The sequence below is a fragment of the Stegodyphus dumicola genome, chromosome X1 (genome assembly GCF_044657685.1).
Source record: "Stegodyphus dumicola isolate Sdum_Otavi_A_Nest chromosome X1, ASM4465768v1".
In the NCBI taxonomy this organism is placed as follows: Eukaryota; Metazoa; Arthropoda; class Arachnida; order Araneae; family Eresidae; genus Stegodyphus; species Stegodyphus dumicola.
Window position 1 is genome coordinate 72,794,755 of NC_140780.1, and position 144,179 is coordinate 72,938,933.

Below are 144,179 nucleotides of genomic sequence, written 5' to 3' on the forward strand. Positions count from 1 at the left end.
GAGTGCGACCATATTAATGTCGTCAAGGTGTCAATAAGCTTGGGGGATTTCCTTTCCTGGGAGAGCTGTATAGTGAAAAGACTATGGAACTGGCAAAAGCTGCGATTTCCACCCATGGATCCATTTGACTTCTCAAAGGACACGACACCAATCAACCCAACCAGCCAAGGTAAACAAGATAAGCTTAATATGACAGTCCATTCATAACTGTCTCAATTAGATATCTGAATGTCGCTGGAGCATTGTATAATCCAAAAGGCATTACTTTAAACTACCAGTATCCTTGCCTGGCAGTAAATGAAATCTTCAAATTATCTTTAGAATCTATTTCATCCTTATTTTATCTATTCTATTTTAAATTTAAGATTCAGAAGCTGCTTTTCAGATTCAGAATGCAAAAAAACTACATATTTCCCGCTAGCATGTCTGAGGTGTCGTCATTTCTATGAAAAGGGAAATGTTTCTCTTTGTAATCTCATTTAGACCTCTATAATCGACAAAATGTCTCATGTAAAAAACTTTCTTCCTAACTAAAACGTTAGGTGATGCCTAAGGACTAGAGGAAGGCTCAATAATGTCACTCACCTGCAACTCCTTCAGAAGTTTTCCAACTTCCTCCTGCTTTGCAAAGGGAAGACCTGTAGAATAATGTTCAAAGCTGGATGAGAAGGAGCGTTGAAAATTGGGTCTGCTGGGATGTCGTTCAGAGATAAAGGCCCATCCTAGAAATTTCTATTCTAATCTAAGAATATGTTTCTCGACTCTCTTGTTTACTGCAGAAATATTTTTATTGTTAAGGCGATTTCTTGATTTATAATCTTTATCTTGTAGAGACATTAGGTATTTTTTAGAAGCAGGTAAGATGAAAAATAGCAAACGCCTTCGCCGGGAATCGAACCACGGACCTCTGGAATACCGGCCCAGCGTGCAGAACCACTACACCATGAAGGACGCAAGGAAAGTGGGAGAAATACCTTATAATCTGATTCTCAAGTTTTTCTTCAATTGTGGCTACTTTCTCATTCACATATTTCACTTTTCCTTCCACAGCGGCAACGCTGTCCTTCATTACAGTTGCTTGCCTCCTCACTTCAACGGCATTTCCTTCGATGGAGTTCTCCATTTCCGTGTCATTCGCATCAGTGAAGCTGTTCATCTCCGCAACATTCGTGGCTGTCTCTTTTGTCATCTCAGCTGCATTCGCTGTGAATATTGCCTTAATTTCGATGGAACTCCAATAGGAATGTTGTACTTGCTTTACATCTAGTCATCAAACAAATGTATGGAAATCACCAGCTCCGGATCCTGTTTCTCCAACAAAGCTACTGAAATTGCATCTGAAAAAAATATGAAAATGTTAATGACAGCTTGTCCTTTATTAATGTCTGTCCTAACGAATCTCTTTTAGTTCTTCACCTGGATACCACAGAGTTTATACACTGACAATACTGACTCTGAGCCGCTTTAACTTTTCGTCATTGTAATTTCAAACAACCTGTACTTCTAAAAATGTTCGACGAAGATGCTATTCTGCATCCCGCATCGAATAAAGTTATTTAGAGAATTCCATTTAACAGTACTTGCATATGGAGCATCTGTGCCTTCCTTAATATTACAAAATTCAATTGCAGCTGAAAAGCAATCTGCTTCTCCTGGTATAGCTGACCTCTATGTACACCTTCCAGTTTGAAAAGCTTAGCTTTATTTTTTCCAATACCCACTTTACCTCTATCAACTGCCTATGCTTGGTGATCAAAACTTTGCTCGTATGATCATCGCAAAGCATTCCTATTTCTTCTTCCAAACTTTCCATCAGTTCTTTCGCCAAATCTGTCATCAAATCTTCCCCTCAAATCGTCTCGAAATTTATCAGCAAACCTAGTTTCTGCCAATCTGCGACTTTAATGATTCATTTACATGCTCGTTATTTTAGAAATGCTTTGTCATTAGAATAATTTTCGGGAATGGTTAAAGAATTTCCATTAAAAACTGATGACTTTTAAGCTAATGTCAAATATCTGATATTTTAAATGAATGCAATTATATGATAAATATTGTAATATCGAAAAGTAAATTTTGCAAGCAAAACTGAATAAAAATAGAAACTTTTTATTTCATTTCTACAGAAACAGAATAGAAAATGTTATTTCATTTCTGTAAGTAATAACCACAAATAGTTTCCCATCAATTATTTTAAGGCTTAAAAGATAATGAGGCAAAATTATTTAAAAGCAAAGATTTATTCTTTTGAATGGATTTTTCAAAATTTCCTGCGGAGTTTCTCTACATAAAATTAATTATTACCCACTTCCTTTTAGACACATTTCAAGTTAATTATTTTAGGACAGTGGAATAGATTTCTTTTATAATTTCCGATCGTTCTATTTAAGCACTTACGCGTGCGGTCCTAAGACTTGTAGTACGATGCATGAATAACATTTTTTAGTTTTTTTTTTTTTTTTTTTTTGTTTTTTTTTTGTTTTTTAAATTGTTTTCTCCAACACCTAGCCTAGTGGGAGAAAAATTTCTTTTAAAAAAAAATCATTCCATGAAAACAAAGCCTGATTAAGACCAACAGAATCCAAGCTCAGGCGGAAATTTCAACCGCCAATCAGGATCAAAGCCCAAATCACTCTTCATACACTTTGTTGGTCTAAAAGTACAAGTTAAAAAAAAAAAAAAAAAAAAAGAAGAAGAGAAAGGCATTTAAAAATTTTTTGAGCGAGAAAATTCTGTTTTCCGCCATCCACCTTGGTACCTTGCTTATGCTGTTAAATAATTAATCCAGAATTAAACGTTGGAAAAATTATCATTATTTTAAAGTCAGGTCTTGAAATCCTTTATTACTCTGTCATTTCTTGGAGTGCTGAAAATCTTAGAAAGTGGGGGCCCAAAATTTTTCTTTTCCTTTGGTAAAATATTTTGTGCATGCAAATAATTATTTCAGAAGTCTGCATTTATGTTTAATACCTGTTATATGTGACTAGTAATATGTGTAATATAGTAAATTCTGTGTACTTGCCAAAAATGCACTTGTTTCGCTAAAATTTTATTATGGCCTTTTCTTTCCCACTGTATTTAGATAATTTTATTTTCATTTCTTACAAAAATTAAATAATTGCCTTACCGTTGAGAACAGGCTGCCTGTCTCCAGAGAAATGGTTTTTCAAACCCAGTCCTCCACCGTACCTAATTCTATAACAAAATAATCAATTTCAAACTTTTTACGAACATCTAAACAAGGAACTACCAAACTTTTCTCTTGTATCAACCCCTTTTAAAAGAATGGCTTTTCTTATCGATCCCCTTGAATTTTTCTGTGTATGCAACATAATCATAACACAAATAACAGCGCATAAACAACTTGAAGATAACAGTTAGACTAAGAATACGAGCAAAAGGCTTAGAGGGGAAAAAAAGAATTTATATGATTTATTTTATTTATCCTATTTATTTATTTTATTTAGACTTAGATTCATGTTTTATTAGTCTTTATTATTTTTTAATTTACAAATATAAAAAAGTTTTCAGAAACAAAAGCAAAGCCTCTAATTACATAAAAGTTTGATTTTTAATTAATGTGATGGCTGCGCTTGATATATTTGGCATAAAATTGCTTAGTTTAATTCTTAAATCACCTCGTTCAAAAATATTCAGCCTGTTTCTTATTTTCCGTAATAAATTATTCACTTAACTAAGCCTTGTTTCTACTTAATAAGAAAACGGGAAAGTCAATAGTGTTGTTGGGTAACAAATTTTATTTCGGGATATGTCTCACGGATGATTTTTAAATTCGATTTTGAATAAGACATATGCTTGAACATCTTCCTTCAATGCAATCAGCTGTTCTAGCATCATAATATCAAGATCAAATACTATATCGCAGTTCAGCGATGCTATAAGCCTTGCTGGCACATTCAAATTTTCAATGTCTTAGAAGCGAACCTTAAAAGCTTTTTAATTTTCCAAGCGGCTCGTATATAACAGTATATCTTTTGCGGAAATTTTGCGTTCCTCGTATTTTTTTGGATGTGTTTTCTCGTGTTCCAACGTTTCAGCATTTTTTATTCAGCATAAGAAATTTATATATTTAAAAGATGATTTTTAATTTTACAGAAATTTTGTGTATTTTCCCTTATATTTGTTTTATATGATTTTTTCTACTCTACATTATATAGTTTTATATCAATAAACAGTTAGTTATCAAGTTAACAATATTTTCTTAATCAATGGAATCTTTATTATACCGATAATTTGGCCGTAAATATTCGGCTATTGACTCCCAATCGACTCCATTTCTTGAAAGTCACTGACTTCATCTGAAATTTCATTGACTCTCTAAAGATGAATACTGGGAAACCCTGCTCTGCATACTATCTCGCTGAGAGTTGTCTCACAAAGTTTCCATACAATTTTTAGTCACCAGCTTATGCTATCAAATCCAAAAAAGTCATACTTTCGCAGACACAGATTTCAAAGAAAATCAGCACCTACTGACACTGTTCGTAAGACGGACTCTAAACTGAAATCAGTGCCGAAAGAAGATGAGAGTGGATACAACCACAGAAAACTGCTAAGATGCCTACTGTTCGGACTCCTGAACTAAACAAAACTCCTGTCCATTCTTCGAAGACTGTCGCGGATATTTCCACGAGTAATAATTTTGATGTTTTGTCTTCTGTTCCCGTTTCAGAACCCATGGACATTAATATGAAACTTCTAAGAAAGATGACTTGCCTGAAAACGTTCACGTTTTCTCGCAACTTTCTAAGAAAGAAAGGGTCCCGCCGATAATCTGTTCCCCACCGGAGGTTTCATGGAGTGAAATTAGAAGTATTTTCTCCAAAAACGGAGTTAAAAAATTTACAGGTATGTTGACCAGACAGAAAATAACAATCCTGTTTGATTCTGCCGACCAACGCGACAAAGCACTTCTATCCTGATGAAGAAGGAAATTCATTTTAGCACTTTTAGAGCCAAGAAGGACACTCCTTTGAAAGTCATGCTGTTTCAAGGAAGCCCTCGTTGCAGAGGTCTCACTGACGATTCTTCTACTGAGGAAATCAAGAAGGAGCTCTTCAAAGAAGGATTTCCTGTGATCAAGATATCCCAGTTCGCACGGAAAATTGACGGTTCAGAAGTGAGACTTCTCGTTTTTTATGTCTCTCTTCAGAGAAATGATGCTGGAAGAAGCATTACCGAAAGAAGAAGCTGCTGGATCTCAAAATGACTTTTAGAAACTTTAAAAGTAACAGGAACGCTATGATGTGTTATCGGTGTCAAAAATAATGGTCACGGGCAATTGTTCTGCAACAATCTCCCTAGATGTCTGAAGTGCGGTGAAGGTCATCTTACCTACACGTGTAAACTACAGAAAGAAGCAAAACCTACGTGTGCTCAACTATAAACAGGAACATGTAGCGTCGGCAAAAACTTGTGAATTTCGACCAAAAGATTGAAAAGTTAAACCTCCGAAGAAGAGATCTCAATCAACCAATCAGCGAGTCCCTCATGCTGTTTCAAGCAAGCCCTCGTCAAATGAGAAGCGAGAACCTAGAAGAAAACCTCCAAGTGAGAAATCCTACTCCAATGCTGTTTTACAAGGCTCAAAGGATTTCGAGTTGGACGAAAACCTCAAGAAACTGATCTGCAAATTTACGGAATTTGCTGAAAAGTGTAAAATAGCCACCTCAAGAAAAAGTATTGCTTGCTCTGGGCTGGGGCGTAGCGAGCATAAGTGGCGCCCTGGGCAAAATAATTTTTTGGCGCCTTCCCCCCCCCCGAAAAAAAGCACCAACAGTAATATAATGTATAGAATATATTAGTCATAAGAAAATATTGCAATTAATAATAAAATGCCGAATCTGCCATAAAATACTCTAAAATATATTAAGAACAGTCACTACCTAACTACACTAACATTGGATTCGGAAATGTATCTGTGTCTGCTGAAAAATCAGACATTCGATGATCTAGAATTAGTTAAAAAGGTATTTATTTATTTAGTTTACATATTTATATAATTGTTTTTAAAAAAGTACAAATTTTAAACAATTAAAAGCTTAATATATATAAGTAGATATATTTATTAATAATAATGTAATATTATAATACATTAATATAATTAATTACTACGTATACATTTTTCTTGCCTTGGATGGAGCAAATTTATCAATTACTTCATCAAAGTCGATCATTTCAAATTTTGCTTTTTCCACATTTAAAAATAATTGATGACTTAGGGGATCTTGTCCCCTCGTTGATTATAAATACGTCAAAGTTTATTTTAATTTGCTGAACTAACATTCATACCTAGCATTTGATAATGAAATGCAATTAATATTTGAAGCACAATTTATAGGTTTGGAAAAACATTTTCTCCACACGTTATTATGAAAGTAAGATCTGTAATGGACTTTTAGAGACGGTTTCTTTTCTACTAAGGAATAACATCTTACAGTCACATACACTGCTCAAAACAATTAGGGGATATTGTGTGTTCGGTATGAAATAACCATATAATGGGCAACCTTTTTTAACAAAAGGACAAACCTTCCTTAACAAGAGATTATAAAGGAAAATTATAACGTTTACACAGTTGGGAATATGCAAATTTAGTCTGTGACTATGCGTTTTAGATAAGGACTATGCGTTTTAGATAAGGAATAAGGAGCGACCTGCAGCATTCCTTTTGTAGTAGGAGATTAAAAACAATTGACACGCGTTGAATGCTTTGTAGCAGGGAATATACGATGTGTCAGCAAGATGACTTAGTTGAATCGGTAGCCAGGAAGGCCATCGGCCATCATTGTAGCGGAAGCGTTAGGAGTTTCCCACAATGTTGTTTTCATTTCCAGACTACGAAATTGGTTTTTATGAAACTGGATATGTTTGAAAAATTCGGGACAAGGTCGTGTTATTGTTTGAAAATAAAAAGCGGGAGCTATACGTGCATTTCGTTTAAAAAAAAAAATAAATAAAAATATATCTCTATTTTAGAGAAATAAACTGGTGAGAAAGAACGTTTTGTATGCGGATATATTTGGTTGATGTACTGCAAACATTTTATTACACATTTTAAATGATAAATCAATAATGAAAATAATTAATTATATTACAATAATTATTAATTTTAAATATATTTTCCAGAAATTGAAAGTTTCCATAAAATCTTGTTTGTAGACCATTTGGTGCCCCTCTGCAAGCGGCGTCCGGAGCATCATACACCCCCTTGCCCCCCCCCCCCGCCACGCCACGCCACTGGCTCTGGGGGTCGTTGAAGAGATGATCAAAGCGAACTTATAATTTAGTTCGCTTATTGCATGATGACTAAATAATTTTTGTCCTTTTAGTTCCAGTAAGCTCTATTAGATGGCGCCAGCGCACGAACTTAATTCGTGGTTTTCCCATATACTTCAGCCAAAGAATCTCTAGATATTCTTTGCTTCAGCTATTATGGTATTCTTCTAGTACCTGTGATTGTCTGGGTACTCTTCTGCAACTCAAGATTCTTCCCTCTGGAAATACTGTCCGGCATTTTCTAACGTCATGTTCCTTTTAGGCCTTGTTTATCATCGAGCCGGAGACGTTGCGCTTCGCGCGATATTCCGGCAATACTTGTCCGGATGCGGATTTCAAAGAATAGGAAGTTTTAAGAATGAGTTGCTGATGTTTAGATAACAAGTTCAAAGAAAAATCAAATTATGCAGGAAATTCACAGAGTAACACTTTTCTGGATACCGTAATGGCATATCCAGAGGGGGAGCTTTATTTATATTCTTTTTGTAAAAACTTTATATTCCAATAAAATAGTACTATAAATCAAATACACCTTACTTAAACGAGTAAATGAGTGGATTTCTTGATAATGACAAATACACTAGAGCCAGATTATGTGATAATGGCAAATACGTTAGAGAAAGAACAAAAAATTGAACGATTTACAGGCATATTCAGTTTTCCTATTAATGTACTAGATGGCAGCACTGGAAAGGTAGCAATTTGCTTTGATACGAGCAATTTGCTCGTATATCTCAGACGTAAAAATTGGTAATTGAAGTAACACTTTCCGAACGTAACTACAAAGTAAACCAAACCATAAAATATCTTTCAAGATTTCCCCCCCCCCCAATAAACAAGGTTAGGCTCATCCCAAAGTAGACGTCACTTACAAAGGCCGTAGAAAAGATACATAGGAAGCATTTACTTTTGAGCTATAAAAGCATGATTATTGTAAGAAATAGACAATCGCCGCCACCAGATGGCGACATGTGCAAGGTCGATTTTCTCTTTCTTTTCTAGCCTCTTCCTGATGATCTCCTACTACAGGACCCACCTAGTTCTCCACAAAGCCAGGTCCTTCGAGAAGTCTCTCCTACTACTGGGAAGTACTGCCACAGCACTGTAGAAACTCAGTATATTACAACTTAGCATCTTAGTAAATAGACAACTGTAATAGACAGAACTCCCTCACTTGCGGTACTTGGAAGAGGTTAGGGTCAAATCAGAGAATTTCACAATGGTTTGCTATTTTTATTTCATACACCGTTTTCATTTCAACAGAACCATAGGATGTTCGGTCAGATTTTAAAGCTGTAAGATTAGACCATTCTTCTTCCGGAGAACGTTAAAAACTTCTGCCAATTGCAGATAGATTTCCCGGCAAAATTAAAAATTTATTATTGGTGTTATTACTGGAAATACTGCAGCATCGAAAGTTTTAAAAAATGTAGAATATCTCAAATTTATTTCCCCTAAAGGTAATATTAACGGTAACGAACTTGAGGAAACTATCCAATTAAATAATTAATTTAATTTTTGCCTTTTGGTTCGGTTCACTTTTCAAATTGTTGCCACCAAATATTAGACCCTTGCACTATATTTAAAGAAATTAAAAAAATAAAAATCTGAATACTTTCAGATTTTACATTACGCCTAAAGAGGCGTTTCTTTAACGTTTTATGAGTTATCTTTATTTATTAAATATCATGCTCTTCGCACTTAAACCATAAAATTCAGTTCAAAAGCAATATTGCAAAATAATTTCAAAATGAGCATACCTTTAGAATTTCCGATATACAGTCTCTCGCTCTAGAGATAAATTTTTTTTTTTTTTCGTAGAGTGTTGCCATTGCTCACTTTTAAATAGTTGAGTTTGTTAATCAAAAACTCGTTAAAGATTTACAAAATATGAAGTAGATAATAAAACAAATTCCAAATTTAGGCGGGGTGGAAACGTACGCCATTCGAAATTTGATGGCTCTAGGTACCATTGTTTTATCACAATGCGAGAAATGTGCATACATTTATGCAGATTCTTCATTATTTAATTTCTTTAAATATAATAGAGGGCTCTAATATTTGGTGCCAACAATTTGAAAAGTGAACCGACATTTCAATGCAAAATGAAATTAATAGTCCTTCTGGGCAAATTGTTCCTTTGGACTAATAATGAAGAATCTGCAAGAATGTATGTTTCTCGTACTGTGAAAAAACAACGGTACCTGGTGACATCAACTTTTGAATAACGTAATCCTCCATTCGAATATGAGCATCTGGAAGCGCAAATTTGGAATTTGCTTTATTATCTATTTCATATTTGGTCAAAAATTAAAGAATTTTTTATTAACAAACTTAACGAATTCAAAGCGAGCAATGGCAACACTGTACGGGAGGGGGGGGATTTTTATCTCCAGCACGTGAGACTGTGTATGGGAAATTCCAAAGATATGCTCTTCTAAATATTTTGTGATATTGCTGTTGAATTGTATTTTATAGTTTAACTGCGCAAAACTTGATATTTAATAAGTAAAGGTAACACACAAAACGTTAAAAAACGCACCTTTGGGCGTAAATATGAAAGCTTTCAGATTTTTATTTATTTTTGTTCTTTCTTTCTTTATTCTTTTTGAAATTTTTCTGTTTTGTTTCCCCATATAGTGTAGAACGAATATGATTTTAAGTGAAAGCAAGAGTGACATAAATAGATTTATGTTCCAATTAATAATTAATTACCCCCTTAAACAAGATCATTATAATACATTCTGTGGTTTAAAGAAATTAAAGTTTCTGCCATTTAGAGCATGTAAATGTATGCATCATATTAATTGTTATTTGTCTTCAAAGTATTCTAAAAGTAGATCAGCTAAATATTGCTATTAAGCAGTATGAGTATACGTATCATATAATTAATAAAATAATAGATAATAAAAAAATTCCAAATTTGGGCTTCCCATATGCCCATATCAGGGTGGAAACGTACGTTATCCAAAACTTGACGTCTCTAGGAACCGTTGTTTTAGCACAATGGAAGAAACATACATACATTCTTTATTATTTAATTTTTTTAAATATAACAGGGCTCTAATATTAGTGGCAACAATTTGAAAAGGGAGTTGGACATTCATAGTGAACCAACGAAAATAATAGTCCATCAGGGCAAACTGCTTCTTTGGAGTAAAAAAGTGAAAAATGTTTTTATTCCTGGGCTCTTAAACAACATGCATCAGATAACCCTTGAAACTGATAAGAGTGTTATCGAAATTCTGCATTAATCCAAGGAAGCTTGCTTGATCTACTTTAAACTGTATATTCTAAAGAAAGCTATGGAACTGTGCTTGCAGTTTAAGAGCATAATAGAAGTCTTCCAGATCTCATAATGATTCGAAAAACTAAAAAAATTAAAAACAAATAGTTTTCAATTTTTATTATGTATTCAAATTGGTGTTTAAAAATTTAGTATCTGAGTAGCAGTATTATGTAATTCATTATGGTGCGTACTATCATAATTACTGTAAGTGTACTTTTTTCTTTGGATTATTTTCTCTGTGAATTCTTTTAGTTGTGCTACATGTGCACCTTGGAGGTGAAAGTTTAGACATAAAAAATTATAAACAGTGAACTTCTTTTTTGAGGGTTTTTAATATTTGGAAAAATATTTTGCGTTATTTAGAATAGGATAACTGTAATTCATACTGCATAATTTTAGTTGCTGTGTATAAATATGTAGAGTCATTAGGTTATTTTGAAGCAATAGACGTGAAAAATGTGCAGTGTCCATGCCGGGACTCGAACCTGGACCTCTCGAATACGCGCCGAGTGTGTTAACCGCGTCACCACCAAAGCATGCTTTTATACCCCCATTTTTTGCCGCTCAGATTTAAGCGGAGTGGCCTAGAAACTACATAATATAAAACAAGATGTTTTAAATATAGAAAAAGGGTTCTTTGAACTCTTATATTTAATTTCGAATTTCGTCCAGTTAGAAAATATATTATATATATATATATGTTGCGTTTGTTTTTATCAATACGTATTCAACCTGTTACTTGAAGGTGAATCTCTTATCTCAGGTAATTCCATGATATTTTCCTGAATTCGAAACAGGAGTTCGTTCACCTTTTACAAAAATGCTTGCGTCCACTGAGCATTTTTTCTTATGTCATCGAAAAAGCACAACACAGCATTTGGGAGCAATAATATTTATCCTCCATAACTTGCACCCATGTGCGATGATATTGTGAAACTCATACTTGTCGCTTTGTTCAAAAATTTTGGTGTAGAATAAAAGGTAAGTCAAGATGAGGTTTGATGAATGGCATTTCTTAATATGATACCGGCTGTTGTTAAAAAAATCAGAATCCTACACGATGTTTTCTTCTTTTCAGTGGAAAAACTTAATTAGTATAAATTAAGTACTGTTTCGTGAGGAAGCATATACCGTATGAAGTATGCTTACTAATAAAGAAGTATGACAGCTTTTCTTTCTTAAAACACAGCTAGGGGAATTTTTGAGAAAGATGGTAAGGAAAAGAGTGGAAATCAATGTTTCATTCAAAATTGTTATTTCTATAGTGTATTGTTCTTATTATACAGTTTTACAATGCAAAATCAAGGAATAATTTTCACAAATAACGATTATATATCCAGAAGCATTCAAATAATTTGGAAAATTTATCAATCTCTCTTTCTGTCTGTGTCATCTATCTTTCATTTCACTGATGGAAGAGAATTTGGAAGAAGAAACAAAGCAAGAGAAGCATATTTTAAGCAATTAAATTGTATTTTAATCCTTAATGTATAATTTAAAAATTAATTAAACATTTATACATAAAAATTTTAAATAATTAAACATATTAACTTCCTTAAATCTGAATTTTTATTTTTCTACATTTTAGATGAATGAAAGTAGAAATTATTTTTTTATATCTAATTCGGCTTATACATAATTTTCAACTGCTATTAATATAAGTTTCAGAACATTTTTTATGACACACTCGTACCAAGTCTTAATTAATTTTGTAAATATCTTTAAAATCTTCGCAAATCCTTTCGACCAACTTAAAACAGTCTCTTATCCCATCTGTTTCGAATTGTGCCAGATTATATGTTCTTCAGAAAATTCATAAAAGTGGTATTTGTTTCCACCCTATTGTATCAAATTTAAGCACTGCCTTGTAACCGTTTGCTAACTATTTAGTTTCTAGATTTTCAACTCTATTAGACAACAACATTTACGCTATTAAAAAATTGAATAGAGTTTGTAAAAAAAAAAAAAAAAAAAAAAAAAGTTAAAAGCATTTCTTCTAGAAGTTTACTCATGATTTCTTTTTATGTAAAGTCATTATTCACCAATGTTCCAGTGGAGAGTGCACTAAGATGTCTAGAAACCAGACTTTGTGAATTTCATTTCTCCTGCATCGAAATTGATGAGCTTATTTACCTTACTCAACTCTGCTTGAAACAAACGCATTTTGTTTTCCAAAATAAGTATTACAAACAAACTGAGAGATTAGCCATGGGAAGCCCACTTAGTCCCATCTTGGCTGATATCTTCATGCATTATTATGAATTAAAATTATTTGCTACTTTAAATAACTTTAAACTTAAACAACTTCCCAGTATGGTTCCACTGCACTTTTACCCTGTTTGACGGTAATAAAGATGATTTAAAGTTCTTTTAATAAGGAATCCGTTGATCCCGCTATTCAGTTCACTTTTGAACTTGCAATTCTCTTCCGTTCAACGACATTTTGGTCACTCATAACATATCCAAGTTCAGTACTACTGTTTACCGTAAAGCTTCATCGGTTTGCCTTCCACCACACTTCAAATCATGTCATCCGACTAAACAAAAGTTAGCTTCATTTTATTCCTTTGTTTTCCGTGCACTTAGAGTTTGCTCCTCCAAAGGTCCTTAGTGTTAGCAGATTGTCCTGGATCATTCCAGGATTGATTCATTCCTTTTCCGCTTCCTCAATCCTAGCCATTTCTCCACTTTGAAAATCCGGGTTTATTTTATTATTTTCTCATAAGTATTTAAATGCACAATATAGTACGAGTTCCTCAAAAACAAACGACAATATTCTCAAATCGCGTAGAAAAGTAGAAAATACAAAGTAATAAGAAAATAAAATACCTGGCGTTAAAGACAGAAAATTGACGTAAACAAATTACTCTAATTAAAAACAGAGCAATATGAGCTCGGAGATGGTGGCAACATAAAGTGCAGACATGCTAATAAATCGAACAACTCTAAAAGAATTAATGAGGTACTATTATCTTTTTATAGGAATTTGTTTTATTTCCTATTAATACAACACCCATTTCTATTACTCCTTTTAAAAACATCATTTATGATAAAATTTTGTTATGCCTATGGCTAAAAGAATATTTGTGAAAATAAAAACGAATTATTTTGCTTATGTCTATGAGCGGCTATTGACCATGAACAAATTTACGAGTGTTAGAGAACAAACTTGAACAGGATGTTGGGGTATTAAATTTCTGACTTTAATAGTTAAAAATACTTTGTTTCTTTGCGTATCACTTACTTTTCCTTTGCATAAAACCAGTGGTACGCGTACCATCGGTTGAAAATCGCTGCTCTAAATCATTCTGGCCTGAGAGCAGCTTCTGATCATGACGGGTATGCTTGCAAACAGCCTGGCGCCACCCTACTTTAGGCGAGCGAAAGAGAGGTCCAAATTCTACTAGCCAGATATCGCAGCGGTAATCTACGTTAGGAAAAATATGTTTCTGGACACAAGGTTTATCTTCAGTGCCCCAAAGTGTAGTCCTCATTGATCCCTCCTTAGAATATCTTCTCATGCGTTTGCTTCCTTAAAGACCAAATATTTCTGTAATTGTGAGGGCAAACATTATGCATGGACTTCATGGATCTGGCGACTAGAGGATATCAGATCTCATCTGACCAGTTTTTACTCTAATGGATTTGCTCACTGTGGACAATACGCGTTCCAGAAGGATCTCTCAGCTATAAAACAACTTGCTAGATTGTCGAATTCATCCTAGGTGCTATGCATCATAGAACGTGCTCAGCTCGACTTATTCTGAACGTGGCGAAAGCATTCAACCTCGTCTGACATCAAGGGTTAATATACAAACTCGTGCTACTTGTTATTCGAAGAGAGTATATTTTGCTAATCAACTCCTTTCACAATGATAGAACTTTTATAGTATGTCAAGGAGGAGAATTTTGTCTGACCATAAGGATAGAATTCCGCAAGGTTCGTGCCTAGAGTAGATACTAATACCTATTTTAAGTGACGGGCTTTCCTCTTCAGAAGTTGGAACACAACTCCTGACTTGTTACGCCGATTATACGGAGGTAGCATTTAATTCATTTTAACCAAGCTATGTCATTGCCAAGCGGCAAGATATTTTCATTAAGCAGTGGTGTAGGATTTCATTGAAGACAGGTGTAGGGTGTGAAGAATCAGAACTAAAGCCTCAAAATTTCAGCCCATAATTATCCGATGAAAAAAAACTCTCTCGGTGATTTCCAAATAGTTCTATCATTATAGAGACCTAGTGTTTATAGTTAACAAAGTTAATTATATGGGATTTATTTTTAATAATCATCTCACCTGGTTATATCATATGAATAATGTCACAGGAAAAGCCACTGCCTTTGCCTAGCGTCTGATGCCGCTCATCGATTCTATTTCTGGTCTTCAACTCAACCGAGAGCGAAGAATATATCTTTGGATTATCAAATCCATTTACTGGAAACTGGAGCTTTAAGCCATAAAGGCACTCAGAATTATGATTGATGCACGCTTTATAATAAGAAACAACCTTTTACTCCAAGACCTCAAGATTGAGCTTATATATTCTCTGCTGCAACGACAAATTCTTCTGGAAAACTGTTTACAGAGTAACTTTTTGGGCACTCTAAAGAACTTCTAACTCCGCGCTCATATCTTAAAGAACTCTAACTTCCGCGCTCGTATCCCGAGGAGAAATCCTACGGATCATTTACGTCGCATCTTCTGCGTGATCGCAACTTCATTAAATAACTGTTGTGGTCTTGCAATTTTTTTTTGCACATAATTAGGTCATTCAGTGAATGATTTATATTTTACCTTTCCGTTGTATGTATGTGTACTACCAATCATGCATATTGTCAGTGCTTAAACTGCGCCGGAGCCCACCGGAGGCCGGCTCCGGTACTTCTCAATTTTTAAGATAAATTACAGTTTTAGCCAGAGCGCACCGGAGCCCTAAATAAGATGAGCTCCGGTACTTCTTTTTATAAAACTGAACTACAATTTCAAGGGGGGGGGAAATTTAGAATTCCTAACATTTTAGTTTAACAATAAGCAGACTCTGCAATAATCTATTTCCATAGAAATACGAACTCATGAGAACATGAGACGTTCAAGTAAAGTCCCCTCACTCACATGTGAAAACCTTTCCCTTTAAGAAGGGCAATAAATTTGTTTAGGAACGCGTAAATTTCTCGCCATGCCATCGTATTTAATGTATTGTTATCGACGGTTAGAGTTAGTTATCCTCACAGGAAGGAAAATTCGTATTCTTAAATGGGCGTTAAGTGACAGGGAGTACAATAAGAGTGAAATACTGAGATAAACTGCTCAAGCACATCCTACACATCGTCTTTCCCACAGTATCCACTAATGTAACGAAATACGGAGGTCGAAAAGCGTAACTATCTTTACCAATTTTAAATTCATCCTTAGAAGTCATACCAACTTTACATTCATCCTTAGAAGTCAGATTCAGGACTCATTGTATCCCTGACACACATCTGCTTGATGGCTATAATTATATCAGCAGAAAGCCGCGGTAAAAGAGAACGTTCTCTCTCACCAAGATTCCCCTCATTTTTTGTTTCCACCCACTCATACCCTCATGTCCTCATTCTGTTTCGCCCTGTTTTTAGCATTATCTGAATTTTCATCTGTACTTTAAATATATTTAACTTTTGTGATGATAAAAGAACTCCCCCCCCCTACGATCAGAGCTTAAATTGGGCGGGAGCCTACCGGAGTTCGACTCCGGTGCTTCTTAGTTTTTGTAATAAATCATAATTCTAGCCGGAGCGCACCGAAGCCCTGAATAAGAAGGTTGCGGCACTTCTTTTATGTAATTGGATAAGAATTTCAGTAGAAATTTTATCTCGAAAATTTTATTTTAAAAATAAAGTTATATTAAAAATTGCTTATTAAATTTTAATTTATCTCTTTACATTTTATTTAATTTTAATCACTTAATTACTTTAATCTTTATTTATTTAATTATTTCCATAAATAATTATTAATTATCTAATAATTATCAATTAAATTATAATCAATTATACAATAATTATCAATTAAATTATAATCAATTATACAATAATTATCAATTAAATTATAATTAATTAATTATACAATAATTATTGATTAAATACCAATTTATAAACATTAATTAAATAGCTATTAATTAATTTCATAATAATTAACAATTTAATTTTAAAATTATTAATGAGTTTAATAGTTATTTTATTTATTTAGTCTTTGTTAACGGTTTTCCATAGGGCTCCGGCACTTCTAATTTTAGAAATTAAGCCCTGTATATTGTGCTTTGTGTATAGAATGTACTGCATTATATTCATTGAATTCTCTTCGTTGACATGTATTTTATCTACAGAGGCTGTTCGCACATTTTTTTAAAACCACTTTCATTGTATTTACAGAAATATTTACCCTAAAATTTTCATGTTTTAAATGTTCCATTTGATAACCCTTATTCTTCACTACCTTTCTTCACCGTAATTTTCAAGGCAATAAAGCCTTTTTTAGTATTAAAAGAGGTATTTTATCCACTTTCTCTTGAACAGCTTGAAGTCCTTAGAGTGTTGTAGGTCGAAGTTTGGACAGTTCGCTTTTTAAAAGTCCAAAAACGCAAAATATTCGTGGATGATACATCAGAAGTTTTGCTGAGGATGTTAGTAGGGATGAGATTATATTTGTCTGTTAATACAGTAAAATATGATCGCACGGAAAAGTTTATCAATACATAATAACTGCAAAAACATGTTTTTTTCAGCGGATTTTCTTTGCATCATGCTATTAAATGATTTTTCAGTTTAGTCTTTCATGAAATTATACACAAAGAGATGGTAAATAGCCAGTTATAGTAACTCATGCAACTAATTTGTGAGGATATGTTGCCACTGGTCACGTAACACCTGCTAACTTCCATACACTTGTAGCGTTTGTCGTAGCGAAATTGTAACGAACTATTATACATTGGATTATACAGCGACCCACCATAGTGTGTATATACAGCGAAGAATCAAGCATACAGTACTAAATTATTAGTCTATTGATTTCGAGAGCCACTCAACACTTGCAAACTCGAAAGTGTTGGAATTCCTGAACCTACCGCAAGGGTTGTTGCGTTAACCCTTATCACACTTGGCTACAGTCCCAGCTGCGTAATGGCAGACCGCACGTTGAGTTGAACAGTGTTAAGCTAATTTCGCTTACTGCGAATGCTTGATGGTGTACCTTTGGCGCGGGAAGACATATTGGCGAATAAGCAACCCTACGCTAGCTTATTCGTGATCTCCATGGCTGTCGAGTGTGTTCGAGTGATGTTTACAACTGCAATGTTGTGGAGCTTTGCTTGTTAGTTATTTTAATTGCACTTGCTTATTTTTCTAATATATGTTTTATTTTAATTTGTCAATAACAGTGCATTTAATATTTGTTAACGTATGTTCGTAATAATTCGTTATTTAGATGTAATTTGTTTACATGTTATAATTCAGTAATTGTAAACTGGAGTTTCTCCCTTAGTTTGTTAGCGTATATTCGCGCTTTTATTTTCTCATTTCAAAGAATTTAATAACTAGCATTAAGGAATTGTAAAATTTCTTCAGTGTTGTGTGCAAGCACTTTATTATATTCCTCAGTGTTTCTTTATGTATGTACGAATGGTACTTATGGTAAATCCTGAAGTTTTTTTATTGCTTAAAAGTATAATGAATAAATTTTCAACTAATATATCCTAAATTTCAGTCTTTATTTGAACGAAAATTTGTACAGTTCCAAAGGAATGTGCAGAATTTCATAAGTATTATATCTTACATTTTGAATGCAAACACTGCTTCACATTACTTCGCAATAATTTCAGATTTCTAGTTGTTTGAGCAGTACAGCAAAAAATAGTATTTTAACACAGTAATTAATTTAGCACGAAGATTTAAACGCCAGATTTGTGTACAATCAGATGGCGGTACATCTACCATATACCGTATTTATCTTCTTTTCAAATCGCGCCAACATAGTAATTACGCCAAATTGTTTTCTAGGCATGCGCAGTATGCGACATTCGTTTAACACTGTTCAACTCAATGTGCGGTCTGCCATTACGCGTCCCGGCTAGACGGGACTTTTCTGGAGGCACTGATTCAACCGGGAGGATTCCTAGAAAAAAGAGCCGTGCCTGAAGCGAAGTCCCGCCTAGCTACGGAAGCGCTGTTGCGGCTACGAGGGATTTTTTCAAACCTGACCGAAAATGTCTCGGGTCCCGGGTAGTGACAACCAATCAGACGAAAGTTCTGCTTCTGAGGGATCACATGATCCCAATTTGAGCGATAATCGATTAGTATTTGGCGTTCAAGTCTTCGTAGTAAGTGAGAATGGTAACCTAGGTACGTGTGTTTCCTGGAATTGTGCGGGTTCTAAGAATTGTCCCGTTCGACGTCAAGTCCCGCGTAGCCGAAACATAATGTGATTGGGACCTTAGTGATAGAGAATTCGACTCGTAGTAACCAAATCAAAAATGGAATCCCAAGGTCATTACCATCTTCAAGCTTATGCCAAACTCGCGTACTGCTGCACTTCTCCTTGGTGTTAATAGATGGCGACACGAGCAAGCAACTACTTCTGACTAGCACCCCGTTATCCGCACAGTCTGACAGCTAAATTTCCTCAGTTTTTTTGTTCAGTTTCCTATTGTACTATCTCCTGATTTTATTCAGCATTATATTAAAGTATAAAACAAAATGTCAAAAGATACCTAAAAAGCAAAAAGTAAACCATTAGAAATTGTCTAATATAAGAAAAACAAATCCCAGCCGTCATAAAGTATTTTTATTTGTTGTTATCAGGAAAAACGTCAAAATTGTTAATAGGTCAGTTTTTGTTTGAAGAAATTATATCTCAGAAATTTTTTCTCTCTTCTTCTGCATCAATCATGATAATTTGTACTGAAAAATTTCCAGATTTTTTTCATTCGAAGTATTTTTCCCCTCAGTATTCACCCTGAATTATTTTACAACCATTCTTAAATTCTTATTATTTCAGCAAGTAATTAATTGTGAACTTACTTAAATCATTCAGAACAGCTACTAATTCTGATATGGACATGTAAACTTTTGGCATTTCGTAAAATTCATGTCCTTGGCCGTGTTATCTTATTGACGAAAGAGAAAGTTGCGTTTTTAGAGATAAGCGATTTAAGAAATTTACAGTTTGGCAACAACTCTGTTTGTTTCTCCGGTGTGTGATGCAACATATCGCTTGTAATAAACATAGTGCATTTAGTATAGTGAATATTGCTAATGTCATGATGATTGTACAAACTCTTGTAATTTTACTTTAAGTGATCTGCAAAGTGATCTGCAAGTTTCTTTCGATTATAACAAAACTCGCCCATTCCTATAAAACGTTTGGAGTTAGCCTTTTTTTTCCCATTTAATATATGTAATATTTTCTAATCGAAATGCATTCGGAAAATAAAGATTTATGCACTCAAACAGATGCTGTTAATTCGGATGTTAGTAATCCGAATAGTGACTCTCGGACTTCATTCTATCAAGATTCGCCTGATTATAGACCTCTGATAAAAAGTTCATCTCTTCATAAAATAAAACAAGACAAGAACTATTCCAAAGTTTTGGTTTCGTATACTGGTGGAACGATAGGCATGATACGATCTAAGGATGGTGGTATGTTAAATATTCATTTTTAAAATTCATATGGCTATATCTGTTTTATTTTGAAACTTGTATAATTTTTATCCTATAATGTAATCAATGGTTAATCCTTTTTGTGTAGTGTCTTTAGTTCTAGACAAAAACTGTGTTTTTCACATCCGATGCTGCCGAAATAGCGTTCAGTAGAATTAGCATTTAGATGGTATGGCTTTCATGTACCATTACTGAAATTCTTTAGATATAAGTTAGAAACTGAACTCTCTGACTGTGCTTGTATTTGCATATTGTTATTTGTGTTTGAGGTATATGAATCGCGTGATAAATTTAGTGAAATTGTAGCACTGGGATATCGCAATTTAAAACCTTAAAGACAACGTTTCTGATCAGGTGTGCCTTGAAATCTTAGTGCTTCATGAGAAATGCTAGCAGCTGCTCAAGAAACTAATTGCTAAGTCATGGCTAATTCCATGTAAATGTATGGCTGATCATATGAAATGCATATATATAGGCTCCCTGAGACATGAAAAATATGTTAAGGGTTTAAAATAAAAAAAGAAAGTTGAGCAACGGTGCCTTAGAGAATAGCAGTTCGTATCATGGAAATTCGGGGAAAGTGCAGAATAGCCGACTGCTTGGCGCGTTTTTAAGAATTGCACATACTCGGTATCCATGTACACATCGACCTATTTTCACTTAAAAAAAAAATCCCAGAATTGCACAAAAATGGAATTGTGCACTCCCTTGACTTTATCCACGTCCACATCGACCTATTTTCGCTTAAAAAGTCAAAGAAAATTGACAAAAATCCAATTCTTCTTACTAATTGTAAAAAGCGCCAAACAACTAAGTGGGCGATTCTGCACTTTAGCCAGCTTCCATTTTAGAAAAAAGCTTTTCATTTTTAAAAAGCTATCAAATGGCTCCACACATCTGTATGTTGCATTTCTGGAGTATGTAGGGTTGCCATATTTTAGGAAAGAAAACCTACAACATTTTATGAAAAATTAATCAAAGTGTTAAATATACCTATGACCTAGTTATAAAAACCTTGCATCTGATGCACATCCTTAAAAGGAAAGCAGATGTGACACTTGTGCTTCTTGAAAATGATAAAAGAATTTGTTTTTATATTGGTATATGTGTAGTATTTGCGTTTTTGTACTGATATAGTACTATTTTCTATAAGCTTGCAAACTCCATAATTAAATTATATACAAAAAAATCATGTAATTATTTTCTCTTTGTCCATACCTTTCCCCTTGGAAAATTTTCTTCAGATGCCTGTGTTTACTTCCTTTACGACAAACAAAAATTGGTATGAAGAAATGAAAGAAAATGATAATAGAAAGATTATATCCATTAGATTATTATTATTAGATTACATACATTCTGAAGCAGGTCTGTTGTGAAGATGTAGATAATGTGATGACATTTTAATTAAGTTATTTTCTAAAATCTTCAAGATTTTCTGATTTCAGAAAATATCTATGGTGTTACGGCATTATTATTCATAGAACATTTTTCCTTTGCATTCTTCTATAAATTAATGATTTCTTCTCTTTCTCTCATAATCACTTATTTAAAATTTGGGGACCTTTTTTCATCATCCAGGCTACAACACCAGATATAGTTATGAATCCTGACTGTCTAGACAAATTCTGACTGGCTGGAAACTCTAAGAACATGTATTGTTATTATATTCTTTAATGCTGATGTATTTCAGTGCTTTCTCTTTAAGGTACTTTTGAAATTAAATTGTATCATTTTGAAATTTAGGTGCTTTACATAATTCTAATGGTCAGACTTTTATTTCCATGCCTTCAGCATATTATTTAGTTTTCTTAATATCTAATTTTTTAATTGAATATTTAGTTAACAATATGCTTAATGATTTTTTTTTATCATTTTATCATTAAGTTGGTATCATAATTTAATTAGTGCAACTTATGAATGAAGATGAATTTTAATTAGGAAGCTATATATGGCTATATTTTATTTGAACATAATCTGGAAAACTGTCAAAATATTTTCACAAAGATTCTAATCATATCAGAAATCAAAGATTGACCACTTAATTTTGCAATAAATAATTTTTTTTTACATAATAACTAAACTGAACAGTTTGAGAATAAATTCTAAAAATGGTTATTTCTTTTCCTATTCAAGCAGGAAAACAAATATTTCTCAACTTTTTTCTCTTGATGCAAATATGTTTTACAGTCTGATTAGATCATGAAGTAGAATTGAAAAATGAAAAATCGCACCGCATTACATTTTATAGATTATGTATGAAGACAGTTATAAAATGGATAATTATGCTGGAACTACTTTGATATGTGCCCTCAAGTCGCCAAATTTCTTGCCAAAAATGTTTGACGAGAAACTCCATGCTGCCATATTACTATCTAAATTTTTTGTGTACATTTCGAACTCTAAGCCTAAAATGTGTCCAAAAACGCAGTTTTTGCACATGCAAAATCCACGTTTTGAACATACAATTTAAGCTAAACATCCAAAACAAAAACAAAAAATTTAGATAGCAGAAACGTAAAGTTTCTAACCAAAAATATTTGACAAGAATCCATGTACACAGCGATATGTTTTAAATTAAAAAAAAACATCTACAAATTGCAAAATATAAGCAGCGAAGGAATCTGCGCACACCTCGCTTTAATAAATTAACTTAACAACAATAAATTTCAAAAAATATCATGTACACAGCATCCTGTTTAAACTTTAAAAAAAAAAAAAAAATCTACGAATTGCACAATTTAGGCAATTAACGAATCTATAAACTACTCACACCTCGCTTAAATAAATTAACGTAACAAAAATAAGTTTCAAAGAATACTATGTGCACAGCATTCTGTTTCAACTTTAAAAAACATCTACGAATTGCACAATCTAGACACTATGCACTAATCAACAAAATAAACTAAAATAAATTTCAAACAATTCAAAAAACAATAATAATGACAGAAATTCATACAGAAAAACAATGAACATAACATTCTACAAAATAAGAACAAGAATAAAATAAAATGCATTTACCATGAATTAATGCTTTTTCGAACAGCAGAAATACCAATTTCATACCGCCTTTAACATGCCACCATTTAATCACTATAGTATTTATATGACAGCCAGACACACTATTCAGAAAATTCATACTATGGTTCACAAATAAATAAAATCACAAATCCCTACTTCTATCATGCACAGCCACTAAAAATAATCTCCCAGGTCCTCTTTCCACTCCTCCAAACACCAACTGCCCCTCAACAGGATAGCCACAATGATATATTTTTTTTGACAAATTTCAATTCAATAACTTCCACCATTTTATCTTCCCTCTCTATCTTCTCAGATACAGACGCGAACCAATGAGCTTCAGCAAAAGATTTTTCAACGTCAACAGGATTGCCATACAACACGCAATCACACCCAAAACCAGCGCAGAACACATATCGCTACATTTGGTGAAATTAAGGTGTATATCAGAGTTGTACCATTATGCTTTTCACTTTTTTTTTTCTGGTGTTTAAATTTTACAGCCTGATATGTGAAGAGTTATATAAAATTCAGTCTGATGTAAGAGAAGTGTACATCTTTTTAAATTAGTTAAAATTCAGTCTTAAATTGGTTTAAAAAGTCTAGATAGTCCATTTTTAAATTGCCACATTATTGGTAGCTCTCTGAAGATGCTGAGTGAGTGATTTACTGTGTTAAATGAAATTATATTAATCTTCTGTGATATTATAAATAATGGAAAGTCAGGTTTATGCTGCTGTTGTTATTTCTGATCTTAAATTATTTGCGGGGGGGGAAGCATTAAAAAAGAAATTTGAGGAAAGTATTGTGGTTGAGATTACTGAAAAATTTATTTTGTACTTTCTGATTAATTGTAATCCCAGTTTCAATATTTGGTAGAATGTGCACACTATGATAGCCAGGCCATGTAGACATGTGCTAAATATGTGTTTGAGTGCATATGGAATTTATATATTCTATATTTAACTCTCATATTCACTGAACAATATCTACTGGCTGTAAAAATCTATAGGATAAACTATATTTTAGGGTACCCCTTGGATTATCGCCAAGTTGTTTCATTTATTTCCAAGTTGTTTTATTTATTGTAATCTGAGTATTTTATGATGTACGTTTTGGAAACCCTATTATGACATGATTGATTTTAATGTGTAATAGTGCTAATTTAAATTATTTAGGATAATATTTCTCAGGGCTTATTTCTGCATTGGATGTTGATTAGAAGTATGTTGCTTATTTTTTGCTTTATATGGTAAAATATGTGCCGGTGGTAATATTAACCTGAAGTTTCTGTATGATTTGAAATGAAAGCATTGATTGACTGATGTATAAATGAAGGTTTAAATGGCGTGGTTCATCTCAAAGTAAATTATACAGTAATATTTAAGGATTTGGAGCTCATACAAATACTTTCGAAGATATGTGGGCCGTAATAAAAAGGGAGTTTTGAAAGAAATGCCACCAACAGTCTGGCACTATGGAGGATATTCTTGATTCTTACTTTTATGAATTTATGTGGCAGCAGTAGTATACAGATTCTAGTTCAGTTAATTTTAAACAGTTTTTGGGTGTTGTTAAGGAATATTGTGTGCTACACACTGAAGACACAGAAGTTTCTAAATAAGGTAATTCGATATTTCCTTTTTGTACTGCACAGATTAGATAACATGTATTTCCATTTTTATATTCTTTCCTTGCTTCATTTGAATTTAAAATGCAGTTTATTGAGATTATAGTTTTAATTATGTTTTGGGTACCATTTTACTTAGGAGGGTGTTGCATGTAAACAGGAATGGTGCCAAAAAAATCGCTAATTTTTGCCAAGGGGTACCCTGAAATATATTTCGTTAGAGTAGAGAGAAGGGTTCCCCCAGGTTAGGAAGTATATTGCTTGTTTTGTGGTTTAGACCGGTGGTTCTCAATTTTTTTACTAACGCGTACCTTCTGAACAAAAATTGGAAGAAACCTTTGTACCACCATTACATTTTACAGTGATTATGTTTCAGTTTGTCAATAAAAATATTAAAACAAATATTTTGCCATTTGCACAACCAATTGGCTATTCATATGAAATATGCACACATAAAAAATAGTGTTAGATTGAAAATTGGTTGCAATTTTAATAATTGAAAATTGGTTGCATAATATTTAAAGTTATAATTTAAGTTATAATTCTAAAATTTAGCATGAAATTTAGGCCTGTTTAAGCGACATCAATTTCTTTTTGTCTAGTTTTATTTCACTTCGTTTTAACCGTAAATTAGGATCCGCTTTTAATTTTCTTCTGTATTTATTTTTCAAATATAACATGGAAGAAAATCCTTGTTCACACAAATAGGTTCTGCAAAAAGGTGATAAAAATTTAATAGCTTTATTTGAAATGCCTTTAAATTCTTTTTTCGGTTCAGCCAAAAAATTAAACAAGTGTTATTTTTTAAATCTTCAGTTAGAGTTCGATTACAGGAAATTTCTGTCAACTTTTTTTTTTTTTTTTTCCCCACAAGATTTTTGAATTTCATAGTTAAAAATACTCTGTTTATTTGCGTACCACCTATTTTGCTCTTGCGTACCACCAGTTGAGAATCACTGGTTTAGACGGTAAAATGGCCAAATGTGGTAAGATTAATTAAAAGTTTCTGTTCGATTTGAAAAGAAAGGGAAAAAAGAGCATTACTTGACTGGTGTGTAAATGAAGGTTTACTTACTAGCCATTATTAGGTGTCCTGTTTGTAGGATGGAAATGCATAAGGTCGAACGTCGGACATGTGTACGGTCGAATGTCATTACGGAGGATATTTTTTACTCTTATTTTGTGGGTTTATGGGGCGACGCCAGTATACAGATTCTAGTTCAGATAATTTTAGGAAGTTTTTGGATGCTGTTAAGGAATTGTGTTTGACTGAAGACGTGCTAATTCGTAAATAAGGCGTCTGAATATTTCTTTTGTGTAAAGATGAATTTTCTTTTTTATGTTATTTCATTGTTTTATTTAAAATGTAGTTTATTGAGATTATATATATTTTTTGTTGCTGCTCCTTTGACTTTTTAAGTGAAAATAGGTCGATGTCTACATGGATAAAGTCAAAGGAGTGCACAATGCCAATTTTGTGAAATTCTGGGATTTTTTTTAAGTGAAAATAGGTCGATGATTACATGGATACCGAGTTTGTGCAATTCTTTGTTTTGTTATTTTGGCTTTGTGTAGCGGCAATTTTTGGCGCAAAAATCCCCTCTGCACAAGCCAATTTAATAAGTCAAAGAATTGCACAAACTCATTATCCATGTGCCGCTAAAAATCGCCAAGGGGTACCCATAAATATACTTTCACCATATATTTTTTTCCAAATCTAAATACTAGCTATGTAGTCTCCTGTTTTTTTTATCATATAACTTCTTGTTTCTATAAAATGCTTGTTATTATTTAGGAACAGAACAATACTTATGAACCACAAAAATGGCCAAACAAAAGCTGTTCACAAAACTGCTAATGAATATGGGACTTATCGTGGAGATACGGGGATAATCAGAAAGAAAACATTATTTATATGTCAATTACTTACATATCAAAGTTGCAAACTTTCAATTTGTGACATGAAAATTAAAGCAATCTCTAAATGAATCACATTATTTCTTGTTATTGAATTTTTAAAGTGGATGAAATAGCTGTACTCTAAATTTTAATTTTTTATAATACAAAGTCATTGCTTTGTATAAAAGGTTAGTGTTTTAGTCATGTATGAAATATCTAGCTCTTATGAGTAATCCTTTCATCTATTTTGTTAATTTTTGTTCTATCTCATCTCTCTATGTAATTTTGAAATGTATTGTATTGATAATTTGTATCTGTTTACTGTATTAATAGTGAACTCAACGTAAGGTGCAAAAATTTTAAACTTCTTTAATTTTCAGAGACCTTTTTTGCTGCAAATAATTTTCTTAGTATGTTAATTTTTTCCTTGTCTTTCCTTCGTTTTTTTTTTTTTTTTTTTTTTTTAAATCTAGGGATACATGTTTTTATTCACTGTCTTATATCTTTTTATTTATCGCTATCCTATGTGGCATTCTTTAGAAGCATTTTCACTTTCTTTGATTCACTTTTGTCCTACCAGTGGCCAAGTGGATAATGCTTAGATGGATAACTACTGAATGCTCATAGCTCAACCCAGATTTTAATCCTAGTGTATAGGTTGGCAGCAGAGATATTTTTATGATTTTCCACAAGTGTAGCATGAATAGAGCCAGCCAGTTGCCCTTAACTCTTTCACGTCAGTAGAGGCCAAAATCTGTTTCACTCAAACATCTAAATCGCCCATATGTATGTATTTTAGCCGGAATGGATTTCTTTACCCCCATGCCAAATAAAATGCTACAGCACTAACAATAACCTACTCAAGTAAAGCAAAAAGTTCTCCCTTGGGATCTTTATGTGCTTTCACCGCTGTGTGGTATTTTGCCCTTAGGACAGGATTGCAACTTCAGGCCTCAATAGCAAAACATTGACTCTAAACAGAGGAGAAGGAAGGTTCATTCAAATAATAGAACTACTTTTAGTCACTTCAAAAGAATGATTGACATGCCATTTAATAACACCCAAAAGCAATGAGGAATGCACTAACATGATGGGGGACAGCACCAGGTAGAAAATAGTTTGGGCCACCTGCCAATGTCTGAATGCTCAGCCGTTTTGGGTGACTGATGCGAAAGAGGTAAACCCTCTTTCACATGGCATCCTCTTATGGCAGATGATGCTTGTTTTCATTGCCTTAATTAAAAATCAAACAACTTTGAGTATTATTTAAAAATGTAAAAAGGATTGTTTAACATTTTTGTAGAAATGTTTTGCACCATAACAACTTTTTTGGGGGATGTTTTGCACCATTCCAACTTTGTTTAGAAGCATAATTTTTTTTATTAATTCTGAAAGTAAACAAATTGTTTTTAAAGATATAATAATTTTTTTCCCGGTAAAATCAGTTTTAAATTTTTAATAGCCCATTGCAGGAAATAGTTTTGTAATGTGAATTATCAGTGATGTAATGCTGTACACAAAATTCATAAGATATTTCTCCAACTTTCCTAGCATGCCTTCGTGGTGTAGTGGTTCTGCATCCTGGGCCGGTAATCCAGAGGTCCATGGTTCGATTCCCGGCGAAGGCGGTTGCTAATTTTTCAATCTCTCTTGCTTCCAAAAAATCCTAATGTCTCTATAGTGGTGCCTGAACTAAAAGGGTGTTGGATGAGGTTTCTCCACACCCAGGATTTGGCGATTGGGTCCCCTGAAAATCCCACTTGCCATTTAAAAAGGGGAGTATATAGGGTATTTCTCTACTTTCCTAGTGTGCCTTCATGGTGTAGTGGTTCTGCATGCTGGGCCGATATCTAGAGGTCCGTGGTTCAATTCTCAGTGAAGGCGGTTGCTAATTTTTCAATCTCTCTCTCTTTCAAAAAATCCTCCTAATGTCTCTGCAAATTTACATATTTATTAAGTATTCAAGAATATATAGTAATTAAGCTAAGATATACAGCAGCCTGCTTTTTCTGCATATACTTATAGGTCTGACTGACAGCCTGTATATATTTTAAGGTTGATGAAAACTAACTGAGTATGTAGTTTACAAATGTAATTTAAATGGTTCTACATTTTTCTCATCATAAGCATTGTAGATTTTGGGGGGTAAATATATATTTCAGGGTGCCCCTGGGTGAAAATTGGCGATTGGCCAGCAAATCACAATTTCAAGATGGCCGCTACATGAAACCAAAATAACAAGTCAAAGAATTGAACAAACTCGGTGTCCATGAACACATCGATCTATTTTCACTTCAAAAAACATCAGAGAATTGCTCAAACTCGGCATTGCGCATTCCCTTGACTTTTCCATGTACACAACGATCTATTTTCATTTAAAAAAATGAAAAGAATGATGATGTCATATAATTTTTAAACAAAGTTGCTCATCACCAAAATTGAACGAAATTTGTAGCCATTCGAAGCTCAATAAACTGCATTTTAAATCGCACAACATAAAAAAGGAAATACATGTTATTGCATATATGCACTACAGAAAGGAAGTATCGACTTGCCATATTTAGAAATTTCTGTGTCTTCAGTCTGGGGTGCACAAAATTCCTTAACAGCACTCAAAAACTTTCTAAAATTATCTGAACTAGAATATGCATACTATCGTCACATAAATTTACAAAAATAAGAGTAAAAAAATCCTCTACAGTGCCGGACTGTCGGTGGCATTTCTTGCATGAACCTGTCTTACGACAAACCCATTCATAGCCATCTGAATGATCTTTACGTTCGACCATACTCATTTTCTTCGTACAAACAGACACTTATAGTCACTACTAAGTAAGCCTTCATTTACACACCAGTCAATTAATGCTTCTTTTTTTTTTTCCCTTTTTCATTCCAAACCGTACAGAAACTTCAGATTAATCTCATCACATACAGCCATTTTATGGTGTATTTCACAAAATAAGCAACGTACTTCCTAACTGGCATCCAATGTAGAAATAAGCTCTTACAAATATTTTCCCATCAGTCAAATTCACTGCAATCATGCAACCAGTGATGCCATAAGAGGGTTTCCATAAGATTCAGCTAATCAGGATACCATAAATTAAATAACAATTTAGTGATAAATGAAACAATTTCGCGATAACCCCAAGTGGCATCCTAAATTATTGATTAACTTATTTTTCTTCTGTTTTTCTATATAAAAGTATGTTTTAGAATACTTAAATTTTTGTGATTCAGAATTTTTCTTTAATTCCCATTTGCTATGTAAAAAAATATTTTCTAGGTAGTTTCTGATTATCCACAGCTCCTTCTGAAAAGTCACAAACTTCTTGATGACTAATTTTGCACCAGGTTAATACATGAAAGACAACAGCAATTTTGAAAATAGTTGGGGACCAAGAATTCCAAAAAAGAGCGATGAATCAATAAAATTAAGAAAAGCAACAAACATCCATAACAAAACACATACCTTTCTGAAGAAATCCGTGTCTAACTTTTTTCATTGCTGTTCTCCGAATGTTCACAGTGAGCTGTTCTCGCATAAAAAGCACCAGAGAATTGCACGAATTTTGTATTGTACTGCTGTTTTCCCATGTATGTAGCAATCTGTTTTTGCCTAAAAATATCTGAGAATAGCATGAATTCAACATTGGCCTCAACTTTTGATTCATAAAATTTAATCATTTATTTATTTAATCATTTAATTTTGGCATTCTTTGCTTTTAGACAAAGCCATATTTTTGAAGAAATTCAGGCCTTCAATTTCATCAGCTAGGAAATTCCACAGCCCCATTACCTTTCCTTACACACACACATGAAAAGAAAAGAAAAGAAAGCCTTCAGGGCAACAAATACTAATGACTGTAGAATTTGAAGGCAGAAATCAACACTCCTCTGCTGCATGTGTGTGCATACCTGCTCTATCATATAATTACAATTTATTAACGTCATGGGTTGCCTGTCTTGGTGACACAGTGCATAATAGCCTTTTGAATGCTTTTCAGAGGGGTGAATAATCAGGACACCACTTTTTTCTGAATACTTTTTGAAGCCTAATTTTTTATTATTTGTCTTTATTCTATTGTGTATCTTATTTTTTTTTTAACCTTTAATCACAATTCTTAGTTTATGCTCCTGTACCCAATCTCATGGAAAAGAAAATCAAATTATATCCTCAGCTTCATGATCCGATAGCTGCTGAAGAATACAATAAATGTTATCCTGATGAAAATGTTTTAATTCTACCGTAAGTATTTTTATACTTAGTTATGAGGAATTATACTATTGTGATGTTAGTATAAATAAAAAGATTTATTAGCTTACCACTGGTTAAAAGTTTTGGTTATTTTCTATTAACACCAAATATAAATATGGGCATGGAATCTAATTAGATGATACATAAAGCTTCGTGAAACAAATAACTATTTTACATATAATGAATGTAATATATATACAGTCAAAAGTCGTTAATTCGGACACCCATAATTCGGAATGATCTATAATCCGGACCTCAAAACTAAAAACTTTCTGCGCATGCGCCGCGTTAACACATGCGCATAGGCGTTTACGCGTGCGCGTAAGACCTTTTACGACTGCGCATATGAGTGTGCGCAAGTGCAGAATACGTTTTCGCGTGCGCGTTTTATGTATAATGGACGTATAAGCTAAAATTATCTAATTATCTATTTCAGTTAATGTTGATGATTGCGTTGTTCCTTAATTTTCGAATTGGATCCGGCTTATTATTTTTTGCAGACTGTAAGAGCAATTTTATAAAAGTAAGCTTGAACTTTCGATTATATCAAATAGAATTTCCGATATATATTTGTTAATATGTAAAGGATCTAAAGCGAAAGTATGTTTTGAAATCCGAAATCTGTTTATTAATTTCACGCTGCTCGGCGGGGGGGAACGCCGCAGCGGGTGCGTAATGAATTGGAAGTTGATCTGTCAGCACTATCCTTATCTTCAGGGCAGATGTTTTTATTTTATTTGGCTTATAATTCCTTACCAAATTAGTATTTCATCTCGATGTGCTCCGTCTTTGATATGATTTAAAACAAGTTCCTCGTCATTATAATTCGCTTCCGATAGCGAAGAAAGTGACAGAGTGAAAACGAAAAATATTCGATTGACAAATTAGTCGGTGTTCTCGACATTGCAATTATAGGACTTGAACAGCGGAACTTTGTAACTGAACAAGAAATTATGTCTGTTTAATAGAATTAAAGAGAAAGTATTATCACATGAAACGAAGCAAAACTTAAACAACTTACATTGAAAGAAATGTTTAATAAAGTAAACAAATAAATATTAAGCTTTTTCTTTTTGCAAATTTTGATACCCTTTAGATCATAATTGTTCTTTATTTCATAAATTACGGTTTCATATTTTTAATTTTAGAATTTCTGCATGCCATCTTACGAGATTTAAACTGATGATCTATAATCCGGAAAAATCGATAATCCGGAATCGCCGAAGTCCCGACGAGTTCGGATTAACGACTTTTGACTGTAATACTTAATATGTGCAATGCCAGAGTTGTGCATAAGCCAAATTTTGCAATTCTCTGATTTTGTTTTTAAGCGAAAACAAATTACTGTGCACATGGAGTAAATGAAACTGTATATGGTGATCTGTTTTTACGTTAAAAAAATCAGAGATTTTCATAAATTTAGCATTGAGCATTGTCCATTCTTCCTGCTTGTTAATAGAAGGACAACATAATATGGCATGAGATCCAGTTGGTTTTGGTCTAATAAAAGTGCTCATCCTCAGAGGGTCAGAGCTTTACTTGCATGTATTAGCTCTAGAATTACCACATTTATCCAAGTAGTAAGGTATGATCCAAGGACCTATACCTTATTTAATGAGCAGTTTATTGTTTCACCTTAATATGGCATGTACTTAAACATGCATGGCTTTATCTTTGAGACAAGCATATGATTACTGGGAGAATCAACCAGGTAGTTTTTCTTAACGTTCATAGAACATTTAAGCTGCATGGAACTCAAATCCACCAGTGACAGCATACACCTTGGAAATGCACTAGGAGCCAAAATGAAAAAATCTTATTATTAAACAGAGCATGGAAAACTGTTTCTCCAGAGATGTTGGCTATTGGTACTACCTCAGACTAACAGAAGAAATGATCAATTATTGTTAAACAATAGGTTTTTCTCTTCTGATGGAAGTAGGTCTATCAGATCAAATGTGAGAAAATCTGGGATCAGGTAATGCAGAAGTGCCTAAAGGTGTTTTGGTATACCTATGCACTTTAGATCATTGACAAGCATTGCAACTATTTACCCACTCTTTGATGCCCTTTTTCATTTTGATCCAAAAATACCTGGTAAAAAATCCATTGAATTATTGCTACTACACCTGGTTGAGAGAGATTATAAAAATGTTCAAATAAAATTCTACGAAAACTTTCTGGAACCAATGATCTGAATGAAACAGTGAATGCTTTACAAATTAGTCAGTTGTGGTAATAGGGTAAGGCACCATCTTGAACTGAAGTGACATAGTATTGTCATTTTGCAATTGCTTTAATTCTGGATATCTCATTGGACTGCAGCAACAGCTTTAAAATCTAAGAATGTTGAATTTGAACTTTTATGTTTCTCAATTATGGAAAGAGCGTCAGCTAGTTTGTTGTTAGTTTTATTTGTGTGTAAAGTAATAAATGTCGCCATTAATGAGGGCTGTACTTATCTGGGTTTTGCTCAAAAGCATAAATAAGTGACTTTTGGTCTGTGCATTCTTTCAGCATGTCACGAAATCGTTTCACTGCTGTTTATGGGGAAAAAAGTTTGTGATCATAGGTGGACCACTTGGTTGGGCTTTTTGATTGGTTAACAGACAAAATGTTCTAATTGGTTTCCAGACAAAAATTATAAAGATAGAAATGAGATTTTGGTTTAGTTGCATGAGTGAATCACCAACAGCAACATAGCTAACATAACCTAATACATATAACTTTGCATTTGAAATAGGATGAAAAAGGAAGTGTTGAAGCATCTAGAAGCCCTTCGGCTTTTATGAATGCCTGCTCAGCTGGCTCTGACCTGCTGTACATCCTGGTGTTTGATTTTTGAATTATGCTTGCTTTATTTAAAAATTTTTTATTCCCTCTAAATATTAATTTAAGAGTGCTAGAATATGTGCAGCCTTTGGCACAAGATCGTTTGTAAATTAAATAAACTTGAAAATTTTCTGAATTGAGTAACAGTGGATGATTTTCAAAATTTCAGTGTACTCTATGCTCCTTTGGGATGATGTGATTCTTTTCCTGATTGAGAAACTATGAAATCTAAAAATGCAATTGTAGGAACACCGGGTGTGCATAATGAGACATTGAGACTTAATCTAAAGAGTGAAGGTAGGTGAATAAAATTTTTAGGTGTTCATATTGCTCTTCTACAGATTTTGATACTACCAAGATACAGGAGCGTAGCTAGAGAGGAGCAAGCGGGGGCAACTGCACCCGGGCGCAGAATCCAAGGGGCGCCAAACTGATGTTACGACATTTTAGAATTAAATGTTTTCCATCCTTGGCAAGCAGTAGGGGGCGCGAAATCTTCAGTTGTCCCCGGGCGCTGAAAACCTTAGCTACGACTCTGCCAAGATATCATCGACAAGTGTATGAATGACTTCATCTGTGGATCTTTGGAATGTAGCAGCTATGCTACACTCTATAACAAAACAAAAAAAAAAAAAAAAAATAATTGATGCACCAAAGAAGGAGTTGTCCGATGGAGACAAAAATTGGTGGATAGGAAGATCATGTACAGAATAGAAAATGATTAAAATTTCAGAACAAGTGAATGATTAATCTCAGAGTTACATAGTTACAAAGTAACAAGCTCAATAAGATGCTGAGGCCCACCAGCAGCCAAGCGGTAAAGTAGCTGAACACTGGTAGTTCGGTCCGAGGTTCGAATCCGGCAAACGGGCTGGCTGCATGGGCATTTTCGTGGTTTTCCCCATGTGTAATGTGCATATGAGCTAGGTTCCCTTAGAAAGTCCTCCACGAAGGCGTCCCTTCCCTTAGGCAGATAGCCCTTGTGTGCTTTGCCGTAGTTAAATAAACCAAAGCAATAAGGTGCTGACCTGCCTCTAGCCTGGATGCAAGCTGCCACACGTCATGGCATAGACTGATAAAGCTCCCAGATGGTCTCCTACTGTATTTTTTGTCAAATTTGCTCCAATTGTCAGGTTAGGTCATCAACATTCCTTGGCAGATGCAGTCGTCTTCCCATCATATCCCAGACATCCTCAATGGGAGAGAGATCTGGAAATCTGGAAGGTCAAAGAAGTGTTTTTATGTGTGAAGACAGTTCATAGCAACACGTGCCGTATGTGGTCTGGCATTTTCTTGCTGAAAATAAGGCCAGGGTACTGCAAAAGGAACGGTAGCAAAACAGGTCTCAGAATGTCGTTAACATACCGCTGTATCGTAAGTGTGCCTCTAATGATGATCAAAGGGGTGCAGCTATCAGGTATCCAAGACCATGATTCCTGATTCAGGGTCTGTGTGGCATGCAATAGTAAAAGCAGGGTCGGCACCCTGATTTGAGTGTCTCCAGACACGTCTTTGATGATGGCAGGGGCCGTAATAGTCTGTACAAGAGTAGATTTCGCTCTATCAACTGTTTGTGAATGGTCATGGTGAACACTCATGTCAAGGCCATCTTGATGGGAGAAAGCCGAAGCTAACATTTGGTGACGTCACAGCCAAGAGGGGTCAGTCAAAATGATATTGGGTCAGCGCGCTTTCTCCCCCCCCCGGTAATATATGGGAAACAAATATATTCTTGTCTTCCTATAAGCAATATTTTAAAAAAATCCTGATGAATGTATTATTAATCTTTTACACTTAAACGATGGGATTGCGTCTGAGGGGAGTTAACTCAATTAATATTAATTTTTGCTCGCTAGTCAATAACATTCTTTACAATACTATATCGTTGGTTACATACCATTATATGCAGTTTAATAGCATCAAACACTGCAAAATCAAGTAGTTTTAAACTAATTAAAATAAATATTATATCAAATTTTTAACCGCAATGTGATTAGCATTCAAAACTAAATAGTTTCACATATTTCTAAGCAATACAAGAAACTATGTTTTTGCTGTCTCATAAAAAAATTGTACCCAGAAATTCGAGAGTTGCAAATATTAATATTTCACGTTAAGTCAAGTAGATTGACATTCAAGAAAAAGTTATGTATCCCTTAGATATAAGATTTATCAATCTTTATATTTAATTGTTTGTATCAGATAATTTTAAGATAAAAATTATATTACTTTTAAATTAATCTGGGAAAATAGCGATTTAAATGCATTCCATTTCTTCATTATTTGATTTGCAAATAGATTTTGACGTATTGATTCTTTTTGCATTTGTTATTCATAGACAAATATAGGAAGATGTTCAATGTAAAAATTTGCAGTAATTAAGAAATATTCATTTTCATAATCAAACATTTGTTTCATAAATTTCAATACTCACCAAAACGTGTTCAACAAGATGCTCCACATTACTAATATTAAATTACTGTATTAATAAGGATTGATTTTTCAATTTCTCGGGTTTCATTTGTTTTTTAAAATGATCATTATCATCAAAAATTTGAATAATTCGTCGGAACTAAGGGAACTAATAATTGGAATTAAGTGGAAACCCTACAGTGTTACAATGGTCTTTTCATCAAAATGTTTAACGACAGTATAAACATTATACCTTTCTAAAGAGGTTGAATATAATAGTACTTTTTTCTAAAAAGTGCTGAAGCTATTTGTATAGAGTGGTACTGCTCTGCGATATATATTTTTTTCAAATGCAATGGACTTGCATAATTGTCTGTATCATTAAAAGATGGTTTGATTGGTTTCAGTTTGGTTCAGCCTATTATTCCTTATACATTTCACTAACTAAACTAAATGAAATAGTAAAAAAATCTTTTTTCCCAAATAAAATTCATTTTCAGTAGCAGACTCCATATAACCATTGCATAGCATTTATGGTTAACATAGTTGTCCAAAATTATGGAAACAACCTCGAAGCCACAATCATAAAACAATTTTAGCACCTGTAAAGTCTGAATTTTTAAATCGTTTGGCTTCAGATTATGGGCAGAAAACATTAAAACAACTTCTTTATTTGAAGATAAAATTGAAGAAATCACAATGGTTTGAATTGTAGAAGCTTTTTGAGGCACATCTGTGCAAGACAAACCTTGAATTTTACCCTTCTTATATGCAATAGTAAGTTTAATACAAATCTCATGAAGTAAAAGATTCCCAACCTTTTCATGATTTTGTAGTAGTGAAGATTTATAAGAAAAATACTTTGCATTTAACCTTGTTATCGGGGATTAAATGCAAAGTAAATGTCTCTTAAGTACCCAACATTTAATGCTAACTTTTTTAAGTAGTAAGGATGCCGTAAAATCAAGGGCGAACTTTCCTATATTCGAGAATAACACATAGGACTGCTATAAAATAATGTGAAAGTTCATGTCATCATTTCAGCTGTGTAGGTTGGATGTTTAGCTTACAGTAATGAAATCTTTTTCCTAAAGAATTTAAATCAGTAGATCATAATCTGTTCTGATGTATTTTCAGAACACTTCTAAAGAGTTTCATTTACCAAATCCAGCATTTGTTCGACTATATTTGAGATTTTCTTATAACTGTACAAATGATTTGAAAGATTTTCAGATTTTGACCATTTATTACATAGATCTTTTACTAAAAGCCATTAAAACATATTTGTTATGTTTAAACCTTCACGAAAAACTGAAACAGTTAAATCATGCTCGTCTTTAAATGACACAGTCACTGCTGGGCAATCTTCCATCTCAGTACGCAAAAAAAGGTATATTCAGCCCATGTATTTGATAATTTATTGCTGTAAAGTTTTAAAAATTTTGAAAAGGAGGCAGTGTTGTCTGTAGCACAGTTTTTTTTAATTAATTTCACACTGTTTCTTTATTTCTCTTGTCCCGTCTTCTGGTGTCTTTCATTTTTGTGGTAACGGACAAGATAACCATTTAGTTTGACCGTAAAAAAATAGTCGGATATGCATCTTTTGATAAAACTGGCAATTTTTTTTGAAGTGTTACTACTGTCCCATCAGTTCGTGTGGCTTTATCGTCTCTTATGTATGATGAAACGTTCATCAAAATGCAAAATGCACACACAAGCACATGATCCTGATACAAAATCTTTCCTATTAATTTTACTAATCTATGTGTACAGTAGTTCCATCTACAGTAGGTCATCTTTGAAGAACTTAAAAGTTGTAACATGTTCTTAAATTGAATAATAATTTGACTTGCATCTCAGAATGATACATTTTCGCGACATCTGTAAAAATTCAATTAACATTGTATTATGCTCTTTAATAAAATAATAACTGGAGGAAAAGGCAATGCAGTGAATTATTTAATGCTATATAATTTGCTGTAGACTATAATTATTAAGATATGCCCTCATTTAAGCTTAGTGAATGTATAAAATATATGTACAAGCTCAATATTTTTTGATTTTCAAGAATTTTTTTTAATACTATTATTCTTGTTTAATTTAGAAGAAAGAATTATTCTAATAAAGCATTACAAGATTCATGTTTAATACATAGTTTGAAAATGAAAGACACAAGAAAAATTTACTAGATTGTTATAATATTTACATGAGCGTTATGGGATACGTAATAAATATGTATTAGAACATGAATAAAAGGGAGGGAATCTCTTTATCTTGCATTTATCATAAAAGTGTTTCTTTTGTATCACGAACTAATTTTAAGAAGTACAGGTCAAACAGATAATTAAAGAAAAACATTAAAGTGAGCTAATAAATAAACTTTCGATACATCTTGCTGAAAGTTAAATGTACTGTAGTTAAGAAATATTGAATGATACATACCTTCTATCTTAATCCTACGCTCTGTTTACACTCATACTGTTTGAAGATTGAGTACGATTGCCCTCGCTCGTGACGTCACATCAGGGAAGAACCCCTTTGGATTCCGCCTTCTCCCATCAAGATGGCCTTGCTCGTGTGCGGGTTGCACGTCTGATGGTTGATAGCAATGAATCGGACGCTGTGACAGCTGATCACTCTATCCTCTTGATCTGTTGTGGCCCTAGGGCGACCGCTACCATCATGACACTGAAATCTGCCATTATCCACCCATTCTTGCCAGCATCTTCTAATCGCTGCATTGCTTCGACTCGTATGACGAGCGATTCTCCGATTTGCCCAACCTGCCTCTTTCAATCCAATGATACAACCTCTTTAAAACTCTGACAGTTGCTCATAATAAGCTCGATTTCTTGGGGCGAGACGTTTTTTTTTTTCAGTCGTTGAAGGGTATCCTAAATTGCAATGAAACAAAAATTTTTAACAACCATTCAAGAATAGCTCCTTATGTGCACTACGAAAAAAAATAAATAAATAAAATATATTTATTAATCTCACTTTTTTATTAAACTTATTTGATTCTTCCTTTCACATTTCGAAATTCAGGTTTATTCCAAATAAAATTCACCCATTTTTTATGATTATTTTTAAAATTTGTATTTTTAAATAATTTTTATAAATTTTTGAAAAGAAATTTTGAATTATAATCTATAAAATTTTTACCATCATCTTAAAGTAGACATATTTCTAAGTATACCTGCAAAAAATTATAGTTTTTTATTCAAAATTTCTGAAGATATACGTGAATTTATACAGTACAAAGTCCGTAATCCGGACATCCTTTATCCAGAATGATCTATGATCCGGACCTCCAAGCCGTAAACTTTTTTTTTTTTTGTATGCTTTACGCATGTGGGTAAAGAATGCATATACATTACGTGCCCTATACCTCCACAGTCATAACACCTTGGTTCTGTACTCTTATTAGGTATAGCGTGTGCTTTATTTTGTGTGTTAGTACTTGAATAACCCTTATTCTTCGTATCTTGAACGCGGATTTTCTCATAAATTTTTAATTTCTCTTTGAATTCAGAAATAGTTTTACACCCATACAAACAGGGCAGATGTTTTTATTTTATTCGGCTTATAATTTGTTACTAAATGTAGTATTTCATCTCGATGTACTCCATCTTTGATATGATTTAAATAAATCTCCTCGTCGTTATAAATATCACGAATACACACAAATAGTTTTCTGGTTGCAATTTTCTAATTTCGACTATGTGTAATGTATGCTTTACACATGCGCGCGTTGAAAGAAATGTTTAATAAAGTAAACAAATAAATAAAGCTCTTTTTTTTGTAAAAATTTGATACCCTTTAGATCATAATTGCTCTTTATTTCATAAATTACGGTTTCATATTTTTAATCGTATAATTTCTGCATGCCATCTTACCAGATTTAAATTGATGATCTATAATTCGGAAAACCCCCTAATCTGGAATTGCCGGAGTCCTGACGAGTCCGGATTTCAGACTTTGTACTATATATTGGCGCGTTTTGAATTTTGGCATATTTGTTGAAAGCGATAATAACGCGAAATGTGCTTTACGCAGTTTGTTAAAATTATTTGAAAGTATGAACGATGACTTTTATTCTGCTCGTCTGCAATGAAAAAAAGGAAAGGAAGATAGTTTGCTGTAAATTCAGAAGTTCATTAAGTAAATTATTCTTGGCGCAACTGAAAAAATTGTGCCAAGATAAATTTTTTAATTTCTCTAAATTTAGCACAAAATCTTACAAAATTCAATATCTAGGCATAATTTGAGTCGTAGAATCGAAATCTGGAAAAAAATTGGCATGTTATTTCAGAAAAAGTCCGATTTTGTGTCAGAATACCTATTTTAGAACAATACTATATATATCTTCTTCTTCAATGGCCAGACAGCCCAGGATGGGCCCTTGCCTTCCTCAGAATCAAATTCCAAGCTCTTCTATCTCTGGCCATGGACATCCACTTGGTTATTTTTAAAATTCTTAAGTTTGTTTCCAAACAGTCGAGCCACCAAAGTTTAGGTCTTCCGGTTTTCGGGTGCCGGATGGTCTTGCCGAGAAGATCTTTTTAGTTACTTGATTTTCATCCATTCTGCACAGGTGTCCTGCCCATTTAATTCTCTGAATCCTTATATATTTTACTATATCTATTTCTTTAAAGGGTGTATATAGTTCTTCTTCAGATATTGTTACATTTTATGCCACCAAAAATACTTCTCAAAATTTTCTTTCAAAGACAGAAATGATATTTTTAGCTTTTTCTGTCATTGCCCAGGTTTCAGAGTATGTAAGAATGAGTCTAATTAAGCTTTTGTAAATTAAAATCTTCGTTTTTCTGCTAGTGAAGGTAGACTTCAAGTATTCTTTGAGACGAAAAAATATCGGTTAGCATCTGTGACTCTACTACGGATCTCCATTAAATCATTGAAAGTATTAACTTCTGATCCTAAATATTTAAATTTGCTAAGTTTCAAATTTGTAATTCCCAATTTCAGATTAGGGGCTGCTGTTATTATCACATGGCATGTATTTAGTTTTATTTTGGTTGACTGCTAGATGCCTTTTGCTGGCTGCAGCTTCTAGAGATGTAAAAGCCTCTCTAAGTGACTCAGGAGTGTGTGCGATTATGTCAATATCGTCAGCAAACGCAAAAATCTGAACAGACTTGTTAAAGATAGTTCCACGAGTGTTAATGTTGGAATCTTTTATGATTTTTTGGAGGGCAAGGTTAAAAAGCAAGCAGGCCAGTGCATCACCCTGTCTGAGCCCATTTGAAATAACAATAGGCTTAGAAAGATTATTCTAAATTTTAACCCTAAGTTTTGTCTCAGTAAGAGTAATGGTGACTAAATTTATAAGTTTTTCAGGTATTGCAAATTCTCTCATAGCTTCAATTAAATATTTTCTGTTTACTGAATCATAGGCAGTCTTAAAATCAATAAAAAAAATAAGTCCAAAAATCAATAAAAATAATAAAAAATTGCGTTGCAATGCCATATTCATTAGTTTTTTCCAAAATTTGCCTAATGTTAAAGATTTGTTCTGCTGTAGATCTTCCTTTGCGGAAACCACATTGGTAATCAGCTACAATATTTTCTGTATAATTTACTAGTCTACTAAAAAGTATATTGGAAAATAGTTTGTAGAAAACACAAAGGAGACTGATTGCCCTGTAGTTGGTACATTCCAAAATGTCTCCTTTTTTGTGTATAGGACAGATGATGCTCAGTTTCCAATCTTCGGGTAAAACTTCTTGGTTCCAAACTGATTCGATGAGGTGGTGTGTTTCCTCAGTGTTTCGACCTGCAGCACTTTTAATAATTTCTGAAGTAATTGAGTCAGGGCCTGGGGCCTTGTTATGTTTTAGTTTTTTAATTCCTTCTCTAACTTCTGCTAAAGATGGTGGCGGGATACTATCGGTGTTTACAGAGGTAGTTGGGTAGGTTGAAGACACATCCTGTGTATGGTCATTCAATAAGGTACTAAAGTGCTCATTCCACCTGTGGAGTACCTCTTTTCTATCATTTAGGATGATGTTGTTTTTGTCTCTACAGGCAGTAGTTCTAGGCTTAAAATCTTTGTGGCCAAGATTAATTTCACGATAGAAAGCATGGCTTTCATTGGACCCCCTCCAGATGTTCAACATCCTTAAATAGGTTGTCGTGAAAAAGTCTTTTCTTAAGCCGATGGATCTTCTTCTCCTGTTTTCTAGATCTCCTATATTCATCAACAGAGAGTCTTGAATGTCGCTTTTGGACCATATTTTTATAAGCAGCTCTTTTTGCCTGTGTTACAAGGAAGCATTCATTATCAAACCAATCCTTTGGTTTGGGTTTTCCATATATCCCATTGTGTTGTCAGCTGAGCGTATGATCGAGACTTTGAGCAAACTCCACTTATTTCCACAGTTTCCAGTTCGGCCATGTTTTTAGATCTTAGTTCTCCTCTGAGTGAGGATTATAAATTTTATTCAATTGCCTCATTTTTCAGCTTTTCACAATACAACTTTTTTTGCCTCTTTCCCTGTATCTTTCGGGCATTTGAAATTTTAGCAATTAGTTACCAAAAAGTGGTCGGAATCACAGATTGCGCCTCAATAAGTTCTAACATCCTGGATATCCGAAGAATGCCTAGTATCAATGAGTGCGTGATCAATTTGATTCCAGGTTTCTTCATCAGGTGAGTGCCAAGTCATCTTATGTATTCTCCTGTGGCTGAACACAGTGCTTGAAATTATCATGTGTTCAGCAGCAAAAAGTACTAGTCATTGTCCATTGTCATTAGTACTATCATGTAAGCTATGCTTTCCAATTGTTGGTCTTAATTCCTCCTCTTTATCCATTTTAGCACTCATATCTCTGATAACAATTTTAATGTCATGCTTGCGAAAAGATCTATATAACATAGAAAGTTCCTCATAAAAAAATTTCTTCTCCTCCTCTTCCTTGTCCTCTGTAGGTGCATGTCCATTGATAATACTATAATTAAAAAACTTTCCCCTTAGCCAAATTTTGCAAAGTCGGGGTGATTAAGAAACAAAATCAATCACTAAATGTTTTAAACTTTTGTTCAATAAGAAACCAGTACCAAAAACATGTTTTTTTCATATCACAGCTATAGTAAACCGTGGGTTTCTTTTCTCAGTGGTACCTTCCTCAAGCCATTGCATTTCCTGAATGGCAAGTAGATCCATATTATATTTGTCAAATTCTTCTATAAGAAATTACAGTCCCCCTACTGTAGTACAGTGTTTAGACATTTCAGGTTCCGAAACGGAAAGTCCTTAGACCTTTTTCAAGTTGTTTTCCAGTAGAAGCACTCTGGCAAATTATATCTTTGGATTTCTTAACAGTAAGATTTTTTATGGGGTGGGGTAGTTGGCCCCACACCCAACCCCCAACCTGGAGGACCAGGGTGCCCGGCTATACCTCCAGATGCTGGGTGCCCATTTTAGTCGCCTATTATGACATACATGAGCTACATTGGGAGCTTTCGAGACATGAAAAACGCAATTTAAATTTTGTCAATCGACCCAGTAGAACAGGAGATGTAGAACTGTTCTTTTATTTTGCGCAGTGTACATCTGCTGGATGTGCAGTTCCGATGTTCTGGAGTTCGCACTATTCATTCATTGGACACCAAATTTTAGTCATGTGCATATTCGGTCAAAACATTTATGTATACGAAATTTCAAAGCAGTCGGATTATTCCTTCTTGGTGCAGCGATTTTTTGGTTATAGAGTGTACATTGGACATGTTGCATTCTGGTTCTTTCAAAGAGGCCAAAAGGAGTAATGAAGGCTTTTTTATGCACATCTGCAAGGTTGATAGGGATCTGAGGATATGCTTTAATACGATCAATGCGAGAAAAAATTTTTATAGCATGAAGGGCTGCTGTAAAATCTAAGATGTTTGGAGTTCCATAATTATCCTTAACAATTTGGGCATTAAATGCATGATAGTCACTAACAGGTCACCATATTGTACTAGCCTTTCTTTGAAGCACGTGCAAAAATTAAGTATAATTGCTTTTAGAAAGATGCGTGAAACCAATGTCAGTTATGTTTTGAATTTCCTCCTTGGTATTTTGCAAACAGCAAGACTGTGATCTTTACAGAAACAGTAAAGACAAGTTGTTTAAATATAACGGACAATAGAATGCTTTATTTCCTGATCTGGGTGAGTAGACTGAATAATCTCCAAGAATTATTTTAAAACTGATGATAGATTGTGTTGCCAGATACATTTTTAATAGAATAAATTTGCTACATTGCAGTGAGTATTTATATTAGTCTGGGAATCAGTTGATTTTTATTTGGCCAAATTAGGAATTAAATTGCATAAAAACTCTCTTCTATTATAGGGGTAAAAACATTATGCACTAAAAATTTCCATTTAAAAATTTTTCTCAGAATGAGATCCAAAGATAATGTTTGAGTTGTAGTTACATTAATTTGAGAAGTGTTTACTGCAGTCATTTTTAGAGTTTTTTGTCATCACATCTTAAAAACTGGGATTGTTGATACACAAAAACCAGTGTGTTTAAAAAGATTTACATTTGATTATCTGTTGCAGACAAATAGAGTTGATTCATGGAAAGTATGCAGAAGGTATAGTGCATCAGAAAAGTAGCAAGAAAAATTTCTGAAGTAAAAAGTATTTTCAGGGTCTTTTAGAAAGTCGTTAATTATTTGGTGTTTGAAAAGGTTTGTGTGAATGCAAGCAAATTAAAAACTACGGTAAGTTTACATTTTTGTTTTGTTTGTTTGCATAAAGTGGAATTTTGGAATCTTATAAATTGAAGGAGGTATTAGTAACAACCTTAAAATGTGTCTACAGCAGTCCAATAATTTCTTTTTTCCCTTCTAGGTATCCAATAGAATGCATTAATGCCGCTGTAACTTGTTATGTTAAAAAACAAAGTACTTCAGAAACAAAGGGGATGATCTGTGAAATCTAGAAAGAGAACAACATATCTGTTATTTATATTTATGGGAAATGGTTTAGATTTTATTTGGTTTGCTTTGATTATAGAAAAGCATGCAAGAGCTATCTGTCTACGGAATGCTTTTGTGGTGAACTTTCAACAAGAAACTGCTTCATACCCATGTTACACATGGGAAGAATTATGAAAAGGCTCATGCAGCCTGCCCTTTGACTGGAATTTGAACTGCGGGGCAAAACTATGAGTGTTCAGGAACTTAACTGCTGTACCATTTGTCAGCTGAGAAGTGATTTAGAAGTATTAAAACTGGCATTAATGGCAATGTTTAGGAAGACCAATAGACTAAAAGTGATATTCCATTTCAACTCATCATTTCTAATCTGGGCACTGCCTAGATATCTAGTAGTTCTTTGCTGTATTGCATATTTGTTGTCTCTCTAAAGTAATTCACTTCAGCTTGTTTTATGAACATAAAAATGAGTCTCCTGATAGCTTAATCATATTTTCTTTTGATGTCGATTCTTATTTGTGAGCATTATGATAAATTTCTGGAAGTAAGAATTTTTTCATGCATTGATACTGTGGAATTAATCCTTCTTACTAACCTTTTCTTACCCAAACAATTTTTTCAAAATAACTGTTGTTGTCAAAGATTAGCCATGGGAAATCTTTTCAATTCATGTTACACTGAAAACTGTATGTACTGTTTTGAATTTGGGATATTTAAAAGTAGATTTGTATGTCCATATCTGTTATGTTTATGATCCTTTGTTCTTTATTTTTCTTTTCCATTTATCATTATCTTATTTAAATTCAGTAAATATAGCTTCCATATCATTTTATCTTCTGTCATAAGCTAAATGTTCTCAGTCTATTGTACAAAAGATGACTCTATTTTATTTTTTCATTTTTCATGCTCCCTAAGATTGCTCTTTCATGATTTGTAATCAGGAAAATTTTTTTATGTAATTTAATTTTTTATGTTATTTACCAAGTAGTTAAATTTTTTTCCATATGTCCTTCAGCATGTGATGATATGGCAGGTTTTCTTTGTTCTTGCTGTTAATTCCAAGTTCTATTCCTCAGTAAGGCACAGACATTTTGACTTTAGTAGCTTTGCAGAGTAGAAACAGTTAAAATCCATTCTTGCTCAAGAAAACTATAGGAAAAAAAAAAAAAAAACTCCGCCTGCTTAAGGAGTTGGTAGGAGGTTTAGCTGGGATGGATTTTAGGCAAATAAACATCACATGCTATTAGAATCCAATCCTAAAAATTCTGCGCTTGTAATAAGAAACATCTAGCTCCTACTCCAAACAATCCTTTTAATTTAGTTTTTATTCCTTTCTTTTCCTTTGTCAGTTAAAAATATTTATAACATTAATTTTTAAATCATTTTTAATACAGCTCGTACCTTAAAGACCATGTAATAGAGGCACTTATCATTCACCAGTTTGAAACTCTTCTCAAGATGTTATGGTAAGGATATTAGATTCTTGGATTCCATCCCTTAGAATGTTCCCATTCCATATTGAGAAGTAGCCAAGTATGTAATCCTCATATATTTTGTCTAATTAAGTATCATAATCCTTAAAGATCATACTCATTATATGGATTTCTGGAGAAATTATGGCATTCTTGTTAGTGGGGCTTACTGTATAATGTGGGTTCGATTTTATTGAAGCTGTTCATGTACATGAAATTCTGTCTAATTTGGTTAATAATTTTAATTTTAATCTTTTTTTCTCATGGCCTTTGAATTACTTATTTTCAGATTTGTCGTGATTCATCAATAGATGGAATTAACTGTTTCTTTTTATTGTAGATGCCAACCATGTTAACATTTTGAAAACCTTCTTTATAGTAGATCTTTATTGGTAGTATTTGTTATTCATTAATTTACCAGCTACTAAAGACGTAAAAAGAAAGAGATCCATAGTAGATTATGCATTGTTATGAAAATTAAAAGGGACTCATACTCAAACCATTCACTTATATTCTGGTTTTCATGTATGGAAGCTAAAAATACTACCCCGTAATAATATTCCATTTTGTATATGATGAAGTATTGCCTACTTATATCCAGAAATTTGTTTGGATTTTTTGGTGTATTTTATTAGATTCATTAGAAGCGAAGATTAGCCATGTTATTAAAATTTTATTTATAAATATTTTCTTTTGGGTTGCTTGTAGTTCAGGTGTCTTTATTTTGCCATCCCTGAATATATTCACAGAAAAGTATTTTCATTTTTAGTGATGTTGGAGAAACATCTAGGGTAGTGTATGTTATTGAAGAATACAATCCATTATTGGATTCATCTAATATGACTATGGATGACTGGATAAGGATAGCTATGAACATAAAGGTAAGATATTTTTATGGTTTTAGAATGTTCTTTCATTACTGATTTTGGCAATCATTTAGCAATAGTCTTTAATATTTTTAAATTATTTTTTTTGTGTATTTTGCTTTGTGCTATATGACCCTATTGACATATTATGTTTTGCTTTTATGACAATTAACTGGCATGATGTAGTGTTCTAATTAGGAATTTAGCAATTGCATATTTCTGATTATTACTTTCTTTTTTCTTAAATCTTGTACTATGAGTTAGGTGCTTGAAAAGTATGTGCAGCTAATTTTAAAAAGAAAGTTAAAATTCATATTCAACATATATAAAAATAGATTGCCATTGTAACTGAACATTCGTCTCTCTTGGCATCCATAATTATCTTTAAATGTATAATACCTGAATTCTGAAACAAATATAATTGAATAATTTATTTGAGTTTATACATAGAATTATTGCACATAACACAGATTAAAAACTCAAATATAAGTATATAAGATAAAAACTGTATTATGAAACGAGTAAAATTAAAATAATACATCCCAAATATTATAAATAACTGAATCCTCGGAAAAGGACAATGACATTTAATATTATAGGAGCATGTGAAATTCCCTAGTTTTTTCATGCATGCCACTATGCATTCCCATGCTTTCAAATAAAATGGTTAATTAGAATTTAGAGAAATACAATCTGGTCCAACAATATGGTCTTCGAGGTACTAAATGTGTAGAAGGAGAATTTTGCCTTGCAGCAAAGTTTTGTCTTTTCCAAAGGTGTGTCATATGTTTTCTATGGGACAGAAATTGAAAAGATTTAGCTGGTCGGTTTATTTGATATACCTGTGACTTTTGAGAAATTCATCAACCATGTTTTCTCATTGTGAACGTTCATTATCATCCATAAAAAGAAATTCATATCCAGATACACACTTAAAAAGCCTTGTACTAAATTGTAAAACTTCATTACACTATATTCAGGTTGATGTATATCCTCTGTCGAATATGGGCAGGTAAACACATCCAATCCTCTCTATTCCTGCATTTCCATTCTGTGTTCACTGTTATTTCCATTACATATGTACCACTGTAAAATTTTGTTTCGTGATCATAGTAGGAGTATTTTATGTTCTTGGCTCCTTGCAGAAGTAAACATGTCTGGCATCAGATCTTATATTGAATTTTTGACTCATCACTGAAGAAAAAAGTTTCATTGATGCAGATTCTAGCTTTAATATTCTCTGCACCAATTTAGAGGGGCTGTGTTTTGCAGCAAGATCAGTGAAACACAAAGCATCGACTCTCTCACATAAAGATCTTATCATCTAAAAATCCAAGCATTAACAGTTTTAAATGGCTTTAAATTGTTATATAGAGCAGAGATTATCTGTCTTGGAACATGCCGATATCTTGCCAATTACATAATTAAGTGCGATGCTTCTAAATGACCTGGGAGTGAAAGATTCTTCTAAATGATAATTTAGGTTTTGAATTCATAAATGCTATAAGAAGCTGTTTTAACTTGATAAGTGCTAAATGGAATTGTAAACTGGAAAGATTTAGTGGAAAATGTACCCAATATTACCATTACTTACATTTCAGATACAAACTGATCAAATTAACTGAATACTAATATACAGGTTAGCCTTTTGCTGATCTCCCCGAAAAGGCTAGATTGATTGATAATTTCCTAAAATGTAATCAGTTCTTAATTAAGAACTGAGAGCAGAATCATGCTCCATCTTAAAAAAAAGTTAAGTTTTGACCAGGTACTATAGTTTTCAATTACAACGATCTTAAATTCTGTAGATTTAGATGATCAAACCTTTTTATGCCATAATTGCAACTTACAGTTTTTGGTATTTTTGTTGCATAGGGCAATATTTAAAACTTAGCCATTTACTGTTGATTTATAAATATTCAGTCTACTGGAACGTTATGTTCGTTTCTCTGACAACAGTTTTCGACACGTAAGCACATATTTATTTGGTGCATGTTCGGCTCTGTGTTTTTATCGCTTAATGTATACATACTGACATAGCAAATTAACTAAAAGTTGATTCATACTGGGTGGGATTAGTTTTTATGTATCTGTTCTGCATTTGGATTTTCTTCTTTTAAAGTTAAGGTCTAATATTGTTTCTGAAATGCATTTGCTCTAACCCTTTTTTTTTTTAACTTCATTATTAGAAATCATATGTGATTATGCCAGAGGTATGATAAATTTTCATACATCTGATAAAACCAAATGAAATAAACTTATTTCAAGTTATATATGAATTAAGATTATTCATTTATTAAGAATAATTCTTCTTTTAAACTTAGATAAAAGGTTTAAGATTGTTTCTGAAATACACTTGTCCTAACTATTCTTTTAACTCTATTATTAGAAATCATATGAAGCTTATAATGGTTTCATTGTGCTGCATGGAACTGATACTATGGCATACACAGCATCTGCACTATCTTTCATGTTAGAGAATTTAGGAAAAACTGTTGTAATTACTGGATCTCAGGTTTGTTATTAATAATGTTTAACTTATGGACTTTTGTGTTTCTTTAGTATTAAATCAAGTATTTATATAAAACTGCAGTTCAATGCTGTTTCCATAGATGCAATATTATTTGAGATTTTTCTTACCTGAGGATTTTCATCAGTAGCAAAATGCATGTAAGAATTTTTTATAGCAGGCTGTACGAGTTTTATTTTGAAGTTTTATTTGTGTATATAACATTCCTTATGTATGCTGTTTTGTCTGTGTTTACAGGACACTTTCTTTTAATGCATTATATATGTAATATATGTAGATAAACAAGACCGTTTAAAAATCAGAAGTAAACAAACATACAAAAGGCATTTCTTCTTTTGTCTTGCTTTCTTATTATTTTGAATACTGATAGATTAAAGAGATTAAATAATAGAATTGTTTTTAAATTAGAAAAGTTCAGTTTCCTAGTTTTATTGCAAAATTAAACAGGCAAATTGTACTCAATAATGGGCATAACATTTTAGGGTTTTTTTTTTCTGTTTTGCCGGCGCAGGTGATAAAGTCGCCAATAATGGTACAACTGATACCAAATGGAATATCTTCGCAGGTAACCTTTTACGCCTCATCTTCAAACAAATCGCAGCCATTTCTTATCAGATTGATTGTTTCTTTCAATACTGCCATACAATTACATAGAATTTTTACCCAGATAGTTCAATTTTATGCCCTAGGGCCATTTGCTTGAACTAAGTCAATTAGGATGCAATCACACCACTCACCCGAAGACAAAAATGTAGGAAAGGCAACATCAAGGGTTAAATTCATCAATTCTAATGAGAATGCACTAGGGAAGTACAGCACTGTAGTTTTACATAATTTCTGAGTAAGTCATTCCTGCATCTAAATAAAGATTTAACTTGAAATTAATGTACATAATTACTGAGAGAATTAGATTTTTGTAGCGTAGTTTACATGAGATTAGATCAGTTACGATCATGTGATATGAACCGGTGAATCAGGGTGTTGAATCGTAAAAGCATAGTAAATTCTTAAATTAAAATCGCTTTACAAATTTATTGCCTTTATTTATTGGCTTTTTACAAAATTTTAAATGATATTCAAATGGTTATGCCTTCAAAATAAAAAATTCTTAGAACTAACATTTATTAAAATTTTAACAAATTTTGTTAAAATTTTTAAAAATTTTAACAAATGTTAGTTCTAAGAATTTTTTATTTGTGTAGTTGTATACGGTATGTCATCGCCAATAAAGTCTGCTTGGCGAGATTTTCACCGGCGAAACAGAAAAGTACCCATTTTAGCTATGTGCTGCTAAAGAATCACTTGTGAAAGTTGAATGCTTTAATGAAAGCTATGCCTTGCTTTTGGTGTTGCACAGATCATTATGAATGGTATTTGAAAAAGAACTTAAATAAAGGAAAGGGGAAAAAAACTTGCACTTAATAAAAAATATAAATTATTTAAGTTTCTTAATATATTTAAAAAGTACATGTTTAACATGGATTGTATTTTCAGATTATACTTTTTAAAATATCCTATAATTGTTGTGCTGAGATTTCCCACTAAACTATCAAACTAAATCTTTTCATTCTCAACAGCCTTTTTGTCAGCTCTTTCTGCTGTATTAGTAGTGATATTTTCTAGATTTAAAACTGTACTATAGAGTTTGCAGTTCATTGATTGATGATTGGGGCAAGGTCATTGCAATGGAACACTTCTGTTAGTTCATCTTAATTTATTATCACTTCTCTGCATTCACAAACTCCATTAACTGGAAAATTTCACGTTTTTGCTTGTAATAGCTGAAATCTTTCAAATTTGCAGCTATCATGATCACCACCATGAAATATGGTAGGTAGCTAGCCATAAATTGTGCCAAGCATTTTTTGAACATTTGCAGATATATTCTGTTGTGACCTTGCAGTGTTCTATGCACCAGATTTTAGGTTAAATTATTAAAATAAATTCTCTGATGGTCTTATTACTATTCAGATAATTTAGAATAGATTAAAAAAAAAGGCTACTTTATATCTGCATTTCAGTGCATTGGCTGAATGATAGACTTAACAATTTAAAGGAAAGAATCAGACTGAGGCATTATCTCTTACTGAAACTTTAGGTGAAGTATGAGCCGGACGATTATCTATAAATGGGACGGTTTTTGCATCATCCAGTAAGCCAACCAATTTCAAATGTTGCCAAGCTTTGGTTATGAAATTTTCAAACCAGTCATTTATGAATGTTTGTGGGATTCATGCAGTGTCATTTGAATGACTGATGATAGGGAAAATCTTTACTGCTTTAAATGCCCAAAGTGGTGTATTTTTTCTAATTATTAAAAGTTTAAATTTTTTTGTTTCAGCAGCATTTGAACTTACCAAAATTATTCCCACGTTGAAATCTTTGACACTAATGGAGACTTTCCTGCAGAGATTGCCAAGGTATTTCAGGGCACACATTTCAAGAAAAGACCAGTTTTGTCAGCATTATAAATTTGTTCTTAAGATAACTTTTCATTGTTATCGAGTTTAGTGAGATCATTTACATATTTTTCAAGCTGCTTCAGTATCAGCTGAAGCTTTTCCATCTGAAATTTTTAACTACATTATAACATGGCAACTTTTAAAATTTGTTAACAAACTTGTCAAATATGTACACTCAGTTGTTAAATCAGTTTGCTTATGAAATATTTTGATTTCATCCTGTAGCATTGGGCTCATCAATGGCATACCTCACTGCTACACTATCTCGCACATTCAATCATCATTTTGTCATGATTGTCATTTTTAGTGTAATGATTTTTCTGTTATTGCAAGTTGTCAGAATCCAAAGTCCCTTTTTCTGTATTGGTTTAAACGGTTCTGAAAAAAAAAAAAAAAAAAATCAGCACCCCTGGAGGTGATGTTCTGTGTAGCAAAGGAAGCGATGTCCTGCATCCACGGAACATTTTGAAACTTTGCCAAAAATATTTCATTTGCAGCTGTGTTCAGCGTAGAAATTAAGTTCTGTTTCCGAAGGATCACAGAAAATTTCTAATATGGTAATGGCTGTAGTTTGAGGTCGTGGGTGATAGAAAAGGAAGCTGATTCTATTGAAGAAATAATAATAATAATAAAAAAGAATCCTATATTTATATGCTGTGTTTTTATAATATAACCATCTAAGTCATTTTTTAAATGTTTATATGCTATTTGAATTTATAATCACGGAAATTTCAGAGTAGATAGTATTTTATGACATTCTTGTACTTTTGATGACTTGTTTACAAATTTTTTTGTCACCTAAAGTTCACCAAATTTGGTATATTTCATAGTGACCCATAGAATACCATGTAGAAATAGTGTATGTAGCAGAATTTTATTGAATTTATGGTGAATAATATTTCAAAATCTGTTTATATATGCATAAATTTACCATTTTCCTAATTATTCATTTAAATTCTTTATTGAATAATCAGTGACATTGTAAACATTGGAGTTGGGGGAAAAAAGGGGGAAAACATTGCTTTTGTAATGATAAAAATACTCATTAAATTTGTATGCTATTATTTTGTTATTGTTCATTGCTCTATAGTCATCTAAGTAATGTTAATAAAAATGAAATCTAAACCAGTTCCTTAGAAATTGTTAACCCCTAATAATGTCCGCATAAAATCTGAAGCATTGTACATTTTTTAAATAACTTTGTCCTATTAAACATTTAAACCTTTTCAGATTCCACTGTATGAAGCTCGGAGTGATGGAAGGGACAACTTTATGAACTCTTTAATCATTGCCGGTAACTATTGCATTCCTGAGGTAATTTTCATGTTTACCATTTCATATTAAAATTTTATTCATTTAATTTTTATCTATTGAGAAAAAGGCTCTTCTCTTTTACACACATGTATAAATGTAGTAAAGTTTTTTACATTCAAATCCAGTTTCCTCTAATATCTTTTAACACACTAAATTGTTAAAGGCTAAGTACCCATTAATTTATCATTATTTCAAGTAACTCTTTAGTGAAGTTTTGACTTGAATGAAGACAAACAATTTTATTGTTAGTAAACCACATTCTGTGTCGTTTTATTTTCAAAATGAAGCTAATTCTACAGATCCTTCTTGTCTTCTTATCAATCTATTGAGCTCAAAGATTTTCATTTACCTTTACAGGATGTGTTTAACGTTTACGAAGAAAAAAGAATTACAAAGCTCATGTAATGCAAAATGTTATTTTATTATGTCCCTCCATATCTAGAATATTGTTAATTGTGCATCTTGTGTATTATCTAATATTTTTTCCATATTTATCTTAGTATGTAAAAAAGTGTAAGGGAAGCACCAGACTTTGGAATCACTAATTTCGCCCAGACTCAGCACAATTATGAGATACTTTAAAAACAATGAATTTGCAAAATCTTATTTACCTTATCGGATACTTGATTCCCTATGGATGTGCAATGAAATGAGAAACTTTTCCAAGAAATTCTTTCCTTTCTGAATTATAAAAGAAAAGTTTCCAGAAATACACTGAAGCAGAACATTCTTCTGATTGGGTAATCTATGCAGAAATTTCAGTGCATTCCACCACCTGGTGTTGTAAAACATCTCAGTTACGCATGCAAAACAGATCACTAAGTAGAACTTCTTCCCCAAAGTTGTGGATAAAAACTTGCTATTTAAATTAGAAGTTTAGAAGTTTCTTGTGCTTCATATTTATAGATTTGATAAGGCCATAACAACTCTAAAAAAAAAAAGAAGAAATTAAGTTTCCTATTGTACTAGCTTAGAAATTACTCCAGCTTGATGAAGTTATTTGATTATATTATTTGAGCTTGACTGTTTGATTATATTATTTGAGCCTGTGGAAGCTCAGTGTTTATATATGGTTTATTTCAGATTGAAGGTCTGGTGGTTGAATCAAAACAAGTCACACAGTTATCTGGAGACCTGTGCTCGATCAACTAAAGGTTTTCACACCCTCTCTAAATTGATATATTGCTATAGCAGAGATCCATTTTGCTTTCTGTTTTATTTTCATTGTATATTAAAAAATTAACCTAATAGAAAAAGGTCATAGAAGTATTCATAAAAATATTTTAAAATCTATACTGTGCAAAATTAAGTTAGGTGTTCCCAGGCCATTTGGCATCCAGAACCCTTTTCAGAATCCATTTTTCTAATAGAGCCTCTTAAGCTCATCCTATGTCTTACAGTTAATTATGTTTAAGAATGATGAATTAGGATAGGTAGAAAGGAAATGGTATATCATTAGTAAGCAAACTAAGGAAATATCTAACCAGTTGTATGATGTTCATGAGATGAAATTATATTTCAAAATTTTTAACTTCACATTACAAAATAATTGAATAACCAGATCTTTCATTGCAAAGCGAATTTATGTCAGTTAGATTTACTTTAAAGCAGTGCCACCACACAGCGTCTTTCAAACCACTTGGTTGAAGGCTGGCAGACATGTTCACTTGATGAGGTCAGAGATTATCACTCATAAGAAGGAAATCAGAAGAAAAAAACCTGCTGCAGTGTGGAGTCTCACAGTAGGGTGTAAGACATTGTCTTGTTACAGCGCATTAATAACAGAACCGTTTTTAAAGATGTGGAGCTGAGTGCAATACAAAATTGAAATTTCTGCATACACCATGATGCACCTCTGAATGCATGATGTTCAGTCATATTCTCGACTTAATTCAATGTGCCTCATGCTCTCCAGACCCTCTCACAATAACCATCTGATTTTGGATAAAATCTGGACTCGTCTGTGAACAAGATATTATGCCAGTGTGAGATAGTTCGATTGAGATATTTATGACACCGCTTTAATCATGCTTCTTTGGATTGGGCAGTTAGTGGAACATAAACATCTGATACTCAGGCATACAGTCAGTCCCTTGATGTGAAGCCTGTGACGCATAGTACTAGCAGACAGTGTCTTATGAAGTGTCGCTGCAACCATGGAAGCAACAGTTCTGGAGGTTGATAATGTTTGGCTGCTATAGCAATATATCGATTTTGAAAAGGTGTGAAAATCTTTAGTCGATCGAGACTGCCAGACTGTGTCTTATGAAGTGTCATTGCAACCATGGATGTAACAGTTGTGAAGGTCGATAATGTTTGGCTGCTATAGCAATATATCAATTTAGAGAGGGTGTGAAAACCTTTAGTTGATTGAACACAGGTCTCCAGGTAACTGTGTGACTTGTTTTGATTTGTTTCCGCATTCGATAAATTACTGAATGATCAGCAAAAAAGGGAACATGTTTGACTGTTCTGATTCATTGCATCTGATAACATGCTGGCACTCACTCTCTGACATAGAAGCATCTTCTTTCAGCTATAGAAACATGAATGTGATAAAAAAATTATCATAGAAAAGTAATAAACACTTTATATCAGCATTTAATGAACCTCCTCAATAGCTGCTTAAGATGAAGGAAGCCTTCATGGAGGACTTTCTAAGGAAAATTGGCTCATATACACGTTATACATAGGGGGGAAAACAAAAATACCCAATGCAGCCAGGATTCAAACCCAGGATCTAACAGTGACTTTACTACTTTCTAGCTGGTAGGCCTGTAATATGATATTTTCATACTGCCATCTGCATTCACAGTGATTTTCAGCTGCTCAAATTCAGTTACTCTTTCAAAATTTGCATTGCATGATTAGATTTTGGAAGCCAGTATATTTACCTTAGATATGTTCATATTTACATTATTTTCATGCAGTTATGTCACAAACGGGACTGTGCTGCAATCCAAAAACTTGTAGCACCTAGTAAATCAAATGGGAAAACCTTAAAAGCAAAATAAAAGAAAATAAATGACACATGATATGTTTTTGGTCTCGGAAAGCAGCAACTGTATATTCCTAAGAATTTAATCACTTTCTCATTGAATTAAAAGTAAGTCAAACAAGTAGAATTTTAAATTAGTGCTTAATACTATGTAGGTCTTTAACATTAACCTATTTCATCAGAAAAAATATATTAATTTAAGTGTCTGAAATGTCTGTCTTGGAAACCAGTTTGGCAAAAATTCAGTTCCAAGACAGCCATCTTAATCAATACTTAGCATGTCTTTTTTGGAATCCTTTTTTCTGTTATTGATGGGCAGTATTTTCATAGTGGGGAATATGAAATATTAAGAATAAACTTGTCAGAGCTTTTCTTTCCAAATATTCAGTGACTATGTATCTACTGTTGCAATCATATTATTAAAAGTTATTGATTTGTGTGTATCATATAAAAATATTGGCAGTTTATTAGATAACATCTACAGTAGTTTAGCTGAGCTTAAACTTTTAATGTTATCTCTGACTGCAAAAAATAAAAATGTTGCAGTTAGTGATAAAACTTGATATGTTTAACTTTGTAATCTCATATCTGTTTTTATCTCATGCAGGTAACAGTACTGTTTAACAACAAGCTGTTTAGGGGCAATAGAACTAGTAAAATAAGTACATCTAGCTTGGATGCTTTTGGTTCTCCAAATTTAGCACCACTTGTTAAAATGGGTATTGGAATTCATGGTAAGATTAAAGCTCAAAATGTGCAATTTGTGCAACTAAAGTGCAATTTTGAAAACTAAAGTGCAAATGAACAAATATCTACTGTTGTGCATTTTACATGTAATAAACTCTAAATTTTATACTTTATATCCTTTGGTATTATTTTCATTTCATTTTTTAACAAAATAATTTTAACTTAATAATTTAGAAACATTTACTTATTTTCTGAAGCTTTAATCAATGCTGTTTATTTGAAATGATATTATGAATGCTGTTGAATGCTGTTTATTTAAAAATGATATTACTGGTACCGTAATTAATCGATTTGCATAGTAGATTTACCTTAATCAAGGTTCATGACATCATAAATGCATTGGTTAAGAACTTCAAAAGAAATAGGCTAAAGTAGGAGTGAATTTATTGATTTGATAATACTATTATATTAATACACTTCTGCTAAAAAAATAAGCAACAAAAGCAAAACATGGACTAAAAGAAAAACTTAATGGACATGTGCAAAATCAATCCAAGACATTGGTGTGACGTTGCTAGACCACGTAGCAAACAGTAAAGCAAAGGCATACATAAACACATGTATTATATCCATCACATTTGTCAAAAGGACCAAATGGGTCAGAAGAATGTGCAATGGAAACATCTCTGTAAGGAGTATGTCTGTGGGCCATTCTTTGCTATCCCAGTGCATACAAGTAAGCCTAGTCCTTTGTAATGGTCTTTTTTCATGATGTTTCCAAAATATCCAACAGATCTTCATTTTTTAACTTCCACGTTCAGATACCAGCTTCAAGAAATGCTTTGAAATTCTTTGAAAATTTGAGCTTTTATAGGTCATTTCTCAGTTCAGCTGCTCAAAAGAACTGTTTTACTTCCATTGCTGGTCTTAAATCTTTGTTTTGCCACGTAGGGGAAAAGATTCCTTTACTCATACTGGATAATCTTGTGATCATTCAAGGACAGCTGATCCAGAATATCCCAGTGCACATGAGCGGAACAAGTGGTGAGAAAACCCGAATAATATCCATGAGCTTTAGAAGTACTAAAGTTTGGTTACAAATCTGCTGAATTCAGAACCATCAGCCTCTGAGCTGCAGCAAACTCTAAGAGTACTCGCAAGTCTTCCATAACCGCTCCCCATACTGGACATGTAGTGTTAGAGTCCCCAGCCACTATAGAAACTCAGATTAATTATAGGATTGCTTGATCATTTTCCAGTATTAGTCTATCTGTCAGGAGACTGGGGATAAAGTAAACATTCGTAATGATCAATTTTGCATTGTTAGCCTCCAGTGTAGTTGTGGGTGTATTTTTCATCTGGTTTATGATCATTGGGGTAAGAGGTTCATTATCAACTATTGCAGCCATTTTGGGCTCTGACAAGTAAGCTCTTCTTATTGCTGGTAAGCCTGGAATGCTGTCATTCACTGTGTATAGCTCTTCCAGAAGTGTTACAGAGGTAACTGAGAAAACATGTTGTTGTAATGTTTGCAATGTTTTATATCAAGGAGGAATGGAATAACATATATCTGGCACAAAAATAGAACATGTGACGAGATATTTATGTGTATCATACAAGAGGCATTTCCATAAAAGAAAATTTGATAAGTACCATTTAAAAAGAAAAATTGGACTACACTCTTTTGCAAAAAAAATCGAAGCACCATGAAGGAAGTGGTTGTTTCTGATGAAATTGAATATATGTATAGCTCATACACAGATAATAAAATGATTAAAAAATCAAGGCCAAAGTACCTGTTCACGGCTTACAATCACGCATTGAGTGTTCAACTTAGTAGTTGGTCGAACCGCTCCTGGCGGCAATGCATGCTTGAATTCGTCGAGGCAAGGAGTGGTAGAGGTTCCTGATGTCATCCTGCAACACAATCTGCTAGGCATTCATCAGTCGTCGTTCCAGATCTGAGATATTTTGTGGTGTTCGAATCCGGCGGCCTACCATTCCCCAGACATGCTCGATTGGTGAAAGGTCTGGTGACCTTGCTGGCCAAGGAAGAGTGTCAACCTCACAGAGACAGTCCAGAGATATGCGAGTGGTATGTGGCCTGGCATTATCTTGTTGGAAAATGACCCCAGGATGACGTGCCATGAAGGGTAATTCAACCGGCCGCAGGATGGTTCCAACATATCGTTGAGCTGTTAAAGATATATGGAGGATGACTAAACATGACCTGCTGTCAAGAAATAGCATCCCACACCATCACACCAGGGGTTATGGCTGTATGCCTTTGTAAAACAAAGGCTGATTGTGACCACTGGTCCCGTCCTCTCCAGACACGAACATGGTGGTACACCTGCTTCAAGAGTGAAGCGGGATTCATCTCTGAACACTATACGATGCCAGTCTAATGGCAGCCATGATGATCGGCTGCAACACCACTCCAGACGACTCCGCTGATGGTGTGGGGTCAAAGGCAAAAGTCTTAAAGGTCTCTGTGAGCGTAACCCCGCCTCAGACAAGTGCTGTGAGATGGTGGATGATACCACAGGAGGTATAGATGTGGCTGTAGTGCGTTGAATAATCAACAATGGTACCATTGGGGCGGTTCAGGCATAGTAATCATGCTATCTTGCCTCGCATTTTTGCTCCTTGGCCTTTCCAGAGCCTTCATTTCATTTGCAGTTTTCTTGTAGCAACCCTTGATGCCAACATCTTTGCACAGCATTGTCTGTATGCTGCAGGTGGCAGCCTATTGCTTGGTATGACCACCCATCTTCACGCAACCCTACAATACGACCACGTTTGAAGTCGCTTAGTTGTCTGTAAGATTTTGATATTGTTGTAATGGCATCTTTAGTTGCTTCTTTATGGAATTATAATGGCAGCAATAAAAAAGATTAATTTTTTGCCTCTGTTACTGGTTTTATACTTTGCAAATTGCGCACTAGAAATGTGCACCATGATCTCAATTCCTATTCATTTGCCTTGAAACTTTGATCATTTGCATGTTCGATCAAGTTGTTTTTGCATACCAAATTTCATCACAATCGCAGAAGTGCTTCTTGGTGCTTCGACTTTTTTTGCAAAAGAGTGTATATAATCTAATAAACATTTTCTTTATTTCTAGCGCCAAAAGAGTGCTCTGATTGAGGGTAATTTGAAACAAAACGTACCGATCAACCAGCAAGGTTTTAACAATGCAAATGGCAGAATGTATTATAATTGCTTGTGTACTGTTTTGTTCACATCGAAGGTGCAGCCAAAGAACCTAGAATAGAATTCAGTTACTTTCAAAATGAACAAAAACATTAAACCTTATTACATTACTTAAAATTTGCAAACCTGTTTTGGCTGTTTGCTAAAATAAAGTAGCATGTGCAGCAGTTTTGCAGTGGGATTCTTTTTACAAGAATTTTCATAATTGGAATTAACGAACAAATTATAATGCATCGAATTTAGGCAAAAAATGCAGCAAATCTTAAGGCGTTTTCATTATTTATTTGATGCAATAGTTAATGATTGATTACAAACAACCATTGACACCAGAGAACTTTCTCATTTCTTTTCAAATATGTGTTGTGTTTGAACACAGAAAACGATTCTATATTTTTGACATTTAGTTCATTCACCCTCAGAAATTTCTTAACAAGACTTTCACTGTTTCTAAATATATCTGTAAAGGTTTTGGCAAATCTTGATACTCCATATTTTGTGAAGTTATTATCAAGGTCTTCTAAAAATACTTTTGCTGTTCTCTTTAGCATCTGAATAATTAACACATTTGGAATACTTTTGATCATTAATAACCTATGTTCTTTAATTTCATTGATATGTATCTTTCAGGTATCTTAATTTTAATGCTTGCATATAATTATTAGTATAGGTGATTTCAGTCTAAATTAGATGCACTTTTTAGAGTTCATACAGTCTTTAAAAGTGTTTAGATTTTTTGGAATCGATTTTTGGTCCTTCAGAGTCCTTAATTTAGGCCAAAATCAGCAGAAGGTCCTTAATTTTAATCATCAGAAATTTCTGTCTGTTTTTATGACTGCCATTTTGAGTGTGAATTAGCATTTTGGGGGAATATTTTTGGTGATTCACTGCCGTATGTATGGTTATCTTTTGAATGGGTTCATGAGTTATAATTTGTTTTTATTTCTAATATAAATGATGGCATACTCAAGTTTCTGAGCAAGAAGTGAAACATAAGCATTTCAAAATTCATTTTTTCCAATAAAAAGCTCTTAAACAACTTTTTGCTTTTGGGGATGTGAATTCTTTTGTATTAACCGGTTCTAAATTTGGCGAATTTTCAACATTTTCGCAATTTTAAAATATATTAATTTTGAGATCTGAAAATTTTTCGACTATTTTTTTTTAAAGCATTGTAACATTGATAAATTTCATTAAAATATTCGTTAATGTATTGAAATTATATTTAAAAAATAACATTAAAATAAAACATTTTTATTTTCATTGTCGTATTATAAAGTTTCATTTTGGCAACATATTATACAATATTTTGAATCTAAAATAATAAGATATAATGCTATAAAGCACAATTGACGAAACAGCTCTTAGCAAAAGCAAAATTAGCTATGTAATTAATTAAAAATGTCTTGTTTTTAATTTTTTCATAGTAAAAGTTTTTTGCATGTAATTAATTGTCTCAGAATATTCAAAATTCTCAGAATGTGCATCAGTTTTCTCTATAAAGTTAATTTTATACTTTTTCCTTCCCCCCCTTTTTTTTGGTCCAAAATCTTTCTGTCTTTTTGCTGTTACAGAAATGGTAGGAATAATTTTTCTTTAGGATTTTAGACATTGCAGCTTGGAAAGTTTAGAAGGACTTGAAGGCGATATTTATAGACCCACAATTCTAGCAGATTCGAAAAATATGTGACAAAATTAAAAATGTCTCCATGGTATCAACACGTAATGGATGTATGAATCTTAGCATGTTTATCTTTCCTTTATTATCTTTACTTTTCACCAGACACAAACATGGAAAATATCAAAAATGCTTCTAATCTTATCACATGGGCAGGTATTATAGAAAGGGATTTTTTTTTATTATTAAAGAAATTGAAAAATTACAATTTAAGAGATTCATCTAAAATTTCTTAATGCATCATACACATAGCTGGCACTAGGCCATTTTCCCACCTGATGTAATCTCTGTGGATCCTAAATTCTGCTGCCTAGTGCCTTTCTAAATTCTGCTTCCCGTGCCTGCTCTAAATTCTAAAAGTTTTGCCATTTCTAGATTTTATTGTTCGATGTGTCACTAAATTCTAGAAATTCTGCCACATCAGCTCTGTAACCGGCCTTTACTATATATATATTTCATATTTCTTCTGAATGTTCATATTACTAAAGAAATAAAGTAGCCGCTTTTTCTGTACATTCTAAATGCATTTAGTGTTTTTTAGAGTAACAGATATCTTTAATTAAATCCAAAAATTCTAAAATGAAAAGGAAACGGGTTGAGGAAAGAAACTGAATACATAAAGAAAATTATTCTTCAAAGATATATGTAGTTATTATAATGTGAATTACTCAATTGTTTATGATTTCAGCCTTTACTATAATTTCCCATTTCTATTTCCTCATATGATAGAGTTATTGAGCCAGATTAAATTAAAATTAAATTGTAGGGCCTTTTTTTAAACAAATATTGTAAAAAATAAAATTTAATGGTGGTCATGTAAATCCATAATGACTAAGGTTATCAATGTACCTAATTTAATTATTTATAACTAACTGCTTACCCTTAAAAGTTATCTCTACATATTAGAGCAAATTATTGGCTTTCATTAATACTCACTGTGATCACAAGATAAAATATAAGAATGTAAAACTTCAAGTAAAACTTATTCTTTGCATCTACTGAGACTTAATACAAAACAACATATCTCTGGTGCTTTAATATCTTATTGGAACCTTAAAGTATATTAACTGGGTTACAACTCTGGAACTGTACACAAAGCTACGACACAACTGCATCAAACAGAGCCTGACTAACTTTCAACACTTGCCAACTGTGCCTACATCAGGCCTTTCAGGTTTGTTCTAATCAGCAGGTCTCTCTCTAGCAGCAGCTGTAACAACATTCAGTCTTTTGTTATGAATCATGCTGATTATGATCTTATTTCTCATTTTAACATATGCCGCTTGACATAAAATCTAGCTGCTATTTACTAAACCTCTAGACTGACCAAGTATGTGACAAAATGAGACATTAAAAAAATCAACATAAAGCTAACTGTTAGTAAAACTTAAATGTCACTTATCTTCTTTCAGATATAGCCAACTATTATAAGTGTAAAATATTTAATGCTACTTGATAACTTGCATAAAGTTCATATTGTTCTCAAACTTATTAACAATTATGTTAATTCATGTTTAGTAAAAATGCATACTACTTAGGAATCTATTGTATTATTAGGATGGTATTGCAAAAGTGAAATTCAGGCATAGATAATATTTTGAATTGAATTTATTCAGTTCCTGTTTGCTCATAGGTCCTTAATTTTTTTCATTAATGGTCGTGCAGAAATGTGTACGAACCCTGAAATAGGTTTAACATTACACCCTAAAACCACTGTTGTTATTTTTTTTTTCATTGGATGAAAGTGGTTTAACTAATATAATTTTGACTTTTTTTATTCATTGCCAATTTTGTATATTAAGTAATTATTTCCTTACTAATTAGAACTATCTTTTTATGGGCTGATATGAAAATAATGAAAAATTAAAATTTTATACATATTTAAAAAAAATTGTTGCATTATTAAAGTAGTTAATTCATTTGGTTCATTCCTTTAATTAAAATTGTGTGCATACAACCAACTATTGAACAGGTATTTAGTTCTATAATCTTTTTGAAGCAAGCTGTGTATTACCTAGTGTTATAATAGTCAAATTTATTATATGAATAGTCAAGTTTTCATAACTAATAATTTTTATTTCTCTGCCATATTGAAATTTATTTTCATATTTTATTAGTTTGCATTGTTAAACATTTATTTACCTACTTCAGCAAGAAAAAAGAAAAAAAAAAACTTTAACCTCTTTGTTAAAAGTGGCCTCTTTTTCTTTTTAGTTGAATGGCGAAATGTCTATCGTCCCACCAGTATAGAAAAGTTTAATGTACACTGTGTTTTAAATCACAATGTTGGCCTTCTTCGATTATTTCCAAGTATTACTGTTGAAGTGGTATGTAAATTGAATTTTAAACATATTTAATATTCATATGACAGCTTCTACAGCATATATCAGGGGTGGCCGAACTTCATGTCTGTGAATGTTGCACGTTCATTCATTCAGGAAAGTTCGAGAGCCACAACATGATTTTCTAAAAGCTGAAAGTACGTATTTACTTCATTTTAAAAGTACTGAAACAGGTTTTAAATGGAAAAATTATCTGGTTGTAAACAGTCTTAAAAGACAGTTTATTTTACTTTTCTTTGGACATTGAGTTTTTGGACATTTTAATTTACTGTGCTTCATGCATATATATTATTTGCATAAGAGCTGCATCACCTGCCTGACCACAAGAACATGGCTTGTGAGCTGCATGCCACCCCTGACATATATGATTGACATGGATACTTTGTTTGAAATATGTTAATACTTTGTTTGCATATTAGGGAATGTTCTTTTTATGTATTATTTTTCTAAGTTTTTTTTTAAATACCCGTAGACATTTTAGGTCACATGTATAAAATTCTACTTTTATGTCTTAAAAGAAAGATGTATGTAGAAAGGTGATCTAAAATCTTGAATGTCAATATTCTTGTAGGTTCGGGCTTTCTTGAGTCCACCAATAGAAGGTGTGGTTTTGCAAACATATGGAGCTGGTAATGGACCATCACAAAGAAAGGATTTGTTTGATGAATTAAAGCGTGCAAATAGGAGAGGTGTAATAATTGTAAACTGCACCCAGTGTTCTCTTGGACAGGTGGAAACATCATATGAAACTGGAAGTGTATGTCTGATATTGTAATTACTTTTATTGATAACTAAAAACCATATTAATATGATGAAAAATGTTTCTATATTGGTTCCTGAAACATACCTGCTGTATTTGTTCTCTAATAGAGTCTCACATTTATTTTCATTGTTAAATTGTAATGTCTGAAAACTAATAATTGTTTATGTATGTGGATGAAAATTGTATATTAGGTACAGTATTGCTGTTTAGAAAATAAATATTTTAGAAGTAATGCAATTAATTTATTCATATAAAAGAGCATTTCATGTTGAATATACTGAATGTTAATATCTGTTGCAAATACTGAAAGAAAAAATGAAATTGTAATTCTAAAATAATGATGATAACTATGAATTGCCTGTATGAAAATACCTGTCCTATTTATGCATCGGTTTCACGTTACCTGTAATGCTTTGAAAACTGCTCTATTCTAAATGCAGGTAATACTTCTTGACTGTGTGTAACTCTGCATATTTATTATCCTTTTTTTTTTTTTTTCCAGGCTCTCATTGAAGCAGGTGTGGTTCCTGGGTCAGATATGACACCTGAAGCTGCATTAACAAAATTAAGTTATGTTCTTAGTAAAACAGAATGGTCAATTCAAACAAAAAGAACAGTATGTTATTTCAGTATATATGTATATGTGTGTGTGTGTGTGTGTGTATCTTCTTATAAAGATATTTTATGGCTTATTTCTTTTATGAATTCATCAGGAATTTCAGGGTTCGTACGGTCCTTAAAAGTCCTTAAGTTTTTTGGAATCGATTTTTGGTCCTTAAAAGTCCTTATTTCGGCCAAAATCGGCATAAGGTCCTTAATTTTAATAATCTGAAATTTCTATCTGTTTTTACAACTGCCATATTGAGTGTGAATTAGCATTTTGCAGGAATATTTTTGGCGATTCACTGTCAAATATGACTATTTTTTTAATGCGTTCATGAGTTATAATTTGTTCCTATTTGTAATATAAATATTAGTGGGATACTCGAGTTTTTGAGCAAGAAGTGAAACATAAGCATTTCAAAATTATTTCATTTTTTGTAATGAAGAGCTCTCAAACAACTTTCCGCTTTTGGGGATGTGAATTCTTTTATTAAACGGTTCTAAATTTGGCGATTATCAACATTTTGGCGACTTTAAGATCGATTTCTATAAAAAAATGTTAATTCCGAGATCTGGGAATTTTTTGACAATTTTTTTAGAACATTCTGACATTGATAAAATTTATTAAAATGATGGTAATATATTGGAATTACATTTAAGAAATAACATTAAAATAAAGCATTTTTTTTCCACTGTCATGTTATTAAGTTCCATTTTGGCCGCATATTATACAATTTTTTGAATCTGAAAAATAAGCAAGGAATAATGCTATAAAGCACAGTTTACAAAACAATTTTTAGCAAAAGCAAAATAGCTGTGTAATTAATTAAAAATGTCTTTTTAATTTTTTCATGGTAAGAATTTATCCCATTTCTCTGGTGACCGTGGGACCGACAGTATTAAAGTTAAAAAATAAGTATTGTCTCAATGAAAATGTGATCAAATGTAGTTTTAATGAAATTTATTGAAAGATTCTAAACAAAAATACGGCTTAGCTTTACACATATTACAATATGAAACAACTATTTTGGTAACATTTTTTAGCTATCTCGCATCCAAATAGTTTTGAGTTGTCATCGTAACATTTCGAACAATACTTTCAGACTTTATGTGCGTCTTCTTCCTTTTTCTATAATTTATGAATAATTTAAGTCGGCAATATTGCACCTCTTGATCGCAATATTGCTACCGGCTGAACGAAAAGGATAGCAAATTCGCCGCCGGGCTCAGCGTGTTAAACCTTTACCGTGGTCACAAGGTAAAACACAAAAATATAAAAATTCATGTGAAACTTATTCTTTGCATCTAGTGAGACTTAATACAAAACAACTTATCACCGCTAATGCTTTAGTGGCTTAATAGAACCTTAAAGTATATTAACTGAGTTACAACCCCTGGAACTCTACATTAAGCTACGACACTAACAGCGTCAGACAGAGGTCAGCTAACTTTCAAAACTTGCTAACTGTGCCTACATCAGGCCTTTCAGCTTTGTTCTGATCAGCAAACCTCTCTATAGGCAAGCAGGAATGATGACAACAGCCAGTAAATCATGCTGTTATTGTAAATCATGCTGATTATGATTTTAATGCTCATTTTAATCTATGCTGCTTGACATAAAATCTACTTACTATTTACTAAACCTCTAGACTGAGCAAGTATGTGACAAAATGAGACATTAAAAAAAGCTAACTGTTAGTAAAATGTAACTAAAATGTCAACTGTGTCCAGTTATTATGAGTGTAAAATACTATTTCATGCTACTTGATAAATTTCATAAATTAATTTTACTCTCAAACATATTAATAATTATGTTAATTAAGTTATGTTTAATAATAATGCGTCCTACTCACGTTCAGGCATAGATATAATATTTTTAATTGAATTTATTCAGTTCCCATTTGCTCAAAGGTCCTTAATTTTTTTCATTAATGGTCCTTAAAAGTACTTAATTTCCTTGTGCAGAAATGTGTACGAACCCTGAATTTATACTGAGCAAAGCAGTTAAAGAAAACGCTTTATCATTAAGTAAGAGTCAAATATATTTTAATTGCTGAAAACCAAGTATTACCTATAAATCCTTAAGCATTATCGCTCCCATGTATGAGAGTGTAATAATATTTTTTAAATTGAGCTCATTTCTGAGCATCAACTGATTCGTTCTTAAAAATAAAACATTAAATATAATACATCGAACTTCTTTCACGATTTTCCTAGAAGGTGAATAAAAAATCACTATATTATTCAATAATTTTTTTAGTTATTTATCATCTCTATTCTTACCACATTATTCATTCTATTGCCACCCAACTGGGATTGTGGTTAGTTATACTGATTGCCATACTTAAAGGCCCAAGTTCAAATATCCTGGAGAAGGCATGGATATGTAAATGTGTTGTGTCTGTGCGGCATGGGGACATTCTAAATATGCGGAGTGCCGAAAATAGTCCTCTTGAGAGGTTGGTGGTAGGGTAAGAGGGGGTGGGAGAGCCTTGGACCTGTTCCCCAGGGGTGCCCTCCATCAAAATTAGGGGGCAGAACTGAGAAGTCATACTGCCACTTGTATGGTGCTCAAGGCTCTTGCCAACAATAGGAGCAATCTTGCACTCCATGCCACAATGAATTTTGTGGCCTTGTTTTGATGTTACTGTCAGACAAGTGAGATAAGTCACAACAACTGATTCTGTTATTCAACTCTAAAACTGACTCATGAGTAAAAGAGGAGATATATTTTCTGTTTTTAGTGTAATTTGTTACAATGCCCCAGTGCAGTCAGTGGGTTTTAACATATGTCATCCACTTTTATGTGGGTGAAATCAGTTATTATTTTTCAAAGACCTAAGTTAGATTAACATTTCTGCTGATCAGTTTGCAATATCTTATTTATATTTTTGTGTGTTAGCTTATTCCCCATGACGTGCAGGTTGGCTTTTCCTATTACTCCTTCTGAGTCTGCATATTAATCCTTCTTTCTGACTATAAGAAGCATATCACAAAACCATACAAATTGTTTGAATTGCTTGTGCTCATTTTATTTTGTTCTATTTATGATGGTAATTTCTTGATATTACATCTATTTCAAATGCTATTAATTATTTTACCGTTTCTATTGCATGTCATTTCTGTTTTATTGTTGGCTGCTTTTTTTCAAATTATATATTGTTTAGAAAATGCATAGTTTAGAATAAGTGTTTTTATTTTTCATTATGATATTTTTATATGGTAATTAAAAGCATTTGTATATATTTTTTGTTTATAATTTTTTGATGCATGTGTGTGCATGCATGGGCTATGGAAAGGAAGAGGCTGAGAAAGAATATGTGTATGAATGTGTGTATATGCATATAATTAGTGTATTAGCACAAACACAGTAACAGCTATCTGGATACATGCCTGGGAATATTTCTGCTATCAAACTAGAAGTAATAAACATGTGCTTTCCATGCATGATGCTGTAAAGAGAAGCCTTATTCCTAGTTTGCAAAATAAAATACTCTACTGGAGATAGAATTAAAAAAAAAAAAATCTATCCATGCCAAGTAGCAATATCTTAGGTGTATGTCTAGAAATATAATTTGTCCAATCTAGGAAACAATAAATTACATTCTGCAAGTTCTCACCATTTTGTAGATCATGCTTTTGTAGCTTATGCACTAGTAATTTGTGTGGAATTAATTCCATATACATACAATAAATTTTTCATAAAATGTCCCACCTTTCTTTGTTTTCAGCTGAACTTTTCTTCCCCCATAGCTTGTACTGTCACAGATTCTGACTGTAACTGAGATTAGATGAATGTGGGACACATTTCAGAGTTTGGAATTCATTTTGGCAAAGTACATTGGTGGTAGATTTCTGATACAATGGTAGTAGATAGTAAGCAAATGTGGCACCCAACGTGCAGCCAAGCTTGCACATATCTAAATCATGGTTCAGTATGTGGCATGTTCTTTAGACATGCTCATAGCCTATCTCTCTAACCTTGATACGATGATCGTCCAGCACCATTTGGTGGATTTTAGCGATGTTTTCATCAGTGGTTGCAGCTTTTGTCTGTCCTGAACGTTCATCATCACCCGAGCTCGTTTGGCTATGTTTAAATTCAGCAGCCCAAAATTTCACTGCAGTAAGTGACTGTGCAGAATCCCTGTATAGTGTATCCAACTACTCTTTAATCTGAGTAGGCGTATTATCTTTCAAAAACAAGTATCTAATGACAGCACAATACTCAATTTTTTTTTTTTCCATTTTTGCAAAAATGGTCACATCAACTCACAAAAGTAATTGTCATTCGTGTTCAAAATGGCTGAAATTTTGATTGGTTTTAAAAGTTAGAATTTTATTTGCATTCAAGTAATTTTTATATCTACTGAAAGAAAATGGATTGACTATTCAACAGGATCAAGTGATGCCCAATTTAAGTTCTTATTTATTCTGTGCTTAATTTTATGTCTGACCAAAATGTGTACAAAAGCAATGTACTTAGTTATTACTATCCCTGCTTACACCAATCATATCTCTTGATTCCTTACACATTACTTATAACCACTCCTTTCCCCCACACTGTTACTGTGTGAGCTTTTATTAGCTCTTTCTTCTTATAAATTGTATTTTAAATATTTATTTTTAATTTAGTATAAAAAAGGTACAGATTAATTTCAATAAACTTAGCATTTCATTATTTTAGAAAATTATTTCAAGAATGCTTAGTGTTTAAATGTAGGCCTGGACCTCATCAGCAGTCAATAAATCCATCAGTTTGCATATGTTCTTTCCTTTTTACAAGCACTGATACTTGAAATAATTTCAGTACATTATTGTCATGTTTTGACTTAAACGTGTGTTATCACCATCTTTATTTAAATTAAGTAATGTAATAATGTTTTTAATTGTATTTTTCTAACTTTTTGCATGGATGTCTGTTAATTATATAGAATTAAAATAATACAACAGTAAAATTTATTACAAGAATCCTGAATAAAGGGCGAGAGGATCATAGTTTGTGAAGTGTGAAATTAGGGTTAATCTGTAATTACAAAAGAATAAATATTAAGGACTGTTTCGAAGCCTATGATACAAAAAATACTTTGAAGCATGTGGTGAACAAGATGTGAGAAATAGACAGTCTAAAACACTACAAATGATATAAAAACATTTAGACACCAGTTTAGATGTGCATACTCTATTCGCTATGAAAAATCCACTTGTGTTCTGCAATCTCTTTATGAATGTTGTTTCAAATGCCGTCCTAGGAATAAAAATATTTTCTGAACCTAAAAATTTCTTACTTAACTTGTTCTGAATTATTCAGATTATTGTAATTAAATGCCTGTTATGCAATAATCCATATTGCTGAGAAGTGAGCAGTTTTTTAATTCATTGGTGCAAAGTATGTAAAATAGGATAATGAAGAAATTTGTTTTTAATTAGAAGCCTTTCTTCATTGTGTTTTAAAAGTTAGAATTTTATTTGCATTCAAGTAATTTTTATATCTACTGAAAGAAAATGGATTGACTATTCAACAGGATAGCATATATGAGTGAAAAATATTTAATATTTAAATATCTGCCTTTCTTTAATTAGATGATGAAAACAAACCTGAGGGGGGAACTTACAGTTCATAAAGAAATGAAAGTTGAAGACTTAGATGTTTTTACGTCAATTATTCAATCACTTCGACTTTCAACTTCAGAGGTATGTAATTATTTTGTAGCTTCTCATATATGTAATTACAGAATACAGCTCAGTGTTTGAAACTTTTTATTTGTGTTTGCATTTCTGATATATTTTATATCATGAGTATTTTGTGTATTTTATTATTTTGCTTTCTGGTTTAAATGTATCATTAAATGCAGTTTCTTCAAGTATATACAGTACGAAGTCCATAATTCGGACTCGTCGGGACTTCGGCGATTCCGGATTAGGGGTTTTTCTGGATTATAGATCATCAATTTAAATCTGGTAAGATGGCATGCAGAAATTATATAATTAAAAATAGGAAACCGTAATTTATGAAATTAAGAGCAATTATGATCTAAAGGGTATCAAAAAAAAAGCTTAATATTTGTTTACTTTATTAAACATTTCTTTCAATGTATGTTGTTTCGTTTTTTGTGCTAATACTTTCTATTTAATTCTATAAACAGACATAATTTCTTGTTCTGTTACAAAGTTCCACTATTCAAGTCCTGTAATTGCCGTGTCGAGAATACCGACTAACTTGTCAATCAAAATTTTTTCGTTTTCAGTAACCTCTCTGTCACTTTCTTCACTATCGGAAGTGGTACTTCCTGGATCTAGAACCATACTACAGATTTTGCCGTCCGTTGATTGATGATTGGAGCATTGTCGTCGCAATGAAAAACTTCTGTTATATCATCTTCATTTATTACCACTTCTCCACATTTCTTTACAAAATCCAATAACTGGAAAATTTCACCTTTAGTTTGCGATGTCTGAAAACCTTTCAAATTCACGGCTATCATCTTCATCGTCCTCACCATGAAATATGGTAGCTGGCCATAAACTAAGCCAAGCATTTTGTAACGTATCTGGAGACGCATCCTCCCAATGTGCATGTGCATGCATAAACACATTATGCACATTATGCGCAAAGCATACCAAAAAAAAAAAGAGTTTGTGGCTTTGAGGTCTGGATAATGGATGTCCGGATTACAGACTTTGTACTGTATAATGTTGACCTTGGGTTTCTAAACCAAGTGAAGTAATATAGGTTCATAAAATTTGGCAATTTTTTTATACCTTTTTCTTCCAGAGGACTAGCAAATAACAGCTTGAAAATTTTGTAATGTTACTTTAACTTCAGCAATGCCTAAACAATATTTTTATATTAGTAATTGAATAATAAAGAGTATGATAAACTTTTCTGTTAACATTACGCTTGACAGTGATTACAGATTTAAGTTAAATGCATTGAGAAATGCTGACAAGGAAAAATTTAACAAAAATTTCTTTTGATACTTCTTTTGATTATTTCATTGTTGGTACTTGGCAAAATGTAAGATTTATCTTTCATATTTAATCTGTCCGTTATTGATTAGCAAACTAAGCTATTTAAAAGCAATAGGTGCAGCTCTTAAGAATTTTGTCTTTTTACTTCTTTAATCTGATTGCTTTAATAAAAATGCATTTAGTATAAGTATTTTCATTATTTGCAATAAATATTTCACAGAATTGCATTATATATTTTGTCACTTTTCAAACATGCAGAAGATATAAACCATTCCTATGTTAGTCTATTCATCTAATATCTAATAAAATGTTGCGCTATTTTATCTGGACTATCTCTATTGATAGTCTGTAGTGATAAACCATATTAAACTTTAAAAGAACTCTTATGGGTGACCATTAAAATCCGTACCCTTTCAAATTGTTTTTCCCATATTTTCGATTTATTTCATTTAAGTTCATTAGTAAACTGTACTATTTATTTTTTATCTTTGTATTGATATAAATTATTTTAGTAAATTGTAACTTATAATGAAAAAAGCAATTTAAATTTTAGAAACTTTGTTTCTGTTTTTGATTTTTAATATAGATAAAAACCTTTGAAATGAAGCATAACTACTTTAAATAGCTTTATTTTGATTTGAACTTTTAAGCTTTAAATCTTGCTAACACTTTGGGCTGAAATTTTTATTCTGTTTAACATTTAAAATCTAGTGATTTGCAAAAGTTATTTTTTCATATCTAACGATATACAGCAAATTTATTTTTCATATTTAGCAATTATTTAAAGCTATGAGTTTGTCACCCGTGTTAAAAGTTCATTAAAAAAGAGTAACAAAAAAAATTAAATATTAACCTTTAAAAGACGGGTGGCCTAAATATTGGCCAGAGCTGCAGTGCCTCAAAAAGATGGCTGTGGCCGAAATATTGGCCAATGAATTTCCCTCTTACCCAGCCTTCAGGGTGCGGAGATAGTCATTGTCCGAATAACCTCCCTTGCCACTTATGCGAGATGACCTTCGCGCCTCCCAACTGTAGGGTTTCGTAAATTCCCTTTCGTTTCCCTCGGCAGTGAAATCTTAGCAATTTGACATTAGTATTAATTTCACCAACTTTTCAGTGTCATTAAAAATATATTTTTTCTTTATATTTCCCCTTTTTATTGTAATTTTTGTATTTAATATTGCTGTTTGAAACATGCAAAATGCAATGGAGTCCAATGCAATGAAAATATAATCAATAAAATCTGTTTTTAAAGTAAAAGAAAGTAATTTTACAAAAATGTTAAAGGATAAAAAAAGCTTTTATCACAAAACTGCAAGAAGGAACAATGAACAATAATGTAGTTGAAAGATGAAATAACTTACGATACAATGGGGGGAAATCAATAAATTAAACTGAATAAGAAAGACTACTAATGAAAAAGGTAAACTAAACTAATATAAGAAAAATACAACGGGATTTGTTTGATGTATAAATACAAGCTGTTACATAATGCTTGGAAACAAATAAAAGCGAACTGCCGATTTATACGAGAAACAAATAGTTAAACATCATTTTTGGGTATAAATTTAAAATGTTAATTAGTACATATAATTCTAAACTAAATTCAGTTTGGAAACAAATGAAAACGGAATAAACTATGAACTGATATAGGCGTGCATTTGCTGCTAAGGCATATTTTCATTATGACGCTAAGTCAAAAGTTAATATTCCAACATACGATTTAGCTGCAAAATCTCATTATAATATGTTTCTTTAGTTTAGGGAAGGAACCAGCAGAAAAGAGAACAAATTCAACAAGTTCTTTTATATTATTCCCTAGTCCCTTATCTGAAAATTAACAAAGGCGACCTACAGGAAAAGTTGCAAAAGAGTAGTAGTTTCCCTTTACAATGGCAGCTAAAAGGGGGTGAAAATGCATTTGGATTTCCCGTCTTTTTAAGTGAAACCTTTCCAAACTGCCCTGTCTCTAAAGCTGTGTTCCCACTGGGGTTTATCTGAGCTAACGAACACAATTGACGTAGCCGACCCATCTCCAAAACCAGTTTTTTCCCATAGGGCGGCAAGTTGAAAAATCTGAACTGCAGGCACAGCGGGGTTAGTTGACACATGGAACTGACTCCGTTAGCTCAGATAAACCCCAGTGGGAAAGGGCCTTTAAAGGTTAAAGAAATTTCTTTCAGATAGGTACGTTAATAAGAGCAAAAGTTTAAAAACATGTCTAAAAACACTTGGTTTTTCTCTGTATTACATATAAAAGAAAACCAAAGTTGTTCATCAGTGAGAAATTATGGCACACTTCTGTTTTGTGAGTGAAAGCGCATGTATTCAAAAAGTGTGGATGAACACATTGTTGATATTTATGATTATCTTGAAAGAAGTTCACAAAGGAAAGAAAAATTGAAACAGTTCCAATAGCTGCATAATACTGAAATAAGAAAAATTTTGAAACATATATGCACACACTGGCTATCTTTAAAGAAATGTTTATCTGGAATCCTCAACTAATAGAACCCACGTCTTGAATTTTTCATAGAAGTAAATGCTTCTAGAGTTAAGATAAAAGACTGTTGAAAGTTATAAAATACCTAAGGTAAATGGAGATGTAGTTACTACTTCCACTGTTAAAAATAGGTTTGAGAAAAAAGTAATTTCTACACTGGTGAGCAATTTAATTGGCAGTTCTCAAAATGATATTACAAATTAAAACTTAAAGCTGATACAAATTTCTCTCAAAATAAAAAATTTAAAAAAAAAATGCTCAACAAAGGAAACATTTTCCGATTACTGTAAGTTTATCTTGTGAAGAACAAATAGTTATGTTTTTGTCTTCGAACCTTAATAAAGCATTTTGCTTTTTCGTACAATTCATTTTGCCGTCATTTTATGTTCTTAACACAGTTATGCAAAGCAGAATTGCATTAATTCATGCTCTGCAATCAATGATTTATGATCTGTGTAAAGACATTTTATCAAAATTTGTAAAACCAGTCCTTGTTTTGTCTTCTAATTCTATCTATGATGTAATTTATGAACTAGAAAATGAGAAGAAAGATGAAGTATTGGTAATAGGAGGGGCAACTTCCAAAGTACTTCTACTTCTGCCGAGTATGTGATTTACATTACATAAATTTCCAATCAAATATGAAATGATTTGACATGCTAAAGTTGCAGATGTTCCTCCTCTAGCAAACGCATTTTTTTCTGATATAAGATATTTTATGAATAGATCCAGTTTTGCTTCGTTTAGTGTGAAAGACAATTTACTGTTTAATCGTGAAAGACAATTTTTTGATGTTGCAACTGACAAACTGCAGTCGCAATTTTGCAATTTACTATTAGAAAACTTGGATAAGTCATAAAACCAGCTAGGATTGACACCCAGTGGAATTGAATTGGAAAACTGAAAGGTGCTGATGAAATTTTATAATATAGTGAATTGTCTAGAATAATGTTGCCCATTCTTACAATACTCCAAAGTAATGCAGGGTTGAGAGGATTTTCAGTGTTGTTGCTAAAACAAAGAATAAATTTAGATCTAATATGAATAGTAACACATTAGGAAAACTTTTAATAGTAAAAGCAGGCCTATGTGGCAATTGCTATGAACAAAATTATGCAGTTTCTTAATGAAAGCGAAGTCTGCCACTCTTCATAGTGTTTATATGAAAACTGATTAAAGAATTATTATTATTTATTTTTTTCGTAAAAGATGCAAATAACTTTTTTTTTTTTTTTTTTTTTTTTTTTTTTAATGTATAAGTATTTTTGTACTGTTTGCATTTACAAATTAGTAATTATGTAAAGTTAATTCGTCATTAAAAAGTATATTTATGTCATTTAAAAATCTTTTGAGAGAGAAATTGAGAAAAATTGCCTGATTTTTTATCGTTGTGGGTTGGCAAGTTTGCATCTAGATTGTGTATAACTGGGAAGATTGCACAATTGGTTTCTCATTTGGAAATCACATTTTAATGTTGCTCATGTTATGCCTGTTGCAAAAAGGAGAAACTCCTATCAGCAGATGTCGGAAATTGAACACGACATAATTGTGGCCCATCAGGACTGCAGTGTATTGTTGCACAATCTTGCTGCTCATTTTGTTCAGGATCCCATGACTATTTAGTGAGTATGGAATCTATGGGTTCAGGAGGTCCATATTGAATGCCATGCAGCGTAGCAAACTCAGGCTGCTAATGCCTGGAAAAATAGACATGTCTTCCTGGCTTTGTGGGTAGTGACTTGGTGGAGCTATTGAAAAATTTGAGCTCACAAGAAGAAATAGAACTTGATCCAGAAAAGACCTATGCAATGTTTTTTCTGCAGGAAGGTAGAGTTACTTGCCCTCCCAGGTTGAAATATAATGCTAAATGATTAAAGTTCATTGAAAAGATGAAATACCCCAGTGTTATTATTCATACAAAATTAAATTTTTTGGATCATTTTAAGGATGTATAAGAAAGAACTGATGGTATTTTGAAATATTATCGCAATACTTTTACTGCGGAAACTCTTGCAAAGAAGAGCTCTACTACCTTGTTGTTTATTTTTAAAAATGTAGTAATTGCATTTTGGTTATGTACGCTATTGGCGCATGGGGCTGCAGGGTGGAGGAACTTGTGAGAGAACAGAAATTAGATATAATGCAGAGATGCTGGATGCTTGCGGTTGTGCATCTTTCCAAACCGTTTCAACGGAGGTGACTTGTGTGCTTGCCAGTGTGTCCCCATTTCATATCAATATGTCTTTTTCTATAACAAATTTTTTATGAAAAACAACTAGATTGCATCATTGGAAATCTCTAATATAGAATTAAAAAGTGATGCCTTTGAAGAATGTCTTGAATTGATTGACCCTGCAGATATATTTAGACTAAATTATGATCGATTATTATGTACTGTAAATGAATGATATTTAGACTGATGATTTAGACCTATGAGGAAATGTTTGTTGATCATGCATTTTCAGTGTATTATTACGGAACTGAGACTGACTACACAAAATTCTTATTAAATATCAGGAAAACAGTGTACCAGGCTGAATTATATGCAATACTAGAAGCTTTGACCTGGATCGAAAATAAATTATCTTGTGGTCAATGTGTCCATATATTTTCTGATGCACTATTGACCTTGCAATCATTTTCTGGACTTGGGTTTGATAATAAACTTATTGTGAATATTAAAATGAAATATAGAAATCTGCTTACAAAATATAATATTAAGATACATTGGATAAAGGCACATGTAAGTTTCCATGGTAATGAGAGAGCTGACGCACTGGCAAAAGAAGCCACACTTGGCAACGGTAAATAAATTAAACTCCAGGGCTTTAGAACAAAGACTATTGGAATTTTATACAATAGTCTATATGAAAAATGGAAAAACAATTGGGAATTCTGGGAGAAAAAGAAAAAAAAATATACGTGTACTATACAGATTTATAAAGGAAGAAAGTGCTATGCTGATATAGATCTGAATCAGGTTTTGACTGGATATAACCATTTTCCCATGTACTTGAATATATTTGCCTTGCAGGAAAACAATCTTTGTCATATATGTGAAATAAGAGGTGACAATGTTCACTTCATTGAAACCTGTGGCCTGACTGCTAGTATTAGAGATAAAATGAAAATCGAATTTCCAAGAGATCTTAAGGATTATAGTAAAATGTGGCTTTATTCCAAGCAAATAATGAATATTATCAATGCACAGCGATACTTAGCTGGAGTGAATGTGTGAATGGTGTGCATCTGTTTTATTTATGTCTTTTTATTACATGTTCAACTGTTCATTATTTTCTTTCCCAGTTCGTTTTTGTTTTGTTGGGCTGGACAAGCTTTGTGGCTGAATCATTGGCTGAGGGAGCTGGGGCTTTTCTTTTGTAGTAACATTAATAAAGGCAATATACATAATTATTCAAGGTTAAATTAGAGTACGTGAAATTAATTAAAAGATAAGTAATATATATATATGTATATTCACATGTTGTATGATCTTAAATTCACTTAGTGTGAAATCGAGTTATTCTACTACTTGCACAATAGCTGCAAAGTAAGTTAATAATAATTTATTTACTAAAGAAATATTGATTATATTATCTCCTAAGATTAATTTTAGTAGAATTATCTAAAAAGAGTGAATCCATAGTTAGTAAGTATAATTCTGAAAATTGTTTTAAAGTAACTTGAATGTAAATTGTTAAAAATGTTTAATGGGGACTTATATTAAATCATGAATAACAAAATTTCAATTGTAAAAAGAAATTAAATTATAAGCAAGTAATCATTGCCATTGATCAGAAATTAGTTGACTTTTCAAGGGGAACAAACCAACTCCCGTCCAGCGAACAATAATTAAGAAATAAATACGAAGGTGTTTTGTCCTTTACTCAAGTAATAAAGTGATGCCAAACCGGCAATTCAAGCCAGATATTTCCGTGAATTGGAGGGATCAAGAACCAATGCAGAGCACTAAAGAACTCATTCTGATTAAGTATTTTCGCTAATTCAATTTTGAGTGAAAAGCAATTTATACAGTAAAATTGATAAATTACCTGAGTAATTGTCCCCCGACACCCTCGTGTTTATGCATTTTAATTCAAAACTATTTGTAAAAAATTAAACATTGGAAATTGGCATTATGGAATAGAACTCAAAGTAATTGAAATAAACATTAGAAAATTACGAAATGTAAGAAATTTAATGCAATCTTTGCAAAAACAAATCAAAATCAAAATTTAAATTTAAAATATATATAATAAGAAAAGGGAATGTACATGAAGATATGAAAGGCCAGAAAAGCATTAATTAACTTACGTTCTTTCTAGTGGGAAGTGGGCAAAGTGTTTTCTTCATGTCTTACTCAGAAGGGTTGTGTTTCTGAAATTTTTTATTGGCAGCGGGGGCTTTGAATTATTTCAGTCGGCGAAACTTGTGTGAAGTAATTTATGGGAGAGGGAGTGACTAGGAAGGCTTGAGGGACATATGTTGTGGAGTTCTTATTTTAGTGAAAAAGTATATTCAGTGAAGTATATTCAGTATATATTATTTTAGAGAAATATTATATATTAATTTAGTATTTAGTATATTCATATTGTTATTATTTATTGAAATATTATATATTAATTTAGTATATTCAGTGTATATTATTTTAGTGAAAAAGTATATTCAATTTACTTCAAAATGGTGAAAAAGTAAAATGCTTATTTAGTGTGTATATTCACACATATTTGATAAAAAAATTATAAACTTATGTTAAAGAAATGAGACAAAAGCAAATAAAAATAAACAGTTGAGAACAGAAAATTTTAAACTAAATAAGATGCATTAAACACTAATACAGAACACATAGAAACAGTGCTGTCGATGAGGATGGCAGCTGAAAATTACCCCAGCCTGTTTGAGATGTTATGCGTGATACTGAAGCAGTCATGTATCCGTTTCAAAACATAGCAATTTTTTGAAGTAACTTCAGCCCATGCTCCTCTGCTGGCTGTCTAAGGGGATGGTTTGAAGTCTCTGCAATCAAACACAGTGACCCGGACCTCCTGCCAGCCTACATGAGCAGGGATCCGGACCTCCTGCCCCTAAGTCATTTTCACATTGTCTAAAGAGATGCAGATAAGTGCAATGTTGTCTGCAGCACCATGAACGGTGAGTGCAGCATTTATTGTTGTGGCTTTCCTTAATGTTGCAGGAGTTGCATCACATCATCATTTTAGATGAATCTTGATTCTGCATACAGCATCATGTTGGGCATTCATTTGTGGAGGCACTGAGGGAGAGGAATGTTGCCAGCTTGCATACATCATGGTCATACAAGCCTAGCAACTAGCTTGTTGGTATGGAGGGCCTTTGCAGACATCCTGTTCACCTCTTATTCTCACAGCTGGTAATGTGGCCACACTTTCTGACATGTTAAAGCCTGTGACTGTGCCCTATCTTCAAAGCCTGTGTGATGCTATCTGTCAGCTTGCAGTTGTGCAATCACATGTTGCCTATGGAACCTCGGTCGACAACCACATGTTGCCTATGGAACCTCGGTCGACAACCACATGTTGCCCGACCCTCCTCGATATAGCGGATGTTCAACTGTTGGCTTGGTCAGCACGTTCTCTAGATCTCTCACCCATTGAAAGTATTCAGTCATGGGTTGCCAAGAGACTGGCACATCACTACATTCTAGCTCCTGCAATTGATGAACTCTGGCATTGAGTTGAAGCTGCTAATCTGTGTCCATCATCAAGCTCAGTTCGACTATGGAATTAAGCCATTGTTACTATCAAAGGTGGCAGGGTACTGGATTTTGCATGCTTACATACCCCAAACCACTCACAAATTTAATCATTGTTCTTCCAATTGTACTCTATATGTACAATAAATAAGATTCTGCTATTTGCTTTCCTTCCTGGTGTAGCGATTTTAATGGCCAGCAGTGTATATCCTAAAATCACGTTTTCGGGACATGAAAAAATGTAAGTTGAATTTTGTGATTTGGCCAACAGTTGTAGGGTTATAGGTATGTCTCCCTTTTTCCATTTGTAGTTCATTTGCTTTCTTTAAAAAATTGTTCAGCTGTTTTATTTACATCTTTTTTTTTTTTTTTTTTTTTTTTTTTTTTTTTTTTTTTTTTTAAGCACTCAGGCATTACTTTTTGGATGTACTTTGTAGCATTGAGATAATTTATAAGTACATGGAGTACTACTTACCGTAATTTATGTAGATGGGGGGGGACGAGTTACTCGATTATCCATCAAAATTAAAATTTCCAAAAGTTACAATTCCAGATTCTACAGCTTGCATTTAAATTTTATGATGCGAGTCAGTTACATGCATTTCCTAAGTCTCTTTTTATTTTAAGAATTTATCAACTCGAAATCTGTTTTCTAAATATTTTCATTAAGTTTTCAACACTATATTTTAGATATGTTCTGGAAGGTATGTGACTCATTCTTTATTCTGGATTTTGTAAGTTTTGAAATGAGTTATTTGTTCATTTCAAAAAAAAAAAAAAAAGCACCATCTAAATGACCATAAATTTACCACTAGACAGTTAATTGAGTTAGTTGGCTTGAGATCTCTCAGCAGCCATTGGTATTCAAATAATCTCTGAACAGTCGTATTCAGTGACAGGGCCAGCTTCTAAGCATCGAGCTACCAAGTGGAATCTCTGTCCTTAAATTTTGCTGCTTTTTCTCTGCTGCCTTGTATACTAACCGTCTTTGGCACCAGCCCTGCTTAGAGATGCAGATTTCATCTACAAATCTCTGCATGACTGATAAGCCTTTGTCATAGATATGTGCTGCCCAGTGTTTAGTGACACTAGCTACACAATTGGCCCTGATTCAATTGGTGAAGAAGCCATGGGTGTTTGTAAGGATGTAGTGTCTGTCCAGCAACAAGGCACGCAAAATACATGGCGAGCCGAAAGTCTTTTCAAGAGGTTGGTGTTAGACCCTCAGACTGCCTCTGGAATATTCTCCCCCAAAATTGGGGCAGAAGTGCACAGTTAATGTGACAAGACCATACCTTAATGACCTGTGATAAAATTCTTATGTCATGCCTACTTCTACCTGTATCTGTCATAGATATCATGTCTGTGACAGAGATGGTTGCTCATGATTCTTCCTGAACAAATAAACTGTCACTGAAGAGTTGTCTTATATGAATATGTGATGGAAGGCTGATTTTCCAAAAACGATGCGAGAGTCATGGTTTTGTGATATCTAAACGTCGATAGGTAATATCATCATCAAGAAAGGAAAAAAAAAACATCAAATTGGAGCCTCAAGTGGGACAAAAATTCCAAACAAGTATCCAAGGAAAAAACAGACATCTTCGACTATTGCAAAGGTACGTTGTTTAATGTTAAAAGAAAATCCCCCTAGTCAAAGGACAGTTGCAAAATCCCCGAGACAAAAGAGAATCCAGAATCACCATTAAAACTGAACTTGAATTCAACTCTGTATCGTATTCAAGCCAGTACTTTGTCTTGGCTTTATTGACAGTAAAAATGACACCATCATAATCAGACATCTCCTAAAAATACAAAAAGTAGTGTACATTGCAGTGGCCTTTTTGCGTAATGACCATGCTGGCGAGGCATGTTTGTGTTATTTGAATATCAGTAGCAACTGAGAAGATCTAAGCCAACGGTGTGTTAGTTGTATAATGGTTTCTTCATGTCTACAGTAACAAATAGTGGTATTCTTTTGCATCCTTTCCCTCAGATAACTTTGCTTAGCAAAACTGTGAGACACACCCTATTTTTGCATGGGGAAGAGGGGAATGTCTTGTATTTACATAACACAAGCTGGAAAGTGCATTTACTCCACAAGAAACAAACCTGAGGCCACCAGTGTGAGTTTCAGCTATTTGGGCATTGACGGACCTTAATGTTTATGGAATCTCAATATTTTTTCAGTATATATAGCATTAGTATGCTTAAAAATTAACATACAGAGGCTGTTCGCACATTTTTTAGATGATTTTGGTAAGCGGTAATAAAAAATCGTTTGCTGCAAAAGAAGTAATTGCAATTGTACTATGTTTTTAAAAGTCAAATTTATCGTCTGTGGCTTGAAAGTTTTGTTTTATTCAAAATGGTGAAGTTAACAAAGCAGTGGTTCGAAGGCTACATTTACACTCTTTCCGAAGAGAAATATGCATACTCCATTATCCAAAAACAATGTGAGAGTCATGGTTTTGCGATATCTAAAGCGTCGATAGGTAATATCATCATCAAGAAAGGAAAAAAAAAAAAAAGTCAAATTGGAGCCTCAAATGGGACAAAAATTCCAAACAAGTATCCAAGGAAAAAAGCGGACATCTTCGACTATTGCAAAGGTACGTTGTTTAATGTTAAAAGAAAATCCCCCTAGTCAAAGGACAGTTGCAAAATTATTAAAATGCTCGGTGTCCACTGTAAACAAAATGATAAACGTTGATTTAAATCTTAAGAAAGCAAAAAAAACGCAATGTGCATCATCTTCTTCCAAAGCATATCGCTCAACGCAGGATATGCTGCAGAATTCTATATGAGAAACACTTATCCAAAGAAAAATGGAAAACAATTGTCTTAATAGATGAAGCATGGATGTATTTAAATGACTGTAACAAAAAAAGAGCCATTTATTATCATAAAAGGGGAGAAAGAAATTTAAGTACATGGTTCAATGAATCAAAAGAAAGTTTTTCTAAGGGGTTCATGATTGTTTCTGGTTTTTCTTATAATGGCAAGTTAAAAATAAAGAGAGTGCAAAAAAAATGTCAAGATTAACTCCAAATACTTTCAGGAACAAATTTTATCGCTAATTTTTCTGAATGAAATACCATCACACGGTGCCATCAATCTGTGAGACTCCATCAGGACAAAGCTAGCAGTCACACATCAAAATCCACTGTAGATTTCCTAAAAGAAATGAAACAAAAAACTGGTATCAACACCATACCCTTCACTGATATCCCTACTAAATCTCCCGATGTGTAACCTATGGATTTTTGTGCTTTCGGACTTTTAAAAACTGCATTATCCAAACATTGTCCCAAAACCCTAACAGGACTCTGGAAAGCTGTTCGGGAGGAATGGGATAGAATACCTCTTCTGTCACTTCAAAAGGCATTATTATCCTGGAAATTGCGGTGTGGAAAGATAGTTCAGAATAAGGAATGTCAAACAGAACATTTAAAACACAAGAATTTTATGTAATATAGTTTTGTGAATACAATATACGTCATCTAAAAAATGTGTGAACAGCCTCTGTAAAAATGGAAATGTAAGTTTTTGACATCTTTTTAATGATTAAGATCTTATGCAGTATATGAATAGCTTACAAGTCAAATGTTATGGTGCTTTACAGAACTTTTGTCTTTTATTTCCACTGATTATTTTTAAGTATATAATATATCATGCATTTGTATGTTTCAATGTAGGAAATTGATGCTCTGCAAGATGCTCTCTCTCCTACAATTTTATGCAGTATTGTGTCTGAAGGCAACTTAGAAAAGCTTGAAATCATGAGGCAATTTGTAAGTATTTATAGAACATGTTTGTATGTAAAACATGAAAATTCTGTGAGTTTACATGTTGAATTTTTATATTATTTTTACATCATGTGTTTCTTGTAAAATATATCAATGTAATAATCCTTAATACAGTTGAAAATATGATAAACATCTTGATATTCATTTTGGAGTGTAATTGCATTCATTGTATGAACTCAACAGAAGGCAGAATTTTGGTTTTATGATACTGATTTTGAAACTCTATACCTCTAAGACAGTTTTTGAATTTTAAAGTGTTGCAATTAAATGTTAAGAGAAACATGTCAAAGCGAAATTAGGCTCAAAATAACCTCAGGTTTGCAAAGATTTTGCATAAAACTTGATGCAGTAGGAAAATGGTCAAAACTTTAAACCATGAAAACATTGAAATAATGAAAAGTAGGCATTCAGCCGTAAAAACTGAAAAGCTCAAAACGACTAGTAAATAGCAAAACACAAGCATAAAATTGACTACATGCAGAATTAAATTATCAAACCAAGAACTTCACTATCTGAAACTGAGATTACATCAAAAGTTAACTAAACAGAAAGAATTAAAAATTAAAATCCATTAACCTGCTAGAATGAAAATATTCATAACAAAAGTAAATTGGCACTACAAATAGCAAAAGCATATAAAAGTGCAAATTAAAAATTACTGAATTTTACATTCTTAAGCTATTTAGAAGCATAATTAATAATAACTGAAGCTGATTTACTGCTAATTAAAATTTTCATAATTTTCAGTATTATAATTTAATAAGAATATCAAGATGAGATCTCTTAAATAAGTGATATAATTAAATAGTATTTTATCAAATTATTATACTGCAGCTGTAACTTTAGTGTAATATTTTTCCTTGGTTCTTCTGTGTTTTAAATATGTCTGCTAACCTTAAATTAAATTTTTGTTTACTTTTTTAATAATTCACAAGCATATAATGTGGCAATTATTTCTGCTATAGGGTGTATATCTTTCAGCCTGTGATTATGATTATCGAACTCCACTCCATATTGCTTGTGCAAATGGAAACCTGCAAATTGTTGAGTATCTTCTGAAACACGGTGCCAGTGTTCATATGCGAGATCGGGATCATAGGACACCTCTAATGAATGCAGTTGAGAACGATCATCATGGAGTAATAGAGCTAGTAATTAAAGCTGGTGCTTACTTGAATTTGCCACCATTAATAATTGGAGAAATGCTCTGCAGGTAAATAAATATAATTATTCTGTTGTTATCATGCTTAAATTTTTAATTTAGACTTTTTCTTTCACTGATACTTTTGCTTTAGTGCAGCAAAACAGAATAACTTACGGCGTCTCGAGTCTTTGCTGCTTGCTCGTGCTGATCCTAATGAAGTTGACAGCACTAAAAGATCTGCTCTTCATTATGTGAGTTCTCTTTTGCTTTGTAAAATGCATTATTTAAGTATGGTTAAACCATTTTATAGAATCTTAATTTTTTTTTAAACATTTCAGGCTGTTGAAATAAATTCTAAAGATATTGTTACTTTCCTGTTAAATCATGGTGCAAATGTATCTGCTCAAGACATATATGGACATACTCCTTGTGATATTGCAAATATCTTGAAACGTTCTGATCTTTTGGAGCTGTTGCAGAGTCCTTTATCACCTGAGTAATTGTAAAACGTTAAGATAACAGGAAATCTCATTTTGCATTTCTAGTCAGTGAAATCTGCTTTAAAACTTGAAATCTTATTTAATGCTGATCCCATTTACAGACTTGCTTCTCTGTGATGTTTTCCTTCATTTATTACTTTAAAATATTTTAACTCATTATGCATGACAATTTCCTCAGGGTATGCACAGAAAACTGGCAGTTTCACTAAAGAAATAACTGTCAAAGAGAGCTGTTTTCAATCTATATCTGAAGTTAAGCTACAGCGCTATTTTATCAAGTTTATCAAGTTTCTGCTTATCAAGTTTCAGAAGCAATGCAAATGCTCACTTAAAATGCAAGAAAAATTTCAAAATGTATCCTTAAAATGGAAAACAGAATTAAATTGCACAGTAGATGTTTACAATATAAGTACATGTTGCCGCCCAGCATGTAGTATCAGTGCATGCAAGTTTCCCAGTAAAATATAACATTAACAAATATCAAGATGACCACCCACTTCTGTGATGTATGAAAAGGATAAATTAGCAATTATCGACTTTTCAGGTATTGAAGGCAAGAGTTGCCAAACACTTATGCTGAATTGAAAGAGGCAGTATTTATAATTTCTGTATATCACCGTAGTAGTTTATGCATGGACTGTTAACAATGTGTTTTCTGGCAAGAAACTCGTCGCCGGCTGCGAGATAAAAAAAAAGGCAGTACTAGCTATCCTATATATTAAAAGAAATATGCAAAATTCAGGTTTTACTCATATCCTGACACAACTTTTCTGAAAGTGAGGGGGGGGGACTGTTAGATGAAGTGTTTTCAATCCTATTTGTACTTATATAAAGACTATTAAGGTTATCTTTTGACTCTGATAGTACCTGCCACCTATGCTTGCTCTGTTATTCAAGTATGGAGTAATAAATTGTTATATAATAAATCAGCTTTAAGTTTAGATTGTGTAATTTTGAATTTATCATTTTTAGAGATATGCTTATTTATTGATTTGACAAAAAATGAATCTCATATTTTTTAGGAATTTTATCAAACATTTTCTAAAATAAATAATTAAATCTGTAAAATATGCATGATATCATTAAGATATACTTTTTTAAACATTTCAGAGTATGGGATAATGATAAATTATTATATCTAAATGCTTGTTTATAGGAAGTGCTTTGCAGAAATTGCCAATTTATCTAAAATTATGATCATAAAAGACTGATCATTTGATCAGACTTACATGATCATCATTACTTAATTTCTATGAAGTAATCTTTTTATCCATTATATTAATCATCTCAAACTAGTTCTCTTTGTGTATGAATATTAATGAGCAATTTCCTTTTAACAATAAAAATTACCAAATAAATGGATGAATAAATTTTACATAGCAAAGGCAAAATTACCATGCTGTATGATCAAAAAGTTTCCTAAGTTATGCAATATATGCTAAGAATCTCATTTTGCTTGCATTATCAACATTCATTCAAATAATGTAGATTATCCTTTTTTTACTATCCAGGCTATATTTTATACTGACTAGGTGAAAAATATCCGTTTATGAAATAAACATTTATTTCTGTTTTAGCATTATCAGTACAGTCCATTAATAAGTTATTTAATTTATTATATTATTATTTATTGTGATGTTTTTAAGTTTAGCATTTTGTGTAATTTCTCATTTTATTAAATAGTGTAGATTTTGTCCTTTTATTGTGGAAAATCATATTAGTCCAAACAGAGGAATCCCAGGAATCAAATATGCTCGGGTAGCTCTGTTTGGTAGTATTATCATTTTGCTTAGTGAATGCGGGAATGCATGAAGAAGACAAACCTGTAAACTGTAAGTGATTGAATAACTAAGAATTATTTATCTTAATCTCTAGATGCAAATCTACTTATATCTTTTTTTTTTAAATTCTAACAACCTCTGCAGAGCTAGTCCAATAGAAAAATGCAAAATAAGTTATTGCTGCATTGGTCGAATTTAAGACAATTTTACAATTTTTAAGGTATTTTACAAGAAATAAGAAAAAAATTGAAAATCAAATTATATAAATACCATAATGGAAGAAAATATAGACAGGCACGTTTTTCATGTTTAAATTTAATAATAACAAGTATAAGGAATAATTGCTTTAATATATATTTTTTAAATGCAAATTGTACGAGACCACTCTACTTTTCAGGAAGGCATTTTAGGTGGGCATTGTTTTATTTTGATTTAGTTTAGTACAGTATTTTAATGCTATAAAATACGTAAGATTTTCTCTCCTTTTCTTTTCTTAAAACTTCATTTTTGCACCCTTATTCATTTTTGCACACCTCAAGACATTAAGGACATTATTTATTTGTAGAAGAAGATCGTTAATGTGTTATGAGCAATTTCTTGTTTATTGTTAAAATGATACTGTTGTATGTGTATTTTTATTTATGGAAAAGTTTCTGATATTTTAATTTTTAAATATTTTTGTCATTGACGAAATTTTAAGCTATTTGTAATTATTTTAAGTTGCTTCATACCCTTTTCATTAAGGCATATCATATGATTTCTTATATATTCACTTTTATCAAACTTAAAATTTATATTGTTTAATAATATGTTACTACTGTTTTATATGATAAACAGATTATTAAAAGAGAGAGACTGCTTCACTTTCTATATATTATCTGTTTCGATTTCATTGTTAATGAAGGACAGCTGTTTCCCTTTTTGCATTATAAATAGAGTGTTAAAGAAGAAAGGCTGTTTTCACTGTTTAGATATAGGACATATGAAGACATTTACTATGAATGATTGTTGTTATTTTAAAAAATTCCACATTGGAAAAAATATTATAGTTTCACTTAAATGAATATAGCAGGGGTGTTTGTGCTCCGGGGATTTTGAACTTCGATGCCCGGAAATTCCGGGGATCGTCGTTCAAAAGGAAGTAGGAATAATAAGGAATTATTTATTTTGATGTGGGTAATTTTGTTTGCTTTGAAAGCAGAAAACGCAAGGTCAGTGTGTGTGGTGAAAACTTTTCCTTTCCTTCTCCAAAGGCAGTGATAATGCGTGAAAAGGGGGGAAAACTTTTTTGTTCTTTCCTTATTGCGAGTTATGACTCATTCCCCCGGTTCTCAGACATTCTCTTCTGGATTCTTTTCGGCAAGTAGGCACGGCAGAAAAAAAAGGGAGAGACTTCGTTCGACCAGATGTGCGATCACGTGACTCTGGGTTCAAAGGTCTGATCTCTCCTGGTGTGGTGCCAATAAGTAAAGAAGGGGGATTTTTCGCCGTATTAGCTATTTGTCATTGATTGCTTCTCAACTTTTTTTTCTCCACTGTGTAAAATTTCCGTTTCATTTATATGGCTAAAAAAATCCAATGACTGATCCACTTCACAAAGATCTCTTACTGAATATGAACAGAAGTTGGAAAACATATCAAGAGGACTTAAAAACATGTATTTCAGATGAGTCACCTATAAAGGTCTCTGAAAAACCTTCTACATTAGCAGAAAAGCAAACTGCTTCTACCTCTGCATGTGCAGTTCTCGAGGAAATTTCTTCAACTGTAAATGAGGAAAAGAAAAGTCAACCTTCCTGCAATTATGAAGTTCACCACAAAAGAAAGACAAGCCCACAAACATCAGAAAATAAAAAAAAAAGCAGCAGAAAGTAGATAATTTTTTTTAGAGTTAATTCAGGTAATTTAAAATATTTACATAAAATGTAGTAGTTTATATGTTTGAAAATTTATGGTTATTAATTTTGCAAAAAAAGTAATTCATTGAACTTTTATAATTAGGTCATTCAATACTTCATAATTGTAATTTTTCATTTCTCTCCCCCCCCCCTTCTCGAATCTCCAAAATGTCGGTAGTAAGTCCGTAAAAGTTTCAGGGGATTTTTTGGGGTCCCACAAACACCCCTGATATAGTTTAATATGTGTTTCTTAAACAGCATTATAATTTTATTGTATCTCTTTTATTACTGTGCGATTGCTGTACTAATTTTTCCAAACATATTACAGAATATATTGGAATTTTCATTTTTTAAACAAAGTTGTAATTTCATTATATTGCTTTATATCATAATGTGACTGTTGTTTTAAGCATGCTTTAGCAATGTATGCCGCATTGAGTTGCAACAAAATGCTAGTTATCAGACTTCAAATCTTTAACAAGAGAGTCTCTACTATCAAACTGCTACAAAAATTAATGTTGAGGAATTTCTTTAAAAAATCTGTGTCAGTCTGAAACATAGTTTTTCTTTTGCATGCAGCAATATCAAAGATTTTTTTTTTCAGAAGTGGGAAAGTATAACCTGCAGTACAAGAGTATAACAAATCACTGAGCATTTTTATTGAATTTAGTGTCAGATGAAATTTAAATATTAAAAACTGTAAAAAAAGAATTTAAAACTATAGCTATAAAGTCTACTTTTTACTGAAAGTATTAGTACAGAAATTTTTCTGGCATTTGTATATATTAAGTTGCATTAATTTTATATTTATTTCTCAAAACTGCTAATTCTGAATACTTTTTTAAATATATTTTCTCTGATAATTGTGAAGCAAACAATGTAATGCTTAGGTCAGTATTTTTCAAAAATATTTTAATGTAACATTTTCTTCATATTTAAAACCGTAGTTGTTTTTGCACAGACCATTCTCCAAAAATTGTTAAAAAGGTATCTATCAGTAATATTTATCATTTCCTGTTTCCTAAGTAAAATATATTTTAATGCTATCAGAATTAACTTCATTCTATTAATAAATTTTGAAAATTAATTGTTGATCAAAAAATGTATTATATCATGTTCATGCTGTCTCGCAATCTCAAGTCTCATTATTTTAGGAGTACTTTTATTGAACTTGGAAATTTCTCAGTTTATTTTTTTAATGTATCATGTAATTACTTACATTAAGTAAATATTGATTTAAGTACCATAATAAAAGAACCTTATTGTACATCATGAGCAGCCAGTAATTAATAATTATTTATTTGCTCTTCAGATAAGTCTACAAATCATTCATATCATTAGAAACAAGCTTGAGATGGCCAACTTGGATACAACTAACATTATGCTCGTGATTTCTTTATTTTTCTAAACATATAACTACACTGTATTGCTATGCAGAATAGTTTTCTGTACAAAAATTATATCGTCATGAACAGGGTCAAAGGAAAACTCGATGAAAATAATTTAATAATTACTATAAAGCATGATGTTTTTGGGGTGGTTTACAGTTCAATCTAGTAACTTTGTGTCTACAAACCTAAGTTTTTTTAATTAATTAGTGGTGTTAAGTAATGCTATCAATAAACTTTGGGAGATATAGCAAGGTAGTGTTTCTAGTAATTCACCTCGTAACACTAGATCGTTAAAGCTCCCCAAAATAGAGCTTAAAAAGTTCGATGGAAAATTATTGAACTGGCTTCCATTTTGGTCTCAGTTAAAAAAAAAAATACACGAGAACCCTGATTTGCACAAAAGTGACCAATTTTAGTATCTTTTGCAGAGCATTAAACAAGGGACATGTGCTAGAGACTTTATTGACAGTTACCCAATGTCTGCGAAAAATTATTCAAAAGCTATTGGTGCTCTTAAGGAATGTTTTGGGAATCATGATTTATTAATTGAGGTATACGTGAGAGATTTTGTAAAGTTGATTGTAATGAATGTTAAAGCAGGTAGTAGTGAAAAATTACCATTGCCGCAATTATTTGATAAGATTGAAGCACAACTAAGAGCTCTCGAATCCTTAGATATTAAAACGGAAAACAATGCTTGTTGGTTATATCTCATGCCTCTTGGAGGAAGTCTTCAGAGCCTGGCAAAGAAGCCTGCTTTTTGGAGAAGTAAACAAAAGTTAGGATATTTCTCACTTAACTAATATGATGAAATTTTTAAGAATGTGAAGTGGAAGGGGAGGAAAGACTTAAGTTAGGGCTGAGTGGATTTGAAATTTTGGGGCAAAAAGACAAGTATTGCGATAAATTGAAAAAGGATTTAAAAGGCAAATTTAAATTGAAACAGTTAACGAATGTCGCTAAGTCGGCAGTTTTCCTTATGACGAAAGATAATAACTGTATTTTTTGCGATAAACTACATGGTAGTAAGGATTGTTACGAAGCACTTTAACAGTGTCTCTGGTGCATTGAACCAAATTGAGTGGGAAAAGATAACTGCTCTCGAAACTCTAAATCTGATTAAATGGAAATTCATTCCCCCAGCCGTAGCATGGTGGGGCGGTTGGTGGGAGAGACTAATTCGCATAGTGAAAAATCTACTTATTCGAGTTCTTGGTAAGTTGTCTGTTACATATGAGGAACTGCTCACAGTTCTTTGCGACGCAGAAGCCACCATTAACAACCGCCCATTAACATACAACTCCAAAAATGCAAATGAGTTGAGGCCTCTAACACCATCCAACTTTCTCCAAGATGTCAAAGAGATTGGAACAGCTGATCTTGATCATTTGGATCAGAATAAACCGGTAAAGAGAGAACGTTATTGCCAAGAACTGCGAGAATAATTCAGACGACGATTCCGGAAAGAATGCTTGGGTCAGTTGGTGCAAAAACCTGGCACATCTGACAAAATTTTCAAAGGTGAAGTGGTACTTGTTGGTTCTGAAAACCAGAAAAGACTTAATTGGTCACTTGCAGTGAAAGAAGAACTGTATCCAGGGAGAGATATTCATTCGTCCAGTCCAAAAGTTTTGCCCTCTAGAAGTTAATTCTTCTGGAGATAATGACCCACCAGCAACATCACAGAATGACAGTCCAATTCAGAAGAATGTTTCAGTGGCTCCTTGGACGTCAAGAAGCTGTTGAGTAATCAAGATACTGAAGAGACTGGGCTGTTGAACCTTCGAACTTTGTTGATTTACCTCGAAGGTGGCAAATCAAGGTGTAAAAAGGTGAGAATCAAGGTGAGAATGTTACGTAATGCTGTCAATAAACTTCGAGAGATATCCACGAGACTTTGTTTTATGAATCAGTTTTCGGTGTTGCCATGCATGTTCTGATCTGTGTTTGCTTAGTGATATAAGCATTCTATGAATTTAATTATTAATTGAATTAATTATTAATTTATTAACTGAATTGTATAGTGTATTGTATTTTTTCTATTTATTGAATAATATCCTAGTAGAAATTCAAGGAAACTGTGAAGCTGCTGATGTCAAGTGTTAATAAAATTGTTATTCGTCAAGAAGCATGTGCAGAATCCAAGTAGATAAAATTTATTTCTTTTTCTATAAATATCAAAAGTATAAACAGGTGCTCTAATAGTAGACTAATTATTATTGAGGTTTATATACGTATATTAAGAACCTTTGCAGAACAACCGTTGATGGGTAGTCTCGACATAGTTCTGATTTTGGTCATTGAATTTTCGTTACAAATGGCAAACAAATCATTATTTCTGCTTACTTCAACTAACTGATGTGATCAAATCATTAATATAAGGCATAAGGGGTGATTTAAAAAAATAAGATGAATAGGAAGCAAGCCAAGGGGTTGCAAATTATCTTTCTCTGAGAAAATAATTAGGATTGGATTCTAATACATCCGTCCACCAATAACCGAACAATAAACTACTGTGTTCTTGTAAATTAGTCCAAGAGTTCAAAACCTCACAAATTGGCTTACTACCTTTTCTCTTTCAGATCTTTTTTCTTCCTAATGTGTAACATAATTATGAGCCATTTTCCTTTGAAAAGTCCTTAACGAAATCATGCCTACCCTAAGGCAGGTAGCCTTCAGATACTTTCTGAAAGCAGTGTTTATCTGAGATCAGATAAACACTGGACTCGTATACATTAATTAGTAAATTATTGAAAGCTGAGGAATATGAATAATGAGTGATAAAAGTTAAATCACACTAATACTCAGTGATAGATAAAGATATCACTGTGATAAGTGATTTTATCACTTACATTTAACTCTTATCCTGCTTTTAAAACATATTCATATTACACCTCTAATTCCTTTTTTCCAAAAGTAAAAACAGACTTACACAAGCCTCTTTATTGTAAGATCTACTGACTTCAACTGAATCAAATCATATGCACATGAATTAATAAATTTTCATCGCGTAGAGTCTTCTTAAACCAATGCTTGTGCATTTCTAGCCAGTTTAGTTGAAGAGCATATCAAAAATATTTCATTTCTTATCATTTTTGTATACAGACTCCAGTATACTCAGAATACTCCATTTTATTCAGCAGAAGGATTTATATACTAACACAATTCTGTTAACTCTTTGAAACACTTTACAAAAATATCTTGTATTTTATTATTCACATCCTACCTTGAACCGCTAAACCTTGATTTTCATCATGTGAAAGAATAACACGGATTCTTAACATGATGTCACCAACTATCCCAGAGCCTCATAACCATTAGTAAATCGAAGCTGAAACAACCTTGATTTTTGTAACAATGTACATGGAAATCGAATTATTTTTTACTTTTTAGAGAAGAATTTCCACACAGTGGCCAGTTCTGTGAGGGGAAACTGAAAACAAAGTCTCAAAATATGCATTGAATTAATGTTCAAGTATTGAAATGAGAACTTGTCCCTCTTTTACAGTTTGGAATAGTCTTTTTTAGTGCGAACTCAAAACAATGTCTCAAAATATGCATAGAATTGATGTTCAAGCACGGAAATGAGAACTTGTCTCTCTTTTTCCAGTTTGGAATAGATTTTTTTTCAGCCGGTATCACCATTACTTTTTGTGAGTTTCAAAGCTTTTTAACATATTCATTCTAACTTAAGCTAAAAGATAACCATTTCACATTGACAATATTTTATTAAAACTGAACTCAGTATTTTATTTAAAACTGAATCTTGCAGATGTTTCAGATTATTTGACATTTATCATTCTTAGCAAATAAAATCCTGCATAAGCATCATACGTAACAGAAAATATTGATATGAATGTCAAATAATGATCCAATGTAGTCAGCAACTTTAGAAAAAAAGAAAAAAAGTTAAGATGACTTAATCTGAAAAAGACAATACTTTCTAAGAAGCAGTATTGTAATTAAACACTGGAGACTTACAATTATTCAGACATATGTAACATTTAATTTCTAATGGCCATCATGTACTACAATAAAGAAACTAAATACATTCCACAAAGTACTAAACACATTTTCTAAAGTACTAAGCACATTTTCTTTTAATCGGCTGTAATCTTCAGAAAAAAGTTTGAAGAAGGGGTACAGTGTATGTGCTTGGAACCATTTGTTAGTGACTTTCATTTTCCTTGCATTGATCAAAATGAACATGTAGTTTAACGTCAATTAAATTCAAATAAGAATGCTTCATGAATTCAAGTAAACATAGGAACACAGTCAACCTAACTGATAATAATTGGAAAAGCATGTAAAGAACTAGAAACGACGCATTTGTAAAGGGTATTCTAAGGCAGACTTGTGCTATTTTCGTTACACTATGGCTATATATTATTTACTTTCAATTTAAGTATTGACTTCTAGAAACATGGTGTCTCTCAGACATTGGTATGGTATAGAATAAAAATTAAGGGCAAGACCAGTGTCTGTGCGCAAGGTTATATGTTATAGGCATATGTTAAATTGGTTATTTCAAAGATACTAAAGGAATAATGTTTGAGTCAAAACAGATATTTTTACAAAAAAAAAAAAAAAAACTCATATCTTGTTTCAGTGCTATAAATGAAAAGTATGCCAAAATTAGGTAAATACATGTATAAATCTTATGAATAACGGTAGATTAACTCGAATCTTTTTTTTAATTATCCGTTATGGAAAACAGTGATCATAATAAATTTTTAAAATGTTCATAGGAAGTGCATTATAATTTTGCTATCGACTTGCGAACTGATAAAAATGAAGGAAAATATAAATTATTATGTTTGCTTGCTTACGGTATATTCCATCGTCGTTCAAATTTCTTTTTACTTTCGAATTGTAATATTTTTGAATTTGAAGCTTCAGAAAACTGAATCACGTTGAATTATCAACTTGTGCCAAAGTGTAGAATACAATTGCCAGAATGGTAGATTTTGAGAAATAATGTGATGTACACAAAGATAACATTAAAAATACTTCATTCTTTTTCATGCACAGTTCATGAAAGTGGATAAAAGTTCCTGTACCTGACTTCTCTCATTCAAAATAAATGCATGGAAAAAAAATTTCTTGTGCAATTTTTGCATACTCAGATGCTTACATTTTATTGGGGGGAGGGGGGAATCTGACATCTTCCATTTTCTTTTTCACGTAATACTGTTTAAAGCGGGAAGTTCTTCCGTGGATATTTCATACATCTTTTATACGTTTGGAACTGTTCTAATTATTTACAATACAAACTAATAAGGGCAAAGTCTCTAGGCTATACAAGAATTATTTTGAAGGTTTACTTAAACAGAAATGAAGGATGTAGCCCATGTGTAACGAAAATAGCGTATGTTTGCCTTAGAATACCCTCTACGAATGAGTCTTTTCTTAGTAATTTACTCGTTTTTCCGTTATTATCGGTTTGGTTCATTGCGTTCCTATCTTTTCTGGAATTTATAAAATATTCTTGTTTAAATATTTGTACTGAAATTTATTTGCTTAATACATGTGTATTTTGAACAATGCGTACGAAATGAGGATCACTAAACAATGAATGGTTTCAAGCACTTACACTCTATCCCTTCTTCATTCTTTTTTCTTAAAATTAAAGCCGGATTAACCCATTTTATCCCAATTTATTTATTTTGTCAAATTTGAAAAGAATGTTATTTTCTAGGGTTAATTAAACCTAAACAAACTAAATATAACAAAATTAGAAAATTGTTTATATTTTATATAAGAAATCTGCCCCATCCTCTAAATGGGACACTAGGATAAAATTTACACTTACATGTTTTTAGTGTTCTCTTCAATGATGAAAAGTGATTTCCGTGTAAAAATTTTACTTTAGACTAATACTTTCTTATTTACAAAATAGTTCACTTTTCAGATGAATTTCACTCTAATTTTGGTGGGAAGGTCCAAAGCAAGCCTGACAAAGAGTTTTTTCACATTTGCCACAGTATGTTTTTTTTTTTTTTCTCCTTTGCAACCCTCTCTTTGACAACGACGCTGTTTTTCTCGCTTTAATAAAAAAAATGGCCAGCAGTATCTGTACGGATGTCTTCTTTTGCATCAGAAGGTACAGTCGAGATCCTAGGTCTACCTTTTGTTCTTATCACAGTTGTTTTTTAGATAAACTGTTGTTACAGCTCTTCGGAACTCCTTCAAGTTCAAGGCTTCATTTTTGTCCAGAGTTTTGTGAATCATCCAGGCGTTTACCATAGCCATATCCTGTGAACGTATAAAAAGTGGTGGCCAGTACCACTTTTTTTCCACGAATTTTAATGGAATAAAGTCCAGCCAACCAGTCGTAGTGATCCACATCGCCCATATGTTTGTTGTAAGAATTAATCAAATTTGGCATCTTCACGTTAACTTTATCTTTGTGTCTTCACATCAAAGAATGGCTCTAAAGTGCTGAAATTTGTAGCAACAGTGACAGTACTATTATCATTCCATCATACCAGGAAAATCTCAGAGTTCTCGTCAAATGCAAAATCAGACGTGCCTCTTTCTTTCGTTCGCATAGACTTAGATTCTTCTAAAGGTCACTTTTGGTTTATTCGATTTTCTCGTATGGTTCCTGTAGCTCGAAAACACTCTTCCCCAAGACTTTTCAAAAGATCAGTGCTAGTAAAAAAGTTATCAAAATATAAAGTGTAGCTTGAAGGATTCACAATATTCTCTGTTAGTTTCATCACAGCCCGAGTACCAAGATGAGTATCATTTCTTGCATCAGATTCTTTACCGGAATAGAGAGAAAAATTGTAACAATATCCCTCGCATCCACAAAGAGCCCAAAGTTTATAGCCAAAACGTATTGGCATGCCTCGGATATTACTGTTTCAGACTAATACATGACGATCATTTCAGCAATGCTTAGATTTGCAGAGAAGTGTCTAAATTTCCTAAAATTATTATTGAGCACGGCAAACAAAGGCTTTACTTTGAAGGATCGATCCTTGGCATGCTGACTGACAGTTCCATTGTCCACAATGTGTAAATAAGATTTCAACTTTTGGAAGCGGTTTCGTGACATATCATTTTGCGTTAGGGTAATGCCAAGGTCTTCAGCATCTGACCAGTAGTCACGTTCGCAGATATTTGAATGATAACCTAACTGCTTATACTGACAAAATTTCCAATAAAAATCACGTATTTCGTTAGCAGTGGTAAAAAAATCGTGTTCGTTTTTACATCTGTTGCATATCGTACATTTTCTTTTACAATGAGAACGTAGGCTTGACTAAAACTGCTCAAAAAGCTCCGATGGAGTTTTATCTTTCAATGCAGTTTCCATCTGCTTGAGCAAGTCACTTGCAATTGATTCATCCTGTGTTTTCCATTTTGTATATTGCGGTGATTTATTCTTTACCAAGATGACTGATGTCTTTTAGCTTTTTTTTTTCTATTCTTTGTTGCGGAAACACTAGAGCTTGTGGACGGTTTAGGCTGGAAACTATCTGCAGTTATAACCTCCAGAGACCCAGGAGCACCGTTTACAATAATCTCACCAGTATTTACTTCATTCTCATCCCCTTCATCTTCGTCAGTTACTTCACTGGCATCTAGTGTTAACACAGCAATTTTAACGTTGCTGTCATCTGAATCTAAACTATTGAATAGTTCTAATGCTTCCTCTAACTTCAGAAACCTTTGCACTGGTATAACTCAGCAGGGGTGAAACACTAGAAAAAAAAATTTTTAAACCCGTATTTTTAAAGAGAGAAAGAATGCGTCAATTGCATAATTATCGTCTCATTGTCCTATTTAGAAGACAGTTAAAACACAAAGCGCTAAAACTCACCTATTAACAATATAGCTTTTATTAACCACCAGGATGTTACCGAAAGAGTACTTTCACATATAAAATGCCCAGCCCAGTGTCTAAAGTAAACTGAAAACGAATTCAGCAACCGCAAAGAGATGATACAAACCACGCCCACTAATGCGATGAATGAGCAAAATGTCCAGAGGAAGGAGGAGGGGGCGAGACACATAACTCACGCTAGCAGATGCTAATACATATCCCTACATATTCCAGCTGGCAAAATATTCGCACCAAGCAAATACTGATTTCCACATGCTAATTTTCAGCTGTCATTTAAACAGAACAGTGGGATAAAATGGGTTAAACAGAAAATGTATTTAGTACTCTGTGAAATGTATCTCATTTATTTATAACGTATGATGATCATGAAAAATGAAATGTTATGTATGTTCGAAGAGTTGTATGACTCCAGTGTTTACTTAAAGTAAGTTCTTACATTTTACCAAAGCCAAATTTTCGAGAGCTCGTTTTTATCACTAAGGAGAGACAGCCGCCGAGTTAAATCTTGCTGATCAATTGAATTTGTGTCAAATATTAAAGCAGTGTGGAATCCCTTATCTAAATGCATGTATCATACGTTCACTTCTTTTGAGCAGATCTGAGACAGAGTCTGCTTAACTCTTTGCACTCGAGCGGTGCCTCTCAGGCACCACTGCATGTGATGCGATAACTCGAGCAGTTCCTGAGAGGCACCATTCGAATCGATGTGTTTATTTGTGTTTGACTTAAGGAATATCGCTTGAGAGATCTACTTGGCCTTTTGTAGATCATATTACGAGGTGTCTGAATAGCTATAAGGATGTCTTATCTCAAATAAAGGTTGTCTTTGCAACGCTTATGCGATTAAATGTCTTTATTTCAAAAAATACTTGCGACCGCGGATAGGACTCTGTCTTCGACATCAGTTCAAACTCAACCTTCTTGCTGATCGCAGTATTTCTTTCAAAGTTACTGAGCCCAATAAGTATGGAACACGACGAAGTAGTTACTTCTAGCGAAGATGAGTTTAATTTTTCGGCAATAACGAACGAAATTACATCACTACATAGACAGCTTGCCCATGAGAACGAAGACGGAAGTGATAAAGATAGTGACGAGGTTAGAGGAGCAAGAAGACGAAAAATCGATAGTGAATCTGGAAGGCTAGGTGATTGTACAGAAGAGACTGAACCTTCAGAATGGACAGTGTGCACAGAATCCGAAGAAATCCCCAGAAGAAAACCGTTTGTATCCGGTGAAAGACAAGTAGAACCGCACGTATTTGCACACATAAAAGAACCAATAGATTTTTTCAAATTATTTTTCACCGAGAATTAGTTACTGACATAGTGCAGGAAACTAACAATAACGGTGGAAGGGAAGACCTTATCATCTCGTTCTATATGGCGATCATGGTACGATGTAACAGTTACCAAATTTTGGGCGTTTATTGGGGCAATCATAAATATGGGAACAATGCCACTGGCAAACATACAAGAATACTGGTCGAAAAATGATACTAGTTATATTTCGTTTTACTCAGACACGTTTACGAGAGACCGATTTTGTCAAATATTTTGGAGACTTTACCTCAAGACAATACCCTCAAAAAACACAAACCCTAGAACCCGTTTGCAATTAGTATCTGGTTTCCTCAACTATATAAATGAAAGGTTCTTGAATTATTTTGTACCCGGAGAGCAGATTTGTGTGGATGAGTCGACTGTCAAATTCAAAGGCCGCATATCATTCTTTACGTACAATCCAATGAAACCTGCAAAATGTAGTATTCGGGTTTATACGCTCGCAGATTCAAATACCGGCTTCATTTGGCTATTCAGCCGTATTATGGATCTCTAACAACAGAGACTTTGATAAGACCCGATCTACCGCTATCAACCAGAATACCGCTACATCTATACAAAATGATACAGAATAAAATTCCCGGTGTTTAGGGACACCACATGTTCATGTACCATTATTATACGAGTTACATATTAGCGGAAGAATTACGCAAACAAAAGTGCCACTTAACTGGCACGATCATGACAAATAGAAAGCACCTGCCATGTGAAATACGAAAGTCAAAATTTGAGAATCAAACCACATGTGCATATCGTAAAGGTAATATTTTGGTTCTTGCGTGGAAGGACAAGAGGATTGTGACGGCTTTGACTTCTTGAAATAATGCGGGAATAACTCCTGTAAGAAGAACTCTACGAGGCGGTATTAAAGTCGTTATAAAAAAGCCCAATGTTATTGTAAATTACATCAAATTTATGAGCGGTGTTGATCGAGCTGACCAATTGGCTTTGATATATTGTTTTTTAAGAAAATCCGTAAAATGGTGGCGAAAACTATTTTTGGGGGTTTGGAGATCTGCTCCATCAATTCATAAATTCTTTATGAATCAGTAAGGAAGCAGAGAAACGAACGGCCGCTTAGTCACCTACAATATTTAAAAATTTTAGTGGATCAACTGAGAGGAGACTTTCGACAAAAACAACCCAGCACAGCTTCTACTTCACATAGCATTTGTGAAGCGATCCGACTAAATGGGAAGCTGCATATTATTTTGATGGGGGGAAAAAAAAAACTACAAGGTTTGCTCCCAAAGAACGTCCCAAAGGCGACAAACTGTATACTACTGTGACACATGCCCCGACAAGCCAAGGATGCATATTGGAGATTGTTTTGCAAAATATCATACGAAGCAAAATTTTAGAACGTAATGTTTAATACATATGTTTCATTAAGTTAAAAAATATGTATAATGTTAAAATATACGAGTTTAAAGTGTTTTATTGCGTCTAAAATTATTTTAAGTTAACAATAAGGAACTCATGATATAAGCGGGAGTGGCTGATTACTCTTGAGTAGCTGGATCACCCGACAGAAAAGCGCCTCGAGCGGAAAGGGTTAAGAGAGTCCTATCAGTTCTACCATTTTCAATTATGAAAATTTCTTGCGGATTAGTGCTGCCATCTGTTATAAGAATACGCAAATAAGGACTTTTGCCACTTAATTTTAAAATTTATTATACTTGGAAGTTTGGATAAATTTAAGCTATATTGAATTTGTAAAGTATATTTTAGGTGGATGATTGTCATGTCATTATCGTTTTATGTGATTCAGAAGTTCTTTAATTGTGAAAGCTTGTTGCTGTTACATCTTTCAGTTTTCTCTTTCAAGAAGTACTTTCATTCACTTTGTAACACATTGCTCGCGTCTGACTTTAAAATTTAAGAGTGAAATTTGGGTCTTTTTTTTTTTTTTTTAACTTTAAACTAAGAAAATTTCTTACTGGTGGCGTAAAGGATAATAAGATTTAAATTTTTATTGTCTAGGAATGAGACCTATATTTATCGATGGGAGTCTATTCTTGGATTTATATTGTCTAAAATAATTTTAAGAGGATTCTATACCCTCTAACTGAAATATCAATTTAAAAATTTTTTTAGTTAAATATACATTTAGAACTAATAATAACTGTAATTTCGAGACTATCTAATAGCTGTATATGTTATAAAACAATTTCAAATACTTTGACAGCAGTTTAAATGCCAAGCCCACCTCAGTACTCGCATTGTTTTGCTTCTTAGTTACGTCATTTTTTAAAGTGAAAATTGCTAGAAGATGTATGTGTTTACCTTCTTACTATACTACCGTCGAACATTGTTTAGCCATGCTTCATAATTATTTTGAGCAACAAAGCGTTGATAAATAATCAATATTAAAACCCCCATTTTTTCGTAACGAGTTCAAACTTCTCAAGTTTTATAAGTGAGAATTTCTGTTCTTTTTCTAAAAATAAGTTTTTATGTTAATTTTGAAATTACTTCTCATCAGTGTTATAAAGATATTATATTACAGAATATTGTTATAGAAAAAGCGGTGGCGTAACTGATTGCAGCATTGCTGGACATTATATGAAATATCAGACTGTATAATTTAAGTATTATTCAAGAAATTGAAATTGTTCAAATAACTTAATAAAGTTTAGAAGTTAAGAAATGTGTTACTCAAATTGTTAAAGTAAGACTCCGTATCTGGCGATATGTCGCGTTATGTATTTAAAAATTTTTCAATTAAACAATAAATTAATGATATTATTAAAACTGATAATAAGTATTTTATTACATATATATGTAAAATGAGTAAACATTTGTTTTTAATGATTTACACATTAAGAAGTATTTAAAAAAAGGTTTTTTTATCAACGAAACCATTTAAAGAAAAATAATTCTGACATCTGGATTTTCTCGCAGCATTTCTTGTCAAATACCTATTTTCTAAATATATCTCATTGCAAATATATGCTTTTAATATTTTTAGCCATCAAATGCTAAACTGATGATGTCAAAATCGATTCCTTAAATTTATGAAGTATAATCTTGTAAATATAGTTAAAAGTTCTAGTTAACAAACCGCATACCATATTTATACATGATTTTTTTTTTTTTTTTACTTATGGAAGAAAGCTGAACTTGTTCGGAGGGGAGCATTCTAACTGATCTTTTGAACATGGATTCTGTTTTAATTGTTATTCAGTCAAAATAACACTTTTCAGCGTTAACTAATATAAATTTAATTCACTACTCTGTCTGTCCTTCTCTTAGCATTTATACTCAGACTGCTTCTACCGCAGCTCGTGACTATTGATAAAACAGGCATATGCTGTAGAGAAATTATCGTGGTATTGTATATTAAAAATCTGAAAAGAGGAAAAATGTTTTCATTTGTAAATTTTTTTTGACAAGATTAATTTAAAAAAAAAAAAAAAAAAATTGGGACTCCTTATTATAATTTTTTTTTTCTCCCCTTATTCATGGAAGGTAAATAAAATCTTTCGAAAAATACCAGTCAGTCAAACCTAAAAATGATAAAGGAAAGAAAAATTTTCTGCAGAAATTTGATGGCCCTATTTTTTGAGAATTTACACGAGTTTATAATAAGATATACTAAGTTATGTATGTACTCTCTTACTACTATGGAAAGGGGAAAAGTACAAATATGTAATCAATGTTTCATAATTTAAGTAAACTGCGGGTTAAATTGCCGCATATCCAAATTAATTTTAGGTTTAGAAGAAAATATAATAAGTATAATTACTGCTATTATAAGATTAATAAAAACTTACTGATTAAATATCGTTAAACTTTTATTCGGATATCACCAAAATGTAAAATTAAAATCAATTTGTAAACCAACGTTTCTTAAACTTCTTTCATTCATGATCTCTTTTTAACGTCGAGAATTTTTCGCAGCCTCAGATATTAAATATAGAATAAGGATATAAAAGTACTATTTTCCCAGAAATAATTTATTTCTTTGGTAAATAATATACGAATTAAAAACAGTAGTTTTAGTATTTGTTTCAGGCATGCACAAATGAATGAAAGAAAGTCACATTTTAATGAGAGGGATGTGCTTGTTATTTTATGCATAGTAAATTAAACTTAGGCGCAGTATTTGACAATGCTGGAATAGATAATCTTCACTGTTTCTCAGCGTTGATCTTTAAATTTAATAAGCGTTAAAATTAGAAAAGTCGTTTTACATAAGTATGTGATGCTGAAGGATATTTAATGCCATTTCAGAAATTGTGGGAAATTCAGATCTAGTCCTGATCTAGAATTAAATCAAGGATTTTTGTGGAAACCCAACTTTTAAGTTTGTGTAACTCGATAATTCAACATATTCGTTCAGGGCTTAATAATAATAGCTGATTAATCTCATTATGTCAATAAATTCAATTTTGAAAGTCCATCAGTTTAATTTCTTTAAATCCAGGTATCTGAATTAAATTTTATCCCAAATTTTTCCTCGCAACCCCAAAATTTGGCTTTGCGACCCATTTGGTGCTGCGAATCACAGTTTAAGAAACGCTGTTGTAACGCTGCTGAAAAGTTAGTTTTCAATCCTACAGATGGCGCCACGACAGGTAGTTGAAAATTGGCTGTCGCTGGGAGTCTACTGAAGTACAATTGGAAAATTTTTCGCAATGTTGTCCAGACTTCCCCATTTAGCATGACTACTATGAAAACTGAAAAACTGATGTCGCAATTCAAAATTTTACCGTGAAACTTTAAGTCTCAAAGCTTTTAAACATATTCATTATAACTTAAGGTAAAAGATACGCATTTCAGGTTGACAATATTTTATTTAGTACTGAACTTTTAAAGTCTTTTGAGAATGAAATTTAATTTATCATACTTGGCAAATAAAATACTATGTAGGTATCATACATTATAGGAAATATTGATTTGAATTCCAAATAATGATCCAACAAAGTTTTAACGCAGTCGTTTTAAGATTCGCATTTCAAATTGACATCTTTCTTAACATTGAGCTCTTACAGCTCTTTAAGAACATTTGACATTTAATTTCTCATGGATAGCCAATAAAATTATGCATTAGAATCATACATAACAGTTAATGTTGACATAAATTCTAAATAATAATCCATCATAGCTGTTAAAATAAAAGTTTTAACAGGTTCATTCTAACTTGAGATTACGTATTTCAAATTAACATTACTTAACATTGAACTCTTGCAGCCTTTTCTCGAGAACATTTGATATTTAATTTATCATTGCTTAGCAAATAAAATTATGCATAAACATCATACATAACAGATAATATTCATATCAACTCCATATCATGATCCAAAACAGTAGGTAACTTAAAATGCTTAGCACATTTTAGTATGACTTAATCTAAAAAAGACACATTCAAAGAAGCATTATTTTAACTAAACGTTATAAGGTGTAACCTTCTTTGCTATCATACAATTACAGCGATCTTATTAGGAAACCTGGCGACTTCTTGCAAAGGCGTAAATAATACCAGCACAGAAAAAGGTTAAAACAAACCTTTTATTATTCGTCAAATTCTTAACAAAAATGCACTTACTTCCATTGGCGTAAATAAGGGTATGCAAGGAATGCAGTCGCATAGGGGCCCCAAAGGTTTAGGGAACCCATGAATGTCCTGCTGAACTATATTTACATATTTAAACTTAAAACACGTATAAAAATCATATATTCGAGTAGTTTAGTGTACCATAAAGTTTTCTTAAAAGAAAGGGGGGAAAACTTTACCATACATATTTTTTTACAAATATTGTATGTTCAAATAGTTTTCTTTATTAAATTTATGATAAATATGTTTTATATTTAACAAATGCATCATTTATATTATAAAAGTTCTTATTTATGACTTGTATATTATTGCATAAGTCATGTTCGTAGGCTCAGCTGATCACAGAGCGCTATATATTAGTGTAATTTCTTTTTTGTACGTTTACCTATCATGTTGTCTGTCAGTTTATAACATAACCAGTTATTTACTAGGTTGCTAAATTAAGCGGGAAAAAACTTGGATTGGCGCAGATTTTATACAGAAACTCGCAATATACTTGCATGTAAAACCTACTAGATTTTATTTAAAAATCTCCGCAAATCTAGACTTTCTTCCCCCTTTTTTTAAGCACAGTAAATTTATTGGGGGGGGGGCAGGAAAATGTTTTGCACGGGAGCCCAAGAGTTCTAGCTACGCAACTGCGTACTTCGAATTCACAATAACACCGACTGCCTGCGGTGGGAACTTAAGAATAATTTAAAATAAATTTAAATGGCAAAGAGTAGTGCTAGACTACTTAACAGGCTGACTCAGCTACCTACACCTGCGATAGATTTTCTCTAAACGGCCAGACGGCGTATCAACAACTCAGAGTAACAGCAGGAGAGACAGATAGCAACTTGCGCTATGCTAGCGAAATCACGCTCTCACTAACTTTCTCTTTTCGCCCGTTTAAATACTCTTTTTCACATTAACTTAATTTTTCATCCTGGCGAGGAAATGCGAGGGGTAGTTGAAGAGTTCAGAAAAGGTAACAAAAATTTGAATAATTGGTTATTCAAATTAAGGGAAACCCTACAACATTACAGCTAAACAAGTCTTCGAACATATATAACATTAACTTTAATATGACCATCATACATAATAAATAAATGGGACACATTTAACAAATTATGAAACGCATTTTATCTTTCAATCGGCTGTATTCTTAAGAAAAGGATGAAGTAAAGATACAGAATTTAGAGCCATTCGATGTTAGTGATCTTCGTTTACGACACATTGAGCAAAATACAAATATACTTTAAAATCAGCTAAATAAATTCAAATATAGGTATTCAAATAAAAATACTTCACAAATTTCAGAAAAGTTACGAATACAATGAATCTAATTGATAATAAGCCAAAAGCGTGTAAAGAACTAAGAAAAGATGCATGAAGGCAAACTTGATTTATTCTTCACATGGGTTGCTCTTTCGTTTCAGGCTAAACAAACATTCAAGATAATTAGCTGTACAGCTAGAGGTTCTATTCATCCTGGTTTGCAATGTAAATTATCTGAGCAGTTCCAGACAAATAAGAGATGTATACAATATCCGCAGGAAAGTTTTCTTCCCATGCCAAACAGCAATATTGAAATATAAAACGGAAGAAGAAAATGTCAGATTTCAAACAAATCAGCATCTGAGTATGCAAAATATGGACAAGAAATTAATATTTTTTCTGAAAATGTTCCGAGTGAAAGAAGTTTGGACCTTACCTTTCACGAACTGCGCATGAAAAACAATGAAATATTTTAATCAATAAGAGTGATTTATTTTTTTTGAAAGTTTCGGTTCAGAGATATTACAACTCAAAAGCAAGAAGGTTAGAACGACAATGGAATATAGCTTAACCAAGCGAACGTAATAAATGATTTTTTCTCTGTTTTATGAATTCGTAGGTAGGTAGGTAGCAAAATTATAATGCATTATGAAATTTTTAAGAATACATTACGACCATTGTTTCCATTACATAGACTTTTAGGAAAAATTTCGTGTTAATGTATCGAATTTTATAAGAAATTTTATAATCTACTAATTTAATTTCAGCATACTTTTCACTTAAAATACTAAAAGACGTTAAAATGTTTTTTTTTTTTTTTTTTTTTTTTTTTTTTAAACATATCTCTATTTGACTCAAACATTACATCTTTAGTATTTTTGAAGTAACTGACTGAAAATATAATTACGTTGTATTTATTTCACAGCCACTGGTCTTGTCCTTAGCGCAGTGTTTAATTCATTTGCTGATAAGAACTTTGTGAATTTACGAACTTAGCTTTCAACTCAGTGGCGTAGCGAGGGTGGTGGTTAAGGGGATGTATGATGCCCCGAGCGCCGCTCGCAGAGGGACGCCACGGTAACACGACCTTGTCCCGAATTTCTCAAACATATCCAGTTTCCAAAAACGATTCCATAGTCTGGAAATGACATTTTTGTAAATTCCTAACACTTCCGCTAGAATGGATTTCGTTTGACTCTCCTGTAAACGACTGATGGTCTTTCTGACTACCGATTCAACTAAGTCATCTTGCTGAGACATCGTATATTCACTGCTACAAAGCAATCAACGCGTGGCAATTGTTTTTAATCTCCTACTACAAAGGAATGCTGCAGATCGCTCTTTATCTAATACGCATAGTTTTCGACGTAACAGACTAAATTTGCATATTTTGTAAAGGTTATAATTTTCCTTTATAATCTCTTCTATTTCTTTTTGTTAAAATGGTTGTCGATTATATGGTTATTTCATACCGAAATCACAATATCCCCTATTTGTTTTGAGCAGTGAATGTGACCGCAAGATATTACTCCTCAGTAGAAAAGAAATTGAACCTAAAACTCCATTACAGATCTATGGAGAAAATGTTTTTCCAAACCTAAGAATCGCACTTCAAATACTCCTTACTATTTCATTATCAAATGCTAGCTATGTACGTTCGTTCAGCAAATTAAAATAAATTTTGACTATTTACAGTCATCGGTGGGACAAGATCCTCTAAGTCATCTAGCATTTTAAAATGTGGAAAGAGAAAAATTTGAAATGATCGACTTTGATGAAGTAATTGATAAATTTCCTTCATCTAAGGCAAGAAAAATGTATACATAGTAATTAATTGGATTAATGTATTATAATATTATTATTAATAATTATATCTATTTATATGTAATATATATTAAACTTTTAATTGTTTTAAATTTGTACTTTTTAAAAAAGTATTATATAAATATGTAAAATAAATAATACCTTTTTTTAACTAATTCCAGATCATCGTATGTTTGGTTTTTCAGCCGACACAGATACATTTGTGAATCCAGTGCTAATGTACTAGTTAGGTAGTGACTATTCTTAACATGTTTTAGAGTATTTTTATGGCAGATTCAGCATTTTATTACTATTTGCATTATTTTCTTATTACAAATATTTTCTATGCATTATATTACTGTAAGTGTTTTTTTGTGGGGGGGGAGGGCGCCAGAAAGGTATTTTGCCCCGCGCGCCAGTTATGCACGCTACGCCACTGTTTCAGCTCTTGATTTTGCCAAAATAACAGCTTCGCCTTCGGGTGTGAAGTTCGATTGCCCCAATAATACAAAAAATTACCGTGATTGTCCTTGGGGCAATAAACTAAATCGACTACTAAAAACTCGCAGTAGTTGAAGCTAGTAGCAAAGTGCTAATCCAGAGTCCATGATACTAAAATATAGCTGAGTTAGTGATGCTTGGTGGTGCCATCTGTGGGAGAGAATATCACCAACTATTCGCAAGAGTAATTTTCCAATTAGGGTCAAAACTGCAGAATGTAACGTTTATTATTCCAATACACAAAAGCCGTCAGACAGCAAGTGTGTGTTTAGCCTTCTAAGAAGTTTTCTTAAACCTGAGAAATAAAGGTATAATAAAGTATAAGAGTATAATAAAGTAACATTTTTATTTTGTGAAATATAATTTCACTTTAAAAATATCTTTTCAAGGGCACTTGACTAATGTCTATAATATGTCCTATTATATGCAGTTGAATTCATCACAACTGTGTTTTTTATTTTGTGAAATATAATTTCACTTTAAAAATATCTTTTCAAGGGCACTTGACTAATGTCTGTAATATGTCCTATTATATGCAGTTTAATTCATCACAACTGTGTTCTAAGAAGATAATAGTCTAAAGTTCCTGATTATACGCAATAGGATCTTTTCAAACACATTAAAATGCATGTGTCTACAGTGCGCTTGCCATGGGTAAGAAATACCTTGTTCAAAAGTTATAATTTTGAGGCTTCCCAATGAAATAAAATCTGAAAATTAAATCAATTTCAAGAAATTTTTATTTCTGTATTGTATAAATATAAGATATACATATGTGTGTATAAAATATGACATCTCGGTAATAAAAGCAATAAAAATAAAAAATCAGTTATTAATTATGCATTTTAATTAATATTATTGCATTACATTTATTTGAACTTTGGGATGTTCAAAATGTATAATGTTATTGGGTACGTACTTGATCTCCTAGTTTCATCCGCCAGAAAATTTTTAATTAAATCATTTTTATATGCAAATAATGTGCAATGTTTTTTTTCTGTTTATATCATTGTGAGATTATTTGGACATTATACATGACAAGTAATCTTTTATTAAATTTAGCTTCAAAAAACATTTGCCTCAGAAAATGAGGCTACAGGTAATGCTAAAGAAATACATAATACATGACAGCATTTAGAAGCGTATCAATAAATTTGTTTCTGTATATATATTTTATAACATCACGAGAAGACATATACAGTACGTCTGAAAAATTTTAGGATCGAAGTCGAGATATGATATATGTCGAGATATGAAGAATATCACTGCTTAGCCTTCTGTATGTGTTTCGTCAGATACTATACCATTTTTTAACACATTGATAGAGCTTTTGGATTGATTAGTAAAATCAAAATCGTAAAAACAACCTTGTATTTAGCGTAGCGTGTTTCTCTTCTAGTCTGATTAGTAAAATGTCTAAACTTGAAATACTCATTCATTTCATTGTCACGGTTCCATTCAAGTTTTTATTCCTGATATACTGATACTGAATGAGACCTAAAAACACTTTTATTTTATCTCCCCTTATGATCCCTAAAGCACTTGCTTATTTTCCCCTTCGCAATTAACGTCAAGGTCCCCCTCTTGACCGCATTCGAGACGCCACCACCCGAAGTAGGGTAACTTTAAAATGAGTTTTCCTTTAGGAGAAATGAAAGCCGCTGTTTGTTTAATCGAATTCTTATAAGGATATCTTTCTAAAGGAACGGATGCCTTTATGAAAGTCTCCAAAACAGAAATTACTACGTAACTGACTAAATCTGCCAAATAAGGGGGATTATTAAGAACAGTTATATTTATGTTTCACATAAGCTGTTTGATTGTAGTTCCAATGTACGAAAAATATTTTCTTATTTTTCTGCGTTCAGTCGTTGAGTTCATAATGTCAGATGTCAAATGCATACATTAGAATAAACAACTTCATTCAAAATTTTCTCTGCAAGCGGATAACATGTTCATGGAAGCACGTTTAAATGTGTTGGTAACATTGTCATTAGTTTTAACTTAGCAGCTTTATTTAGATTAGCTGGAAAGTATCAGTTCTAAAATTTTGTAAACACCCTCTGCCACATTTTTTTATAAAACAGAAAATCTTTTAACTCTTTTTTTTTTTTTTTTAATCTAAACTAAAAAGCAGGGTAGAAAAAACAAACATAATGCGTAATGGCTACCCTCGTCTCACGGAAATGTAGCTGCTTCCACTAAAGTATCGTTAACATCAAATGACTGTCCTTCATCCTATGTGGTTAGCAGTACAGGATACTGTGCTGAAACCTGCGTAACAAGCTAAGCTTCAGAGGTACTCCTTCACTTTAATAGGTAATCCCGTAGATGAACGTGTTTATGGAAGTGTAGGTCTCCTCGTTTTCCTTGACTGGCTGTCAAATGCACTTCATCTGGCAATATGCCTCCAAACTGTCACTTTTCAGATAAATTTTTAATTTTAATTTCAGTTTGTTCTGTTAAAAGTTAAAAGATTTGTCTCCAAATGATTACATCGATCAATGAGATTTAGACTCTCTTATAGATCAAATAGTTCCTAAATCTTTCATCTTAGTAGGCAACTTTAATTGTCATAGCTTTCTCTGGGGAAGTAAGGATCTGAATTTCCGAAAGAGACAGATTGCGAAACTAACTGAAGATCACTCACTTTGCTTTTTAAATAATGGTCAGCACACTTATATTTCATCAAATTTACAAGGACGTTTCACTTTATCGATTTTGCCATTTCCTTTTCGGGTTTGCCGTTCCACATTCTACTTCCGGCGATTGAAAGAGCTGATTACATGGGTTTCCGAGGTTTTACCGCAGATTAAAAAATGTAAATATAAGTCAGTATCATCTATCAAAGCAAGTCTACTATGAAGACATCTAATTCCAAGATTAGCCAACAAATGGTAAGCAGTTAAGGCTACTAAGCTCTGGTACCTCACTCTGTAATACTTTGTTTTGTTCTGGAGCTAAACACTGTACCGTTCCACGTAACTCTCATTTCTGTTCCCGGTGGTTGAACAGCATTCCTCACAGTTTGCTGATGATTGCATCATTTCCCTCTGAGCGCAAAAATTTCAGAAATTGTATTTTTCCTGAAGAACGGAAAAGACCCTGTTACCCCTTCAAAATACTGCTCTGTTTGCTCCCTACCAGTGTTTGCCAAAGTGCTGGAACGTATAATAGCTACTATCTTAAACTACTATCTGGGAATCGGTGGCACTATGCATCCTAATCAGTACGGGTTCAGGGCCGGCTGTAACGCAATACAAAATATGCTCAAGACTATATAACTGATATATTAGGCAGGACAATAGGCACATCATGAGTGCATCAGTATGACACAACATAACGAGAGTGTATCTGATATTAGGCAGGACAATAGGCACATCATGAGAGCATCAGTATGACACAACATAACGAGAGTGTATCTCCAAGGCTTATGTCTTGGACCTACTCTGCGTAATAGTGTCACCAACAAGGCTTTTCCTATTTATAATGGCAATGACTGCATTCACCTCATAGCTTACGCTAATGGTGGTGGTCTTGAATGTTAGTAGTTTGCAAGTGTCAATAAGTCTGTAGATTTGGCAAATACCCACAAACTTGTAATCCTCTCAGAAAAGATGCAAGTCTCGTAATTAGCCGAAAAGATCCATTCAAACGTAATCCTTGTGTTAACTTGATGGAAAGTTACTGAATGTGTGCAGTAAATAAAATACTTAGTGCTGATTGTTAAAAATAAACTTTCATAGTTGCCACGCACAAAGTATGCTACGCAACGATCGCAGTTGCTGGTAAACTCAATGCAGTTATCATCTTCTCTTAAATGGAGGTGGGGGTGCCAATGAACCTTTTTAGGCAATGGTACCTTACGGTTGTAGAATAAGCTATCTTATACGGTGCTACTGCATAGGGTGAAAAGCTCAGTTTATAAGTACAGGTTCCCAAGCATTTTTATCCCATTTTTCTGTTTTTCGTAGACCTCTTCTTAGAGATCTTTCCGAAACAGTCAGGCAGTATAATATTTATACTCGAGCGTTCCCAAACAGAATGAACATGGCGGTAAAATTTCACTCAAGGCGTTACCAAATACTCAGATGAAAGCAAAATTTATGTAGAAGTCACATGACCTGAAAAGGTGAAAATTTACCTGAGAATTACAGCTGTCAGGTGAAATTTTACATTGGTTGAGTGGTTTGAGAACACTACCCTAATACTGAACTACTATAACTACTACCCTAACACTACTACCCATTTTTGAAAAAATGATCAACTTCAAAAGTGATTTTGACAGCTGACACTGAACTACTCACTTTGATAGCTTTTATTGTAGAATAAAACATTTTTAATACTAAAAATATATAAAATTTTTATTCTTGCAGCTTTATTAATCGAAACGGCACAAAATGCAAATCTTACATAAAATATTCTTATATAAGATAAGTACCCAAAAAATAAATGAAATAAATGCTTTTAATGGGAGGAGTCTGATACTTTAATGGCAAATTTTTAATATTTGGCTTCAAATTAGGCAGGCTTAACCTTAAATCTTCTCGTCCAGTAATTTCCAATCTGGTTCCTTTTTTTTTTTTTCTACGAAGATTGGCAAATCCTTTTCACGAGCTATGAACCTGGAAAAGCTATCAAAAACCTTGTTGCGATAGTGAAGGATAAGTAACACAAATTCCTTTTTGAAGTTATAATTGTCTATATCCCTTTTTAAACTGCACCTTAGTACTTATTCCAGTCAGTTCTTGTAAGAAGACATACACTTCTTCAATGTTGCCCTATGGACTGATAATCCATTGTGGTATTTAAATATTCAAAACATCTTCAAGCCTGGTTTTAAAGTCTGTGTGAAGGGAATTTAATTATTGAACGTAAGCCGGAAGGCTATCATCCTAGCAGTTTGTCTGTAACAAACTGGGAAAAAATTCCTCCTTACAATGTTTTGCTTCATTAGATTAATTCTGGCAAGAAAAGATACAATAATGGACTTGGTTTTTATTAAACTTAGACTGTCACTTAGGCTGCACAGGCGGTATAGTGGTTAGGGAAAGCCTGACTGCGATACCGAAGGATCTGGGTTCATGGTTGTAACTGTCCGTCTCTTCATATGAGGCGATGGTGGCCCAACTATTAGGTGCCTCCATACTAAAGAGACCACCACATCTGGCCTTGTATAGATTAATGGACTGTGTTACACTGTAACTGTTCACAATCTGCCATTAGGAAAAGAAAAGATTGTCACTTAGTGAATGCAGGCTTTTCTCATTAAATTTAATGAATAATAAGAAATGCCTGGTTTGTATTTGATTAAATTTTCTTTTAAACATAAATAGGAGCTTTAGCAAAACTCTTAACAGTCTAGAAATAAAAAAAAAAAATCTTGTCAAACATAAGCCGTTTAACAGCCAGCATTCTTTAGTGTAAAAGAGCATTCGATGAAAGTTTTCGCCATTTTTTTCCCGCAGCTGCGCAAATAATGTATAATTCAATGCGTTACTCCAAATTTTGTTTACTGCGTTTCGGAAGAACTGAAGAGCTTGATACAACAGGTTCCTAGCAAGTAAATGTTGTCGATGAATGACCCAGTGAACTGCAAACACCGCTGGTACATTTTGTTTGAAATGTCTTATGAAACCACCACAGCGCCCAAACATGGCAGGTCCCCATCTGCTGCTGTTGGCATTATACTTAATAAAGGGATTTTTCTATGAAATAAAGTATCTGTTGTTCTCGCCAAGAGCAATTCTTCACGGATTTCTTGGTCCAAATCTTGACGAACATATGCTAATTACCAGGTAAATATCATTACCAGGTAAAGTTGACTCATCCAACTATACGGAGAAATGGGTCGTTTGCAGATAATTAGACAAGAAGCTTTCATCATCATCACTCATTTCATCAATACGTCTTTGAAATGCAATGTTGCCCAAAGAAATATGTTTGAGTGCAGGTTGTGTAGAAGAGTTTTTAAAACCTCTTCAGCGGCTGGCAAAATTAACTGTTCTCCGATAATACGTAGCTTTCCTGATTTTGCTATTAAGTAGTGAGATATTGTAAGTCACCTGCATAGCATCACCGTCTCTTTTTGACGTCGAAGCAAACATATTACCCACCGTGGGTCTCTTCTGAAGTTTTTGTTTCAGTTGTTTGAAAGTATTTCAAATCTTTATCTGTTTTATCAGGGTGACTGCTTTTCAAAAAATCTTCCAGCTTAGATAGTTTCACAAAGTTATTACTTAAAACTTGCACAAAAAAGCAAAAAAGGCACATGAGCCGGTGTTTGTTTGTCAATGATGGAATGGAGACGAACTTCAAATAATCAACGATATACTGCCTACATTTATTTTTAGATTCAGCGGCAGTTATCTGTGGGTAAAACTTAAACAGTTTAAACGTGATAAGACATATTAATTCCAAATTGATTCCCAGTGCAAAACCTTATTTCAATCTTGAGTTAGATGTACAGGATGTTTTTTAAGTTGGGGCATTGTATTTACCAGGTTCTAGTACTCACTAAAGTTACTCTGCAAAATTTACCTTATGGGAAAGTGTACAGAAATTAAAAATCCCACCATACCCTACTTTATGGCACTCTCGATCACCATGCCTTTGGTTGCCTCAATAATTAAAAAACCCGGTGCTTCGAACTGGGCAGCATGAGCAGAAAATACAGAGTCCTTCTGTTTCGCAAAACTGTTTCATATTTAAAATCATTTTGCGATAAGAAGCGATTCCATCCCACGAAGAGTAGCTTTACCAAGGAGATAGACTAATGTGTCAAGATTATATATAATAAAGCATACTAATGCAATACGCACCACGTACTATTATTCAATTGCAATTTCCATCCACATACCTAGTTTAATATCTCATAACTGGTTATTCGTGTCTAAATGATCTAATCATGTATGTGGGTGTTTGCGTGTGCGACATTTAGCAGATAGCAGTTAGCCGACAGGACATTTAGCCGATATAGATGATTAGCCCACAGGACTTTCCACCGTCAGGGACATGTAGTCGGGACACTTAGTCGACAGGGACATTTAGTGGACAAGACATTTGGCCGAAACGGACAGTTAGACTTATAGTTTATCATCTTAACCGACAGAACATAAAGCCGATGACACGTTTAGCTGACAACACGTACATAAAGATTACAAGAAAACAAAACAAACAAAAAAAAAAAAAAAAAAATCGGCAATATTTTACGACAAAATAAGACAGAAAACGAACATTATTTTGGCAAAAATTTCGAAATTAATTCTGAATAGCAATCAGACATAGCATCGAAACGCTTTTATAAGGAAAGAAATGAGAGTAGTAAATCGAAAACAAGTATAACTTAATCTGTTGAGGAAAATAGTGATGGAACGTGAAGAAAACTAAGGAATTTGGGAAACGTTGGAAAAGTAGTGTCATTAACTAAAGCGGAAAATTTTTCGTTAATGTGGAAGGGTTCAAATAAGTCTAATTTACTAATTGATGAAGCTTTACGGATAATTTTTGTAGACTGAAAGTCTACAAATTATGATTAAGTGGCCAATTGTAGTCAGCTAACAAAAATTTTTTTGTATCTCCTTTTGTACCGTGATGAGAAGTTTGAACGCTCTTTCAGTTTAGCCGATATAAGTTAAACCACACTAACATAATAAACTATATATATGACAAACCGCATAAGCTGAAATTCCATAAGATATATGTCCAACCACAAAACAAAAATTTCACAATCATTAAAATCAGAGATGGGATATTTAAAAGAATTGACCAACGAAATTTTACTGATGGTTGCATATATAACCTGAAAAGTGAATCCGTGGAGAATCAGAGCAATTTTGTAACTGACAAAGAGATGAAATGTTATGACGACAAGATTGTTAGGATTATTTTTAATAGTTGAATGTCTTTTATGGTATCTAGGATGTCTTTTATAATGTCTAGTGGAACATTTTTGAAAGGATTCATCACTGAACGTCGTAGAAAATCTTCTCTCATTGGAAACTGATTTCAAGTAATTAGTTTCTCAGCAAGTATTCTGAATAGCAAATTTTGGCAGCACGATATTATGTAACAGTAAAAAGTATATATAGTTGGCAGAGTGACATGACTTTGCATGGTGAAGCAAATACTAGTAAACAGAATAAGATTTACGGTACACAATTTCGGTTCTAGACTAAGAATTGTAGTCAATATATATAAAAAAAATTAGTCGAATTGGCAATTTCCACTACCTGAAAATTAAACCCGTCTAGCAAATGGCTATGTTTGTGAGATCGAAACACGCCTATAAGCCGATGAAATGTAATGTTCCTAAAGCGTTATGTAAATAGGTTTTTAAGGAATATGTTAAAAAAATGTCCATATGAGACCAGAGCTACCTATGATGAATTTAATGAAATACGAAGCATATGCTGCTAATAAAAATTTAACACACCGTACATAGGAAATACAATGAAAGAGGATATTTAACATTGAAGAATTTCAAATTACGTTTACAGGTATTTTACAGAAAAAGAGTTCTACTTTTGCTTTGTTTCTATTTACTGTACGCTTTTTCTGCTAAAACAGAGCAATTTGTTAAAAAAAGAAATATGTCCATTTTGCACCATCAGTCTTCTAATAAACCGAAAATATACTAATTTTAAAAAATATGATTTGTATAAATCTAATAAAATTTTTATATTCTCACTGCTATAAATTTAACAAACTTGATTAATATATTTAACTTAAAATGAAGTTTGATTAAAAAATTAAGCATTTACCCAGATTCTAAGTTTTGACAAGCATTATATTTATTTTACTTCTTAACACGCGTATATAATTATGAATCTTTAGCACACAATAAGAAAAGTTAAATTTTCTAAAACGCGTTTTAATAGATATTTACATTAAGAAATACATTGTAAACAATAAAAAAAGAAAAACTACAGCATGAAACTACACTAATAGGCAACTAGAAAGTACTTTTTGCTATAAAAAAGCATATTTCGACATTAAAAATTATCGTAACAGCATTGTCACAATACTGTTTAATCTCTCTATAGATTACGAAATTACTCATATTATAAGCTCAACTTTGGAGTCATTTTCTTACTAATGAGTAAAATTCGTTCAATTTTTAAAGATCACATCTTTGACTTTAATTCTTGAGGAATTTTAACATATCAAGCCAATATGGTTTGAAATTTATCAGTTAAACTAAAAGAGCGTTGAAATTTATTGTCAGGGAACATGAATCGAATGCTTGAAAGAAGAAATAAATTTTTTCTAGTTAATCACAACTGAGAACTTAATCATAATCTTAACTTATCTCTAAAATATTTCTTCTAAGATAATTATTCGTAGATCTTCTTCAATTAGTAGACTGGGTTTCTTTAAACTTTTTCACATTAACAAAATTTTTCTTTTTTAGTTACCGGCATTAATTTCTCAACGCTTTAAAAATTCTAATATCTTCGCTTTTTCACGTTTCATTATTATTTTCCTCGACAAATCAAGATACTTTCATTTCTCTTTGCTCCACTTATTTCCTTCCATATGAAATCGTCTCGCTTCTCTGAGTGCTGAAATTTTCTTCCCCCATCTGAAACAGAGTATGTATGATTGCTCTTGATACTGATTTCAAAATCTATGCCAAAATGAAGTTGCTTTTCTGTTTTATTTTAAAATATACACTCTGTTTAGCATTAAATAACGTCAAAAATATGCTGCTTGTTCATAAAACCTCTTGTGTATCCTGATCAGATAAATATCAGCAAAATTTTACTAAAATATTGTCTTTTTTTGTTCTTGGTTTTGCTTACATATACGCGCTGTCAGCTGAAATGTGTTATCGGCTAAACGTGCTGTTAGAAAAGCCAACATGGCCAATTGTAGTGGTGACGAGTTCTGCGCAGCTCTGGACAATGAAATTCAAAATGTGGAATAGCCATCATATCCAAATGCACCACAAATCAGCAGATTCGCGATGATGCCAAGAAAGCTTTGGGTGAGATTAAAAGTTTTATTACAAGATATGTTGGGCATGTTAAGTCTTTAAATTTTCGTGAAGCTTGTAAAGAAAGTTTGCTGAATTCTGTCACGCAAACGAAATCTTATGCTAATACTGTGGCGATGTCTGTTGCGCCAAATCAGACTGCTGAGTTATAGGCAGGGCGGAAAACTGCACATCTGGATGATGATAAAAAGCTTCTTAAAGCTGAAATTAGATCTTGGGAAACATAAAATCAAAATTAACAATATCTAAACAGTTAATAACAATAAAGTAATGGCGAAATGTATTTCGAGATGTGGTAAAAAAAAAATTGTTTTCTTTTGCACGAAGACTGATTTATTTTGAATCTATCTATTCCAAAGCGAATATAGCCTACGCTATTATAGTGTAAAATGTGCAAAAGAGCATTAGTCATAATGAAATCCTTTAAAATTAATTGAAGAAGATAATCCCAAAAACTGCGTCTAGTTATTGAAATGCATTCTGCTGTGCGTTAAAGTTCGCTTTAAAAATTTTCAACATGAGAGAAGGGTAGTTATTGAAGTGCATTCTGCTGTGCGTATTAAATTGATGCGTAATATGTATAAAGTTGAAGATTTTAATTGTTTAAAACAGGTATTTTAAACGCTTAGGCTTCATACAAGTCTTAAATGAAGAAATCCCCTGGCTTGTTATTGCTGCTCTGGTGAGTATAAGAGTTCAGACTAAGATAAAAAGAAGTGCAAGTGTGTGTTAATTGCATAAGATTCAATTAAAAAAAAAGAAAATGCAGCTAAGAAAGGTAATGTAATCATAAGCTATTTTCTGAAACTTGCCTCAACCATATTTTTATGAAAACTCCTGCGTCTCCAAAAATTTATTACAGGTAAGTCCGTCAATTCATCTATTTGTTTTCTACAAATTAATTTGTCTAAGTCAAAATGTACTACTCAGCAACTTATTTTATATGTTGACATGGAGGGAAGTGACACTAATGTTGCACTGGAACTTTGGAACTTTGCGGTTATACTGGCTTTCAGCAGGAAATTAAAGTCCTTCTCTTGCCAGTTCCTGATGTGATCCCATGTGGGGCCTGACAGAGTAGAAACCTGAAAGAAATTTTCTCTCGTGGAGGCAGAAGTGTGCTGGAGAGAGAAAAAGAGAAAAAGAAGCACTTTGCTCCTGTACTGCTACATCTTGGATGGAATCCGCCTAGCAGGGGCCGGATAACGAAACTTCGGATGACCTGTGTAAGATAGCCCGAATACTAACTGTTCATTCGTCGGAGCCAGTCACGTGGGAGGTCACCCTCCCAGAAACTGACCCCGATCGATGCTGCTTGAAAACCAGAAAAGTGGAACTTAGAATTCTGAACTCAAGAGGTGGGCGGCAAATGGGCGGAGGTTTTTGTCTTCAGCCAGGATTTCGTAGATAAGAATGTCCGTGAAATTAGCGGGATTCACATTGATAATATTATTAAAAAAGTTGTTGTTTATTCTGCTGAGGTAGTCCTGAATAGTATCTATTTTCAAGTCGGAGTGGAGAGTCCTATTCCGAACATAGTAAGGAGCTTTTGTGATGATTCTTAGCACCTTATTTTGAAGCCCTTGGAGTTTGCTAATTTCGTTTGCTTTGTAGTTTGCCCAGGCTGGGGAAGCATACGTGAGAATGGGTCGGATTACAGTTTCATAAATCCTCTTTTTCAGTCTGAGGGTGAGGTTTTCATTCTTTAGGAGAGGAAAAAGCCTGAAAATGATCCCGTGTGCTTTTCCGCTTACTCTAAGCATATGATCCTTCCAATTGTAGTTCTTGTTAAGGGTAACTCCCAGGTAATTAGCTTTATCAACTGTAGGGATGATTTTGCCAAAAAGTTTAACCTCAGTTCTGACCCTTTTCCTCTGTCTGCGATTTCGAATGAGTAGAATCTTGGACTTTTCTGGCTGAATGCACGTTTTCCAGCGACTGCACCACCCCTCAATAGCAGGGATTTTGGCCTGAATTCTTGACAAGGCATACTCTGGGTTTAGAGACTTGGTGGCTATTGCTGTATCATCAGCGTAGCTGGCTGCGAGAACATTTGTATCCTCGGAAAAGCAAGGGAAATCGTTGGTATAGATGATGTAAAAAAGCGGGCCTAAAATATTGTTGCACTGATCCAGGAATCGCGCTTTTATAAAGGTGTTCTTCCTGGTTTTCCAATTAAATTTAAGTTTTACTACGATTCTGATGCAGAAGCTGCTATTATTCGTAATCAGAATCTTATGCCTTATGCCCCCCCTGAATTTTGTTTTGATCCCTAAAATTTTAGATGCAAGAATTCCTTATCTCGACGGTATTAGATGCATTAGTATATTACCTACTTTGGGGAAATATCTTGAAAGTCTCTCTATTAATACAATAAATTGATATTTGAGACGGAAATGTTTTTATAGTGATTCTCAGTTCGGGCTTACTCCTCGGAAGTCTATGAAGATGTCCTTCTTCGCCTTATAAATATCTTGCAGTATACAGAGAAAATGAAATTTACAAAAAAGGCTAAGTGTATTGGTGTCATACTTAACCAAAAAGTTAACTTGGAAAAAGCACATCGAATTCCTTTCTATTACATATGAAAACAATATTAATGATTTTCACCTAACTGTCGAAAATACTTCTGGCGTAAGCTATAAAGTCAAGAAACTGATGTATTAGCAGATCATTGTGCCTTCATTTCTTATAGCTCTTATGCCTGTTCTTGCAGAGAAGATTAGCGAAAGAAATTTGAAAAAGACAAAACGGAGAATTCTTCTTCCTACTATTAGGGATTATAGGGCCTTAAGTTTTGAGGCTACTTTTGTTCTTGCAAAAGTTCCGCCAGTTGATTTCCAAATTGAATACAGGAACATTTTGTGGCATTGGCAACTGATACTTTAGAAGCCTGTATACGAGAAAATGCACCCTTCCGGGATATTTCTCATCCAGCTACTTTAGAGTCCATAAATTTCTGTGATTATAAAGAGACTATTGAAAAGTGTTTTCATGTGGTTTGCTTTACAGATGGCAGTAAATGAACAATAAGGCTCTAGTATTTGTTCTTTTTGAAGACAAATATGAGGTTTGCTATTTTAAGCACCGTATTCGAAATTAATGTACAATCTTATAGTTTATAACAGTGTTGTTTTGGATATAAAAATTTTTGATTATGATTTTACTATTTATTTTGTTCTGCATATTTTGAACTACAGTTGATCTAGAATTATTAAATATTTCACGAATTTTAACGATTAAGAAACCATGCAATTTTTTATGTTACGTGGATTAGAATAGCAAATAAGGGATTTAGCATAATTCTATTAGTGATGGTAGAGGAAGCTTGGCGATTTTATTAGTGCGAATCATTTGTCTCTGATTCATGAAAATCGCATACCTACTTTCAGTTCCATGCATGGCTCAAATTATATTGACCTTACACTTTGTAGCTTGGGATTGCTGTCATACATTCAAGGTTGGAATATCTCTGTGGAAGATTATCTTTCTGGCCATAAAATGATTATTTTGAACTTGCTGTACATATCTTCCGAATATATCTTCTTATTCGAGTACTTTTAATTTAAAAAAAGCGAACTGTTTCTTATTTATAGACTATGTAAGAGAGAACTGCGTGACTTGAATATCATTCTTGATAGTTACTCTGATCGGATTACATTAGAAAATGCTGTGTTTCTACCGTTATTTTTCATTATGCTTCATTATCAATTCCGATGAAGGCAAGTATGAAGAACGATGTTCCTTGCTGGTCTAAGGAAATTGATCTTATAAGAAGCATGTAAATGCTGCTAGGCATAGTCTCTAGAAAGAAGGAAAAAGTATTTTTAAAGACATATATAAAATTAAATATTTTGAGTTGCGACACAATTATAAGACTAAACAAGTTAAAGTTAAGCTTGACTGATGGAAAAATTTTCTCTGATATATTAATATTTACAATGTCTGGGAAAATATACATAAGTATGGGGTCAAGACCAATTTTGTGAAAGGGTTGAATTTTCAGGAAAACTCCTGGATGGCTGTATTATTTCTTCATTGAGTGATACTATTTTTGATATTATGGCAAAGAGTTTTTTCAAGAGATAATGAGCTGGATGATGATAATTCTCATAGAGCTATGCGTACTGAGTCAGAGGGGCTATATATTTCATTTATTGACTGCCAGTTCTCTACTACAGAAGTCAACAGTGCTATTAAAAATTTCAAGAAGAACAAATCACCTGGGCTAGACTTTCTTTCTGATGAAATTATGCAGCACTTTCATACTTTTCTTTTTTTTTCCGCATGGATTTTTCAACCTTTGTTTATCTTTTCAACACTATGGAATAGAACTCCTTTGTCCCCCCCCCCTGAATTTTGTTTTGATCCCTAAAATTTTAGATGCAAGAATTCCTTATCTCGACGGTATTAGATGCATTAGTATATTACCTACTTTGGGAAAATATCTTGAAAGTCTCTCTATTAATACAATAAATTGATTTGATATTTGAGACGGAAATGTTTTTATAGTGATTCTCAGTTCGGGCTTACTCCTCGGAAGTCTATGAAGATGTCATTCTTCGCCTTATAAATATCTTGCAGTATACAGAGAAAATGAAATTTACAAAAAAGGCTAAGTGTATTGGTGTCATACTTAACCAAAAAGTTAACTTGGAAAAAGCACATCGAATTCCTTTCTATTAAACATGAAAACAATATTAATGATTTTCACCTAACTGTCGAAAATACTTCTGGCGTAAGCTATAAAGTCAAGAAACTGATGTATTAGCAGATCATTGTGCCTTCATTTCTTATAGCTCTTATGCCTGTTCTTGCAGAGAAGATTAGCGAAAGAAATTTGAAAAAGACAAAACGGAGAATTCTTCTTCCTACTATTAGGGATTATAGGGCCTTAAGTTTTGAGGCTACTTTTGTTCTTGCAAAAGTTCCGCCAGTTGATTTCCAAATTGAATACAGGAACATTTTGTGGCATTGACAACTGATACTTTAGAAGCCTGTATACGAGAAAATGCACCCTTCCGGGATATTTCTCATCCAGCTACTTTAGAGTCCATAAATTTCTGTGATTATAAAGAGACTATTGAAAAGTGTTTTCATGTGGTTTGCTTTACAGATGGCAGTAAATGAACAATAAGGCTCTAGTATTTGTTCTTTTTGAAGACAAATATGAGGTTTGCTATTTTAAGCACCGTATTCGAAATTAATGTACAATTTTTCAGGCAGAAATTCTCTCTATTTATTTTGTCGTTAAGAGGATCAAGAATAATAGGACTGCATCCTAAAGGTACTTTATATAATCTGATTCTCCTTCTTCTCTCCACCTTCCGAATAGCATTACCAGCAGCAACAAACTAGTAATCGAAACTCTGTTAGCTGTGAGTTGGCTTCGAAATAGGGGAATGGATATCCGCTTTGCTTATATGCATGGTCATCATGGAATCTATGAAAATGAAAGAGATGATTTCCTAGCTAAATACGCTATAAATTTACCCATCGATAGCAATATTAGCATTCCAAAGACTTAGTTGAAGTTCCTTTTATTATAAGAAGTTTTTACATAAGTGGAATGAAAAATATATTTATCTTGTAATGCTGGGTGCACCAAAAAGTACTTTCCTTCTATTTACCATAGATTGCGTATCTCGGTTTTTATCTGTTCAAGATAAAGTTGCAAGTTACCTGTTTCGTTTCAATCTAAGATTAAGCAGTTTATGTGAGTATTCGAAAAAAGTACGTCAAGATATGAAACATTTAAGCCCCTTTGATACATTCGTGATGCACGGCGAGATTGGATGTGTTTAACATTTAAAAAAAATAAATAAATAAATCGGTTAAATGTCCTGTTGGCTAAGTGTCCTGTTGACTTAATTTCCTTGCCAATTAAATGTCATGTAGGCTAACTGTCTGTGTTGAGTAAATGCATGTGTCGGCTAAATGTTCTGTTGGCTAAGTGTCTCGTCGGTTAAATGGTTGTCGGCTAATTGTCACGGACGTGTGTATATGTAATACGGGGATCCATATATGTGTTTATATGTATGTCTGCACTTCTAATGCACATATTCATTCATCTGCTACGAAATGTAGAATACATTCACCGGGTTAGAAATCCTCCTCATACGGTTAACGCTAGAACTTACTCTGGCGGCGTTCTGTTCTATTCTGTAATTATCATCTGTGAAGCAAATGTTTGCATTAAATGCTTTAGTGTTTTCAAACAAATACGACAAGTTAAAAAATAAGTTAAAGGTAATCTTTGAATTTTGTATTACTATAAAAGTTTGAGTAGCTGACATTTATATTTACATCATGGAATAAATTTTATCGCAATTAAATCGCAGCGTACATAGTATCATTATATTTATCTCGGAAAGTAAGCTGACTGCTTTTTAGATTATGTACATAGTAAATAGACTATTGCCAAACAAATAATAATTGCGTGTAAAACCAATAAAATCTTAAGGAAAAAAATCAACTCTTTTAGTTTAAGGAAACAAGTAATTAGAAATTACTTAAGTGTACACTAAAAAAAAAAAAAAAAAAAAAAAAAAAGTTCAGAAACATTAAAAATTCATAAAAACTAAAGTGAATTGACTTAATTAAGTTTATGCTAAAGTACGTGTTTGAGAATCACTTAAAAACAAGAGTTTGCTAGGGGGAAAAGAGGAAAAACAAGGAAAAAGTAAAAGCATATTTAATGTTGCGGTTTAAAAAAATGAGGGCTCTTAAATACAGAGCACTGAATCAAGATATTCAACATACCGTATTTTAAACTGCATGAATAATGACAAGCATGGTTATTTTTAGAATATTAGCGCGTATTTTTTTAATGCGAAAATTTATGAATGTAAGATTGACCAATCAAAAGAGCAGTTAAATGCTATGTCATAATTAAAAAACTAACTAGCCAATAAGTACTAGAAAATAAGTAAATGAATGAATTAGAAAATCAAAAGGAACAGTAATCCTCATTCTGTTTCAGTATTACTAACTTCCTATTGCAGTCATGTAAATTCATAAAAATTTAATATAAATTATCTAAATACGAGTAGCTATTTGGTTACTTTACATATTTTGTTATAAATTACAGTCCTACGACTGTAATTTTATTCATATGAATTTTTAATGTAAATTTCTATTGCTAAGAGAAACTGTACTAAATAATTGCTTACTTTACCAATCTTCGATAGTGCATGATTTTACATAATTTCATTTATTCAATTTTACTATGTAATTAACTATTTTGGGTACTTTTCCATTTTGCCGGCGCAAGCAATAAAGTCGCCAAAAAATGATACAACCGTTACCAAACGAAATATCCTCGCTGGTAATCTTTTACGCCTCATTTTCAAAACAATTCGCAGCCATTTCTTATCAGATTGATTGTTTCTTTCAATACTGGCATACAATTACATAGAATTTTAACCCAGATAGTTCAATTTTATACCCTAAGGCCATTCGCGGTAATTAAGTCAATTAGGATGCAATCACACCACTCACCCGAAGGCGAAAATATAGAAAAGGTAAAGTTAAGGGTTAAATTCATCCATTCTAATGAGATTGCACTAGCGAAGTAAAGCACTGCGGTGTTACATAATTTCGGAGTAAGCTATTCGTACGAATTGAAATAATTCTTCAATTTAAACTTGTATTCCAAATTAAGATATAACTTGAAATGAATGTAGATAATTACTGAGAGAATTAGATTTTTTGTAGCGGAGTTTACGTGAGATGAGATCCCTTAGAGTCACATGATAAGAAACTGCTAATCAGGGCGTTGCTGCATGAAAGCGTAGAAAATTCTTAAATTAATGTCTTTTTACAAAATTTTAAGCCATATTAAAATGTTCATACCTTCAAAATAAAAATATCTTAGAACTAACTTGTGTTAAGCGTATGTGTGTTGTCGCCAATAAAGTCTGCTTGGCGAGATTTGCGCCGGCGAAACGGTAAAGTACCCTATTTTGTTTTGGAAACGTTATTGGTTGTTCGTTAATTAAGTATGGTAATTTCAAGTGCTACCAGCCTTGAAAGAAAAATTGTTGTTTCGGACTTACTAAGAGAAACTGAATGCTGTTTATGTTAGAGCAGGAAGAAGCATGGAAACCTCACTCAACTAACCTGGTCAGCCACCAGGAATAAAAAGGAGTTAGATTTACTAGATACCGGTTGGTTAATTGATAACGCCAAAGTATGCGTTGGCTATCTGCTTAAGGAAAGGTTTGGTTTATTAATTATGGCAAACCACACTAGGGCTATCTGCCTAAGGGGAGGGATGCATTCGTGGAAAACTTTCTAACTGCTTAAGGAAAGATATGGTTTCGTGAAGGATTTTTCGTGAAGGCAAATTTTTTTGTATTGAGGTTACACAGTAGGAAAAATACAAAAACTTCATTTATAAGCTCATTCTTGGGATATCGAATCTGGGACGAGCTACTAGTGTCAGTACTTTTATCTACTGTACTCATGACTCAAATGTCAACTTACATTTCAGTGCTTTAGCCACTCGCTGATGGTAGATTTTACATTAATTGGTTGTTTATCTTTCGATATAATCTCTAGATTTAATACTATTATAAAATTAAAACATTTCGTACGAAAAGTTATATTTTAAAATATTGCTTTTTTTTTTTTTTTTTTCCTTATTTTTGGGTACTTCCATTTTAAGTTCGAGTCTTAGCAGAAAAGGCTGGTCGTATGGCAGTTTCCATGCTTTTTTCTTCCGTAACGTAAATACTAGCTAGTCCTCTGCAAAGGCAGCTGTTTCAAGGCAGATATCTTAAGCGTAAGAAATCATAAGCAGACATCACGATAATTTTCTTCTTTTTGACAACGTAAATGCAAATTTGGGTTTCTTTTAAGCGTGATTTTTTGTTATATTTCTTGAAAAGATATGTTTTTGTCTTTAATATGCAACTCATTTCATTTGTAACCTATCACGAACAGTCTGCAAAGAAGCATTTACTGCTTACGGGTCAGAGTTATTAATTGTTCTCGAAAATGGACTGTAAAAGGTGGTTACGAGCTTTATTTCTTGAAGTATTGATATTAGACATGTGCTTCCAATTAAAGTTTCTCAAAAACGAGATGAAAAGTTTTTCAAAAGCGCAGTTTCTACGCTAATCTAAAAGAGATCTACAAATATAAAATTTAGCTTTTTTAGATTCCAGTACACAAAAATTCTAAATAGTAAAACTTTATTGTATTTTAATAAATTAAAAACAAAACGTTCTATACAATTACATGCAAAATTTGCATAGTCGTCGAAAAGATAGTCGAAAAGAAAATTGTTGAGTTAGATCACATTTAATTGCTCGTTATCGAACATAGTTTAAGATATTTGAAAAAGCTTTGGTGTGTGTCATTATGGCAAAGCCTCGAGGGATATCTGCCTAAGGGAAGGGATGCCTTCGTGGAGGACTCTCTAAGGAAAACTGGCTCGTATACACAGAAAAAGCTTTGGAAACAATTGTAAGAAAAGAATTCCCTCATTTTGAGATCAATGGTTCTGCAATGCAGTATTTCCGAACTTTCCAGTTGGCAACAAGCTCAACTCAACAACCATGATCTTGCAATGCAGTAATTTCGATTTTGAATTTTCATAATCATCATCACTGTTGCTAACAGTCTCCTAATTAATGTGGAATCTGTGCTTGATGGATCTGTGAAGACATGATTATCAAGACAGTTTGTCAAGATCACACAGTTTGTCAGGCTGTAGTCAAAGCGTTCGCTTTTAGAACGCAAATAATAAAGTTTCTGCAGTCTATCCCTCTGTTCATATTTAACTGTTTTCTTTTCAGTAAATGTTTATTTCCCAAATTAGAGCATTGGAAAAGTTGAAGTCAGTCAGAACATCAAGGTACTGAAAAATGAAGCGGGACTATAATTGCATTCTCTTTTCGATACCGGTATCACTTATAAATCCAATAACACAATTCTAAAATACTTAGAAGTTCTGCTTTCAAAGAAGCAGAGCTAGGCGTTAATCAGTTATAATATATTTAGCTAATAATTGAATGACAATGTCATCGCTAATATAAGAGTTTCTGTTACAATGCAATAACAATTAGACTGTAACTGAATTACTTATACTTGCAATTACAATGTAAATGTGATTAGAAACTGTACAACTGCAGCGTAACTTAATTATTAATCGTACATTTATGTACAATGCAGTTGTTTTCAGAAGCTATTCAATCGCAATGTATTTTTAATATTTTCAATTACTAATTGTAATTACAGCTACAATGTAATTATAATCGCAGTTATACTGTAAGTGTATTAACAGTAATTACATTATAATTATTATTAAAACTTGCTATTTGTTATACCTTGAGATAGAAATATTATTTTTTCTTTTCATATTAAGTCTTGTTCTCGGAAAATAAAATCTGTAAATACGATCTTCAGAAATTGGCTGAGAAGAAGCACGCAAATAATCTGCACACAGCTCTCTGCAAATGTTGCTAATGTGCGAAACATAAGATCTTAATTTATTTTCAAGCTCATTCATAGCTGTCATTCGGGAAAACGTAAGAGCTTTAATTTATCTTCAAAATTTAAGCAGTCGTCTTTTTTTTTTTTTTTAAACAAATTACGGGCACTTGCCTCTAACGGCATTGACCATTACTGAGGCCAGAAGCGGTAACAATTTTATTGTAGAGGCACCTAATAGGCGGCCACCGTTACCTCCTATGAAGGGATAGACAATTTTACATCCATGCCTTCTCCGGGATTCGAACACGGGCTCTTTGGTATCGCAGTCAGGCTCCCCTAACCGCTGTACCGTTTGGGCGGCAGTTTAAGCAATCTTTTATTAACTGCGTAGAACTCGTAATTATACTAAAATTACTTTGTAATTAAAATAGTTAATGCAGTTATTACTGCAGTTTAATACAATGATCATTGATTCGAGCTGTAACGTGACTGAAACAGCAATTAAATTTTAGTTCAGCAACAGCCGAGTATATGAGATTGTTTGTTGAATAATTATAGTTGGATTCGAGTTCATATCCCGGCGAACAATTTGAATGCCTGGGATCTTCGTGTTTCCCTATATGTAACATGAATATGAACCAGTTTCCCTTACAATATCCTCTTCGAAGGCATCCTTCCCTTTAGATGCTTTTCTGCATTCAATTAAACAAGGAATACCAAGGGGGTCGGTATTGACTCTCTGAGGGTCAATGAAATTTTCAAAGGAAGGTCAAAGGAATTGGGTCTTTTTATAATATTTGTAAAAAAAATGATGACATGACAATCTTATTTTGGTGGAAAGGAAAAATTTCTTAATTGAGTTTCCTTTATTTGAACTAATGTATTCTTGAATCCTCGACTCCATAATACTATCTTTCAAGACCTTCTTATAAAAGGATTTATGGATATTGACAAGAATGTCAATTTCGAACTTTGTGTCAGTCTTTGCAAGAAAATGATCCCGTTCGTTCCTATCAAAAATCGTATGTCCACGAACAAATGCGAAAACAACCGAAATGTTTTTATCTTTTAGATTAAGTTGTTTTTGAGTTTCGACGATTATGTTATTAGAAGAAGAAATATATTTTAGGGTCTCTAAATATGAAAGGGAATCGGTACAAACGAGATAGTCTGAAACAGCACTATTTTGTTAAGAGATCCATTTGATGGCGAAGTGTAAACACAAAAGTTCAGCTCTAAAAACCGTGCAATTCACCTCGAATTCTAAACTGACAGTACTCGAATTTAAGACCATTTCTGAAGATAACAAATGCGAAACCAACTTTGCCATAAATTTTACTGCCATCAGTATAACAAGTTACAGGGAATTCATCTGTGATTTTATTGCTAAATTGAATAACATTAACAACAATTCTTTCTGAGGGATGAGGAAGAACAGACGGAGGTAAGACACAGTCAATAACCAGAGACAGAAGAAGCAGAGAGATTTTCCCTAATGGCTGTATTATGAAGAACGGCAATGTCGACTGGAGGAAAACCAGAAATTGCATACACAGACTCATAACTTATGGTACGATACCTACGTATGACACGCAGAAGTATCCGCCGTTGAATGTGTCGTATATATTAATAATTTATTTTCTTCTTAAGCGAGATACCCCAAAATCTAGAGCCGTACATTATGAAGAGTGCAATTGCTTATAGATGAGCGAATGTATGTTGAAATTAATACCGTACGTGTTGCTTGCAATTCGACCTAATCTACGCTGTAATTTATCACATTTTTCTAATAGGTAAGTTAAATATCACTTCCAAGAAAATTTGCAGTCAAGGAAACCCCGAGATATTTCATTCGCTTTATCCAATGGGGTTCCGTCTAGAAATAACGGAAATGCATCATAACAAACGTTTGCTTTTCAATAAACATAACTCTGGTTTTACCGGGATTAAAGTCCAATATAAAACCTTTTGACAAATTGGAGATGAAGTTTAAGGTCTCCTGTGCGCGGGAAAAGTAGCAGCAAGATCCGTACTCTGGAAGCAAGCGAAAGTATTATTTGCAAATGTTCTAGCATCGCAACAAGCAAGATTTTTCAGCTTTGATAGGATATCATTAATAATGATAAAAGTAGGTCCAGAAATTGAGGGCAACCCTTTTCAAGGGGACGGATTGCAAAAGCCGAGACAGCTGCAGTTTGGCTGTTCGATTATTTAAAATGTCAGCATCAAACGAAAAAATATTCGTTGAGAGTTCTACCTTTTTAAAGAATATTGAGAATACAAGTCCACCCCGCACTGTTGAAGGTGCCTTTTATATCTAGAAAAAATAAAGTAATGTACAAATTTTTCTTTTTACCTCTCTGAGAAATTTCTTAAAAGACCGTTTTCAGTACTCCTTTGAGGTATAAAACCATATTGCTCACCAGAAAGAAAGTCTCCATGGCGCAGATACCAGCAAATTCCGTTAACAAGAAGTTCTTCCAAGCACTTAAACTAAGCTAGGAAGTAAGCTTCTCTAAGGTTATCTAAATCAGGAACCTTAGACTCATTTCCTTTAGAAATAAGTATCACTTAAGCATGTTTCCAACACGTGGAAAAATACCAGCATCCAGACAAACATTAAAAGGTTTATGGAGAGAAGAGAAAGGAAACACTAGGTGAAACTGTTTAATAATCTGATTTATATAGAATCAGGACGAAGTCATTTATTTGGTTCCAACATGAAAGTAACTGCATTAACTTCATCACAGGAAAAAAAGAAGAATCAACAAAAGAAGAATAAATAATAGGCGCAAAACTGACGGCACTCTTTATGTAAATCATTATCATTTTCCTTAGGATCAGAAGGGAAGGATTTCTGAAGTATAGCGGTTATTGTTTCTTCAAGAGAGTTGATTGTCTCTCCCGTACATAGACGAATACCAGTTATTTCAATTTTTTCATGAAATCTCTTTTAACACCATATGTATAATCCCCCGCCCCACACACATTATGAACACCAGTGGTCGAAAGAAATGTTTTTCATGAATCAGATTTAGCGTCAGTAACTATTTGATTATATACTTTCTATATTCAAGATATTTACATTTATACTGTTTTCTAAAAGTCGGATTTCGAAAGATATTTCATGTGAAACATTTCTTACAAGTATAACAGGATTTCTCATTTTTGGCAGGGATGTATTTAATTCTGGAGATTTTTCCTCAATCTCGGCTTGAATTCGATTCCGATCATTTTTGGAAAGACAACTAAAAGTTTACCTTTCCAATATTTTTCAAATTGCATACACAGCTTAGCTTCTAATGGATTAATTTTTAGTTGAATAATTTTCCTAACATCGCCAGAAAAGCCATTTTGAGAGGCCACTACTAAGCAATAATTCGAAGAAACGACGACTTTTCATTATTCTTTGTGACATTAGATGGCGCCACGACACTAGTAATCCTTTGCCTTGAAATGATTTACCATCTTTCAAACTCCCCCTAGATATATCCAAAAAATTAACATCTTTGATTCGTTCAAAATTCTTATAAATAAAAATCTCAACTCGTCCAGAGCTTATCTGATCTCCTTTTGCACCTGTTGATTCATTTGCATTTAGATTGAGGTTTCCTGATCCAACGATTTTGCAATGTTTTTCAAGAGCATCATAAAATGTGTTATTTTCCATAGCAGCCATTCTAGGCCGATTAAGCATCAATTAAAGCGTTTCAAGCATCATTAATTAAATTACAATCCCCGAAAATGCGTAGAAGCCTCCTATCACATAAATTTTCTATCCCAATTAAGAAAAACTATAACATCATCTGTGTGAAATTTTATATTGAAAAAGGTATTATGCTTGGTTGAATGGGTGTTACTAACAGATATTAAGTGATATATTGAGGATAACCTATTATGAAACTGTCACGTCAAGTCTGTCTTATCTTGGTCCTCCCCCTTATCGGTCAGTTGCGGCTGCACCTTGCACCTGAGGGCTTGCACCCCGCACCACCTCCTGTTCTGTGAGCTCTCCGTTTCATACTGGGTACCACCAGCGGCGGAGGTGTAAACACAGGTAGTTCGGTCCGAGGTACGAATTCCTCGAAAGGGCTGGCTGCATGGACGTTTTCGTGGCTTTCCCTATGTGTAACATGTATACGAACCAGTTTCCCTTAGAAAACCCTCCACGAAGGCATCCATCCCTCCCCTTAGGCAGATAGCCCTAGTGCGCTTTGCCTTACTATCAATAAACCAAACCAATCGTTACATACTACTATTAATTTCTTATTGATATAAAGTTATATCCCTTAGTAAGAGAGAAATCAAATCAAATAAATATCAGGGGAAAATATAATAATGTTATGGTAATAAGTTTATTGCATTGAAGGGAAATGTTTAAGAAAATGTCTTATTTAAAATAATGGATACCCTAAGTTTTAGAATTTAAAAATTTCTGGAGGTTATTAGCAAAAGTCTTCTATGTTGTCTAGATACTTGGTTCGATGAAAAACTCTCCAGGAAGTCTGAGACTGGCCATAAACTGCTGCGCAATAGAATGATTTGTATCATCTTGGACAGCAGTACGCAAACTCAAAAGGGCTGTTGGTAATCTGTCATTCCAAGAATGGCTGTTGTGAGCTTTTAATGCTGCTTTCAATGTTTTATGAAGACAATCAACTTTGCCATTACAGGAGAGGGGGAATGTTGCAAACTAATGCCACAGATTTTGGACAAGGTTCGAAATGTGTCACATTTGAATTAGGATCCACGATCGCTAATGAGTTTGTCTGGCGTTCCGAAACGTTCAATCCAATCACTATAAAAGGTTCTTGCTACAGTATCAGCTGAAATGTTGAGGTACGAGGGAGTAACAGGTGCCTACAAAAGTATAGATAACATTACCTAGAAATGTAGCAATCGTAAATGAGATAGGCATATACCCTTAAGAATGAGATTTAATAAGGAGAAGCAACATAAATACGTAATAACGGCTTAAGAAAGAGTACAATCCCAAAACAGACACGGAAGTCGAAGTTTACATATCATGTTGAGGGCAGAAGACTAGACTGAAGTCGTTACACAGACTGGACTATCGTGGAATGATGTGCCAATTGGCGGTTTTCTCTAGAGTTTTTGAGTCTGTACGTCCTGTTTGGCGCTGCCGCTGCAATGTTATTTAAAGGACTTGCTTCCATCAAGTTCGAAAATAAGTCAATGAAAGTAAGACAGTAACTACTTGGATTGGGGGAGGAGGTCCTATGAGATCGATATGGATTAGAGAAAATCTTCCTGGTGGTTACTTCAAGCTCGCCTAATTTTGTTTTGGTATGCGGGATGATTTTAGCTGTTTGCCAAAGAACGCAGGTTCGCATCCGCAACTGTATATTTTTCCTAATGTTGGGCCAATTAATTTTAACGTCATTACTTTTATAGGCGACTTTATTCGTTCTTGTGATAAGCCGTTAATTCGTTGAAAGAATTGTTTTCTGCAAGTTTGAGGAATATACGGCCGAATATTTTTAGTTAATATAGTTAATATATCACACTACAAATATTTCTCCAAAGGTAGAAAACCTTGCTTTAAATTCAAGGAAGTAGTGGTTTGCAAATTCTCTAATTCTTCATCTTGAGGCTGTTCAGCTATTTTTTCATAATCTATTGATGAAATTTCATTAGCCTTAGATAATGTATCGGCTACAATATTATTCTCACATTTTACATATTTGGTATCAGTCCAAAATTGGGAGATAAAATGAAGCTGGCGAACTTGTCTAATTGCTGCTTTGTCAATTCTTTGACGAAAAGCGAATATTAAGGGTTTGTGGTCTGTATAAATCGTAGATACTCTTCCTTCTAGATAATGCTTGAAATGTCTAAATGAACGATATATGCTTATCATCGTTTAATTAAAAAAAATCCTATTGGTTTCCAAGATTGGTTTTCGCATTATTCTAACAGAGCCAAATGCCGTACCTAAAGCATCTGTAAATAACACCAGAGGTAACTCAGAATTGGGAAAAGACAGCTGTGCAGTGTTCTCTAGATCATTCTTGCACTTTTCATAGTATTTTTCAGCTTCTTCAGTCCATTGAATGTTTCGTTTTTCCATCGTTTTAGCTCCCTTAAGATATTCATCTAACGATGCTTGATTCTTTGCTGCATCTTTTAAGTAACGACGCTAAAAATTAAGTATTCCAAGAAAAGTTCTAAGTTCATGAGTTGTTTCTCGTCGTTTGTAGTTGGCAATAGCTTGACATTTTTCTGGTTAAGGACGAGAACTCTGACGTCTAATTAGGTATCCTAAAAATTCGTGTTGTTGAACAGCGAACACAGATTTTAAAATATTTATTCTTAATCTTTCGAAAACAAATTTAAGAAAATTTTCGTGTTCTGCATGCGTACTGGATGAAGTAAGTATAATGTCTAAATAGGGCGTGTATACGAGCCAGTTTCCCTTAGAAAGTCCTCCACGAAGGCATCCCTCCCTTTAGGCAGATAGCCCTAGTGTGCCTTGCCATAATTGAATAATCCTAATCCTAAAGAGGGAAAAAATAATTCTGATCGTCTAAAGACTTGTGAATAAATCGTTAAAACGCTGCAGGAGCATTTATTAAAGCGAAGCTTATCACATTAAATTCGTACAAACTGAAAGAAGTGATAATAGTTATTTTATATTTGTCTTATTCTGCAATAGGAATTTGAAAATAAGCTTTGAATACATATCAGCCTTAAAGAAAATATTTGTGCTTTTAAAATAGGATGAAAGTCTTCAATCTGAGGAATTAGGTATCGATTCAGGTATCGTCTGCGCATTAAGTCGACGGTAGTCCCCGCAAGGCCGATATGAAGCTTTTTTTTTTTTTTTTTTTTTTTTCCGTAACAAGATGTAAAGAGGATTTTGATGGCCGAATTATTTCACTGTCAAGCATAAATTTAAGTTCTTCTTTAGCTATCGCCAAAAGTTTTGGATCGAGCTGTCGTGCCTTTGAATAAACGGGTTGACCATCAGTCATAATAAAATGCGTAACGCCATTTTTAATTTATGCAGGTAAAAAGGTTAGGTTTAGAAATGTTGGGATATTTCGACAGTAAATGGAAAACTTTTATGGGTTTGGTTAATGTGGTTTCGCAGTTACCAATTGAAATAGCAGCGACATCACCCTGAACACTAAGTTGTGTTATACTATCACTTATTTTTTTTCTTATTTATATCGATAAATAAGGTATATCTATGAAGAAAGTCAGGTCCTAAATACCTTTTGTGACATCAGCAATTATGAATGGAAACTGAAAATGACGGCGTAATCCCAAATCAAGAGTTAGCGATTTTATGTCATGTGTGGAGATATCTGTGCCATTAGCTGCATATAGCTCGTATTCAGTTTTACATTTATTCTGAGGAATAGCTGGAATTATGCTTACGTCAGTTCCACTATCGACAAGAAAGTGTACATCTGATCTTCGGTCAAAAGCGAGTAAATGAAATTTGCGACAATTCTTATTTTCTGCAAAAGAGTTTGCCGCTGAACCTATTGCAGTTTTGAGTTTTCCTGATTTCTGGAATGGTTGTTTAGCCAAGCCCACGGGGGCTGCCATTTCTCTAGAATGCGTTTTGCTCCAAATCGAAAGGGATAGAAAAATATTCACCATTTGGATCATATCGTTTATGAGATCGGTTTAGAGATCGTGAACGGGAAGTACGTGAATCCGAATTCCTGTGTCTTGATTGAATGGTTATATTTGATCGATTTTTTGTTCAAGGGAGGCAATTTTTTCTAACAAACCATTTGCGGAAAGAGAAGATTTCATTAGCACTAAATACTTCTGGTTTTTGAGTCATATCACTAACTATAACTGCCATACACTGCAAATGTAACTTTTTTTCCATCACTAAGTAATAATATATTTTTTATTCAGGTACTTTTCACGAAGTAATAACATATTTTCATCACTAATAATATATTTTTATTCAGGTACTTTTCACGAAGTAATAACATATTTTCATCACTAAGTAATAATATATTTTTTATTCAGGTACTTTTCACGAAGTAATAGCATATTTTCATCACTAATTAATAATATAATTTTTATTCAGGTACATTCTCAGGCCATAATGTTTTGATTAAATTTTCAGACACATCCGTAGTAGCAACTGATCTTTGTTTCTGTAAAAGTCGGCTTAGTTTCATATCGCCAAGCTCAATACCAGTAATCACACGTTTAGTGCGTACGTTTTCACTTTCCTTAAATAAATGTAATAATTTAATTTTAGCATCCGGATATTTTGTGGCACTTCCTTTCGTTACAATATCCCAAATACTTTCAATGAACTTAGGTTCAAGTTGTGAAACTAAATAATTAAATTTCGTTTCTTCTGAAACAATATTACTGATGTTGAACTGCTTTTCAACTTGAATAAACCATATTTCAGGCTGATCAATCCGAAAAGGAGGTATTTTGACACTTGTGGGATCGAACTCTTTTAGCTAGTATGTAAAGATGCGATCTTACTACTAAGCTCGGCGACTTCTCTCACAGGCGTGAAGAAGTAGCACACAGAGAAAGGGTTTAAATTGCCCTTTTATTTGATTAAACTCTTTAACAAAAATGCATGTACTTCGTGCTCACAGTACCAATGACTATTAGCGGTAGAAACTTACGAATAATTTAACAATAACTTTAAATGGCAAAAAGTATTGCTGGACTACTTAAAACAAACAGGCTGACTCAGCAACTTACACCGGCGATAGACTTTAATAAACAGTCAGAAGGCGTATCAGTAACTAAGATTAACAGCAGGAAGGACAGAATAGTAACGTGTGCTATGCTAGCACAATCACGCTCTGTCTAACATTTTTTTCCGCCCGTTTAAATGCACTTCTTCGCTTAAACTAAATTTGCATTCTGGCGAGGAAATGCGAAGGAAAATGAGGAGCTCAGAAAAGGTAACAAAAATTAAAATAATTGGTTATTCAAACTAAGGGAAACCCTACACACTCACCATATGCAGTTTCGGCGACTGAATCGATTCTTTCACAGCAGTTTTAGACGTGTCATCTATTGTCATTTCAGAAGTAAAACAGGGTCACCAAAATGTGGTATTGAGTACCGGTATTCAGACTGAATTATAATTTAGAAACAGCAAGAATCACTGTAGAATGGCTAAGTTTACTTCTTTTATTTTATTTATTATTTATTAGAGATACTTAATATATATAATACTTATAACAATAACAATAGAATTAAAATGCAAAAACAAAATAATCATGAATAACTGCTTGTTGACATTCAGCATAAAAGGAATATAAATATAAATATTAACAAAATGTTAAAGTTAATTAAAAAAAATAATTAAACGCATGCAAAAATATAAAATACTTGAAAATTAAAATAATTATTATTGATGCGATTACAAATATTTAAATAAAGAATTTTGAATGTTTTGTTTTGAATAATTTCAGAGCTTATGACGTTTAATCCCCGAGCTCTTTCCGTGATTATTTCGGCTTTAGCCATTTTCGATAGCCGACGTTGAAATGCTCCTTTAAAATATTTAATCCAACACACATAGACCATTTTGTGTAGTCTCCAACTACGTTCCTTTGAATTTAAACTTCAGCTTAGGCTATTTTAAATATTGCCAAGTGGAGGACCTTACTAGACTGAAAAGTAAATTGCCACTCTGTCTGAATAAAAATGACAAAATCCTGAGTGTAGTAAGATCTGAAACCCTACATATTTATATGCAATTATTTGTATGATAATTATGTTGCGTGCTATATATTGCCTTGAACAGGTCCTTCACGAAGGTATCCCATCTCATTGGTATATAGCTCTTGCGTTCTTTTCCACTACTTTGAATAGTTCAGATTCTTTATGTCTATCGGCGAACATCGTAAACACATATTTTTGCCTAGTAAAGTTAAGCATGTTTACTTTTATGAGAAAAAGGCCGAAATTAGTTCCTGTATATATACTTATAAGGTTTTACTTTATTCTAGCCAATTATTTTTAGTTTGACTTTCCTGTTTCTCCTGATTTCAGTTTCCTGCCGGAAGGTAAATATTGTATGACGTAGATTTTGTATGACGTTTATATGACGTAAATTTTAAACGTGTTTCAGAAGCAGTATTTAAGCTGAGCTTCAAGAGTTCAAAAGAGTAGTTGCGGACTTAGTTCCGATGTTTTTACTGCGAGTTTAAAATTAGATCTCTAGTTCGGTGTTCGACACCTTTTAGTTTATACTGATATTTCTCGGCTCGGCTTTGCTGGGTGCAGTCGGTTTAGCATTAGTTAAACTAAGAAGCCAGTCATTAGATTATCTTAATTTACTATTAAATTGTTACATTCTTATTTTCTGTTACGTAGTGGTGATTTGTGAGCACGAAGTGCGTGCATTTTAATTTAGATTTAAATAAAAAGGTTATTTAAACCTTTCATTTGCAGTATTTATTCTTAAAGACATAGCGAGAATTCCCTACTTAGTCTTCGACGTAGGATTTAAGAGTGTATGCCTCCAAAGAAAACACGAAAACTCCATATCCTCTGCTTTGAGTATATTTTTAGTCCAAAGAGCTTTGTCCCTGAAGGACTATTGTTTTCGTTTTGCGATTTTGCGTTGAATCTCTATAAATGTCCGTTTCACTTTTCAAACTGTTGCCACCAAATTTTAGAGTCCTGCATTATATTTGAAGAAATTAAATAATGAAAAATCTGCATAAATGTATGTATATTTCTCGCATTGACATAAAACAACGGTACATATAAAGCCATCCAATTTTGAATGATGTAATCCTCCTACGAATATGGGCATGTGAAAGACCAAATTTGAAATTTGGAATTTGTTTTGTTATCGATTTCCTATTTTGTAAAACTTTATCGAATTTTTGATTAACAAACTCAAGGATTTCAAAGCGAGCAATGGCAACACTCTACGGGGGGGGGGGAAACTTTTTATCTCCAGCGCGAGGAATTGTGTATCGGAAATCCTAAAGATATGCCCATTTTAAAATTATTTTGCGACATTGCTGTTGAACTGAGTTTTATGGTTTAAGTGCAAAGAACACGATATTTAATAAATAAAGGTAACACACAAAACGTTAAAAAACGTCCCTTTGGACGTAATTTAAAATCTGAATCCTTTCAGATTAATTCTAATCTTATAAAATCTAGCATCGAATTTATGCTGAAAGCCGTTCCATACTGGTAGCCATGATATTGGAAGCCATCAATTACTCGCTACGCACCCTCTGTTGATTCATATCTTTAACAAACATCAGATTTAAACCAAGCACACTTGTTACTAACCAATTGAACCTACTTGGCCAATCTAATTTGCCAATTGGCTACCAATTGGCCAATCTAATTTTTTATTTATTTACCTAAAATATGTACATATTTAATAAAGGGATAATTTTATATTGCTACTACAAACTACGTGCAAAAGTTAAGCAGGATCATTCCAGATGGAAAGTACTTATATTTCTTTCGCATGGACTATTTCTTCGGATTATTTAATAACTTGTTATCAGAAATTACTGCCCATTTTGAAAATACTGAGTTTTACTTTAATTTTTAATTACGATCAAAAATGTAATTATGAGGGGCAATTTCTTTCCTAATTAAGTAACTGTAATTACCTGCAACAGTTACAATTACATTGTTAAGTGTAATTAGGTCATAAAATTTAATTACACTGTAATTTTGCTTAGATTGAAACGTTCCTGTGTAATTGCAATACAACGGTAACTACAAAATAGTTGTGTAATCGAAACTCTTTTGCAATGAATTGCAATTATATAATCCGGTTACAATTATAATTGTGATTTCAATTACATTTTATCCAGTTAGGCAAACGCGAACAGCTTGACAAGTCTAACAATTAATTTCTTTACATCGGAAGTCAGCTAAGTAGTATACTATCTGTTGTTCTCGTAGACAGCAAAAAAAGAAAAAAAAAAAGTACCTATTCTATCAAGCTAGAGGCGTTTGATTAATGATTCTTGTAGCACATTTGGTGTTTTGTCAGTAATTTTTGCAGACATTCTTCTTAATTGTAAATAAGAAAATTTTTCTATTATCATTTAACGGTAAAGACAGGAAATAGTTTTACGAGCAAACGTTCCTCAGGATATAAAATGCATGGTTGAGTCTTCAGACTTCGTGGATACATTTCAAGGGTCTTTGCGACCCACCGGCTGGGAACCTCAGCCGTATTGGGTATAACTTTATATTAAATTTGTATTTTATCCCATGGAAGGATTAATTAAGCATATCATTGCGAAATTTGCACTTTCTTGTATTTAAGTTGTTAAATCATAATGAATAGTTTACTAATAGAACATTTTGTTCTACGGCGACAGTAATTTTTTTATTTAGTGGACTTTATACTTGCAGAACATTATCACATATAGTATTAAAACGGTTTTCATAAAATCTTCGTTCTAATTTTGAGAAATTTCGTGATTGGAAATACATGTCTGAGGTCGATACACTTGCATTCAAAGGTTGAACAACAAAGTATAAAAAGTATTTATTCGAATTTATTGAAATTTTCTTAGATCATGACGTATAACGAAAGTCATTAGCGTGGAGAAATGAAAAGAAAATACCTAATAAATAATTAAATAATAGTATTGAACAAAAACGTAGGACTTTCGGCCGCAAAATTTTCGTTGGGAGAGGCCTCTCAATACGCATAGTTATCATTTCAGCTGGAGACACATGCCCAATAACGATGATTTCATAGCAACAGTGAGATCATTTAAGAAGGTGTAGAGCTGTCTATGCCCATTCACGAAGCAGAGACTTCCTTAGCTATGGAAAACTACAAGGAGGGTCATAAAAAGAAACTGATAATTTTCTGAACATGTTTTACAAATACGCGATAGGACATAAGTAGTTTGACCTCGAAGACCATTTCATACAAAACAGTGTTTCCTGTTACACGTATCAATCGATGGCCCAGTGACCTCGAGATTTATGGCTGATAAAAATGGCATCAAGATACATGGCTGCAAAAATGGGTGAATACATTAAGCAAAGATGCTATCTCTCTGCCACAGTGAACTCATAGTACCGCGAGGGAAGATTTAAAGATCTTGGCAAGCTATTGACTGCAATCCCTGCTCAAATCATCGCATCGAGTACTGCCTTTGTATGTATGCGATTTAAAACCTCCCTTTAAATACTATCTCTTTCTTCCCCATTTAAATACACATGAATTAAAATTAGTATTCTGGCAGGAAAACGAAAAGGGAGAAATGGCAGTATAGATTCTGAACCTAAAATAACTGGTTAAATAAAATAAATAAGTTACCTCACAGCTGAACTTGTAAGATTAGAACTGTATTAAAACGCTTGCAATTAATTTCCGGAGTTTAACCTTCAAATTGTATGGTGTAGTTCTTAAGGGCCAGAGAATTGCATTTTACTGATGGCTTTTCTAATTTACCAAGGAAATCGAGTTTTGTTCATACTTTGGAATTGCTAGGGAAAAC

At 33.0% G+C, this 144,179-nt stretch overlaps 1 protein-coding gene across 3 annotated transcripts; it reads left to right on the forward strand.

The window, feature by feature from the left end:
• The first annotated feature begins 19,790 nt into the window (after window positions 1-19,790).
• On the forward strand, window positions 19,791-87,810 carry LOC118196644 (L-asparaginase). Of its 3 annotated transcripts, none has more exons than XM_035368134.2 (14): window positions 19,791-20,263; window positions 30,960-31,080; window positions 47,524-47,635; window positions 50,010-50,135; window positions 53,843-53,926; window positions 57,532-57,658; window positions 64,717-64,829; window positions 65,416-65,601; window positions 66,110-66,223; window positions 71,794-71,904; window positions 85,115-85,210; window positions 86,191-86,438; window positions 86,521-86,620; window positions 86,708-87,810. In XM_035368134.2, exons 1-14 carry the CDS (start codon window positions 20,038-20,040, stop codon window positions 86,867-86,869), a joined length of 1,926 nt encoding a protein of 641 aa, XP_035224025.1. In that variant the 5' UTR covers window positions 19,791-20,037; the 3' UTR covers window positions 86,870-87,810. The 3 variants fall into 3 exon arrangements, with proteins under 3 accessions (XP_035224025.1, XP_085664705.1, XP_035224089.1); XM_035368198.2 differs by lacking the exon at window positions 19,791-20,263 and adding an exon at window positions 34,091-34,218; XM_085808579.1 differs by lacking the exon at window positions 30,960-31,080 and having other exon boundaries at window positions 20,243-20,263.
• The last annotated feature ends 56,369 nt before the right edge of the window (window positions 87,811-144,179 follow it).

Bases quoted from the DNA above. Each gene is read 5' to 3' on its own strand.
- LOC118196644 (XM_035368134.2), top strand. From the start codon at position 20,038: ATGCATTCGGAAAATAAAGATTTATGCACTCAAACAGATGCTGTTAAT. The intron at 53,927-57,531 runs GTAATTTTCATG...TATCTCATGCAG, and splicing joins GTAACTATTGCATTCCTGAG to GTAACAGTACTGTTTAACAA. The intron at 85,211-86,190 runs GTAAGTATTTAT...TTTCTGCTATAG, and splicing joins TTGAAATCATGAGGCAATTT to GGTGTATATCTTTCAGCCTG.